Source organism: Neolamprologus brichardi, chromosome 7, assembly GCF_056152115.1.
Source record: "Neolamprologus brichardi isolate AB-2024 chromosome 7, ASM5615211v1, whole genome shotgun sequence".
Taxonomy (NCBI): Eukaryota; Metazoa; Chordata; class Actinopteri; order Cichliformes; family Cichlidae; genus Neolamprologus; species Neolamprologus brichardi.
Genome location: NC_142110.1, coordinates 12,199,092 through 12,320,987, shown reverse-complemented (window position 1 = coordinate 12,320,987; position 121,896 = coordinate 12,199,092). Strand labels below are relative to the sequence as shown.

The 121,896-nt window shown below is 40.4% G+C and overlaps 5 protein-coding genes across 9 annotated transcripts; 3 read left to right on the top strand and 2 right to left on the bottom strand.

Moving 5' to 3' along the window:
- The first annotated feature begins 1,372 nt into the window (after nucleotides 1–1,372).
- On the top strand, nucleotides 1,373–38,713 carry slco3a1a (solute carrier organic anion transporter family member 3A1a). Of its 2 annotated transcripts, none has more exons than XM_006789366.3 (11): nucleotides 1,373–1,503; nucleotides 2,522–2,705; nucleotides 7,758–8,214; nucleotides 28,185–28,283; nucleotides 28,375–28,647; nucleotides 30,189–30,353; nucleotides 30,450–30,648; nucleotides 35,783–35,945; nucleotides 36,385–36,557; nucleotides 36,652–36,716; nucleotides 37,108–38,713. In XM_006789366.3, exons 2-11 carry the CDS (start codon nucleotides 2,547–2,549, stop codon nucleotides 37,458–37,460), a joined length of 2,106 nt encoding a protein of 701 aa, XP_006789429.2. In that variant the 5' UTR covers nucleotides 1,373–1,503; nucleotides 2,522–2,546; the 3' UTR covers nucleotides 37,461–38,713. The 2 variants fall into 2 exon arrangements, with proteins under 2 accessions (XP_006789429.2, XP_006789428.2); XM_006789365.3 differs by lacking the exon at nucleotides 1,373–1,503 and adding an exon at nucleotides 1,739–1,989.
- Nucleotides 38,714–48,766: 10,053 nt separating this feature from the next.
- Nucleotides 48,767–63,867, top strand: st8sia2 (ST8 alpha-N-acetyl-neuraminide alpha-2,8-sialyltransferase 2). Its single transcript, XM_006789374.3, has 6 exons — nucleotides 48,767–49,164; nucleotides 50,603–50,659; nucleotides 53,128–53,268; nucleotides 53,363–53,620; nucleotides 55,970–56,263; nucleotides 60,095–63,867. The coding sequence occupies exons 1-6, from the start codon at nucleotides 49,067–49,069 to the stop codon at nucleotides 60,405–60,407; spliced, it is 1,161 nt and encodes a 386-aa protein (XP_006789437.1). The 5' UTR covers nucleotides 48,767–49,066; the 3' UTR covers nucleotides 60,408–63,867.
- On the bottom strand, nucleotides 63,330–67,661 carry fam174b (family with sequence similarity 174 member B). Its single transcript, XM_006789373.3, has 3 exons — nucleotides 66,956–67,661; nucleotides 66,118–66,249; nucleotides 63,330–65,337 (listed from the first exon to the last, which is right to left on the bottom strand). The coding sequence occupies exons 1-3, from the start codon at nucleotides 67,237–67,239 to the stop codon at nucleotides 65,334–65,336; spliced, it is 420 nt and encodes a 139-aa protein (XP_006789436.1). The 5' UTR covers nucleotides 67,240–67,661; the 3' UTR covers nucleotides 63,330–65,333.
- Nucleotides 67,662–72,692: 5,031 nt separating this feature from the next.
- chd2 (chromodomain helicase DNA binding protein 2) lies at nucleotides 72,693–100,009 on the top strand. Of its 4 annotated transcripts, XM_006789368.3 has the most exons (42): nucleotides 72,693–72,882; nucleotides 74,308–74,374; nucleotides 74,522–74,582; nucleotides 76,628–76,686; nucleotides 77,864–79,730; nucleotides 83,300–83,534; nucleotides 84,237–84,323; nucleotides 85,574–85,635; nucleotides 86,071–86,184; nucleotides 86,545–86,718; nucleotides 87,273–87,412; nucleotides 87,504–87,729; nucleotides 87,822–87,922; nucleotides 88,152–88,193; nucleotides 88,283–88,461; nucleotides 89,323–89,447; nucleotides 89,536–89,752; nucleotides 89,837–89,926; nucleotides 90,009–90,199; nucleotides 90,303–90,491; nucleotides 90,610–90,772; nucleotides 90,921–91,073; nucleotides 91,745–91,816; nucleotides 92,139–92,288; nucleotides 92,388–92,536; nucleotides 92,622–92,718; nucleotides 92,806–92,898; nucleotides 93,015–93,188; nucleotides 94,308–94,477; nucleotides 94,592–94,633; nucleotides 94,739–94,878; nucleotides 94,968–95,106; nucleotides 95,212–95,362; nucleotides 95,635–95,757; nucleotides 95,859–95,981; nucleotides 96,114–96,254; nucleotides 96,370–96,486; nucleotides 96,590–96,768; nucleotides 96,885–96,984; nucleotides 97,064–97,250; nucleotides 97,349–97,595; nucleotides 98,156–100,009. In XM_006789368.3, exons 5-42 carry the CDS (start codon nucleotides 79,669–79,671, stop codon nucleotides 98,439–98,441), a joined length of 5,430 nt encoding a protein of 1,809 aa, XP_006789431.2. In that variant the 5' UTR covers nucleotides 72,693–72,882; nucleotides 74,308–74,374; nucleotides 74,522–74,582; nucleotides 76,628–76,686; nucleotides 77,864–79,668; the 3' UTR covers nucleotides 98,442–100,009. The 4 variants fall into 4 exon arrangements, with proteins under 4 accessions (XP_006789431.2, XP_006789433.2, XP_006789434.1 ...); XM_006789370.3 differs by lacking the exon at nucleotides 84,237–84,323; XM_006789371.3 differs by lacking the exon at nucleotides 86,071–86,184.
- Nucleotides 100,010–103,541: 3,532 nt separating this feature from the next.
- rgma (repulsive guidance molecule BMP co-receptor a) lies at nucleotides 103,542–115,844 on the bottom strand. Its single transcript, XM_006789375.3, has 4 exons — nucleotides 115,238–115,844; nucleotides 111,493–111,608; nucleotides 109,570–110,087; nucleotides 103,542–106,524 (listed from the first exon to the last, which is right to left on the bottom strand). The coding sequence occupies exons 1-4, from the start codon at nucleotides 115,249–115,251 to the stop codon at nucleotides 105,832–105,834; spliced, it is 1,341 nt and encodes a 446-aa protein (XP_006789438.2). The 5' UTR covers nucleotides 115,252–115,844; the 3' UTR covers nucleotides 103,542–105,831.
- Between the last annotated feature and the right edge of the window lie 6,052 nt (nucleotides 115,845–121,896).

The window sequence follows — 121,896 nt, the reverse complement described above, 5'->3', positions numbered from 1 at the left end:
TGGTGCTGTTTTTGCACTTACAATCCGCCTGTGTGTGTGTGTGTGTGTGTGTGTCATCCTGCCAAAATGTGGTCCTGGAGATATCTTCTATAGTAAGAAATACCAAAATTATGATTTGAAGTAGTGTTTGAATACCTCTTTGTGTGTCAGTGGAATTTTTTTTCCTTGGTGTAACATGGAAGTTCACAGAGTCACAGTGGTGTGGTGGTTAGCACTTGGGTGAAGGTTATGAGTTTAAATCCAATCTGGGTCTTTCTGTGTGGAGTTTATATATATATATATATATATATATATATATATATATATATATATATATATATATATATATATATATATGTGTGTGTGTGTGACCTGTCCAGGATGTACCATCACCTCTCACTCCTTGACAGCTTGTTCCAGCCAACCCACAACCCTGAGTTGGTTACGCAGAAGAAGAGGGATCACAGAACTTTAGAATAAAGTCAAATTTGAAAATGTAAGCTTAGGGTTGGTAGCAGAGCATATGCTAATTGATTCCAATTCACAAGATATAAATTTGACTTTGCTATTTTAAACCATATATGCATACATTTATAGCCTGTCCATAGCACCGATGCTGTATAGGCTATACACGCATGTCCAGCAATTTTCTTAATTTATAATGTATTTGTAAATTCTCAATAAGTTGTATCTTTGTCTTTCATTTTAGAAATGGAGGTGGTCCAAGAATGCAGTAGTGTCACACTTGCTGTGATGTCATTACAGGATGATTTTTAGTTTTATTATTCATGCAACTTCTTACAACTATTTTAATGATTCGATAACTATTTAAATGGCAATTCTTGAGGCAGCTGTCACTTTGCCGTGAGTTAGATAAAAAAGCAAACAGATGAACGCTAGCTTCCCATAAGCACTACAAACATGTAGGAAGTGTGTCATAAAACTACAGTTCCTCACATGGCCACTAGAGGAAGGCTCCTAAAGTAAATTAATCCCCAAATTTAAAATGGAACAGCTATTCCCAAACTCACCAGTGCTGTGGCACACTTAAAAACCAGAAAATCTCAATCTTACATTTTCACTCTAATTAAAATACAAGAGAAATTGGTATATTTCCTTGAATTTGTTGTGTTAATTTATAAGCCCAATATGTGAGCCACCTGCAAATTAGACACAAAGGTCAATATATGTGTTGTACAGTTAGGTCAGAGTATTGATTAATAGCACAAGCTAACCCCCTTATATTGCCAGTTTTATCTTTTTTTTATATGAATAAATGTATTTATATAAATATGTAACTGTACATTATTATTACTTTGGACCACCTGCAATACCTTTGTGGCCCACTATGGAGCCCCTGCTAGCACTTTGGTAATCCCTTCCTACAGTCTGCTCACTTTAGCTAATTATTTGTTTGTGGCAACTGTAAGGATATTTGTTTTAAAATAACTGACCTATTACAAGTGTAGGTTCCATTTCTGTCTTCTCTTATACTAAAAGACAGTCTAAGAAGTTGGCTGCCAGGTTTGTCCAACATGTATATAATTTGTAGCCTGTTTTACGTGATCGAAAGTTAGAATTGTATTACTGAAGTAAATGAGCGATTCTTGCTACTCAGTTTAGCTAGCCAGCTAAGTTAGCTTACAGCTTCTACAACTGCTGGTTTAGAAAAAGGGCACAAGATGGCGGTAGCTAAAATGCTTAACTCTGAAGCCCGTTAAAGTCCTGGTCCGTTTTTTGTCTTTATATTCTATTTCTATATTTTAATAGTACTAGTATAAAGTATGGCGTGTCAACCATATTGTATTCTTCACTTCATTTGCATTTTTCTTAGGTGAATTACTTAAAACTGTAGTTGACAAACGAATCGGTTTAGCAGCTAGCCTCAAACCAGCAAAAACCACATAAGAGTTTATGGTGTGAGAAGATGGCAATTTGTTATATTTAAGTGTTTCTTAAACACGTGTGGACAGAACAAACACGAGGCCCCACAGGACTACTGTAGTAGATGTAAGTTGAGCGGAGATGACGCTTCTCTGCAGCGCCTCTAGGGCCGCACTTGTGCTCGCAGAGGAGGACAGTAGTACAGGGAGGTGGGAGCGCGGAGGCAGGGCAAGCTCTGTGTGAGTTAGGGATAATGACAGACCGGCACGGCCGGAGTTTAGCAGAAAAATAAGAACCTGGTGAGCAAAATCCAGAGCCGCCGCGAAAAACCACTAAAGTCCGCGGCGGAAACATGCGATCTGACAGGAATCTACGTGTCCGCGTCTCACTTGTGCCTTTGCTAACACCTTCAGGGAGTTCACATGTTTCTGCGCGTCGACAAGGAGGCAATGTTTAGACGCAGACGAGCGACGGAGCCCCGCGGAGTTTGGATGTGTGTTTGGTAGCTTGTCAGATGAAAGAGTACAGTTTGTTGAATCGAGAGGAACGGCGCCAGGGAGCACCCCGAATGTAGCCTCCAGGGGAAGCGAAAAGCGAAACACTGTACCTGCCAGTGTGTTCCTTTGGTCACCCTGCTGTGTGTTTCGATTTCTCGTAGTTCTGTGAGGCTAACGTAGGAGAGGATGCAGGTGAAGAAGCAAAGGGACTCGGACCGGAGCGGCGGGGACATGCTGGAAGCAGACGGTCCCCGCAAAAACTCCTCGTGCTTCTCAAATATCAAGATATTCTTAATATCGGAATGCGCCCTAATGTTGGCACAGGGCACCGTCGGAGCATACCTGGTGAGTACAACACAACCCGAGCTCACGCAGGACTCGGAGTGCCTGCAGTGTGAACTGAGACCCCACTGCAGTGGGGGCTGCTCAGATCTGTGTTTACTGGGACTAGGCTTTTGCATTTGGGGCTTTTCCTGCTCTGCATGCTTTTGACTAATGCAGCAGAACAGTGTCAGGACAGAAACCTGCCTTCTTCTCAGTAGAGTCTGCCCTTTAGGATAGCATGCCCTTTACCACTCTTTTGCTTGTGTTTTTATTGTGAGGAAAACATCTATAGCTACTTTTCACTCATGTCTAATTTATCTCTAATGTGTCACAACTCAAACTAAATCATCATTTACCATCCATTTACCAGCGGGTGACTTTAAAACTCTGGTTAGCTTTAGTAATAACAGCCTAAACATATTTAGGATGGCAGAATTTGGCTGCTTTGACCCCAAATGACATTCAAGGTCAAAAATTTCCCCTCCATTACTTAAGCTTTCACATTTACTATTACTCATACAAATAAACTGGTAGTATGAGAAATAACATAATTAACATCTGCTCTCTTCTGATGAATCTTCGAAATGTGTCTTGATGATGATGATGATGATGATGATGATGGAGTGTTACAGTAAAATTTGAACACAGGAATGCCTAATATAGATTTTGTTAAACAAAGCTCCCTGAAGTGCTTCAAATTTTTCCTCAAAGGGTCCCAGAGGATCTTTCACAACCTCGGGCGAACCACTCTGAACATTTAGTTTCAACATTAGCAGTGTTTATTCTCCAAGAATCACACCGATTTCTCAGCTTGCTTGTTCAATTATTAGAGTAAAACCCTAAATATCTTGTCCATATTTGGAGTGGAACATCTTATCTTAACTCTTACTGAACCTGCTGAGCATCAAGCATCCTGTGGCCCAGCAACAACAGAGCACAGTGGTGCCACTCGGGAGTCGCTTACGGGGAGGAGGGGGGTCTTTTTCTTCACTGTTTATTTCAGATTAAACAGGCAGTTGCAGTTTTTTTGTAGTATATTGGCACTGGACACCTGTTTAAACAGGAAAGGAAAGATAGACCTGCAGGTGAGGTTTGGAATCATTCACTTATTCAAACATGCCAAGCTTTTGGGCCTGTTTTTGTTTGTAAAACCCACCGAGCTGATTTACATGGAATATCATTTACTCAGACAGGACTGAGGTACCTGGCTTGGTGACAGTCTAATGAGCTGGTGTCAACCTGTATGAGCTAATGCGGTGTCTGATTGGATGAAGGTGCTTAGGAGTGTTTGCTGGCAGCAAAGGGGCAAAATTTAACTATCACGACCCCCTCTGATTTCTGTGAGCTGCTTACAGCACAAGACACTTACAGTAACAGCACGCTGTGCCTCCTGATTTAGCAGCTTGACTACAGGGGAACGGTTAACCTGCACAAACACATGAGAGCACACATGTACGTCTGCAGTCCGTGATTTATTAGGCCTGTTCTTTTTAGTTGTGCAAGTGAACAGAGGGAATTAACGGCTTTGAGTCTGAAGCAAATAATGAAAGATTGTTCGAGGCAGTTGAGATCAGTGGTCTAATGGACATTAGGGCTATAACTTTTTTCTTTTTTCCCCTGTCATTACTAGGTATGTTACAATACTAGACTAATAGTACAGACCCAAAGATATTTAGTTTATGATGAGATATTATAAAGACGTATAAAAGGCTAAAACCAGAATATTTCCATTCCTTCTGCTTGGTAAAATGACAGAACTGATTTATTAATTGCTAAAATAGCTCAAAAATGAATTAAATGTTTTGATTCACTGGATTAATTGACTAATCATTTCAGTTTGGTGGACACAGAGTTTGAATCACAGTATTACAGGAAACTAAAGTCCTGGCTTACAATCACGCCAAAGCTTTTTAACATAATGTATGTGCACTCAGGATATGGGCTTTCAATAGGTAAACAAACAGCAACTCATCTGAAGTATGGCCATTTAAGCTGCTCTATTTTGCCGTGGTTAAAAAGGTATTTTGTCGCTGCTTTTTGATATCAATAGATCACATGCATGATGAATATATTCAAACATCCCTTAAATAGTGATGCCTGATTAAGATTTTAAACTTAGGGTGTGGTGTTATATGTAAATCTATAAATAGAAAGCATTGGTCAGTTTTTGTATGTAGGGCCCAAGAGTTCAAAATCTATTGCTTATTTTATCACTTCTCACAAATCACCAAATCTGACACTTGAAAGCTTTGAGCTACAAAGTGCAACAACTGAACCTCAACGGTGTTTGTCTTGGCGCTGCAGGCCTGTCACACCAAGTGTGTTCAAACACGGAGGAAGCCCAAACATGGCTGTCTCAGTACTTATACCCCTATAATGTTTTAACATAAGGTTTTAGGTGGGATCTGATTTGTTTAGTAACTTACCAGACATTTATTGGTTTACTTCAGCCATTTTTGTTGATTGGAGCACGAGTATAACCATTAACACACCTGTCAGATATCAGATTCTGTGAAAGTGTAAAATGTTGTTTTGAAAACTGCAGTACATTTCTAAAGAAGTGTTCAAACTATGCTATACGAGTTATTTAAAAAGAGAAAGTACTATAAAAAAAAGTTCATCTCTGTGCCCATGGCCTAAACTATGGAGGCAGCTTCTTTTGGATGCCACTAACAGAGCTCTTTAAAAATAACCTATGCAGTCTTGTTCGAATACCTTTAGATAACCTTCAACCTGCTGTAAGCCACACCTCATAAAACAGAGTGGATTCCATTCTAATAGCAGAAGCTTAGTTATAAACAGTTGCTCTCCCATCACGAATAGCACCATTTCAGCACATTTACATCAATGCTGAACCTCAATGTGCAGAAGTGACTGTCAGCAGTGAGCAGCTTTCTTCTGCATGTTGATAAGTAAATGCCTGGTCAGTACATCCTGAGAAAAGTTGTCTCCTCATGCTCACATAAGGTTTGCTCTTCTCATATTTGATGGGTTGTCAGCACGACGAGGTTTGTTTTGTTGCTGTGAGACAGATTAAACATTTCCACAGTCTGAGTTGTGATGCAGAGAAAATGTGGCTTTGACCACTGACCATTAAGCATTCCTCTCAGTTTTTCCTGTGTATTTTATGCTTGTAAGTGAAAAAAACAGTGATGGAAAGCTGGCTGTTGAAGTCAGAAACGTGTTGAACCTGCAGACCAGAGTATGACTCATCCAGAGGGTTTCCACTGATCAAACTGTCAGTCACAGGTGCTGACTGCAGGCTCTCAATAATGGGATGAGATGATGTGGTGGCTTTATTCCCTCTGTTTCAATGTTAATGTCTGCGTAGAGCTGCAGCTGTTATGTTAACAGGTTGTTGGGGCTCACTATTGTTTGTAACAGCTGGGTAAAACAGGATTGAGCTTAGATCCCAGCTGGGCAGAGCCAGCCAGGCATACCGCAGCCCATCTAGTGTGTTTGCATTCTCGAGAAAGAGCCACCCAAGGGGCAGAAACGTCATGACTCATTCTGAAGTTTTCAATCCAACAAACTTCACTGAAGGACTCCGGCATGAGCCGCTCCCAACAATCATCTTCTCCGCACTTTGATAAGTAGTGAAAGAGTCACTGCAGTTGTGTTCAGAGAAGTGCAAAAATGACCTGCTGTCACATCTAACTTCTAAAAGTCACAGAAGACAGCTTATTTTAAACCCAAATGGCAAAACAGATAGACTGCATAGCATTGTTTTTTTGTTGGAAGTGACAGTCTACGCACCTGTTGTGTAGTAAATATTGTGCACAGGTAAATAAAGTAAAGATAATGCACCCAGTAAACCTACAGATACAGATTGCAGTTCAATTTCAGGAGAACACAGTGTGTTGAGCTGTCACTGAAAAGACAGCTGTGGAGGAAGTGAAGGTGCTAAATACAAGAAAAGCTGAAAATATATTCTATATTCTACTGTTTAAAAAAATAAAGCTGATGCTTCCCTGTGATTCCTCCTGCAAACCAAACGCTTAAAATGTACAGCATCAAGGTAAGGAAACATTCGAGTGTGTTTGCAAGACGGACGAAAAGAGCAGTTTTGTCAAATCATTTCCACATTTAAGCCTTAAGCACGGAGCCTCTTGGAGCCACAAAGATTATGTCTGCATTAAAACTGCTTATAAACCTAAATCAACTGTGTACATTAAATCACCATAATTGGGAAAGAAATGTGTAAAATGCTCCAGCAGCAGAAACCGCAAGTTGACTGGTGGGGCCCTCTTTTCAGGGGATGTTTGTGTTAGTAGGATCTTTTCTTTCTTTTTTTTTTAGTAACTCTATCAAAACTCCTTCGTAGTGGCAGTTGGGAAAAGGGAAGTAGTTGTGCCCTTTAAAGGACAGTTTGAGCCAAATATATAAATAGCATTTTATACTCTCTAAAATGTGCCACTGTGGTTCACATTGCTCAGAGAGACTGTTCCCACAGATCCGACTTTACTGAGAAATCATGGCATGCACATGTCTAACTAAATTTAAAGCGTTATTTGTCCGTCTCTGTATATCCTGACCATAAATGTGGCCTCACAGTATTTATTCCCTGACCTCTAAATCGTATCTGACAAACAGGGTTGCCAAAAAACGATCCTATACAACCTTTCTGTTGTGTTTGCTTTGTTTAGAAGTTACTGGTAAGCTCTAACTCTTGCTCTGGATGACAGCTGGTGAACAAGAGAAGCAATGGAAGTAAATGTTGCTGTGCCCAGCTAATCAGAAACAGAGGCCTGTTGCCTAGGAGGAGCCACGGCGTGGAACATCTGAACAGCTCGTTATTCAGGATGTTCCAGTAGAAAGGCGCACTTTAAAGCAATGTGACTGATGATGATGGAAACATGTGATTTATAGCAGTGCTTGAAAGAATCAAGCACAGGCCCTATTTAGATCCACTAATAGTTAATGTGTGTTTTATGTTTGAATAATCATGCTTCCTCAATGGCTCTTGTTTTAAAATCCAGATATGTATTCCACATTTTTTTTGTTCATTCCACATTATTCGCATGGCCCCACATTTTACTTATTTGTTCCTTTTTTTTGTCCTGTTGTTTTTAGGTGAGTGTGCTGACCACCCTGGAGCGGCGGTTCAACCTACAGAGTGCTGACGTCGGAGTGATAGCCAGCAGCTTTGAGATAGGCAACCTGGCACTTATCCTGTTTGTCAGCTATTTTGGGGCTAAAGCGCACCGGCCCCGTCTGATCGGCTGCGGTGGCATCGTCATGGCACTCGGCGCTCTGCTCTCAGCTTTACCCGAGTTTCTAACAAATCAGTATGAGATAGGGCAAGTGTGGAGGACTAATGAGGGTCGGGATTTTTGCTCCAATAGTAACAGTTCAGAGGCTCAGCAAGCGGAGAAAAATGTATGCGACAACAAGGCCAACACCAACATGATGTACCTGCTGCTGATCGGAGCCCAGGTCCTGCTGGGGATTGGAGCCACGCCAGTGCAGCCCCTGGGGGTCTCCTATATCGATGATCACGTAAAGAAGAAAGACTCCTCACTCTATATAGGTGAGCCATATTAAAAATTCTTAGGGTGTCATCAAAAGAAGAAACGTTTTGCTCTTTTTGAGCAACACATTGATTTCCCGAGGAAATGAAACCTCGTGTGTTTGTTCATCGCCATCAGGTCTAATGTTTACATAGCTTAAGTCAACATATTATGCATGTGCACTTCTGCTGCACACCATCTCCCTTTGTTCCCAGCGCAGGCCTGTTCATGCTAGTGCCAGGTGAGCACATCTTGGAGCTGTTTAATCTCCATTGCAGTGGTTTAAGTGGTAAAGAGACCAGAAATGGGTGAAATGTGTCGGTCTGCTGTGTTTGCGCTCCTCTCTCAAATCCAGGATGCTGCTGATGTGGCTAGGTTTAAGGTGAATTCAGAGTGCTTTCTGTGCAAAAGTGTGAATTCACAGTAGCTGTTTAGAGATTAGAGAGCAACTAAATCTGAGGCCTTACAATTTGTAAATTTGACTAGTGAGGTTCTTGCTATATATATATATATATATATATAGCAGAGATATATATATATATATATTCAAAACTTATTTTGAATTCTGTGTGATATATATATATATATATATATATATATATATATATATATATATATATATATATATATATATCACACAGAATTCAAAATAAGTTTTTCAGTGTATTCATTAAAAAAAAGGTTTCATTGACTTACAGTTATACATGATTAATCTTTCCCTTTACATGTAAACCACAGGCAAAAATCCCAATCAGTCTGTCTCTATGTTTTGACTGGGCCTGTAATTTGTTATCCAGATTGAAACATCAACCTTTGATAGAGTGCATGAGATGTGTCTGAATAGCAGGCAATGTTTGTTATCAGTGTGCAGCAGAGACAATGAGAGCCTGAATGTAGGATGAGTTCAGGCTGGTACACACCCTTCCTGATACATTTGCACAGCAGCGTGCTGTGTGTCACTCCAATACAGATGTGACCTGTGGACAAAGCCAGCAGTGTGCTTTGTAATCTCATGGCCAAAGCTGATGTTCTTGATTGCCAGTCATTGTGTTTATTTCAACATGGTTTTTTTTCTTCTTTAATTTTTTTAAAAAGCACATTGTCAGGATCTCTATGATTTCAAACAAAGCTCAGAGTATCACAAAAGGCTTTGACATTTTCGCACCACAGTGTCGATGCTTGTAATCGGTTTATAGTGGGAAGTGGACTGTGAGTGATTGAAGTTTGGTAGGCACAGGGGGGAGAGATTTGGTCCTGCCTTCCTCTGATAAGCTGCTAGGAGAGCTGGAGGAAAAACAAGCGGTGAGCAGTGAGGAACAATGTGGTATTGAGTCGTGCTCAGCTGATCGTCCTAATCCTTCTGCTGCAGGCTTGTCATGCGCCCCCAGCTCCATGAATGGTGTATATTGTCTGAATTTCCTTTCATATTTTGTTACATTTTTGGATTATTCCTTCAGTTTACTTCAGCAATAACAATGTTGAGAAACACACCAAGTTGTGTTTCATAAGTCTTTGTTGTTCTTCCACTGTGTTTGGTTATTTACTGCACATTAATTAATTTTAAACAGGTTCTGTGGCCAATGTCTTTAGCTTCAGTTTCATAGTTCACTTTAGCTCCCTACACACCAGTGAAGATCATCTGTGTAGAAAACGAATAAAAGCAGAATACACACTATACCTTAAATTGGCAATAGTAGAAACAAGAGATTCTTTAGTTTCTTTTACTGACACATATACATACATAATAATCAAAACACTTGGTTTAATAGATCAAAACTAATGACATAAGTAATTTACAACAAGCAAAAACAAAGTAGAGAAGTAAAGATGGCAAGGATCCATCACTTTGTGAAATAATTAGTGAAAAAATGGTTCAGCAATTCAGCTTCCAGCTTCTTCAAAACTGGATCATATGGATCATAGACCATCAAGTGAACATTGCAAGATTATTTAATTTAAAAAAAAATGCTTTATTTAATACTTTAACACCTTTCCAATTCTAATCTTTTTCAGGCTGTTTAACCTCTGCAGAAAGGTTTGCAGAGAGTGTTTTGTTGAAGTTTTGATGGGGAGTTTAGGCTTGGTTTTTAGGAAATGTTCATAACATAAAGAGCACGCCTTTTAACTCTGTAACAATAAAACCTTACTTTTAACACATAGTTCTCACAGCAGTGGCAGGCAGATGTGTTGGCACACACAGTAAAGCTTCCTCTGCAACCACTGCTGTCTCATTTTCAGCAGAATGATGACACATTAAGACTTGGACACGTTCACACTTGCAAGTGTTAACAAATAGTCAGGATTTAAAGCAGAAGAAATATGTTTTTATGTATTGTTTAATTCACTATCATATCATTTTAAGCTCAGCACCGGTTTGAAAAATATCTGCACAATTAATGATCCTAATCTGTAAGTGATGGTGTTTTTATCTCAGCATAGCTGTTACCCGTCACTGTTGTCAAAGCATATTTCCACCCAGTGATGAGTTATTGTTAAGATTAGAGTCTTAACTAGTCCGAACCAGGTGAAGAGCACATACCTTTGAAGAGGGCAGGTCTCGCGCCATGTTCAGTACAGTGGTTCAGGGAGAGTGTAGCATAGAGGCCTGGAGAGGAGCCATAATTACAGAGTTAGGCAGGAATGCCAACCAGCCAGCAATGAGGTGGGTCTGACTGGGCCGGGACGCTCACGCATACCACAAAGGCCTCTGAAAAACAACTCCTCGAGAGGCTCTGCCTTCCTACTTTTACTGTGTACACCGCAGCAGGCATGTGTCTCTACTCTTTTAACAACAACTGTAAAACACACTAAAGGCTGGTCTGTTGTGACTCTTCAGAGAGCTTTTTGGTCTGTTTCTGATTATAATATGTTTTCTGTCATTGTTAATAGATTTTATTTTGCTAAGCCTCCATTGGTAAGTGGTAGGCTACATGTTCTACTTAAAAGAAAGTACCTTAGTGTTCTGAAGAAGTCAGTTTGAATCACGTTGCTACTGCAGAGTCGCGCATCATCGGGTATTTTATTGGATGCTGTTGTCTTGGTTTGTTTTCCAGTCTAGATGTAGCCACTGGTTGCTGGCCAAAGGAAATAAATATGATTGGACAGATTGCGTCAACAGGATCTCTATTCCCACTGCTCCATGACCTTTCATTATTCACTTCTAATTTTGGCTCTTCCCACAGGACCCCCAACTGCATAAATACACTGTCCAGGACAGTCACACATAAGTCTCTAGAGCTGATGTTGTGTGTCTTACTGACTTCACACAGCTGTCTGTTTAGGTGTCAGACGTTTTAAACAGCCTCTGATTACGTCATCATAATGTAAAGCATCCGTTGCCTGCAGTATAGTACACACAAGGGTTGAGTGGAAGTATGAAATGGATTAAAAAAAATGATGTAGTTATTTCAGGATAATGAATCAAACTTCCACGTCAATCGTTTCTGGAGCTAGACAACTAATATAGCACATTCAGGAATAAATGTGTAGGTTAGAATTATTTATATCATTCACAGTGCTCATTGTCTTTGCAGTTCAAATGTCTTTGTCTGTCTGCATAGTGAGAGAACATTTGTATATGCCCTATTGGCAACAGTCATCACTGAAAACATAATGAAAACACTATTAGGAAAAGCAGTTTGTTAGCTAGCAATCTGTGGTCTCTGTGATTTAATCTGCTAACAAACATCATAGTCTGAGATTCATACAGTTATAAGCACAAATTTGTTCTCAGTCTAAGCTTTGGTTAGGGAAGTTCCTGGTGACTAATTTCCTAATTGGGTAAATGGGAGGGAAAAAAGTCGGAACAAATCTACAAGTCTAAAAGTTACAAATAGTCAAAATGGAGTTCAGTTGAACATATATGGTTAAATATTGCATGTGTAATCACAGACACAGTAATAGATTAGTTTGCTGAGTGTGGTTAATTGGCAGTGCTAGCACCACAGATTATATGGCTGCCACCAACATCCTTCTTTCCCTGCAGGAAAGTTTCCTTGCACCCATACAGAAAGTGTTTATGCAGTACTGTAGTGATTATAAGTTTTGGGGGTGGGGGTTTCTTACGGCCTACATACAAACTTTCCTTTACTAGATAAATTCTATCTTATTCTATGCCGCTAAACTGTGGTGGTCTGTGTGGCTGTCACCTGTCTTACTTTCCACTTGTTGCTTGTGTACAACTTCCTTTCACACAGAGAGGTGTTTCTGTCTCCTTTTGACAAAGAGCTGTGGCAAACTTTCACAGCCACATCATACCAAAAAGACTTCTACCTGGAAAGTCTTTTAAAATGTGTTTCCTGTCTTTGTACTTTGCTTCCAATCGCTTTTTTGTATTTTATCTTCAGCCCTCATTATTATCTAGGGCAAAATGTAGTGCTAATTTATTCAAACCTATATATTTTACCATTTTTGTTTACTTTAGCCCCTCAGAGATAAATTTAGCTTCAGGTTTGTTAAGAAAACTGTTGAGTGGTTGCAGTGACAACGGTCTCGGAGGGATCCTCGAGAAACTTGTCAACATTCCTCCTAAAATGCTTTGAATCCAAACCACTGCTGTGGTATGGCGTTTATATAAGCTACTTAAAGTCGGCGCATGGTAATGTCATCTTGAAGGATTAGATCCTAAATGGGTTTTTCCATCCATGGTATAAGCTGCATGCAAAGTTTGCCTAGCAACACTAGTTTGGTTTATCTCAAGATGATAAATAGGGTTGCAGTAACCTTTCATCAGTGAGCTGCTGCTTCCCTGCATCACTGTAATGAACACTATCTGTCCGCCATATGTGACAGCATGCAACCGTCTGCTGCTCTACAGGCTGATTGGCGTAGAGGAGTTTACAGTGCATTGAGTTGCAGGCCCTGATACAGTGTACACTCCCTGCTCAGTTACTTCTAGTCTGGTTCTAGAGGCTATAGAGGGCAATGAACACGAGATTATCTTGTATCCAACCGGTCAACAACATGCGGTCCTAGAGCTAATCACTAATTATCCCTGAATACTCTGAGTAGCACGTCAAGTAAGAGTCAGAGAGGAAGCAAGCAGACATAGTGCAGAGCAGAGGGAGTCTGCACCCTTAACAGTGCTCCAGTTTTGGTAAATGGGGAAATCACTATAATTGATTAGCAACTTGCCCTGAGTGAAAGGTTCATTAAATTTGTGTAAAAGGAGTTGTTTGATGCAAGTCTTCCGCCATTCCTGCCTCTAATGAGGTCATTTCTCAGTCCCGTGCAGCGATAAGACAAGACATACTGATCAGTTTATAGTTAGATTTTGCACAAGCTGCTGTTTGCAGACATTGAGAGCCAATTAAAGAGTTTGTTTATCTAGAGAAATCAAATGAGGCCAGTTTGAAAAATTATCTCATAATGTTTCATTAACCTCACACTGGTGTGAATTTAGCACAAGGGGTGATTTGTAAAATTCCAGATTTCTGCTGTGTAGTAGGAGCACTCATCATCTAAAGTGAATCACCTCCCTGTCAATTTGTTGTTTTTGTGTTTAATATTGCACTCATGCTGTGATTATTCCACTTTATATCTGGCTGGGCCGATCAGATGTTTCACTTGTTAACAACTAAATTGTAAATGTAATTAAATTACAACAAAGTTTAAAAGGAGTCAAATAAAAAAACAAAAACAAAGGATAAACACCTTACAATGTGTGAAAAATAGTGTGAGTTATTGAGAGAAGAAACAATTAGCCAGTTAATGAGCATTCAATAGACAGTTACTATATTGATTCTCCACAAGGCTCCTTTACAGTCCTGTGCACCTTCAGAGCAACTCGACCATGCAGTCCCATCCTTAACCTTTTAAGATTAAGGTTTCAAGTCAGATTGTCATACAAAACTGAACAAACGGTTGAGACGATAGGTTCATCCTTCTAGCTGCTTGTTCCTGACACTATCAGTCATGCAATACACATCTGCAGAGTTTGACCAATTTGTGACTGTTTTTTTTTTTTTTTTTTATAGTTCTGCTGATGGTGAAAGACCTTTTACAGTCTGCAATTGCACCATCAAGTAGTGGAAAAAAGTGTACATTTGCCCTTTAAAAAATAGGTCAGATGATATGGATCATCACAGGATGGCATGATATGAAAGCCTTAACCTCTGTCACTGAAACCTGCACAGTCGTACACTGAAGCTCCTGGCTGCAACCCATCTGATCTTATTATTCATTTTTTCATTATTTTCTCTATTGTACTTTTAGCACCCTGCTGTATTCACAGCCACTGTTTTGGTCTGAACATGCTTGTGACACCTTTTCCTCTTCATCACGAATCCCTGCCGACTCTGCTGCCAGGCAGTCTTCTAGAGGCAATCTGGGTCAGGCACCGTCACTGCTGATTAAAAAGGGGATTTTTTTTGTCATCCATTGAGGGAGGAGCACTGGGATAAGAGGTGGGATGAGACAGATCATAAACACAGCGGCATCAACAGACTGTTGCCACAGAAACGTCCGGTTGTTAGGCTTCTGTGTTTTTTGGGGGGGGAGGATGTGGAATTTTTCCTATCCTGATGCAGTGATGGATACAGCCACTAGTCTGATCTTAAAAACAAAAATCACACACTTATGACAGTTACAGGTATGACTTTCCATACCTGTAACTGTCCTTTTTAAGAACTTTATAGCAAGCCCTCTCCTTGGACAAGGTCTTACATGGATTCACATGGCTTTACCACAAATCCCAAACCTCATTGATTGAGTGGTGCGTAAGTGGTTGCTCTGTGGGCTCCTAGGATTACACAGAAGCATGTTCAGCACTTAATCCCCATATCAGTGATGGCAGAGACTGAAGGATAACAGTGCCTAATTAAATGGACTCTGATCAATAAGTAGGCAGTAATCATAAGTGACTGTTTGACTCAGTCAGCCTTTATTTATTTCTCCAGTCCCACTGTGTTATGCTCCTTTCAATAGGTGTTGAATCAGAAGGCTTTCTGTGACACTGCAGTTTGATTTACATTAATCTGTATTAATATCTGCATAGAAGCATAATCTGAAAGGGACAAGGTTTTGATTTAGCTTTGGTGTCTGTTTCTGATTATGTTTGAACAGGCTTTGGTTTCCTGTTGCTCTCCCTTGGAGCAAAATAGGGATTGTATAATTTTAACCTGCACAAGTTGCACTCCTTTAACCATTTGCTATTAGCAATTTAGCTTCTCCATTCAATAACAATGACCATGAACACTTCTTGGCCCAGATATCTGCTGGCTAAGGTGAAATTTTGGCCGTTGTCCTCAGAGGCTGAGTCAGCAAAATGGCTGATGGATTGATCATATCCTTCTCCAAAGTAAGAGTCCAGAGTGTATTGTATGATTGATTTCTGTGTTAAGTACTTAAAATTAATTTAAAAAGAAAGTAAAAAAAAAAAAACTTTTTTCATTATAAATTGAATGTCTTTTGGTTTTTGGACTTCTTGTTTTAAAAACAAGAAACACAAGTTTGAGGCTTTGAAAGATGTCGTTAGTGTTATGTAACACTGTTATGTAATATTTCACACACCAAATGACTAAACTGTTATTAATAATACACAACAGATTAATCAGTACTAGCAGAAAGATTAAAAGTTTGAGTAGACTTTGTTTGTTAATGCTGTTTCTTAGTTGCACATGTCTAAGATGACCTCGCCCATCTAAGGTTTCATTTTGACTTAGACTGTAATTACACGGATCTGAGACATTAGTATAAGACCTAAAATAGTAGTTTGTTCAGTCAGTCTCTTATCACTTACAGTAAATTCCTTCAGTAAGTAGTCAAATCCCACCTAAAGATGAGGTCACAGATGAGTTCCTCACAGTGTGTTGTACTAACTCTAAAATTAAGAATGAGAGAGCTGTGACAGAGTTTAGGGTCTGGATAGAAATATGATTTTAGCCATTGCCCGAATGCTTTCTGCCTTTTATTTGTTCTCAAAACACTTCACTCATCATATCTTTGGCATCAGTTCTCCTTTTCCTCAGGATGCAGCACAATTAGTACTCCATTTTATTTGGTGGCGGACATGATGTTGTACACTTGGCTGTGTTTTTATGTGCCTGCTTCTCCCATCTTCTCGGGGAAAAAAGGAGAGATGGGCTGCTGGCATCTTTATTCTAATAATTAAGCCAAACCACCTGCTGAAGAAGCTGTTACCAGCTGCTGTCAGAGAGTCCAGAACCTCTCTGTGCTCCTCGTCTTCAATAGAGCAGCTGCAGCTCTCCAGCACAGACCATATATGCGCTGGTCTTTTTGCCCCTTGCCTTGATCCAAGCAGCCCACTGCTCAACAGTGGAGACTGTGTCTTGCAACGTCTCAGCTCCAGCGTCTAAAAGCTGATTACAAACGGATCACTGTATGACCGGGCTTCACTCTGTTACATTAACTCCTACACACCATCTACCCGTCATTCTCTCCCTCTGTCTCTTTGTGTCTGTCCTCCTCTGCTGACCCTGCGTTCACAGACTTTGCAGTCTGGCTGAGTCCTCGGAGCTTCTAGCGTCACATCAGTAGTATGTTTGAAAGCATGCCCAGTCTGCTTATGTAATCGTACAGCACAGAAAGACCATCATTATTGTTGTAATAGCATTCAAAGCATCCATTACCCAAATATTTGGAAATTGCTATCCTGTAATTTCCAGAAAAGGCCTTACTGATCATTATACTGATAATGGCATGGTTAACTAATTGGGAGTGTGGATTTAAATTCATAGGACATGAAACAAAAACAAATGCACCTCGGTCAGATCCAGCTAATACTGGCGCCATTTAGGTTAATGAGGGCTTTCACTGCTTCCTGGAACAGTTTAATGACAAAAGGTTAATTGGACTCAAAGATTAAGTTACTGCATTTCAGGCTAAAGTAGCATACTGTCATTGACCTGGGAGGTGAAAGAAAAGACAGATTATAGACACACTTAGAACAAGCCTCCTGGATTATGAAGTACAACTGTATGTGGGAGGACTTCTCATCAGTGTTGGCTGTAGGTTTGGAAATTTTTTGATTCTAAATCTTAAAAATGGGGCTACATGTAAAGACATTAGTCTGTGAACTCTTAGGGCGACCGTGGTTCAGGGGTTTGGGAAGCTCATCTTGTAACCGGAAGGTTGCCGGTTCAGTCCCCAGCTCTGTCTGTCCTGGTCGTTGTGTCCTTGGGCAAGACACTTCACCCTACCGCCTACTGGTGTTGACCAAAGGGGCCGATGGTGCGATATGGCAGCCTCGCTTCTGTCAGTCTGCCCCAGGGCAGCTGTGGCTACAACTGTGGTTTGCCTCCACCAGTGTGTGAATGTGAGAGTAAATGAATTGTAAAGCGCTATATAAATGCAATCTATTATTATTATTATTATTACTACCAATGTACTCTTGCCTCAGTGGTGAAATGAAATACAACTTTTAAAAACAATCATTTTTAACTTCTTTCACCTCTGGCTAGGCCTTCTTAAAAATGTATTTTCCATAGTCCAGCATGTATCTGTAAGGAGACACACAGGGTATGAACACACTTTTTTTTTTTTCTCTCCCAAAAGGTTTAATATGATGGCCTCACTCTGTTTTATATAATGTATGAGGTCCAGATGAGGATTTTTTTTTTTTTTTTTTAGATTAAAAACGCATTTATTTCCATGACAGGACCACAATGTTCCAGCTCTGTCTTGTATCTCACTCGATAAAAGGCTTTTTCTTTTTCTTTTACCATCCTGCCGCACAGTGTTTTACTTAAATGATTTTTCTCTGTATTGGTATCCAAAGGGAAGTGGCAGCTCAGCTGTGCCAGCCTCTGAATTATAAAAGAGGATAAAGATCTGTCTGACACAGATGATATATCATATAGTATATAGTTTTTATACCTCTTAGACATGTAACGGTTTGTATGAAAATAGTAAAACAATATATAAAATAAGCAGGACAACTATATGTGGTGATAAATATATTAGTTTACAATATATCAGTGAGTGTATCTGACCAGCAACCTCAAACTCAGTGATATCCAGTTTTAGTTTATACAAGAGAAAAGAAGCACATTTGAGATGCCTGAATATTTGAGGGTTTTGGTTTACGGTACAGTTAGTTGGTTTTTTTTGTTTTGTTTTGTTTTTTTGGTGGTCCTCCTATATTATATAAAGAGTATTTTACACATATACATTGATTAGTGTGTAAATACATCTAACAAACTTATAATTCATCCATTAAAAATATGCAGGAGTGGGCGCTGGTTTGTGGAAGCTGCCAGAAGTTGCCTTGCCAACTTGAATACAGTGGCCGAGATGGACATCAGTATTTTGCCTAATTATGTTTTATAAATGTAGCTCACGGTGTGGAGGAGAACTGTCCCTGTGGCATGGAGGGAAATTTTTAATTTGTTTCTGGACCGTCAGACTCATATCAGGAGACAACAGGGTGATAACGTGAGGATGTGTAGCCTTTCGCGAAGCCCTATTTAGGCCACGACCTATCTGGGCTTAAATTGAGCCAGAGTCCAGATTAACGTGATGGGGTGTTGAGGGAAAAAGTCCTGCTGGAAAGCTGGTGTGTCAGCCGGGTGGAGGTCTGGCCGTGTTCTGCAGTAACCTCCCCACTCATCCTCAGGGTCAGAATGCTAATAGTATTAAACGTGTCCTCAAGCTGCAGTTTCTGTGTAGCAACCATATGTCAGTCAGTGAAACCATTTTCACACACAAGCAGCTGTTTTTATATCAGATCCCGGCTGAGTGTGCGCGAAGGGTTGGTTTCAAATTTGACATGATTTGACGTAAGCGGAAGTTAAAGCAGGATGATCCTGTTGTAATGGCATTTGAATGTGAGTTGAGAGCCTACTTTGAGCTGAGGCTTTTTATTTAGGTCATGGCTGTGTAGAGTTAACAGGTTATTATTGGGTACAGCTGACTAACAAACTGACTCTTTTTCTTCCCTCCAGCTTCAACGGAAAGTTGAAGTCAGTTGATCAGAAAATTGATTAAGTTCTTCGACTTTAGTGATTTTTTTTTTTTTTAATTCTCCTTCCTCTTCAATAAACCATCTAAACATCCTCTGGGATAACTAGAAAATATCTAATAGGCATTTGAAAGTTTGCAACTGTCTGGATTTTGGAAAGTTAGGGAGACTTCCTGCTTATCGCAAATGCTTTGACAAGTGATGGTGACGTTGATACTAAAAGCTGGGTGGGTAGAAGCTTTGCTTCCTGTGGGGAAGGCTGTCTTCTAATTCTCTTAGTACTTGCTTACGGATAGCTAAAGATTTGGTGACCATTAATCGCCTTTGTACCTCATCAAAATAGGTTTCACCTCAGAGGCGACTATGGCATGACTTACCTGTTAGCAGTAATCCTGTTGGCATGAGGGAGGCTGGGTTTACATAACAAAGATCAGTATAAGGTGGTGTCCCTCTCTTTGCATCTTTGTAACATGTGTCATACTTAATGTTTAAACCTTAACTTGTGTCATAACACAATTTAAGAACATTCTGCTCAAGCAGATAAGACACTGCAAGCTCCTTTGTGTTTAAAGTTTTCCTTATCTTTTAATTATTTATTTATATTTTCAGAAAATTGGTACCGGTAATGAGTCATTATGGTTAAAAAAACATCCTCCAGGTACAGCATGGCTGTCTGTGTTATTGGCAGAGATATGACGCAGTAAAAACAGAACTAGAAATGTTGTTACTTGAAAGCGCTTGAGTAACTTTTTACTCCTAAATGATTCAGGACCTGATTTCTGGATATGCTTGCTTTCAAAGTGTTACAGGAAGATTGCAACGTCTTGTGAATTGCGTAAAATGTCTGTTTTTATTACAGCTCATGTCTAGATGGTGGTTGAAAAAGTCTGTATTTAGTGATGACAAATTGAAGCCACACACCAACAAGAGACATGATTCTGCTCTGAGGTCAAAGTTGGAACAACACACTGATGCACACCCCACACATTTATCTAGAGATACACAATACATGCATTTCACAGCAGCCATGGTATGAAAGGTGAACTCAGGTGTTACTAATGGCATTAATTAGGCTCTGTTCAGCTTGGGCACAGAGCCTTCATTAATATGATTAGTAACACCTGTGTTTAGGGCAGGTGACAGTATTGAGTCCTCGTTGTTGCTATCATCATTCTTAAATTGAGCATGTTGAGGTTGTAACTCTTGGCTTTTCCAAAGTTTGGAAGATTTCAACTGACATTTAACCAATGTACCAGATAAAAGATTCTGAGATCTTTATGAGGACTCAGAAAAAGACACAAAGCAGGCTGTGTGCAGTAGCTGCCCCTAACTTACTTGCTGTCTAGCTTGTAGTCAGCTGCCTGACCAGGCAAGAAGAAGGGCCATCAATTTGTGAATGAGGTGGGACAAAAGGGCAAAGGATTATCAAGACCCCTGGTGAAGTGTGCTGAAAGTTTCTTAAATTTATCTATCACAGCCCTTTAAAGCGAACTGTATTTTATGATTTTGCCTGTTAGAACAATAACAGCTAACCTCAGCCAGCTAGCAATGATTAACTAGCATGTATCCCAGGCCAAACAATCCTCCACCACAAAATGGACTGGTACTCAGCAGTCAAGTCATTACTTACATCTTGCTCGTAGCAGGTTGGACCCCCCTTTTTCCTTTCAGAAATGCCTCAGTTCTTCATATGATAGATTCAGCTAGGTGCTAACCACAGTTTCCTGTTCTCAGCTCTTAGGCGTGGCACCCAGTGTGGTCTTCTGCTGCAAAGGTTCAAGTGTTACATTCAATTCAATTCAATTCAATTTTATTTATATAGCGCCAAATCACAACAAATGTCGCCTCAAGGCGCTTCATAGATACAGAGAAAAGCCCAACAATCATATGACCCCCTATGAGCAGCACTTTGGCGACAGTGGGAAGGAAAAACTCCCTTTTAACAGGAAGAAACCTCCGGCAGAGATGCTCTTCTGCATACCCTGGTTGTAATGAGTGGTTATTTGAGTTACTGTGGACTTACTGTCAGCTGAAGGTAGTCCGATCATTCTGGCATCTCACCTCTAGCATCATCAAGGCATTTTCTTGCTAGAAACTGCTGCAGGATTTATATTTACATTTCAATTTAAATCCAGCCATTCTACTGTAAACCCAGTAGATCAGCAGTTTCTGAAGTACTGAGACCTGTCTGTTTGGTACCAATAACTATGCAGCATTCAGAGCCATTTAACTCATCTTTCTTCCACATTCTAATGTGTGGTTTTAAGTATGGCAGGTTAGAGCAGGCCGATGTGGCCAAAAATAAATATCACGATATATATTTGAAAATTTGCGATAACGATATAATTTTTGCGAGACAAAATTCAACTCCACAACTTTACTAGCGCAAAAAAAAACCCATCAATTTATTTTCACTTAAACAAGCAGCTGTTTTTTATGTGCATTAAAGCTATATAAACATTTAACAGTGCAAATGCAAATTCCTTTCTGAAAGTTTAACCAAAAGGCATTTCCAGTAGAAATGGGCTGACATATCCTGAGCATAGCCATGTATAATATCCACTGAAGTTAAAAAGAGGAGCTTTGCAACAACGTCACTGCTGTTTAGTTTCCTGTCTTCATTTATGTTGGAAGAATTTTTTCAGAAATCTCTCAGTCAGAACATGTTTTATCATGCTTAGGTAACTAGCGAAACTAGCATGCTAACTTCCTGCTAACTTCTACAAAAAAATGTGCTTTGTTGTGTATCTAACGGACAAACACCAAACCAGTGAAGTTGCACCATTTTTAAAAAACAATTCTGGTTCATTCGTTTCACTCAACAATCCGCTTTCCCCCTTCTCATTCTCTGTTGCCGCCGTGCTTTTTCGGCCATGTGCGTATGAAAACAAAGGCACTGCGCATGCGCATTTCTATCGCGATATTTCATTTTCTTATCGTTGCCTAACATTGTACCGGTATTACCGTGAACGGTATAATATGGCCCAGCCCTATGGCAGGTCAAGTCTACATATCTAAATGCACTGAAGATCTGTCATGTAATTGGCTGATTAGATAATTGCCTTAAGTCAGTTGTACCTAATAAAGTGTCCAGTGAGTGTATATATCTACTAAAGCCACATGCAGCCATTCAAAGAGCACTTTGCTCTATGCCTTTAAGTGCTTTCTAACTATCTCACACACTCGAACTCAGACGGATGCATCGGAAGCAATTTGAGATTCACTATCTTTTCCGAGGTTGCTTGGGATCAAACCACTAACCCACTGATTAGTAGACGATTCGATCTACCTCCACTGCTTCTTGGTTAGATGATTTTAAAATGGAATTCATATATGGGGACTTTGTACCACACAACTATACAACTGTTATCTCATTAATAGTTTACTTCAGCCCTGGACTGTCACAACACTTAGCACTCTGTGTACACCAAGTCACTTTATTACGCTGTCCACTGCTCTCTGTTATACTCAACCACTTTAATTCCATCTGACATTAGCTCTGCTTGTTTTTCATGCAGCTATTTTTATTGTGTTATCTTGCTTTATTGAATCTATTAAGGCATTTTTTTCTTCGTAGAGCCTCTTTGTTCTACATATTCAATTTCTTATTTATCATTGTATTTTATTTAGAATTTTATTGACTGAACTATTTTATTTTACTTTTAGAAGGTCAGTAAGTAGAAAAAATATTTGGTGTAATTTCTATCTTATTGGGCTATTTTCTTTTTTTGCTTTTTTTTTTTTTTTAAATTCTAGTCTTTTTTTTTTTTGCTCATTTCCCCTTTTTGCTTTTTCAGTTTCAGTTTCAGTTTAGTTGTATTCTTTTAATCTTTCAAATATGAATGGTATTTTTCAGGGGCAAATGAGGACAAATTACAAAATTCAAAATGGGTATTGCAATGCTTTTAGTTGACTCTGTCACATAGATGTCCCAGTCTACACATGCATCAGTGCATACTTAGGCTAGTTGTGTTCACACTTAAACTAAAACTAGGGGTCATTTTCACTTTAGGTTAAAACAACTATAGTTGGTCAGCAAACGTTCTACTGGTGACAGCTGAAAACTAAAGTTAAATGAGATAATGCTGCACAAACTAAGCCCTTAGATGCATTTCATGAAGACTTGCTCCTAGAAGTACTTCGGTCCATTGCACAGAAGGAAATTTCTTTTCGAAACGGTTTAAAAAAATCCAGTTTTTACAAGTTTTGTGTTGTAGCTGAAGCACAGCACTTTTCTTGGGTGTAGTGTGTGACTTTTCTTAGTTAAAATGTCGTATTTGTCTGAATCTCTGTCAGAGTGACTGATGCCATCTCACTTCTGTGGAGCAAATTGTCCATGCTCCTCTGACACGTCTGGCCTATTTGAGCATTTCTCAATGTTCTTTAATCTTAAAAATGTCTTTACCCTCCTACCCAGAGGATTTGATGACCTGATAGAGCAGAAGAGGAGGAGAGGTTTTGGTGTGAAAGCTCTTTAATCCTCTAGCATGTAAATGTTGCAGTCACTTTGATGTGACCTTGGAATCTTGTGCCTTTTCTTTTCCCCGTCTCGACCAAACCTTGGGGTTGAACGCGTATTTAGGTTTCAGATGTGACAAGTTGGGATGCTGGTTTCATCTTTACTGGTCATTCAGGTTCAGTCTGGTCTCTTGTGAAAGTGTCACAAGCTGTTGTTTGGCTTTCCACACTACATTGTCCCTCTGCTGTTATTTAGCTCATGAGATTACTGAGCCTACTTGAGCAGGATTAATGGAGGAGTCGAAGGAACTCTTTGTACAGTGAGAGGAGGAAATGAACCAAGGGTGGTGCACTTGTCATGGATCTGACATTTCGATTACTGTGTGTGTGTGTGTGTGTGTGTGTGTGTGTGTGTGTGTGTGTGTGTGTGTGTGTGTGTTTAACCTCACAGTGTGCTGGTTTGTAATTTCAATACCCAGATTAAACTGAACTTTGCAGCTAAGGGCTTTTATAGGGTCTGTGAGCTATGTGAACGCATGCATTATATCTATTTCTCTGGGTTTCATCTGGCATTAACCTGAGTGATTGTTATGAAGAGCCTGTCACTACCTTCATCATTTGTGTTATGGTTTAATCTGTGCATGGTGTTTTAAATACATCATTATAAACATCTGTAAGACAGAGGCACTAATGCATTGTTGTTTGAGCAGAAACACTATCAAAGTGTTCAGTTAGTTTAGCATCAGGAGAGTGCTAAACCACAAGAGTTGCATATGAAATGGTGATTCTGATCTACAATTTGAATGATGCCTCCTGTTTTTGCGGGAGTATTTTTATATTCAGCCCCGGTTTAAGATGCATCTGTGGGTTAATTAATATGGACGTGGCTTTTCTGGCTTTTTCCATTGGTCTCTAAGTCAATTACAGGGAGACAAAAACACTAGACCCAAGCTTTGTTATTAAATTACATCAAACATGCTCCCCAGAGAGTATAATTCACAGGGTACTAAAAGGCTTGAGTGAAGTACAACATGAACAAATTAGTTTGTTTTGTACTTGTCTTGTAACGGGACAGCTAGAGGAAAATAAAAAAGAGATTATAAAGCGGTTGTGTATTGTCCTTCATGCAGGTTTAATGTGCTTAACTTGGGTTTTAGTTTTTACTCCTGTTGAATCATATTGTGAAAAAAATATAATAATTTATAGTCAGTGTAGCTACACTTGTTTGTTTGTTTGTTTGTTTTGTTTTTTGTTTTACCAAAGAGTCAGGGTCTCAATTCAGATGTAAAACTAACCAAGTTGTTCTCTCGATGCATCATTTTGTCCATTTAGCCTGCTACTTTTTGTGCACAGAAGAACTGAAGAAAACGGATGGATTTTTCTGGATTTGGGGGGGTTGAGGAGGAGGGAAGAGAGACTCTTTGATTCGGAAAAAGTCCTCTGACCATTGATCTCTGGTGACCAAAGACAAAAAGAGTGGATTAGGAATTTAGGTTCCTATTCTTTCCACACATCCAATAATTCAGTAATGTTTTTTATTATTATTATTATTATTATTATTATTATTATTATTATTATTATTATCATTATTATTATCATCACACAATAAAATCTGACTGGACTGACAAGACTACTGAAAACACACAAACCAGAGTAATGAAAGCAAAACTGGAAAAAATGTGACTTTTGAGAGATGAACGCTTGCAAAGATGCATCAAAACATCAGAGCCATGCACAAACTTATGAGATGAACCTTTTTTGGATCGTTTTGTTGCAATTCACCCAGTGCTCAATGCAGTGAATACTGTGATACTCCATAGTCTGACACAGTTTGTGAGTTGAACTTTCTAAAATGGTTGCATTGTCATTGTTTGTCGTGCAGCTCTGAAGAATCTTTAGATAAGAGCAGAAAAGCGGTACACACCACAGATATTTGCTGACTTAGTGGTGACGCTCATTTTGGCGAGAAACAGCTAGATTTTGTAGATATACAGACAACCGTGTATCTAACAGCAGCTCCAATGTGGGAACAGTTAGTCGCCATGTCAAGAAATAACCTGGCACACAAAACACTACAAATTTTGTTGGTAACTGTAATTTAGCTTTTTTTTTTTTTTTTATGCTATTATGCAGGCCAACTCATGACAATGCCTGCCTCTGTTGTTATTGACCCATAACATATAAAAAATGTAAAACCCTATCATTTCAGGTGGGGATTATCTCTGACTTTCAAATTGCACTGCCCTCGTTTCTCCTCCAGAAGCAGCAGATTGATAAGGGGCCACACTAGATTACTAACCTTTTTTTTTCCACGTGAGCCATGTGGCTTAAATGTTATCATCAAGATACAGCGTTTCTGAGAGCAACCAGGGGTAGGCAGAGACATTTATCCTCTCAGTGGTTGCTGATTCGTGGACTACTGAGCTATCATCTCCTGGAAGGTGATTTCACTAACTGAATTTCCTCTCTGGGGTTTCCTGTGGTGAAAGCAATTGTGATGTTGCTATGTGAAAGCAACACTTAGTTTCTAAGGAAACGCAAAAGAAATAGTGCATAGGCCTCATTTGCAACACCACAGGCAAATTTTGTAGTCACGTAGTGGTGGCTGCAGTCCTCTTCTTTCTTTCTTTCTTTCTTTTTTTTTTAGTGCTTTAAGCTAAACTCTTTGTTAGGTATATAGTAAACACTTCCTAATGAGATACAACAACTTCCTCTATGTGTGTGTGTGTGTGTGTGTGTGTGTGTGTGTGTGTGTGTGTGTGTGTGTGTGTGTGTGTGTGTGTGTGTGTGTTTGAGTTGACAATTTATTTAAAAAAAAAAAAACTTCTCACATTTGGAAGTCTTGCATTCAGACACAACAAAGAAAATTTGTCAGCCACCTGCCAAAATCTCAGAAAATAGCAGAAGGAATAGGTTAAAACCTGTCATGATCCAGTGCCTCATGACTACATCTGGGTCTTTGTTCATTTCCGCGCTGGTCTGACTGTCAACCACAAAGATGTTTCACTTGTATTCTTCAGAACAACAGCCAAATGTTCCCATCACAACTTGAAAGGCTCTTTCTGTTTTGTTTCACTCCTTGTCTAGCTTAAATGAGCCTGTTTATACCGCATTAAAACGGAGAAGAGGGTATAGGTAGTAAACCCCACCTAGCAAATCTGTGAGCCATTTCCTTTATGCGAAGAATAAACTGTGAAGTGAATGAGGCTCATGTGTTGACTCCCTTCCTATGTGGGTGGTCAAGGCAGGAAGCAGGCCTGATGCATTTGCTCTCAGCACAAGCAAACACATACACAGCTTAGTCACAGTTTCCATGTTTTTTTGTGTTTTTTTGTTTGTTTTGTTTTGTTTTTGTTAAGTGGCTGCTTTTGGCATGCAAACAACATCGTCCCGGTAGCAGAAATATTTTTAATGCCCCAAGAGAAGGAAGCAGAATTAGCAGGGATGTTTTCATTTCATTTCGATGGTAATTCGAAACTGCATTTCTTGTGCGCAACAGTAGTTAAACCTAAACTCGGATCTGGTTTGTCGCAGTACAGCTCTCCACACTCAGGTCTAATAATACCGCAGATCACAGGACAGACTGTCGGGGGGATATTTGTCTCCTAAATTGAGCTTTGAGTCTTCATTATCTCCCTGCAGTCTGAGTCATAGTGCCAGACTTCCACCCCGCTGACAATGCTCTAATGAGGATTTTTAGATCAAGCTTCAAGCTGCCCACCATAAGACTGGGACAGAACCACTGTTTTCCATTGTCAGGTGTGTATGTTATGCTGTGAGTTTGATAGGGCTGAGCCATGTGAGCATAACGAACACAGTCGCTGTGTGCTGCCACCAATAGCATTGTGGTTTTTAACTGACTTGATCTTTCATGACAGCTGAATTGCTTCTGTGTTTGCCATCATGCTCCACAGTGTACCTACTGGATAGGGCCACTGAAAACGAAGAGAATACTGTGGAAGATTTGCTGTCGTTCTATTTTGATACGTTTTGAAATTGAATATCTTCGAGTAGCTGCCCAGAAAAAGTAGGACAATTGAAGGTGTCACTTTTAGGCTCTTAGAACTTGAGCCTTTTGTACTATTTTCAGACCTTTTATGGGCTAAATATTAAACCAGTTTCCATCCATCTGTTTTCTTAACTGCTTCTCCAAGTAGGCTGGAGTTCATCCCAGCTGTCATATGGTGAGTGGTGGGGCCACTACTCATTTGATAAACAAACGAGTAGAGTACAGGGAATCAAGTGCCCTCGTTAGGTGTTGTTTGTACTGTATGCTGATTTTCCTAAATCTTGCTCCTCTGTGAGAACACCCTCCATCTTACAAAGACTAAAACTAACTGTGTAGCTACTTAAAAATAAGTGAAATCTAAAGATTTTTAATGAATACAAACTCAGATGAGCAAATTAAATTAATTAAAACTGCTTGATGCTTTCTCATACTATATGTCTGTTTACCATAAATGTTTAACACCACCCAGAACATATTAACAAGACTTTGAGGGGGAAAAAAAGCATTTAGGTTACTTTAGATATTTTTTCCCAGTATAAAAATATATCCTAGAGTACTGGATGTGTAGAAATCAAACATTAAACTTTATCAATGTTTCTTTGCAGGAATCCTCTTCTCTACACTGGTGTTCGGACCTGCCTGCGGCTTCATCCTTGGATCGCTGTGCACTAAATTCTATGTGGACGCCATCTTCATTGACACCAGTGAGTTGAATGTGTCCCTACTCTACGATCCTCTCGTGTGTTCTTTTTTTGGCATGTGCAGTTTATTGACCGACACCATGCCTCCCCGCAGGTAAACTGAACATCACTCCAGAAGACCCGCGGTGGATCGGGGCCTGGTGGGCAGGCTTCCTCCTGTGTGGTGCCTTACTCTTCTGCTCTGCTGTCTTGATGTTTGGCTTCCCTCAGTCGCTGCCAGCAAGGGAGCGGGAGGAGGGAGCAGATAGCGAGCAGGTTATGCTTCCTCCCTCTCTGAGCTCAGACTGTGAGACTCCTAAGCCCAGCAACGGAGTCGTAGTTAACCATGAGCCTGCCAATAGCCCCACCTGCTGTCAGCAACTCAGGGGTGAGCATGCAGCATCCAGCGTGGTACTGCAGTTTGGTGTTGTTTTTTTTAATGCAAGCATGTATGGAACAAAAACACACAACATTTTATATTTTTATTTGTTGTATTTGCCAAATGCTATAAAGTACTGACAAAACAGAAGTTACAGTCCTTTTTAAATAAAACCTGTTAGTGTAAATGGTACTAGATTAGTTATAATATCATCATTTGTAGTATTATGTGTTGTTAAAGATAGCCTATGATTTTTTTTTTCTTATTTTTTACTGTTATAGTGACGAGTGCTCATGTTAAACATGGTCAGATGGTGAGGTCAACATATACGTATATAATAAACCAAAAGCTCAGTTTCAGACTGTGCTAAATGCTCTGTTTCAGACATCTATCATTAGTGTGGTCATCTCAGCTCATGTTCAAACTTGCTGTTTTCAAGGGGCAGCCGATCAGAATAAAGCTGACTCAAAGAAAAGGAGGCTTGTATGAGACAAAGGATAAACTTAGGAGCTGCTTCAAGGCCCACTATATAACAATATAAGTGGGCCTTGAAGCCAATATAAGAATTGAACTGTAAATCTACTCTAGCTACTGGAGTCTAGACTAGGTCCCCACATCGCACCATTGCAAGTTGTACTTGTATATATATGTAAGAGTATGCAACTTTTAAAAGTAAAATGAACTACTAGAAGAACTTGAACACTAGTTTTGGATTAGTAGAGTTGGCTCAAAAGTGTCCTTTATTACACAGCTGCAGAAATTGTAAAGCTTTTGGAAGTGACTGGATCATAATTGGTGTTTCATTTCTAAACACATGTAATTAGTTAGAACAGGTGCTGAAATAACAAAAAAGACATCAAGAGAATTTTGTGTGCACAAGGGTTATATCGAACACAAAGGGCTATTCGATATAACGATGTATATCGGATGACGATCGTTTCATTTTACGCTATCGTTTGTTTTGTGGTGTCGCAAAATAAACTGTTTATGGTAATATTTTTTCAGCGTTTTGATGGTCACTGTAGTGGCTATATTAATTTCTTAAAGTTCTCTCTTATATTTAATATAACCACACTACGGACGGACAACCGCCTGTTGTTATGCAACAACGACGGTAAAACCATCGCGTGTCCGCTTGTTTATTTTCCACATACACCTTTCACAATAAAGCTCACGATCCTGTTGAGACCTTTCAAAATAAACAGAATCCCGTGAAAGAGTATGCAGAGTGTTTACGGATGAGAAGCAAAAAAAAGAGCCGTCAGGTGCTAAAAAATAAACCTTAGACTCAAACGTTAGAACAGGCTTTTCCCCGCAGCACGCTGTGTAATAAATATCGGTTAAAACACTCGACTGCAGGTACACAACGCCCAGCTGGAAACACTTCACACAAGCTGCCCGAGATTCACAGAACTTTCAGAAAATGTAAAATTTTTGTGATTTATATCGTTATCGGGACGATAGATGTCTTATATCGGGATATGAGATTTTGGTCATATCGCACAGCCCTACACTCAATGCTTATCTTTCCTCTTTCCTTTTATGTCCAGTGATCCCCACGGTGACCAAGCAACTCCTGTCGAACCCTGTGTTCACCTGCATCGTCCTGGCGGCCTGTATGGAGATCGCCGTCGTAGCCGGCTTTGCAGCCTTTCTGGGGAAATATCTTGAGCAGCAGTTCAACCTCACCACCACCTCTGCAAATCAGTTGTTAGGTTTGTATTCTGTGCAAAAAGTCACACGTATGCACACTTTTTTTTTCTTCTGCAGAGGAGTATAATAAACAGATTTGGGCCTATCTTGTGTTTAAGGTATGACAGCTATTCCATGTGCGTGTCTGGGGATCTTCATGGGTGGTCTGCTGGTGAAGAAGCTGAATCTATCAGCGCTGGGAGCAATCCGAATGGCCATGCTGGTCAACCTGCTGTCCACCGCCTGCTACGTCTCCTTTCTGTTCCTTGGTTGTGATACGGGTCCCGTCGCAGGAGTGACCATCCCGTATGGCAACATGTAAGAAAAAATATTTAATATTATCACTTGTTACATCCTCTGCTTAAAAGCATCAACAAAAAGTGGAAACTGACACCGGAGTTTAGGGCTGGGCGATATGACCCAAAATTCATATCTCGATATTTTTTAGCTGGGTGGCGATATAGGATATATATCTCGATATTTTTTTAAAGCCATAAGTTAAGAACAAAAAGAGAGTTCTTAGTCACACTGTGTCCCAGATGTTACATACAGCATAGATTTACATGAAGAAATTACTCAAAAATAAATTATCAGCATTTATTAAATAATCATGCTCCATAAGTAAAAGAAAACAATGTTGTTTTTGTGCATAACAAATAGCTCATAATTGTGCAGTCAAAATGTAAACTAACAGATGCTGAGCATAGTAACAAAGACAGATTTCACAGCTGCTCTGTTCCCAACTTCTACTGCGTGACTGACAGCCTTGAGTTTGAAATCCTCTTTGTAACCATGTCTCTTAACAGGTGCCATTTATGGCCCTTATACACACACAATACGGTAATATTACGTTGAAGCACAGTACGTATCACTCCGCGAGGCTCCAGACTACGGTAGCCGTAATCCTCCGACAATCCATCAAGCGCTGCATCTCCGTAGCTTACCAAAGTCGTACTAAAACATTTTTGACAGATTGCTGAGCGCCGTGTACCACCTAAAATCGGTTCACGGTCAGTAAGCACAACCAGAATTCATACATAAGGCGCGTTGTCAACTTTTGAGAAAATGAAGGGATTTTAGGCCGTGCAGCCCCTGTGGGCTGCATGTCGTTAGCATGGTTAGCTCGTTAGCGCGGTTAGCTCGCTAACACGTTGGTGCCGTCCAGCCCCACAACTCGCTAACGGAGATTTGCCGTGTCCATCTTGTCGCTGCCTGCAGGTGAAGCTATGGGGGAGGAGGGGGAGTTGTGTTCAGTGAAGGAGAGGCGAGGCCGAGTAATGTTGCGTAGAGACAAAAGTGGACGAAAGAGAGGCAAACTTGTGGCTCCACAAGTATAATTATAACGTAACATAGACTATATCGATATAAAGGATATTGTCACATCTTATATCTCGTATGAAAATATATCGATATTTTTTAAAAACTCGATATATAGCCCAGCCCTACCGGAGTTTGTAGAAAACACTGGTTTTAAATTACTTAATAACCACAACTAAAAGGCTAAAAGTGGCATATTCCTCACGCCAAACTCAACTGTGCCTTGATCCAAGGCGAGTAGGGGCTGCAGACTGATGTAACACAATAAATAAAGCAGTTGAAGTAGCTGTCAGCCAAGATCATGTGAAGAGGTGCAAGTTGAGATTATCTTTTATGTGTGAAAGAGGGACGAGTTAGAGCGCTGTTGCTCAGTGTGGCATTCTGATCTTCAGGCTTCTGGCCTATGTTTACTTCCTGGATAACCCCTTTTTAAAACTACCTGTGGTCACGTAAAGTTTGGGAAGCCATCCTTTTTGATTACAATCCAATTCAGTAAGCAGAGACTATTTGAAAGAATTGAACTCAATGTGTTGAAGCGCAGAGTTTGGGTAATAAACTGTCTGATGATTAGACTCAGATGAAGCTACATAGCAGAGCACTCCCACCAGTGGTGGGAAATAGGACAGGACCACCCTGGAGTCTAGACGCTGCTGGTGGTGATGGAGATAAAGCAGATGGACTCGGACGAGGGTATCTGAGCGAACAAAATGAAATCGAGATGTAGTGGAGGCGGGCCACAGTGAGCACCAAGATTTAAAGCACAGGGAACAGAGGCTGATTGACTCGCTGAATAAGGAAATAAAGTTACTGGACCAGAGATAATGATGAAAGAAGTGATCTAACAAGCAGCCTAGACTAGCAGCCCAACCATGCAGGAATGCCGGGAAACGAGTTAATACTAGGTCTTCCTCGTTGAACTTGCATAGAAGCTTCATTCACACGTCGCCAGAAACTGTGTCCTTAATGTAAGATGAGATGGACTCATCAGTGGAGGAACGGCAGATATCTAATGATATATTTCTGTTGTCCTCACTTCAGCGTGTTTTCATGTCATAGATTGAGGAGGAACGAAATGCACTGTTAACATTTCAAACCCAGTTTATCGAACGAGAATACAAGCAGTTAACAAACTCTAGCAGTGAAAAGCGGTGCTGCTGCCAAGGCTGGAGGATTTTTTTGCAGGTGAACTGTAGAGACTATAAATGTGTAAATAAAAATTCTTATCACTTCTGGACATTGGGGCAAAGATGGGACAGAGGGCTTTTTATTCAAACAACTTTGTGTCATCTTATCGAGTCTATAAAAAGATTTTCTGTTTGGAAAGTGGCCTCGAGGGCTGCATGAACTGAATATGAATGTGACAGACTTCACTGAATCAGACACCAATAAAAAGAGGTTTAAAGCAAAGCTATTATGCAGCAGGACACGTTATTCACTTTCATATTAATAAACCTTTCAAGTGAAGCTCTGTTGTTAGAAGGGACTTTGTATTTATTATGTCGTTTGTCACAAATTAGCATGAATCACTGTCTCATGCGCATACTTTTTAACTTAAATTCTTTACTTCAAAGGTAAAAAGACAGTTTGTTTTTATATAACCTAAAGAAGTACATGAGAATAAACTTGTAATTTTACTCCACAAAGCAAATTATATGATAATATAACAAATATGGTGTTTGGCTTCTTCCTTCTAATAGAAACAAACATCTCAAATCAGAACAGACACATTGCATTCCTCTGCAGAGGTTTAAAAAAATTCCTTCACCTTATGCATGTATCTTGAATCCAAGGATATCAGCCTGTGGATTAATTCGTGATATCAAGATTGCTCCCTTTTCTCATCTCATGTTTTATAACTATTTGTAACGGCATGAAGTAAAATGCCCCCATTTTTACCTGTATCTGAATAGTACTGTCAAAAAATCAGGATTAAGTGGCAGAGAGTGAGGCAGAGCTACACCCCACAGATCATCTGACGTGGACACACACAGTATGTGGAATTGTAGGTGGTTATTGCTCTGTTAACCCCCCAGCAGGGCTGGGTCTAACACCTTTTTTTCTCTCTGGTAGAAATCTAGCTTTACTGTGAGTGCTCTTTTGTTTTGTTTTTCACAAAGTCTCCTTTTTCTTTTTATATTGGATTTAAATTTAGAGGGAATAATCAATGATAGCCTCTCAGAATGATAAGGAGTCCTTTAAAAAAAATCCCTGTATTCAGATCTAGATAGACTCCATATGTAATCGCTTCGATCTTGCACCAAGCCTGACAGTTTTCATGCAGATCTACCCTTAACTTCTTAGTAATCCTGCCAGTGGCATCTTCAATTGTACTACCTGCCACAGAACGAAGACCTTATTTATCATCTTAGTAACTCTGTCACTTCTCACTGTGGTGCATCACCATAGTAAGGTTAGAGATCAACCTACTGACCAATCACTTCTCCAGAAAACAGTGTCACCACAGCTGGAAAAAGCCTCTGACTTCTGCACAGATAGAAGAAGGGTCTTACTTTTTAATGTCTAATTTCAGATGCAATACACAGATGACCATTAAGAATTATAAATTCTTAGATGCAAGTTTATTCCTTCATTTTTTCTTCCCTATTACATTAAATTTGCACATAGTCTAAACCTAAATTTGAATTCTGTTTTTAATGTGTTTCTTACTTGCTCTCAGATTCTCCTGCGTCCTAATACACAGGATACAGCTGTGATATTGATGATTCTGTTTACTGTCAGTGCAGTCAGCGTTTTGCTGGTTTTCTTTCCTGGCTTCAAATAAGCTAAATTATATTATTATAGCAGCTCTTTTCCAGTCTTATTGACCAAAGCACTTAAAGTGCCCCTGCATTCATTCAGGCCTTTTAATACTAAACTGCTGTGCAACGCTTCTCCTCACACACCGCTGCTTAGTCAGCAGCAGGAATGATGCTTTCAGTCTGTATTGTGCGTTTAACCTCTTTATATTTTTCCCCATACTTTCCTCATAATTTTATCTTCCTTGGCAAAGTCACCTGCTCGGGTGCCAGTATACTTGTGCTAACATCAAACCTTTCAGGTGAATGTGCGATTGAGAAACCCTGGGTAACCTTGGTGAGTTTGTTAGCAGCTTCTTGTGGCTGCTTGTCATGATTTTTGATGTTTGGGTAAATGAATTCAGATAATTAACAGATATCAGAAGTATGCTGAACTCGCTTCATAGTGCAAAGCCCAGGTAAAAAAAAAAAAAAATCTTCTGCCAGCTTTCACTGCTCCACTGTTTTCAATGCTTTAATGTTGTTATGGTACCACAGCTAAACCTGCAACAGCAGCAAATATTTGTTTAATCAGTCAATCATCATATTTTAGTTAAAAATTGTTACTTTTGGTTGCTGTGTCTCATTTAAGTCTTTAAGCCTGTTTAAGTCAGGTAATCAATACATTACATTTAGCCCTAGTGAAGCTAATTATTAGTTACAAATGATGATGGTGTTTATTGAACGGATGTTAATGTAAGTGTGCGATATAAACAGAGGGGGCAGGAAGTAGATTAAGAGGAGGATAATTGATCTGTCACACAGGGGCTGTTTTTAAGGAGGGGGAGATTTTACACTCGCACACACACATGTGCAGAAATCCAGCTGTGTTTTGCACACAGATGTGTCGAGGTTCCTCGAGAACAGCGTACCTGTTTGGGTCACTTTGAGACCGATAGCACTGTATTCTGCGGGGGTTTTGGCATTGAGCTCCTTCTCTATCTTTTTACCATTGTGCTAGTAAAAGATATTCATGTGTTCAGATGAATATTATACACCTCCTTTTATTTGCAGCGCACTTTGAGACCTTCATGAGTCCAAGGTTGCATCTTTTTCAGTTAAAATAAAAGCATTCAGGCTCAGTCTTCAGCCTTGATGTCGCTTTTACCTCTTTAATAAAGTGTGAACTCAGTGATTTAGTCTGTGTGCTCATCCTGTAGAAATACTGAATGTTTGGGCCGCTTTTGAAATTGGTAGCCTAAAACCAACTTGTTCCAGAGCGGGTTAGGAGAGCTGCGTCGTTTCCATGGAGATGTTAAAAGTGAAACGGTGTCCATAATATCTGATAAAGGGCTCCTTAGTTTTACAGGTGTAACTTACAGCTGTTTTTCTCTGTTTAGGACCCTGCAGGCGAGCAGGAAACCAGAAGCTCAGTGCAACAGTCAATGCAGCTGCTTCACCTCCTCCATCAGCCCTGTGTGCGGCTCCAACGGCATCACCTACCTGTCCGCCTGCCTCGCCGGCTGCAGCCGAACTGGGATCCCCACATCCAACATTTCTCAGGTTTTCATTTTGCCTTTGCCCTCTGATTATGATGAGTACCAGCAATGTTGATGAGGACTGTAGCACAGAAAAGCCACCAGAAACCTTTATAGTGTTCACAGATATGAAGTCCCAGTATTTCACAGCTCTGTCATCAGCATGCACATGCTGGGCAGTCAGGTGGTAACGTGCTTGTTTCAAGATCAGATGCTGACTGCAGATAATGTCTTCTATATTCAAATCACATCAGCTCAGCAGCACAAAGTATCACCACTTCACTGCTGCTGAATTTTTTTTTGCTTTTCTTTTTTCAGTTTTTAAGTGCTCCTAAAACAAACACACATTGCTTATTTCTACTGAGGATTTTGATCCAGCCGTGAGGAGCAGGTGTAGCATGTGTGTTCCTGCAGGATGAATGGCTTGTTGTTGTACAAACGTCTCTCTCTCTTTCTGTTGACAGAATCTGACCGGCTGCTCCTGTATATCCAACAACAGCGAAAGTGCCACGGCGGTTCCCGGGAAATGCCCAATGCCGGGATGCCAGCAGTCTTTCCTCATCTTCCTGTGCGTGATTTGTGTCTGCAGCCTGGTCGGAGCCATGGCCCAGACTCCCTCTGTCATCATCCTAATCAGGTATCATTGTGGTTTTATTTTATTTTGTGCAGAGACTCTCAATGCTTTAATTTGAAAAATAAAACTTTTTTTGTTCTGTCTGTTTCTCTTGAAGGACTGTGAGCCCTGAGCTGAAATCATACGCACTCGGTGTGCTGTTCCTTCTGCTGCGACTCCTCGGTAGGAACCGTTTCCAGATAACACATCACTTTCACATACAATCACTCCGTCTCATTTCCTCTCACTCGCAGCACAAATCCTGTTGAGGCTGCAAGCGTGTGGCGTTTTACCAATGCCTCCAGTGACGCACTCTGTTAATGACGGCAACCCGTCAATCGCTGGTGCGCGGCTGCATCGACTTTATGTGTTTTCAGATGGAAAGCAAATAAATCAGATAACAAGAGTGTAAAAACAACCTTACGTTCAGGAGGCAAGAGAAGAAATGGAACATGAGAGGGACAAAATGTGATTTTTAAATCATTTCAGTGCTTACGGAGTGATAGTTTGAAGATTTATGATTCTCCTCTTACAGCCAGCAAACCTTAGCTCAGTGCATGTTTCTCTCTTGCAGGATTCATTCCCCCTCCTCTGATTTTCGGTGCTGGGATCGACTCCACTTGCCTTTTCTGGAGTTCGGACTGCGACAAGAAGGGTGCCTGTCTGTTGTACGACAACGCGAATTACAGGCATCTCTACGTGAGCCTGGCCATCGTTCTCAAGGGTGTCGCCTTCCTCCTTTACACCACCACATGGTATTGCTTGCGGCGGAACTACAGGAAGTACATCAAAAGTCACGAGGGCCACTTGACGCCAACTGAGTTTTACCCGTCCCTCACCGACGGCCCCAAAGTCGCCGACAGGACGAAGTTTATATACAACCTCGAGGACCACGAGTTTTGTGAAAATATGGAGTCTGTTTTATAATTTGTAAAGCAAAAAAAGGACAATATGGACATTTAAATGACTATTTTAGGAATGTAGTTTTTTCTTCTTTGTTAAATTCAAGAGGTTTTGATAAAGGCGATCTATTTTACGGCCCGTTGAGGTCCTCGGTGGCTCTCGACTGCGCTACACGTCCTCGGTAAAATCAAAAGGGTCCATTGTAGTTGTTTACATCTGAGCGAGGTGTTGTCAGGTGTTGCCAGTGAGTTCCCGTGTTGACTCTGTGGTAGAAGACGAGCGCAGTACCGTCCCACTCAGTCCTAGTCTGTTATTAGTGAGTGGACATGATGCTACTACAAACTATAGTTGCCATATTGTTTTAGGTCCGTCACGATTCCAGTGACAGTTTCCTTTCAGTCAGCACTGTGTGTTTTTGTTCCGTCACTCTTCAAAATGACATTTTTATGGTTAAAAAAAAAGTTTGGTTTGTTTTCCAGTTATTCATATTTATAAAAGTTGCCAAGTGTTTACAAACTACTAGTTGATGCGTTTAAATTTCACTGCAGGAAATTTTCCTATTGAAAAATTAAAAAAAGAGAGAACAGAAACACCCTCACTGGGTTATTTTAGTGGCCTGTTGGATCTTTTAACTGCTCAGTTTCCTGTTCTCTTGCTGGATCATAGACACTGTTTTTTGATACTTCTTAGACTAGACGTTGAGGTCTTGTCTTATAGGTTGAAATGTGCAATGTTTCTTCATGATAGCATTTCCATGTCGTTTTTACTTTTCAGCCTAATATGTCTTAATAAGGGATAGTTTGAATAAGAACTTTCTATATGTTTTCTTTTGGCTTTTGCACCCAGTGTCAAAGCAAAGGAAATCAAAAGTAGTATTTTTATGTTGTTCATCCTTCAAGTGGAAGGTTTGTTTTCATTTGGCCCAGAATGTTTTTATTAGATTGTTTTCGAGTATAAATTATATGTAATCTAATTGTCTGGGATGTGTGTGTGTCTGATGTTACAAAAGATCTGGGACAATTCATATCTATGGTGTGTTACCTGTGTCTTCAAACTAGGCCTGTAATAAGATACAGAGGTTACAGATGTGCTAAAGGAGACTGTGTGTACAAGGTTAAATAAAGTTAAAGGGCACTGAATTCATATCCAGGTGTGACTCACTGCACGTGACCTGTTACTCAGCTGAGCTCTCTGCAGTTACAGTTTGTCCCTTTTCTTATACTTTTTGTATGGCAGCATATTGTTTATTTTACTCTGGAAATAAATTATTTTTCAGAAAATTCATACAAATTTGAGTTCTTTTCTTTTGAGTTCTGTTTGTGTGTAAGTGGCTCCATAGTGTAGTCGTTTACACATTCGCCTAACAAGTCAAAGCTTGTCAGTTTGGTCCCAGGAGGAGGCTCGAGTCCCTTGGGGTTTGCATCAGGAGGGACATCAGGTGTGAAAATCTGCCAAATCAAATATGCAGAGCCATCCTGTGGTGACCCCTTGTGAATAAGGGAGCAGGCTAAAGAAGTTTTATTTTGCATGTGTGTAGAGCTGAGTGTTTTTATAAACAACCACTGTTTCTGCTGGCCAGCAGGGGGCGACTCAAGGGGCAAATTGTCACAAAGTATGGAGGAGTGTCTACAGCCATCTGTAAAACATGGTGGAGGCTCTGTCATGGTTTGGGGCTGCATTTCAGCCAGTGGTGTTGCGGTCAAGGTTGATAGAATTATATTGGTCATATTTTCATCCACAATGCAATACAACCTGTAAAGTGTTGTGGTCTTAACTCAAAAGAAGTAATGTATTAAGGCGATGTGGAGTACTCCAGATTTTGGCATCGATCTGATACAGAGTAAATACAACACCGATGCCTTTAATGATACTTTTAACCTTTAAAGGCAGCTTAGGTCGGAGAGAGCAGTGTGTCATGATTCATGAGATGAATCAATTTGCTAAACCTGGATGCATTTTAATGGCCACTAAATCACTGTTTTTATGCAATAATTAGCTAACATAACGAAATGCATCTTTTAACTTTTCATGTATTTTAAAACTGGATTTTCTGGAGACCTGGAATGCCCACCCTCCAACAGGTCTCGTCAGATGTCTGCCCCTCCCTGCACCAGGTTCTGCCAGAGGTTTCTTCCTGTTAAAAGGGAGTTTTTCCTTTCCACTGTCGCCAAAGCTTGCTCATAGGGGGTCATCTGATTGTTGGGGTTTCTCTGTATTATTATAGGGGTATTTACCTTTCAATATTAAGCGCCCATATGGGTGGCTGTTGTGTAAGTAAAATTAAAATCAATTTAGATTAATTTAAACATGTCTGTCACTTTGGATCAACTTCTGTTGTTTAAATGTGCTATAAGTAAAACTGACATGAGAGTTGATACAAAAAGATTCAGACATTTTTCATAGTCTGTGTTTAATGCATTTTTTTTTTTTCATTTCTGAAAAAAAATAATTATTTAACATGATTATATTACATTAAATAATATAATAATGCATATTTACAGGATAGAGCAAAGTATCTATCTGATAACAATACCAGCATCGGTATCAATGCTATCAATATTTGGATTGATCTGGCCACCTCTGATATATTACACATAACTCATTACTGTTTTTTTCAAGTAATGCTGTATTTTACTTAATTACTAAGTGGATGAAGTAATTTGTTACACTACTCGGTACTTTGTTCAAATGGCCAACAATATAAACCTGAGGCAGTTCCACACACCAACACATAACTTCTTCTATTTAGAACACAGATGCAATATTTTAGTATTTATTTATGAACAGAAAATTAACAACTTGAAGCAAAGCTGAAAACGAGCACAAAGAGACTTCAAAGCGATTGCCACAGTCAACTTTAGAAACATGAACAAGTAGAAACGGAAGCTACAAGGCTGACGGCTCATCACTGCCTTTGTTACCTGCTCAAGTTCAGGCTCTGGCTGCTAGCACGCATTCAGCTTTAATGTCACTTTGGGGTTTTGGCTAGCTTTGTGTTAGCATGCTGTCTGTGCAGATACTTGGAAAGAGCTGAAGTTGTGTTATCAGCAGAATGCGATTGATTCTATCCTGGATGTAGTTTCAGCTTTACCATCATATTCTTGCCCTTTCATAAAATAAACATAAAGGTAATGTCCATATCTGGACTGCAGGCTGCTCCACCGCGGTCTTCCTCCCACAAGTAACGACACAATTGCAACGGTAATTTATTAATGGATTTAGTGCAGTAACTGCACCACTGAAAAATATAATGTGACCCAATGCTGTTGGCCACAACTTCATTTTTCAGCATGACAATGATCCCAAACAAAGTGCCAATGCAGTAATAGCATAGCTGGACAGAAAAACATGCAGGAGTCGCAAGAGTTCAGGCTGTGCTGGTCAAACAAAATATTGATTTTCAAACTTTTTAGAATTGTATAAACTCTGTTTTTGCCCTGTATACTGTATTTCTATTCATGTTTGCACATATTTTAATAAATTGCTGCACTTATTTACCACACCGGCTCAGATGTCACCTGGCTTAATGAGGTCTAGTAGGCTACTGGAACAAGATATGCAAGGACCGAGAACATGGAACTGGTGGAGTTTGTGTGTGTGTGTGTGTGTGTGTGTGTGTGTAATCATGGTTCTATTTTTCAGATAGGCTTTTTAAAGATTCTAATATAAGTGTTGAGGCACTGTTAAAATAAAAGCTCCAGCTCAGCTGCCAGTTTGTATTCACGGCTCAGCACATATTCCTAATATTGTACCTCGCCCAGCGAGATGCTTTATATAGACACGAGAAATTAATAGTACCACATGAGGACAGAGACTTTCCATATTTTGATTTGCACAGTGGATTGGAGGCTTAGTTTAGCCGTTAGACTTTAGCTCTCACAGTTTGAGTACCACAGAACCACTGAGAGTTTGTAAAATATGCTTCTAGATATTATGTAAATCAATACATGTTTCTGCAAAAATAATTTTAACAAGTGCTACTTAATATTTTTACTGTATAAAAACAATAAATAAATCAAAGAACAATTTTACCTTTTGAAATCAAATAAGCATGAATGTTACATGAGGATGTATATAAGGCTCTCTAACAGCAAATGCTGCTGAGGGAAGGACAAAATGTACAATGAGATTTTTATTTAGAGGCTTTCAAAAGCAGCACAATTCAAAGTTCTTCACTTCATCACATTAATAGAAGTGAGAGTTCAATCAGACCTCAAGTTTTCTAAGACTTTCATTCCTGATATATGACATATGAAAAGTGAAGTAGATTCAGTCCCTTATAAACCAACAAAAGAATATAAAAGTCACTTTATTAACACACAGGGAGCTCTCCTGAGTTTCTAAGAAACACTTGAATAATAGCTTTCCTGGATTTCTGGACGTAGCACACGAGTCCTTGTGTTCTTGACATCATGTAACTCTCAAATGTCCAACCTTGAGCTAAAATGACTGAGCAGAGCTATATATATTCACTTTACTAGGTACAGCTGTTTAACTCAAATATTAAATCGTCCAATCATCTGACAGTAATCCATGGAATTTAAGCAAGCAGACATGATCAAGTTAACTTTCGGAAGTTCAAACCGAGAGAAGAAAAATTATTTAAGTGACTTTGAATGTGGCATGGTTGTTGTGGCAAGGTTTACAGAAAATGGTCTGAAAAAGAGAAAATATTCAGTGAGGATCAGTTGTCTGGGTGAAAATGCCTGGTTGATGTCAGGGGAGAGTGGCAAGACTGCTTCGGGCTAATAGGAAGGCAACAGAAAATCAACCAAGCTATGCAGAAAAGCAGCAGATGGGCTACAGCATCAGAAGACCACACCGGCTGAAGAACAGAACAGCATCTCTGATCAATAACCTGTCAATCTCGCTAAAATCAACCTCGGTGAATCTATGTCACAAATTAAGACATTTCTCATCCTTGTCATACCGCTGTGCTGATTTCTGTAAATAACTAAGGTAGAAAATACGGTAGTGAAATCCCATATGACAAACGTTGTAGCAACTTTATATTAACCCATATATGAAAACAGCATCCTAATGATTATGCCAGTTATCCTTTCTAGGCAAAAACAAACACACTGGAATTAATTCCTATTTTCAGCCTTAACAAATATTTAAGGTGCAAGATTTAGTCCTACAGTTTGAGTAATAATAATAATAATAATACATTTTATTTGAGGGCGCCTTTCAGAAACCCAAGGTCACCTTACAAAAAACACAATTAATAAAAGGAACAGTAGTCATAAAATACATAAAATAAGTTAAAATTACAAAACAGAGCGTGACAACAGATAAAATCAGCATTAAAGCGAATAAGCCAGTCTAAACAGGTGTGTTTTGAGGTGTGTCTTAAATACGGAAAGGGTGTCAATATTTCTTAGTGCAGGAGGAAGAGAGTTCCAGAGCCGAGGAGCAGAGCGACTGAAAGCTCTGTTCCCCATAGTGATAAGGCGTGAGGACGGAACGGTAAGATGAGTAGCAGATGATGATCTGAGAGGGCGGGAAACAGTGGTGATATGGAGCCGGTCACACAAATATGAAGGAGCAGATTTATGGATACATTTGAACGTGAGAAGTAAGATTTTAAAGTTTATCCTGGCTTCTATGGGCAACCAGTGAAGCTGCTGAAGAACTGGGGTAATATGAGCACTTAACGGAGTACGGGTTATGATCCGAGCTGCAGAATTTTGAAGAAGTTGGAGTTTATGAAGGGACTTTTTAGGGAGACCAAATAGGAGGGAATTACAGTAATCAATACGGGATGTAATAAGACTATGGACAAGGATGGCAGCAGCATGAGTGTCATTAAAATGTAACCAAATGAGAAATAAGAAGAAAATTTTGAAAAAGTGTCAATAATATACCTTCCAGGTATCGACAAAAAAAAACCCTAACCCTGTCAGTCAGAAGCTGACCTGTAACAGGTGGGCATTACACTAAAAACAGTGTTGCAGAGCTGAAGCCTGTCTGCTAGTACTGTGGGATACTTATACTTTTGGTATAGTTTAGATACCAAGTATCACCAAAACCAGTACTAATACCGATACTTTTGATCTATAAAGGCTTATGTGTCATGGTTTGAGATGAACCATCATCAATTTGCAACTCTGAATACATTTCACTAATTCACAGATTTGTGTTTTTCACAATAATTAGTTGTATTAACTTAAATTTCAAAGTGTGCTTTGTTGTATTAACAAAAAACACAAAAATTTTTCACATATTTTAAAACTAATTTTTATTTTTTAGGTTCAACACAATGAAGTGGGCTACATACTGAAGTAAGAGGCAACAAAGTATCGATCCTATTGCATTAGTATGTATCCAATATCTATACCAATACCAGCATTCTTATCGATATTATCTTTGGATCGAGCCCACCTCTGCTTTCTTCGGTTCAAAAAAGCCAAACATGATCTTGATCTTATGGCATCACGGTGGCATAATTATCTCTGTTGCCTCACACCAAGAAGGTCCTGAGTTTTCTGTGTGGAGTTTGCATGTTCTCCACGTGTTTGCGTGGGTTCGGTTAATTGAGGTTAGGTTAATTGGTGATTCTAAATTACCCATAGGTGTGTATGTGACTGTGATGTCTGTGTTAGCCCTGCGTCAGTGTCCCTGGAGCCTCTCGCCCTGCGGTAGCTGGGATAGGCTCCAGTGCACCACACGACCCTGCCAAGGATAAGCAGAAGAAAATAGATGAATGGATCTTATGACACATGTAAAGCATGTATAGAGGCATCAAGGTACTATTCCCTCATCTCCTTAGACTTATCAAATTTAAGGAAATACAGTCTGCTGGAGCAGTTATGTTATGTCACAGATCTCACTGATCTTACATGCAAAATTAATGGCCTCCTCATATTTGTTGCTTCTGAAAACAACATCTCATAATTACAGTGACACCTCAGCACTTGCAAATTCGGCTATAATGCGCTTTAAAAAATGAGGGCGCAGTGTATTTCTGCCTGTCTTTGAGCGAGTGTCGTTGTCAGGTGGTTATAAAGTCTAATAATAGCTCAATGACACTCCTGAACAAGACACACACACACACAGAAAGAAAGAGAAAAAGCTTGTGCGTGACAGCAGCAGTATCAGTATCACTGCATCTGTCTCAACAGCCTCTGATATTCACCTCACTCCTGATACTCGTCACTACAAAGATGCACAAAATACAACAACTGCGATTCCCCGGGAAGGTGTCCTTGTTGAAAGGCAGAGCAAAAACAAAACAAAACAAAAAAAAAAAAAAAAAAGCCAACAACAACAACAAGAATCCACCAGCAGGAAACAGACACTGCTGCAGGCAAGAGTTTTCTCTCTTAGTCAAGAAGTGTCAATTAGCCTAATGGCTGCTTTAGTAAGACAAAGCGTTACACAACAGCTCGAGTGGAGAAAATAAAGCAGTAAATCCTCTCTGGGGTGCCTCGACTTGCATCCTTCTCAAATTGCCAATACACGTTCAGTGACTGTTAATCTGATAGAGTGACTGAATTCATCCTGCTCTCATTTGGATTTTCATCCTAGAGTGGAAATGCGACGTACATGTTCCACTAAACACACTGAGAGTGAACTGTGAATTAGCACTGGATGTAAAACCAGACATCATATGTGTAAATATCATTATGAGTCATTATGCACAATCTCAGGGCTCCAGCTGCACTTTTCAATTTATGTAAATTAGACCTTTATTCATGTCTGTGAATCGCAATCGTGTAGAAAATGTACGCCTGGAATATGAAAACAGATTTCCCTTTAGATTTGCTTTGACTGCATAATCCCTAATTTACTTTCATTACATATCAACTAACTAACTAGCTAAAGACTGACTGAGGGCGAAAATGATGCTAATGATAGGAAATGTATAATGGAGGGGTAACACATTTTAATAAATGACTTTTAATTACAAAGGAATGAAGTATGGATGGCGACTATTCAAACGTTTGTACTTATGAAGAAACTCATCTGCTAAAGGAACGGCAAGAAAATAAAAAAGCAAACATGCACAGTTAGCATTTTGGGATAAACATAAATATATTCAAAGAAAAAATCTTGGCACAGCATAACAGTAATGCAGGGATGCGTGATAAGACTCATTTCTTTTCCAACATCAGCACTCTCATTATTTTATGTCCAACATTTATGAGTCTGTGAAGCCGTGAGGGAAAAGTTCAGGGAAGGAAGGAGGGAAGGAAGGAAGGAAGGAAGGAAGAAAGAAAGAAAGAAAGAAAGAAAGAAAGAAAGAAAGAAAGAAAGAAGGCTGAATTGCTTTCATCTCAGCCATCCTCCCAGTCAATAAAAGCAAAAGGTCATCTTTTACAAAAACAGCATGAAGTGCTGATAATAGTGGCTTTAAAAATGCTTTGTTTAAGGGGCAGAGTTGTATTCAGAACCTAATTCAAAGCACAAACATGTCGATAGTTTAGCCTTAACAGAAAAATGAACTCTGTGGCTGATTATTATGTATATCATTAACACTTTACACTGCAGCACAAAAGTTTGTGGAGGGGATAGAGACGTTTTTTCTTTAGCTAAAGGTCCTTTTTTTCATTCCAGTGAATGATTTGTGTGTTCATATAACGACTGAATCTTTCGTGGTTAACTGAAATATCCCCGCTGTTCACAAACACACACACACACACACACGGTGTTGTGATCTCAGCCAGCGGCTGCACAGCCTCTCTTCTGGTGCCGTGTACAAGCAGACAGGTTGATAAAACATGGAGGAGCCAGTAGGAAAGAGAATGGGGGAGGTTTTTGATTTTTTTTTTTTCATCAGCAGAAGATTTTTCCTGAAATTGTCTGACAACCAAGAAAAATGTGAAAACTGCTGTCAGAACTGTTACAGGGGTTTTAGTTGGCAAATGAATCTTGTTCTGAGATGGACAGTATGACTTCAAAACAAAGGTTTGTGTGACATGTTTTCAACGTGAGTTGACTTCCAGGGGTGATTGAATTAAAATAAATTCCCCGGCACGATCAGGTGGCACGTTTACCTGCACGTCTGCACTTGCTTCCCCAAACAAATGACACAAAAGCGGCCTGACGTCGAATAGAGCTGTCGGTTTGTTACAATCTGACTCTTGCATTAAATTCAAGCAAACACAAAAAGATGACAAAAGACTAAATCGTGCCTGGAGGGGCGTTGACTAAGCAGGGAGAAATTTAAATGGTGAAAGATGAGGATGATTATTTGAAAGCAAAATGCATTTTACTCCAGTAAATGTCAGCAGGCATTCCCCCCAAAAAGTTGCAACTCGGTGTGTTAGATTCACACAATAAAGGAAAAGAAGTGCTTCAAACTCAGAGTTTCCTGGGGTTGGACGTCCAAAGCCCCAGCTAAACCCCAGGTCACATCTAATGATTAACAGAATGGTTCATCCTAAATCCTAAATCTTTTCTGATTTTAATGGAGTATCTACACAGTCACACAAAAGCCAAACCATCCCTTCCATACTGTAAAAATGCAGTGTTTATCTATAGCTACAAGTGAAAGGAAAAAAACCTCCTTCCAGTTGTTTTTGTGGATTTGAAAACCCATTAACGAGTTATATAGTTAGCTAGTCAAGCGTCCACGCCTATGTTTGAATATCAAATTGTAGTCCCAACATGCTCCTCAGTGTGAAAAGTAGTAGTTCACAATGCCTGATGACAACTTCAGTTTTTGACAGTTTCCCAAAATCAAAATGTTCTAATTTTTTTGAACAACACTTCTCTGATGAGTGTCAGAGGAAAGTGTCTCTGAGGGGCGTTTTGATAGCACAAACAAGACTGCATAAGTGATAACACAAAGCACACTACTCCAGTCGCTCACAATTTGCTTAAACAAGTTGCTGGAAATGCTCTTCAGTCCATATTGACAGGACAGCATCACACAGTAGCTGCAGATTTGTTGGATGTACATTGATGATGCTGGTGTCCCGTTCCACTACATCCCAAATGCTCTGTTAGATTGAGATCTGGTGTCTGTGGAGTCCATTTGAGCACAGTGAACTCACAGCTATGTTCTAGTTTGATGTGATTTGAGCGTTGGGACATCTTTTTGTGACACTTTGGCACTCAGGTAGGCTGCGGTGTTTAAACAATGCTCAGACACTAAAAATGTGCCAACACCAGCAGCAGCAGCAGACGTGTGGGCTTCTGCCACACATCTGGGCTTCTGCCACACATCTGCTTCAGAGATGCTCTTCTGCTTCTTTTTTGTAACAGCCCTGTAATGTGAACTGTTTCTAATCAATTTCACTTTTAGATATAAGATATTGTATAAGACAAAAGCAAATTATGCTTTGTTTTTACAATGCAGTGTATTTTATTTTTTACTTGTGTGTAATCTTTGCTGTTTGTGAGGCAATAGCTTTGATTTCTTACATATTTGGCCCATTTACAAAGTGCAGTGGAGAGAAATGACTGCTGAAATGATCAACACTCACTGAATCGACTAAAAACTGACAATACGCTGCTTTTTCCTGCAGACTCACAACCAGTGAAGTAAGTACAAGTTTAGTTGTTAACAACAGATTGTCTTTTATGCACTTGACAGACCTCCTTCCACCCTTGTGCCCTTCATACTATTTGTTGAAATTTGCCAAACAGGGTGCACTCAAATGCTACTGTGACGCAGATAGATGTGGGATCCGTTTTGGCTTCTTTTCTTGTTGGATGTGTGAACATTTTCAGTGACATCGCTGTCCACTGACTCACTGCTGCAAGGCTATTTACAGTTTTTTTCAAATGCTACTCCGGTCTGGTGGTAAAGAGAAAATGTGCCGCATCTCCTTTCCAAAGATGTGCATTTCACTCTTGTTACTGACGAAAATTGGGATTCATTTTCAAGTGGAGTTAAGACAGATATGGGGCTCCCTGCTGCTCTAAACAAAGTAATGACTAAAGCTGACTATGAAATGCACACAAGTAGTTTCCAACAGTGGTGAACACGGCTACAGAAAGATGTTTGACCTTTATTTTGATAACGTGGGTTTTCAGACCACACATGCCTGCTTGAATACTGCACTCAGATGATTCATGCATGCCTGATTTTTCTCTTTTTTTTCTTTTTTTAACCACTTGCCTCATACACCTGTGCAAGCTGGCTCCACACTGCTGCAGTCTCTCACCTCTCCTCACTCCGTGCGCCAGCAACACCTGGAGCAGCAACCTGGAGAGTGAGATCAAACCGGCTGAGTGGATGGTGGATGTGGAGTGGGCGGGGTGGGGGGGGGGTGGGGGGAGTGAAGATGGGTGAGTTTGGCCCCTGCGCCTTTAAGACTGCATGTGGTCCACATCTCGCTGCTCCCATGGCAGGCTCTGTAGGTGCACGCGTTCAAAGTTTGACTGGGGAATAGAGGGAAGAGCGGAGACGGCAGCAGCGGCAGCAGCAGCAGCATCGCCCCGTCGTGAAACAGAAACACACACAACTGAACATCTGAGAAGAGAGAGAGGAGAGAGGAAGGACCGCAGCTCGCCGGGGAGTGTCCGACTCTGGCGAAAAGAACAAAGGCACAGATGACTGAGCGGATTTTCGCTTTCTAAATGGAAAACACAAGGAGGTTCATTTAAGTCAGTGTTCGCTGAACGGAGGGACTCCCCCCGGCCCCCCCGGCGGCTGCAGCCTGCCCCCCCTCTCAGCCATGCCGCTTGTATTCCGCACACTGTTGTTCGGCTTTGTAACGCTGCTGGTTGTGCTTTTGATAATTGATGATATTGCAGAAGTGGAAGAAGAAACTGCGTAAGTATCCCGCCGTGATTTATCCACGCAGTGTGTGTGAGAGAGAGAGAGGGGGGGGGAGAGAGAGATGATGCCCATTGTTTTCTTACCCAGCAGGTTATTTCCTTCAGGCTTTCTCAGAAGATTTGAGGTGCGATGTGTGATGTGAGGGGAGGGATAAGGGGGCTGACTGAGTGGAATAAACGAGTTTATTTGAATTGAAATGAAGTTCGGAGTTTGGGGTGCCGGAGTGTGCGCGGTTTGTTTTCTACATTTGTAACACTTGGGTGCTGCAGGAGCAGCTGTTCCTACAGCAGCCCGCCTGCCTGGGTCTCCAAGGATTAGGCTATTTGTCTTGCAGCAGGCTGCATGCGGGATAGGATACATTTACACTATAAGAGAGAGGGGGGAGAGAAAGAGAGAAGGGGGAAGCGTGTGTGTGTGTGTGTGTAAGAGAGACAAAAGGGGTGAAGGGGCAAAAGAATGACAAAAAAGAGGGTCTCCTCTATATATTTTTCTTCTTTTCATTTTCAGAGTTTGAAATGTTGCCGCAGGATTCCTCCAAGTCACACACTCGCGTTTGACCTGCAAGAAGATCCATTCTTAATTTAGCATGAATAACATGCAGGCTCCAAAAAAGAAAAGAAAAAAAAATCCAACCAGACTTCAGCAGGGCTACATCCTCCTCTGCTTCTCTTCATAATCATCACATAGATGTAAAGATGTCCTGTTACCTAAATGGCAAAAAAAAAAACCCAACAACCAAAAAACAAAAACTCACCTTTAAAGAAATAAAATCTACGTCTCTGCAGCTTTTGACTTCTTGCATTTCTCCCCTTTGAGCAAGAACATTTTGTTTTGAAAGCAATTACCCGGCTGTGGCTCACATTGTAATGAGGTCACATTGGTTTGTGATTTGCCGTGGGAGAAGCACCAGAACCAATTCCACTCCTGCATAAAATTCAGGCTAATATGATTATAACAATATATTTAAAGGCCACCGGGATTGTAAAACGAATGAAAGGAGCCCCGGTAGCACTCGGGTGTTTCACTTCTTCACTCCTATATTTAAAGTCGGCTATTAGATGTGACCAAGGTCACGATTGCAAAATTGCTCGAAGCTTAACAATCCGAATGCATATACAGTATATTTACTGTAAATGCATTTTGCCTGATGCATTCAACACCCTTGTAAAGCGATCACTCTTTTCCCCCATGAAAAGAAAATCTTCCTTTCAGTATAATGGGGCCCCATTAAGGCCACATTTCCCCTCATTACATCAGCAAATGGGTCCACAATGGAGTTCTCTAAAAATGCCTTGATGTGTGCTTTTCACCTTTATTCTGTCTTGTAAGAGTGATGTACAGTACGCCTGCTGCTGGATACAGCTCAGTGTAAGAATCTACACCGCAGTAAGTGATTCATAATTCAATCTAAACCTTTTTTTTCCCCACTCAGAAATATTGGACATTCAAAGAAGATGAACTTGCACCAGCTCATCCCCAAACCACACAGGTCTGAAATCTTATCTACTCAGACACACACAAACACACACACGCACACACAGCTGTAGAACACCAGTGGGTAGCTAAATGGCCTCTCTGGGTAATTTTCGCTTGCTATTGGTCACTGAATCCTTTACAGCTATGATGCCACAGTGAGTCAGTCACAGTGAGTGTCTCATTAGCTTTTTTTTAAGGCGAGACACAGCCGCTATAAATACCCATCAAAGTATGTGTGTGTATGTGCGTTTGTGTGGTATCCATGCGACAATGCAAACATCTGCCATGTGAGCAAAGCTGGATTTAACTTTAAGGAAACTGCAGTATTTTGCAGAACATCACTTTACTGCATTTAAGTTATTGTTCATGTCAAGGAGGTCCTTTTTCGGAGCAGTGGCTGAATGAATCAGATACTTAAGTAGAAGTAATATTATCTGTACCTACATATAGCCTATCGCAAGTCCTTAAGAATCAGAAGCAGTATTTGTGCTCACCAGACACTTCGTTAGGTACACCTTTTTACCATTGGGTTGGACCATTCTCTTGCTTCAAGTGACTTAATTCTTTGTAGCACAGATTCAGCAACATGCTGGAAACATTCCTCGGAGATTTTGGTCCATATTGACTTGATAACGTCACATATTAGCTGGAGACTTGTCAGCTGCACATCAATGTTGCGAATTTCCTGTCTCTGCAAAGGTGCTGTATTGGATTGGGATCGAGTGACTGTGGGGGCTGTGTGTATACAGTGAACTCACTGACATGTTAAAAAAAACAGTTTGAGATGATTTGAGCTTTGTGATGTGTTGCGTTATCTTGCTGGAAGCAGTCATCAACAGATGGGTCCAGTGTGGTTGTAAAGGGATTCACATGCTCACCATCAGTACTCAGCCATTAGTATTGCTGGTACATATTAGTCCAGAGTATGCCAAGATATAATCCCCCACACCATTTCGCCACCACTAGCTGCCTGAACCATTGATACAAGGCAGGATCGATCCATGTTTTCATCACACCAGACAACGTTTTCCCAGTTTTCTGTTGAGTCCATGTGAACTGTAGCTTCAGTTTTCTGTTATTGGCTGAGAGGAGTCCCACAGGTGTGGTCTTCTGCTGCCATAGCACATCAATTTTAAGGTTCAACATGTTTATATTCAGAGATGCTCTTGTTTGTACCTTGCTTTTAAAGGTGGTTATTTGATTTACTTTAGTCAGCTGGGAGCAGACAGGAAGGCAACAGACCATTGTCCTTTGAGATCAACAATGCTTTTTCACTTTTTCGGGGTGGCTGTAGCTCAGGTGGCAGAGCAGGCCAGCCACTAATCAGAAGGTTGGTGGTTCGATCCCAGGCTGCCTCCTGGCTGCATGCCAAATATCCTTGGGGAAGATACTAGCCCCATGTTTGCTCACTGGTGGTGGTCAGAGGGCCTGGGGGCGCGAGTGTCCGGCAGCCTCGCCTCTGCCAGTGTGTGAATAATTGAATGTAGTGTAAAGCACTTTGGGGTCCTTAGGGACTAAGTAAAGCGCTATACAAATGTGGGCCATTTACCATTTGGACCATTCTCTATAAACCGTAAGGGTGGTTGCATGGGAAAATCCCAGTATATCAGCAGAATCTGAAATACTCAGATCCCATCTGGCACCAATAACTATGCTTTTTTCAAAATAACTTAAATTACATTTTTTCTCATTCTGATGTTCAGTTTGAACTTCAGCAGGGTGTCTTGTCTGGATGCCTAAATGGATTCCATGTGATTGGCTTTTTAGATTTTTGCATTAATGAGAAGTTGAACGGGTGTCCCTATCAAAATGGCCAGTGATAGAGCAGCCCCATCAGATGTCATGTTCCAGTTCAAATGTTCATCTTAAGTTGGATCTTACTTTTCCTCATTTTCTGGGCTTACTGATGGTAGATGCTCCTATTAAAAATGGCGAAATTTTCAAATAATGGAGCCAGCATGGGAATAACTAAAAATGCCATATGTGAAAAATTCAGGCTTCAGTGTACTAAAAAGGTTCACTTTCATATGTTATTTTCTCCTACTGGCTCTCTATTAGATCACAAAGAGGGAATAGCCCTAATCGGCAATCTGCTGTTTAAACCTTCTGTTTGCAAGTGGCAACCAATCAGAAATAAGTTGGGTTAAAGGAAGAGGAAGTGAAACTAAATTTCACACATAGAAGATGAACCAAGGGACCGGAAAAGAGCAAAGCCGGTAATAAACAAAGCATGGAGTCATTTGTTGAATCTAGTTTTCTTGTACCGTAACTCTACCTTGGAACACTCAGATTCACATATTTTTCTTGGTTACATTCTGTACAACATCTCTGTTTTTAGTCTGTTAGGAGAAGGAAAAGCTTGATATAACAGCCTTTAGATTTAGAAATGAATGGGGCAAATTCTAACAATACATGGAGGAGATAACAGGCATAATTTTTTTGGACTGTGTGTTGGTAACACAACTTTTTCTTATCATTTAGAAAGGCTGCAGTACACGTAAACCCCACTGCTTTGACAACAGCAAGCACGGACACATATCGTCACCGTCCAATCTACAATAGCACTGCCAAACACTCGTCAAACAGCTGGACTTTCAATAAGACCCTCTCCCACCTCATCAGGTATTTTTATCACCCTCCACAATTATCTCCACAAGGTTTTACACTTCGCTGTAGACGGGCGGTCATAATTGGCGCATATTTTCTCTTTTCACAGGAAAAACATTCTGAGATTCCTCGACCCGGAGAGAGACATCTCGATTCTGAAGGGCACGCTGAAACCGGGAGATATCATCCACTATGTTTTTGATCGCCACAGTACCACAAACATCTCAGAAAATCTCTACCGTCTCTTGCCAACCGTATCCCCCATGAAAAACCAGCATTACAGGCGCTGTGCCATCGTGGGCAACTCCGGGATCCTTCTAAACAGCAGCTGTGGGCCTGAGATCGACTCTCATGACTTTGTAATCAGGTAGCATGGGTGATTTAAGTCTTAGAAGCCTTTTGCTTGAAATAAATCATAAAACACAGCAGTTAAAATGGACTATAATTGAGTTTTAGGCTTGTCTTATCTCCTGCACTGAGTGTATAATTCATATTAGTATGATAATCGATAGCTGGTGGCCACACGGCTGGAAATATTTTAATTGCGCATTTGAAAAAGCTGTCAAAGCTTCTCTGATGGCTTAAATTTGGGAGCCAACTGTCAAGCTGAGAGCTGTTTGATGAACGATTATACATGAAATTGACATTTTGAACAGCCTTTGCATTCAGCTGTAAGACGTTGTGCTTTTCAGAGAAACACCAGTGTTCTCCTGGGCCCTGCTCTCATTTAGCAGAGCGCGCTGTTTGCGAAGCCATCGGCCAGGTCTGTTTGTGTTTGGGTGCAAGCTCGCGTCCCTGAGTGGGTTATGTATCACCATTCATACCTGCCACCAGAGGTAAAGAAAAAAAAAAAGCCTGTCGAGGCTGTATTATATTTGGCAGATGGGGAAAAAAGAAAAGTGTTCTGGTTTAAATTATCTCTGGAGTTAGGCATAATCGAACAGAACCGCCCAACCTGCACCCTCTCAGAAATCAGTGTTGTTAGAATTAAAGCAGCACCTCACTGCGCTGGTTGATCGATAGCTCAAAGTCTGTTATATGCCTATCTGTCTTGTATCTTGATGAGAAGAGGTCATGATTTCTAGACTCCCTCAGCATCATAATAACCATGCCTGGTCGGCTGAAGTCACAGAACAGGAAATGTGTCATTTTGAGAAGCGGAGGAATTTGCTTCTGTGCTCACATATCCGATCGGCAGATAATGTTGCAGCTAAAAATAGTTCCCTGCCCTTCGCTCGGTTCCCACAAAGTAGGTTGACAGCGTTCGGGGTACATAAATTGCTTCAGCTCATCATGCACCAGCTGTTCTTTGCAGTGGGTACATTAGCTGCTGTGGACAGCGACAGCAACCATTAAGATGTAAAACACAACACCCCAGAGCGGAGAACACCCACACAGATAAAAGATCCAGGGTTCATTTGCTCAAATTAATTAATTAATTAATTTTAAAAAAATATATCAAATCTGTGGCAATTAAAGTTTTAACTCCAAAACCTGCTGAAGTTTTAGCAAATTTGGCAAATGTGATTCACTTTATAATTACGGTTTAAAAAATAGATTATGAAAGAGATAGCATGGCGTTGGCGGCCCCTGACCAGTCACAAAAAGGGAGCAATTAAATAAACACGAGGCTTACAGAACAAAATCATTTTTGTTTAATTAAAAATTGCCTTATGAGGCTTTGATGTATTTATTTATTGAGATTCTGAATTTCTACAAGACTGTGATTTCAAGAAGTTCTGTGTTTTTATAATACCTGTAGTGATTTTACTAAATCATGCCTCTGACATATTCCCTCCATACAACAATAATTAGTAAAGACTAAATCTAAGACTGAAACTAAATGGAAACAAGCAAAGTCACAGTGGATACTAAGTGAAACAACTGAATTAAAATTTAAAAAGATAAGCAAAAGCTGGGACAGGCAGCTCTAGATAACCTATGGCTTTTATATAAAACTTGTCATTAATCTTTAGTTAAGAATCACTGCACTGAATTTTGATTCTTTTTACACTGATGTCTCAGATGATGAAAGTTTGACTGAAAGTAAAGAAGTCCTGCTAATTTATCATTGAAAATATGAACGAACCCCGCAGATCTGAAGTGCTCAGACTAAACAAACACTGTAATCAGTGTGTAGATAAGAGAATAAAAACGTATTAACAACAAGGCCTCCTGATGTCTCCTCCCCGCCCCCCTGTACAGAATGGAGATGTTTCGCTGTGAGGATAATTACCAGCTTTGTGTTTTTCTGACATTTACTTTCAGGCGGAGACGAACATCAATGAAGAAAATGCCACCCTGCTTTCCTGCTTAATTTCACCTTTACTTCTGCTCTGTTTCACTCTTCAGACTTTGGGTGGTGGTGGGGGAAACAGATGGTTGCTAAATTACGTGGAAAAAATAAACGAATAAACAAAAGTTTCTCGTCAAGGTTTCACGACTGCTGGCTTAATGTAACCCGTCAGTTATCCACCTGTGTTTCATTAATCAGAACCACATAGGGAGGTGAAAGTTACTTCAAAGTTGCCTTCATAGAGGATATCAGAGCTTTAACTGTAACATAAAGGTGGAAAGTTCTGACTTTCTTTACTTTTGTATACTTGTAAAAGCCTTACACATCATTAGCGAACCATGTATTTGATTCATTTGCATAAATTCTAGGTGTTTAATAGACTATTTCCCCATGTTAAAACCGAACGCTCTTTGCTTTAAGGTGTAACCTGGCACCGGTGGAGGAATACTTTCAGGACGTGGGATGGCGCACCAACTTGGTGACCATGAACCCATCAGTAGTGCAGCGAGCCTTCCAGGACCTGGTCACCAATGAGTGGAAGGAGCGCTTCTTACGGCGTCTTCGAAGCCTCAGCGGCAGCGTGTTGTGGATCCCAGCCTTCATGGCCAAGGGGGGAGAGGAGCGCGTGGAGTGGGCACTGCGTCTCATCCTGCTGCACACCGTAGACATACGCACCGCCTTTCCATCGCTGCGCCTTCTCCATGCCGTCAGAGGGTAAGACTTATAAGAACACCTGTGAGCAGCACACTCAAAGGGGCTGACGAAGCCTAATCTGCAGCCCGGGTGGCTATTTTTAAGCACAGCTGATCACCGGGGGCAGTCGGTGAGATAAAGCTACTCTGCCTTTCTCCACTCAAGGGCCCACCTATCAAATTTACCTACAAGGGAAACTGATATGCTCATTTTTCAGCCCTATAGTTTTATTCTGGGTCTCTGACTGAGTAGCTTTGCATGACTCACAGTTCCAAGAATGGCTTATTTTGGTTAAACGTCCCTCCCCACTGTGCAGCCTTTAGTTGATCTTCTATTTGTAACAAGCCATTTTAGCTCACTTCTGCCTCCATTTAAGCCAACTTACTGCTGAAACTGTCCGTGCTTTTGTCTTTGGGAACGCCAAATTGAGTATTATTTTGGACAATAACTTCTTTCTAATAATTTGAGGACTCTCGATCTGTCCGTCCATCTGTTCTCCAACTGTTCTTTCAATCCACTTCAAATTTTGCAGGGGTATTAGTGGGGCCCCTGGCTGAGTGCAGTGCCCAGTTTGACGTCATTTGAATGAATGGCTCACAAGATTTTGACTAAAAGAGTGACAGCTGTGCTGTGCCGTTATCGTTCTGTGCTTCACTTTTGACTCTCACCCCTAAGTTAAGGATCACAGCTAACTGCCAAACACTAACCTGAACCTAATTCTAATTTTAACCCTAAGCTTAGTCTTAACCCTCAAAAAGGGCCTTGAAATTTGAAAGCATGACAGAAAAGTGCCAACTTTTAAAAAATGTAATTAAAAGAAAATCTCACGAAGACAGCTGAACAAGTATGAACGACATTTCTTTGTTTACACTTTTATCTCATTGTATGTGTTTGCTTTCCTGAGACGGTCTGTCTGTTCTGCACAGGGCTGTTTTAAACAGGCACCATCGCACTCATTTGTTCGGTTGCGGTCTCCTTTTATAGCTGTCCTCTTTTCAAGTCTGCAGCTTTAGGATAGCCTGCTTGCGACACATTTATGGGACAGTTGTAAATTGTGGAAACTCGGAAAAAAAGAGAGGAAAAGAAATGGGTTTCTTTTTCCCAAAATGAGCACTGTGACAAAAAAATAAGGAAAATATAAAATAGGCCCACTTTATATATAAAATACCAATTTAACCCTGGATATATGTGATGGGGTCAATTTGGGAAATGTGCTTCTTTCACATAGGCAGATGTTGATTCAGCTCTAGTCTTGTCTGATGTCATGTCAGGTAAGAAGCATTTAGCTTAGTGTGAATATCTTGAGGAAAGGAAAAGTACTAGCCTGGTCTCTTTGGCTCAAGTTGAATGTTTGGATATGCTGCTTAGTTCTGTCCAACAGTGCTGCACAATGCTGAATGCTTGCTTTGAGGGGAGGGTGCATGAGAGGATTCAGTACAAGTCCACAAGGACACGCACGGTGTTTAAGTCCATCTCCTTGTCCACACTTTCCACTAAAGCTGCCTGAGCACAGAGGGAAGTTAAAAATTCTCCAGAAATTGAGTGCTGTGTCTGCCCACCATGCTTGGGAAAGGCTTTTCCATAGTGCTTAGCACGCATGGTAATCAACATGGTGCAGCAGACCAGTCTTTAAGCAGCTGCTGTACTTCACAGCAAAGATACCGTGGCTAAAAAGTGTGAGAGTCACCCAGCGTTTCGTAATCACCCACAGGAGCTCTGTGTGGTTTGATTAGATGGTCCTGCCCAGTTACAGCTGGGAGAGGTTAACCTGCATCATCACTCCAAAATGAAACCAAAATATCATCCTCATGGTGAAATCAAAAGAAAAGTCACGGGGTCAGAGGTGGTGCTGGACCAAAATATAATATGACATTTCCATTGAGTCACGGCGCTCCCACCATTTGACTCTATCTTGGTTAAAAAAAAAAAAAAAAGCAGGGAGCAGCGAGTCCTGCACCCGACACCGTGACATTGCCAGGCAACGAGCAGAGATGCTGCATTAAAAAGCTGTGTGGACTGACCTCATGGTGTTCATAAAGTCAATCGTTTGACTTGATTCTCTGCAAGAAAGCAAATACACGCATTTCACAATTCAGCGTCACGCTGAGGCTTCGCTGAAGAGACGAAGTCAAAATCTCGGTGATCACATGTTCCCGTCGGCTCTTTAGCCTGATTTATACGAGCTTGTGAAAAGATCAGTTTGCCTTATTATTTGCAAATGTTGTTGATTTGTTCCCTCTGCTGCTTTTTCCAGAGCTCCTGAATAGCTCAGATAATAGGAAAAGCTGCTACGCTGTGGTTTAATGTGTTGTGTTTAGTGCATTTGGTTAATCATGTTATAAATTCCATTTATTATCATTACTGTTATCTTTTTTTATTTAATAGCTTGTCAGTGATTTTTTTTTAAGAAGTCCTCTTTACACTGATGCCAAATGTCCTAAAGTGCATTTGGACAGTTATAAAAATCCCTCTCTGCTATTGTTTGTGTGTCCTCGCCTCTGTTATCATTAGCACACTCTGCCCTGGTTCTTTCCTGCCTCGTTAAAAGCCTAACAACCACCGCTGGTCGGTGACCAAATTATGCGATTTTCTATGCTCCAACTCACTCTCGGTATTGCAAAGAGGTACAACCAGCCCTGATTTTTCTTGTTTACAGACCGTAAGAAACAGTCTTTGCCCAAAATCGATAGCCGTGCCTGATAAATGCTCCCCTGACCTTTCCTCGGAAAAGCTGAACTTTAAATCGTGGTAGTTTGCAGTAGAGAATAAATCTTATGTGCTCATATTCACCGCAACCAAATCTCAAATCTCACCTCGGATGATGCCACTGATAATTAAACCCTGTTCTCCTGCCCACTGTTTGTCCTGCACGGCTCATGAGCTGATTAGAGTGGGAGGTTACTGCTGCTGCATCTCAACACGAGCTTCCACATTAACTGTAGAGGGTGTTAGAGGAGAGGCTGTTGTGGCCTCAAGGCTGGACAAATGGGCCAGTGACTGGAAAGGAAAATGAAACTGATGCAAGCGAACGTGTGACCATCTGTCCCCGAAGCTGCTCCCGAGGGGAGCGTGTGGCGCGTCACTGTCACAGGAGCTGCTAGTCACCTCAGGTAGAGAAAATAGTCGTGCAGAGCAGCTGTAGCGTCTGCAGCTTTTGTTAAAAAGGCTCACGCGATGAAAAGAACATACAGTCTGTGCTGCTCAGCAACTCTCTGCAAAAAAAATAAAACATAAAAAAATCGTCCACCTAAATATTTTTGATTTCATGTCAAATTCAGCAGCCAGGAGTTACTGCAGATCTGCAACTGCAGTGAAAAAAATCCAACTCTCGACAGATAGAAGTTATTTTCTTTCCCCTGTAGATGCTACCAGCCTTGTGCTTAACAATAGAACTGCAATAATTGTAAACCACTGTTTTTAAAAGGGTCACAAAATTAAAAATCCCATTTCCTACAGCTTCAACCAATCACCAGTGGAAAACTCAAAGGTAAAAGAGAGAGAGGGAAGAAAGCAGCCAGTCATCACGTTTGAAAGACTGAAATTATTAAACCAACTGACCTACAGAAGACTTTAGGAATATGCGAGACAGTTGCGAGGCCAGTGTGTTGTTGTTTACATCAGAAAGGTGTCGGTCAAACTCTCTATTTTTGCTTGTGTCACGCAGGATTCAACTCCTCCTCTTACTGAAGGAGAAAAGTGGTTCTTCCCAGTGAATGCAGAGCTCACTGTGTACCCAGAAAAGAGTTATGGACACCTTAATTGCTCATCCTTTTGTTCTGGTTCTGTCCGAGTGTCTCCTGTTTTGTCCCTGAATGTCTTATCTTACAGCTCTGTCTCTGTCTGCATCTGCAGGTACTGGCTGACGAACAACGTCCACATCAAACGTCCGACCACCGGCCTCCTCATGTACACAATGGCCACTCGCTTCTGCGAGGAGATCCACCTTTACGGCTTTTGGCCCTTTCCGCTCGACCCGCAAGGCAAACCGGTTAAATACCACTACTACGACACCCTCAAATATGAGTACACCTCCAGCTCGAGTCCTCACACCATGCCTTTGGAGTTCAGGACCCTGAGCACGTTGCACAGACAGGGGGCGCTACGGCTCCACACTGGGGTTTGTGGCATCCAGCAGAGACCACAGAAAGATCTCCAGAGCAAATAGCAGAAGGTTCTGCAGCAAGCAGACTTGAATACGAGCAGTTTTTCTCGTTGCTAGCACTTTTATGAGACTTGAATTAACTTATTTTCAACAGCTGGAATGAACAATTTTTCTATTTCAAGCTCAAAGAGTGACCAACTCCACCCTCAGGCCTGAGGTCTCTCCATAAGCACATCTTTTTTTTCTTTTTTTTTTGCGCGTCTGTATGTGTGTTGATTAAATAAATTAATGAATATAATTTCATTTTTATATTCTAAATTAAAAGTAGCTGACATCCCACAAGTGTTAAAAGTTAATAAGGCTGGCTCTGAAATTCATATTCCAACTTTGTGATGATAAGACTGAATTTAGGGGTGTTTTGTGAGCTGTTAAATTACTGGTTCGCCTGTTGAGCCACAAGATGGAAGCACTTAATAATCAGGAAGAATGATGATAGAGGAAAAAAAGGGGACCAACATTTCTTTTTAAAACACTTTGAAGTGGAATCTCTTAAACGCTTTCTATGACATAACCTTACTTTAATGTTAGAAGGTTAATAACAAGCAAAAACTCAAACTTCCAATAAACCAGAGCCACCGTCTAATAAAGTCAGGTTACCTTGAGAACCAAATCAAGAAAGGAAAGCGTGAGCATAATGGAGGAGTGTACCAGCTGTTCACATACGAATGTTTACTTAGACTTTGCCAACGGTAAACCCACTATGTAAACTTTCCTCAAAGAGCACCAGCCCTGTTTCCTCACCGGATGGCGAGACAGTAGCTGGATGTTTGTAGTAAGAAGAGGTTTACTTTTTGAGATGAATGTATTCGTTGGCTTCCTTACAAACCTGGGAACAAGCAAGCTCCATAATGTGCTTTTAAATTAACATGAAGTCGCAATCAGCAGCTATTTCAGTGAAATATCACTGAGAGGACCCCGAGCTAGACATCTGTATGCCTTTATTCATGTGGAGCAAGGGTTCTCAAGGTTTTTATGACCAATGTAGGGAGAGGAGGTCTGCACACATCACAAACACTGGAAATGTGTGTGACGTGTCTGTTATTTGTGTTTTTAATTGACTTTTTGCGACATTTAATATGTTCTGTGTTGCATTTCTTGACACCAGCTATATATGTCAGTGGTAGAAAGGTTTAGTCTGCTATAATGGCTGTAACACAGATATGTGCTGCTACACTCACTGGCCACTTTGTTAGGCACAGCTGTTCAACTGGTTGTTAACGCAAATATCTCATCGGCCAATCACGAGGCAGCAGTGCATTTGGGAATGTTGGCAAATGTGGTCAAGATGACCTGCTTAGGTTTGAACTGAGCATCAAAATAGGGAAGAACGGTGATTTAAGTGACTCTGAATGTGTCAGACAGGCTGGTCTGAGTATTTCAGAATCTGCTGATCTGCTTGGATTTTCCCACACAACCATCTGTAGGGTTTACAGAGAATGGCCTGATAAAGAGAGGAGCTCACTGGATCGTGAGCAGCAGTTCTTTGGGTGGAAATGCCTTGTTGATGTCAGAGGTCAGAGGAGCATGGCTAGACTGCTTTAAGCTGACTCAAATTATTGTTACAACCCAGGTATGCAGAAGAGCTTCTCTGAACACACAACACGTTGCACCTTGAAGCAGACGGGGCACAGCGACAGGAGACCACGACGGGTGGTCGGGGAATGTTTCCAGCACATATCCCATAAAGCATTAAGGCAGCTTACTAGTAAGGTAACCTAATGAAGTGGCCAGTGAGTGTAAAGGATAGTTTGATGTGTGGATTAGTTAAATATAAACTAGTGCATTTCTTTCTTTGTTGCCCTGAAAGACCTCGTAGCATGTTACCAAGAGCTGCTACGGGCTCACAGGTCACACTTTAAGAAATACGGAGGTAGAGTGATGTGTTCATTTTTCTTGTAGAGCATGTTTGGAATTAGTATTAAACCAATATAATAGTTTGATACATAGTATTGTGCCTATAATAAATAAATTCCACCAGTCCCTAAGTGGACCATCCCCATGCCCAGACACTATAAAAGGTTTTATTTGGCTGTGAGTTCTTTAACCTAGTTATCAATTTAAAATAAAAACAGAGTATGCAAAAAACGTCTCGTCGTAGGCCTCTGGTCAGGATAGAAACTCCTTTTTATGTACATTTTAAGGCCAGTAGTCGACTGGCTTTTCAAACGGGAACATCTTAACACAAGATTAAATTATATTTTTGTACTTCGAGGATCCACCTCATCAAAAGGGGTTTTGTTTTGGGCTTTTTTTTTTTTTTTTTTGAGTTATCTCGATGTTGACATTTTGGCCAAGAAGCTCTGGGTATTTTTCTGTAACAATACGCCTCTGTTATAGAAAATTAAAGGAAGCATTTGAAATATTCCAAGAGCTCCATAGCTAAACAAACAGCCTCTCATGCGCTCTCAGCCATGTGATTTGTCCACAGAAAGTGTTGTTTTGACAGGATGCGCCTGTTGACTTGCATGTCGGCCTTATTACGCCGCCAATTAGGTTAAGAATAGACATGAAAGTTGTACTAGAGACGTCAGCAGTCTGAAGCAATGAAAGGTTTATTTGTGTGAGCTTGTCTGACTTTGGCAAAAATAGAAACGGTTTGTGACCAACACTATTAAGTTAATTAACCCAGAATGTGGAGTTTGCCACAGATGAGAAAAACTTTCTCACACGTTCCCTGCTCTGACGATTGTACAGTTTTTATCTTGCTTTTCCTCCCCACATACCCTGTTAACATCTGTTTAATGTGCAAATTACAGCAAACTAATACTCGCTTTTGCATGTTTGTCTTGTGTTGATGGATACAGTTTGAGCATATTCCAGTCTTTTTGTTCATTTTTATGATCCTCAGTGTGACTCACTGATGCTTAACGTGTGCATTTATGACAACGTGAATGTACTTTTCTGTGGCAAAAAAAATACACAAAATTTTTCCTTGACACTTCAAAGGAAGCGGGTTTATTTCAGTGGTTTTTCAAATAAATGGAAACTGAGGAAACAGACAGGGCTACACGCACATCTGTGTCAGAAACCAAGCAGGGGCTTGTTTACTATAAACTTTTAAAACAGTTCCACTTGTAATTTTTTTTTTCTTTTTTGTTTTTGGGTAAAATGCGGAATCATGGAAATTAGTTTCACCACTACAGCTTTAATTCCTCTTTACGAGCGACCGTCTGCAGCAGATGATTCGGTGAAGTTTTTCCATGATTTCACACAACTCCAGACAAGAAAAAGAAAAACTTTGATAAAGGTTGGCATCTTTGTCTGAGCAGGCACAAACACATTGATCTGCAGCTTTCTGCACAAACAGTTAAAGACACGGGACAGAAGAGAAAAAGTGGAAAACAGTAAATAACAGCAGCCAGCTTGAGGAATATTACAGAACATCATATTTCAAAAAAAATACAGTATGTTTACAAGTTTGATTCACATATGATTCAATGAATGATTCTGTCAAGACAATAAACACACCCAGTTTTACCCAAAATGCCAAAACCACTTTATTTCAGACGGGCGTGGGGAGAGAAAGAAAACGATAAATTGATTGTGCAAGTTTGGTCACGGCAGTCTTTTTATTTTCTTATTAAACCGAAGATGGAGGTCATTTGGAAACAGCTGCACCTGCAGGCCACAGTGCACTATCAGATAACAGTTTGGATTAAAAGAGAAGGTCACAGACGGCAACCGCGCGACCGTGTGCTGCAGAAAAGCTCATCTGTGTCTGTTCTGCCTCGCTCCTCAAACAATGTAATTATCGTTATTGGGCAGACGGAGACGTGAGTGTCTTGTGATCTCCTCTGCTTTTCCTTTCATTCACTTTGAATAAAACTTAAGATAGATAATTGTAATTTAATTTTTTTAGTATGAGTTTTTAATATAGTGGTATAGTATTTATAAAAAGTAACAATCACTTTACCCCAAATGTCAAAAGTGGCCTTTAATACAATCATAGCCCAGGAAAATTTCTTCTTTTATGAGAAGAAGTCAGTTAGCCATTAGTGGATATTACAGTGAGGGACTTTAATTTGTTAGCTCGTATAAAGAATATCAAATTTGGGGATATTTTTAAAGCGAGTAACTGGACTTTGACCCTGAAAAGTCAAACTTTAACTTGGCCTTGAAAATAAGATACAGGGCGCATGTTAATCACTGTGGCGGCATGACCGCAGTCTCCACAGGCAGCGCCGATCCTGCTCAGCGGTTCCTTTTTTAAGGATTAAGCGTGTTTCAGCGCACTCGATAACAGCAGATTCACATTCATAGCAAACTGGTATATACTCCATAAATATGACAAAAAAAGTCTTTGCACTTCGAGTCAAATCTGATAACCTTAAAAGGTCAACGTCAGCTGTGATAGCAGCGAAACAGGAATGTCTGAAAGAACACAAGGTAAAAAAAATATATATATATATATGCAGCGTATGCTAACTCCTGACCGGAAAGCCTTTAACAGTATATACGCACAACAAAGTGGTTAGTACATATGGGTAATATTTGGTTTTGGTTAAAAAAATATCAATTAAATTTTACAGTTGAAGAAAGTACTCTTGGTAAATGAATACTTTACGCATTAGGCGATGATCTGTAGTGACCACCATGTATTTATTTGGAAACGACTCAACTCCAGACCAAGGATTCCTGAAAGACTTTTGGAGCCTCCTTATCTCTAACATTAGAAATAACCTGGGAGATTATTTGGCTCACGTGATAGAAGCTTTAGCAAAGCAGCGAACAGTGATGTCAAAACACTATTTAACCACAGATACAAGCCATGCACAGACAGCATTAAGTTGCTGATATGGTAAGACTTGGAAACGCGCGCACACACATACACACACCCAAAAAAAAAAAAAAAGTACAGGAAATCACTTGTACTTGTCCCGGGCCAAGTGGGAGTCATCAGCTCAAACACGCTGACGTCCACGCCGGTATTCACCTGCAAAGCAGAAACTTAGAGTTACTTAACGAGCACACAGTGAGGAGGAAGTGTGTTTGCCCCTCAAGAGTCCTGCCTGAATTGGAAGTCAGGAATGTCAACTAAACAAGGCGTCCCTTTGAGGAAGTGACTGTGTGAACAATGGAAAGCACGGAAGGGTGAGACCTAAAGTCAACAGTGCATTAGAATTAAAGTAGTCTTTCCTCAAAGTAGTGTGTTTCTTTAGCATGACCAAAGCTGGTCAAACACACAGTTTTTAAATCAAGCTTTGTACTTAAAAAAAATAAAAATAAAAAAAATTCCAGGACGGCTGGTAAATTTGCCGTTGTGCAAAATTTCACAGTCAAAACCAAAATACAATCTGCTTTGCATAAGCAAATCAGGGTTTCAGCATTTTATGGCTGTAATAGTAAAGATTAAGGCACCTGAGGAAAACGTAACAGTGTTTTAAAATCTACATTAACCTTACATTTGCTGTGTAAGAACCTGTACAAAGAAACGTACGATCTGTCTTCAAGGCCATCATTTTTAGTACTCATGGCACTTTGCTTCTCATGGTCAGCATCTCATCCACGTCTACATGCCAGCCCATCTTCTCTGATACACATAGAACATTCTCAGTGTCATGAGGCTCTCATGTTTTCTTTCTTATCTGCTTATGTGACCAGTAGAAATTAAAGAAAAGGAGTTTTTCCTCTGGTTCTGCTTGGAATATGATGAATGTAACATAATGAACTTGTCATTGCTTAAGTGATCCAAAAGAAATAAAAACAAACCAACCTGTATTTGACATCGAAAAGGGTTGAGTCATCCTCTTCATCATTTTCTTCATTGAGAGGTGCCATCTCGACGCGCTCTGCAGGTGTAGTGATAATATCATACTTCCGAGTCTTCCTGATTCTTCTGCCAGATCTGCGAGAAAAGACAACCGACACACATGAGGTGAGCGAGAGGATTAAAACTTTGCCTTTTGGATCACAAAGCCTGCCACCCGAAGTTGTAATCTTCCTTTACTTCTGCCATATGGAGTGTGTTAAAGTGCTCAGACTGGCCCAAAAAGTTGGGCAACTATTATGTCAAAATGGTGATAATCAGTTGCTTAAGTAAGCGCCAACCTCCCAAATAAGAAGTTCCAGTTTATTCAATCTTACACTGTTTTTATTTACATCAACTTCTTAAATGCTAGGGACAAAAAACCCCTCACTGATTAATTAGAAATATGATCAACAGTCTGACTGCAAAGGAAAACAGAAACTAGCAGAATTAAATCTGACCTGGATGAGCCCGAAAATAAACTGTGCAATCAGAGAAATGTAAACAGAGTAACAATGTAGCCTACTTCACTAGATTCAACGCTTACAGGCACATAAAACGACTACATAAGGCAGTATGACGTTAAACTTATCAGTGCCTAGAAATCCCCGTAAGAGGAAAATCAACAGGCCCAGACCCTTCTCCATCACATCAAACGGGGACAAAACAACCACACGCAAATGTATAAACAACACTAATCGGCGATATGCCGATCCTGCTCTCATAATGTCTGCATGACTTTTACTTTTACAGTTTAACAACCGTTGCAATGATTGATTTGTTTTTTCTGCGCCAACCTGCCTACCTGACCACTTTGATGACCAGGCACGTGATGAGAGCAGCTGTTAACACGCAGATGAAAATAACAATGTTTTTCAGGGTCGGAAGATACGTCATTAGAGATGAAATCCGGGATCCCACGGCAGCATCCGTGGCATTGTTAGTCAGTGAATCTTGACTGATGACGGATGATGATGATGATGATGTTGAATTTAAGTGCGTCGCAGATGAAGGAGTGAGCAGTAGTTCGCCGCTGACCCCCCAAAGAGCCGCGGCAATAAAGGTTAAGGCCAGGTTATGTGCCACCATTGTCCTGAAATAATAAAAACGCAAGCGGGATACTGCCCGTAGTTTCTCCCGAAATAGATGAGAGGCGACAGCAGCTGTCACATTATAGAGAATCCGCTTATCGGTGTCAGATTTGGTTGTTTACACAATAAAGCCAGAGGGAGAGGTGCGCAGACATTTCTCTACACGTCCAAGCTGTCCTCAAAGCTGCGCTTCCCCCGTCGTAACTTGCATTTGATCCCAAAACGTGTTCCTCTCGAGGGGAGCTACAGCGATCCCTTCCTGACTGTAAGAGGACTTCGCGCAGAGAAGGGGATTATCCGCCTCCGGAAGAGCTCTGCAGGCTGACCCGCTGTTCCCGGTGCTGAAGAAGAGCGTTATGTGGGCTTGTGCTGCGTTCAAGCTAATCGTGTAATTTCAACAACTTCGTGCGATTGGGGGAAAAATTATGCAGGCAACTTTAGTTTGACCTGTTAGTTGCTTACCTTAATAAAAAATAAATAAAAAAGCTCATAAAATACAAGAGACATATCACAGAAATGTGCAGGTCCAATTTCATGGATTTCCTTTCAACACGGCTCATATTTTGAATTATTAGAAGTTATTAGAAGCAGAGATGATTACATTAATCTGATTACATTTTCTCCACGTTTAAAACGTGGAAGTACTGACCTTACTTTGACTTTGATTGCATAAAAAGTGACAAAAACATTAGTGTCTGCTGTGCGTGGGAAGAAAACTTCTTTTTACAGCGAAAAAAACCCTAAACAAGCTCCGAGTGCGCAACGACGTAATGGGAAATTCACAGAGAAACTCGCGGATTCTTCAGCTGACCGCTGCGACACACCTGCACCAGGGTAAACTTCCGCCTACGCCACTCCTGCTTTACAGGTGAAAATAGAGCAACAGGACTACTGAGTCTTTGACTTTATTTATTTTCTGCTGTGTTTTACTTGCATCTATTTGAAAGAGTGAGTGTAAACACAAAAAAATATTTTATTTTATGTGCTGGAATGTGCAGAAAATAGGTTTAAATGTTAAACTAATTTCTTCAAGTCAGAGAATGTTGCATATAATTACAATTTTGCTTGATGCATAAAGTTAAAAGATTAAAACTGATAAAAACAAGTTTAAAAAAAGAGACTTTTCCATTTGATCACATTTTGTATGATGGATTATGCAGAAAAAGTAGAATTGGGCTGAAAGATCTATCGCTTTATCACCTATTCAGGTTGTAAATCGTGTTTAAAAAGTAACTAAGTAATTAATTACTTTTGAAAATAAGTAATCAGTAAAGTAACGGGATTCTTTTTGCGGGGAAGTAATCAGTAATTAGTTACTGATTACTTTTTTCAAGTAACTTGACCAACACTGATTAGAAGTGTGGATGAGACTTTCCTTAGCTGACAGAAACAATGCCTGGTGTGGTTTTATGTTGCTGTGACCCATCTACTTCACAGTTCAAGATACTGGCTACTGATGTGGTTTCAGTGTTAATAGATAACAGCTTTTAAATGTATTCAATTTTTAGAAAATGGTCATTTTTAGTCATCAGCCTTTAAAGAGCTATTGAAGGAAATTAAAAAACAGTTTGTTCTGTCCCATCCAAAGCTACTTTTCTTGGTATTTTACAGTGTTTTCATTTATTTATATGTGATTTTAGAACAACATGTGAATTTCTGTTCATGTGTACACGTTTATGGCTCCATGAAATGTGGTTTTCATTGTTACCAGACCACCTGCACACAAACAGTTAAATAGGGTGGGGTAAACATTTATGTCCAAGTTTAAGCAAAAACACATACCATAATTTCTTCACAGTGAAATTGTCCTGATAGCTGTAATCAAAATTCAACATTATGTAAGTAGTATAAAAATTAATCTAAGAATAAATGCAAACTCAACTTGTCTGCAGGTATGTAGTCAACGTAAAGTCCTGGACAATTTTACTTTATCATTGCTCTCTGACACGGTTCATGGGTTGAAGAGTATCCTGACTTCTTCAAGCACATTTAAAGGTCGATTGGTAGTTCCCAAATTTCCGACTGTATTGAAGGCAGCCCTTTTCCCTTCTAACGGTGGCCCGTAGCATACGCAATTTTACAAGGCAGCAGACACCGGGTTCACGACCGCAAATTCCTGGGAATCTTGAGCAGAAAATACGTAGAAGTCAGTGGGTCAGTGATAACCACTGACAACCACATCAGTAAGGATTAAAAAAACTAAATCAGTGTCTTTAGGTCTGTCTTAAAATTGATGCAAATAATGACCCCCCCCCCCCCCCCCCCCCCAAAAAAAAAAAAAAAACACAAACAAAAAAAACAAAAAAAAAAAACACGTCTTTAACCAGAATTATTGTAAGAAAAATAAAAAATACAAAGAAGCGATATTTACAAGTTATTTTTACAAGGGTTGTCTGTAACTGAGAGTAAGGAAGGAACTTAAAACTACAGTAGATGTAGACATCAGACAAACCTGTGGGGACTCCCTGTGTATGAAAACAAAGACAAAAGCTGATTGTGTGTGTGGTGTGTTTAATTATTTCTGTATTTTTGTACATTTCCCTTACTAGAACTCTTTAATCTGAACAGGGTCCACCAGATGGCAGCACCAAATAATAATAGAGCAAGCATTTTTCTCCTCAGATGAGGTTTCAACATGCAGCACACACTCTGTTTAGCGAAAACCTCGAGAATCAGAGGCATTTTGAAGCAAACAATCCATTTAGTGGTTGACTCTTTTTTCATATTTGAAGAGGAATTTTATGACGTAAGACCTAACACGGATTTGTACGCAAATTACAATAATGTCAGAGGAGCTTAAGTGAAGCACAAATACCAGACAGACACACAAAACAACCATTATAAACTGTCCAAAGGCTGGATGTATATTACGTATAATCATTTTTGCTTAGATGTATTTGCTTATTTTCCCCATGTGGGGCAAGAGTTTGTTTCAAAAGGGAGGATACAAATTTTTAGCTGACAAGGATATTGTCATATCCTGATAACAGGGCTTGAACTTTGCACAGAAAAACAGCTCAGGTTATGACTGAGGCGATCATGTCATGCATTTCCTTAAACTAGATTGAAACACATCAATACTCTATAGGATCTATAATACCTGTGCTATGAAATATGCTCATTATAATCCATGGTATTTATTTTGAATCTTATTTTTCTTTACCTTCAAAGATGGTTTAAGTATTAATTTCCTTGTTTGACTGTCACATTTTGTGTGTATTCACATCTTGCAAAGTGAAAAATCAAACATAAGAACCTGTTCTTATGTCAACTTAAATCTTATTTGCGCTATAGATTGCAACCTCTGTGTAAATACACACCATTGTTGGGTCAGTCTTTGCTAGAACCGACAACATCCACACCTTTCTACAACTGCATTTACAGGTTTCAATTCTGAGAACATGTGTTTCAAGATAAATGTTAACACTTTACACTTTACCTTTTTCATCTCTAAAGCTACCATTATAAGCCTAGTTTCCCCAAAACTCCAATTTCTTTAAAGAATTGTTAAGAAAGGATGAAGAAAAGAAGTTGCAAGTCATACACATAAAAAACACCACAAATAACAGTTTAAAAAAGGTAGGTCGGACACTCTATATATCATTTATCCATACATTTACTAACATATATAAACGGTAGTCCGTCATATGCTAACACATGTGTTTAAAGTATTCTAATAACACTATTTTCCATAGAAATGAAAAAGTGATTAATTTATGATTTCCTACCATTTTCCTACCAAACTACGCACAAATACACCCTCCATTATCTTTGATTTACAGGTCATTTTGTCAATAAAATGTACTACATGTATCATACTTTTCCATATTTAAATTAAGGAGAGTGAGTTTTCCACTTGTTTACTGGCTCTATAGTTTAGTGTTGTTCATACATTTGCCCAGTAAGTGAAACAGCCTCAGTATGGTCCCAGGAGGAGACACAAATCTCTTGTGAAGTTGTATGTACAGGTTTTAAAAACCTCTTCTACGTGCTATTTTCTTACCAAAATACATTTATTCATTTCATTAAAACTGGAATCTATACATAAATATAAAATCTTACATGACTGTAACTACACCACATTAAGGACATTACAAAAAGCAACATTATAATAAACACATTTAAGAACCAAATAGGAGTGGCACTTGTACAATTGGGTCACAGTTTCCCCCTGTCAGTCTCTCAGAGCACAATATTTAGATTTCAGCATTCAGGAAGGACCATCCATCCAACCAGTCATTTAAAATAAGGCCATGGTCACTTCACTTGAGGCGTCTGAATTTGTAATACCTCAGCAGGGCACTCCTGTTGCTAGGCTGATGATCTTTTTATAGAAATTTTCCACTGGAAAGAGCATGCGCTGCTGTGTGGAGCATCTCATTGGCCCACGATGGGGGTGGAGTGCATGCATACCAGAGTCTTCAACAAATAGTGTCCAACAAAGGCTGCATGCACTGAACAAGCCAAGCTTGCCATGTTTGGCTGTTCTCATTAGATTTCTCAATGCATCCATTACATTATTAGTTTGAGTTTTCCTTTCTATTTCTTTTTGTTTATTTGCAGTTAAGGTTAATGATGGGCTGAAATCAGTTGATTTTTGCCAGGTTGTCAGAAGCAGTGTGGACTTCTGTTATCTATTTCACATCTGTGCTTATATCATGTGTTTCACACTACATTCTCATGTATGTCTTAACTCTGAAGTAGATTTGATCTTTCCAGTCCATTCAATTAATCTTTTTTTTTTTTTTTTTGGGGGGGGGGGGGGGGGGATTATGCAGTTAAATATTAGAATTTTCTGTTCAAAACTAACAAAAAGTTAATTTCATAGCACATCTAGCATGGCATCATCTTACGCTAAGAAAGACTGTGTGCAGGGCCTCAATGAAGCTGAGTTCACATGGTAGCAAAAAACATGTATTATAACTTAATAAAGTGTTATTAAGGCTCCCGGCAAGCCTTTAAGGCCATAAAAAGGAAGGGGGTCAAAGAAGGCCAGCATTATGGTAAAGAAACCCCCCCAACAACAACACACTATTTCACATTTGATTTGTGAGAAAATAAAAGAAAAAAGGGTAGCCTGAAAGCACACACTAGATTCAAGTGTTGGTATGCCCTCAATAAGCTAACTGTAGCTTCGTGGCCAATGTTAATAACAATATTCGTACAAAAATTTCTCATATACCAGCAGTTCACTTGGACTTCTAGCTAGCGTCCTAATGTAGCTCTATCTGACAAATATACAGCTACATTTGGCCAACAAAATGTTTTGTTAACTTCTTTCATTTACGAAAATGTTTTAAATATGCTGTTTTTAACGTGGCATGAGCTCAGCCGAAGAAAGAAAAAAAAGGAGGACATTTCTTTTATGTTCAGTATGATGCTAGCGCTAGCTAGATGGGGCTGTAGAGGAAGTGGAGCTTGGCTTACGTTGAGAGCAAAAGTGGGCAGAGCCGCTGAAGGATATCAGCTCAGGCAGAGGCAGAGAGGAGGACACACGCAGCAGAGGAGCAAAGCGTCGACGACGGAGTGGAGGAAGGGCTCAGCGATGCGGCTCAAAGATCCACCAAAACGGCGAAAATCGCGCAAAAATGCAGCACTGACCGAGGCAGATGACGGGGGATAGACACGGCCCGTAAAATTGGTAAGAACTTAAGAGTAATCATACATTAATAGCTGAAAAATACGAGCCAGGCGTGTAAAGCAATATGGTGGAAAGAACGACAGATAGGCGCAGTGTTGGTAAAAATGGCTATGGTGTGCTGTTAGCGAAGAAAAAAAGATAACGGTCTGCAGAGTTTAAATTGCATGTATTTGTTTTTTAGTTTGTGGATTTTGTATGTTTGCAAGGGCAGTTTTGAGTTAGCTTAGTTTAGATTTTTGAAAGTGTATTTGTTCGCGACCTGTTTGGAGTTATTTCAACCTACGCATTTAAAATTTGCTTTGTCCTTGACAGGGCAAATGCCCTTGTCTGAATTTGTTCGACAAAACCAGCAAAAATAAGCAAAAGTTTCGTTTTAAAAATGTTGTATCGGGAGCTGATTGATATTAAGGCAACAACCACAAGTACATTTTTGCTTATTTTCACAGTATTCGGTTTTTGAGGTTTTTCATCGAGTTTTAGATGAAAAAAATATTTAAAAATCGAGGATTTCTTTCATTTTATTAACACAGACCGCTCAGATATAGTTTGTAGCAAGATGTAATAAAGTATTATATACTCATTGCTTATTAATTAAAAATACTTTACATAAATTGTGATAAGTTGCTAAAATGTCCAAAATATGACTATTAACTAAAATCCTTTTATTTTAGACACCATACATAAACAGTACATAACTTGATTGTGAAAATATAGGTTCTGTACCTTATAAAAGCCAAGATATACTTAGAAATACAAAATAGGGTGTTGGCTTTTAACCCTTTGAGGTACTGAAGGGAGAAGTCATTTAAATATTCACATAAATTTTCTTCTTCAAGTCACTTTACATCTGTAAATCATGTAAAGAAAAAGTTATGCTAGAAAGCTTCACCAAAAGTATGTGAATTTAAGGAAATTCTAAATTCTGTAATAAAATTAAATAAAGACATAAAATCATGTTAATATCTCAGTCTCATGGATGAGGTTGTTGATTTCTAAACATATAAAGGGAAATGCAACACATAATAAAAGCAGATGATATTTAGTTTTTTATGGCATAATACATCTAACTTTGACTATATCGTTAAATCCAACGGATTAGTACCACCCTACACATAACAAAATGTCCTCTTTAAGGTATTCTCTAATGGATGTTACTGTTTAAGACAAATTTAGTCGTGTTTCGAGTCAACAAAGCACGCAAAGATAAAACATTTTTACTAAGTAACAACTAAATATGTAAATACTTATTTAGGGTTTTTGTAATATGGTAATATGTTAATGAGGTCTTGGATAATCCTAAAATATTGCTTTAAAAAGGTATTAAAACAGATGGCTTGCTTATGACTGGCTTGTATGCCTATGTAAGTTCTGATTTTTTTAATTGCGACTACTAGAATAATCAAAATAATGTTTTGTTTTTTGCAGGGATTCGGTGTGATGTTTCCCAAATGACGTCAAAGAAGAGCGGAGATCGCTTTGCCTTATCTAAATGGTATGTTTTATATTTGTACCAACCAGGGTATTTTGCGTAGTCTTACCATTCGTTAGTCTTTACTGTTGCATACCTGCAGCCAGTAGGGCGTGCTGTTGTCACAGTTCCTTTCTGAAAAAGGTTTTTTTGTTTTTTGTTATTTCAAAGGGTTGACATTTAGCCAACGTGAATGGAAGAATTTGAGTGATCCGTACTGCAAGTAGACACTGTAAGTATCATTTTAAGGCAGTTTGAGTGTCTTTAGAAGAATTCTTATAAGCAGTTTGAGCTTTGAACTCTTAAAAAAAGTGCTGAATTATTAAAAAAAAAAAATCACAATAACAATTAAAAAAAAACCTTACTAATTTGATTTTTAAAAAAGCAACGCTGTAAAGTCCACATTTATGTTTTTTGCTTGTACATCAGAATCATCATTAGGAAGTACCGCTACGTCCACGCTTCTGAACAAACACAGTTCTGCCCCCTAGTGTATGATGTAACACATAAATTCCAAATGTATAGAAGTGAGCTCACTTACTATGGATGGCAACGTTACGCGGTTAGTTTGAAATAATTTTCCCTCCACTTAGAATAAAGTGTACTGCAGACACGTAAGATCACTTCGCACATTTTTATGGCTTACAGCACATTAATATTTAAATTGCTTAATATTAAACTGCTATTGTATTATTTTAAGAGAACATCTCTATTTGTAACACGTTGATGATAATTTTACAATTGACTAGCTACCCTGTGAATAATCTTAAGAATTGTTCTTTTCATAACTCTTGTGTCAGATTTTAAACGATGACACTAATTGTAGTACATGGGCAAGAAATGCGTTTCGTGTGTGATCGTAAATTATACTTGGGACAATGTTTTTGTAACCGATGTGTAAACGACAGGCGTTGAAAACTTTAGCACATCATCATTAACGTTTCTGCTTTTAATGCTATACCACTTAAGAACTTTTGTTGCATCTCATTTGCAGGTGTACTAAAACTTAAAGTGTTAAAAACCGCAATTCAACTCCTCTGGGGCAGAATTGTTAATCATTTATACCTAAAGTGTCACTGAACCTTTTCTTTTCCTCTGAACTTTTGTGTCTGAAAGCAGTTGACAAATTTTGCAAATGCTCCACATTCAATTACACCTTACATTTTGAAATGTTTGATAAATTGGGAAGCAAAATTCAACTAGAAAGTCACTAAGTATAACATAAAAATGGTTATAGTCCCTGGATTGTGGGAATGAACGAATATAGGTTTTCTTTTAAAAGTCAAATGTAACCTACATGCTTCTTGTGGGTCTTGTAGAAGTACTTGGAGCCAAGAATGTGACCATTTTGCATTTTGGAAAATTTCTTCCACAGATGGGTAACAAGTATAAGTAACTAAGAATTTTCTCAAAATGGAAAAAACAGATTATTTCCCATAAATGTTGCCAAACCAATTAAAGTGGCAACCACAATTTGTTCTCCGCACAGAAATTCAAGTCTTTCGGTGTCCTTTTCAGGTGTGATTTTTAAAAAAAGTATTCATTTATTAATCTTGTCTTCTAATCGTAAGAAGTAACTGTAAAAATCCTAAAATAAATCCACAGGTTAGATATCCCCACACACAGAACATAAAGGAAACACTCTCCAGTGAGCAATACAAAGTGTTTCATTTGATAGAATAAATTTGAAAAGAAAGAACTGCAATAGTTTTAACTTGCGAAGTTACTTGCGTTACACACCACATAAATGTATCATACACCAAAACCTGAGTGTCTCGACAGTGACTTATAAATTGCCAATATTTTTTATCTGCATTAGATAAATTATAAGTCTGCAAAACGACTAAGAAGATTCTGCCAGCTCTAATTGTCATTCAGTCCAGTACATCTACCATATAATATGTACTTGTGTATATATATAATAAGATCTTTTAAAGCACAAAATACTGATTTTACATTAACAACAAAGGTTGAAGTCAGTATGAGTTTATATATGACCATTTCTCCTTAACCTTTATGTTAAATAACATTATCTTTCAAGTCATTATTGCTGTAAAGGTTGGTTTTGTTTTCTCAGAAATGCGTTCCTCACATTCAAATCATTCTCAACTGGAAACAAGGAAAATGAGTGTTTGGAAGCCATCTTTGACAGTTAGAATTAGCATTTATAGATTAAAAGGTCCAAGCACTTAAAGCTCATTAAAGCCTGTAAAGCTGGAAATCTTTCTGTGAATATTTTAAATGGGTGTCATTCATTGTTCCTCATTTTTTCTATAGTGGAGACAGAAGACACTGTGGAGAAGATTTCAATTTGTGAAGAAAAAGAAGACAGCTCTGTAAGTTCCTTTTTTTTTTTTTTGACCTGATTGCGTTTGTCATGTGCTTTTTGATTGGCAAATTTAAGTTTCAACAGAATATTTACATTTAGATCCAGTTCAACTAGGTTTTCTTTAAGTAAAGTTTGTCCATGTTTTATGACTGACATTCACTTTTAGTTCTAAGAGGCTAGCAAAAAACAGCTGTGAAAATGAATTAACAAAGGGGAAGTTTGGGACGATAAATTTCATTGTAGGATACACACAACAATTTCATGTGGCTACAAGCAATTTTTGGGGATGTTGCCTGTATTGCCTCCTATAGGCATTTAATGAAAAAAGCCATATTTACCTATATACTTAATTCTGCCAAATCTTACAGATTTTCATTGTGCTGAAAACCTGATAAAACAAGACCAATACCAAACCACAGTTACTTGTTGCTGAATAGTGGACAACTGAAAATGACCATAGTTTGAACTGTTGCTTTAACAGTTATTGGATGCTAATGTGTTGTTCATCTGTTGCTCATGTAATTGGTTAGTCTGGTAATTGATGAAGTGGATCATATTTTTCATATAGTAATATTTGCTTACAGACCTGTGTTGTGCTGTTTTACTCCTAATTTGTGTGAACATCAAAGCTGTTGCGTGAATAGATTGCATACGTAACTGATTGATGTGACTTTAGGTGCAACTCTAGACTCATTTTACTCCTGGTGGTCAGTTGAGGAAATGCTTTTCGCAAATTGCTGGAAGACCTATTCAGCCCATATTTCATTGTGCTAATTACTTTAAAACCCACACAATTTTTTTTAAAGCGCTACAAAAAAGTACCACAGCCATTAAAGCTTGGGACCAACACAACATTGTCTTGGGTTTCATTGTAAACGTATCAAGAGTTACAAAGTTCAGTTGCGAACCCTATCGAATTTAAATTCGCATTCAGTACATCGCTATGCCATTTTATTACAGTTCACTTACTATTTGTATCCTTTTTAATCAATTCCGCGTTCATAGGAACACTTAACTCTCAAAAAACAAAATACACCTGCACAGTGATCGCTAGCGCAGCTGAAAGCTAGCTACGTATGTTGCTTGACTGGCATAATTGTAATCTAGTTTAGGATACCTGGTTTTAACTGCTGGACATTGCACTGTGGGCTTACAATTCTTCCTTCTTTTTTTATCCTATCAAGACCCCATTCAACTGGATATTGCTGAAGTGGAGACTACGTTGTTTAACGTGAAGATGGCAAGTTATTTGGCGGTTAGCCAAATTTTGACAAGATGAAACCTTTTTCTGATTGGACTTTGACATTTGGATTTTTATTTATTTTTATTTTTTACCTACAACATGGACTCTGGAACACCTTTGCTGGCTATGTAGTGGACTCGTTGAAAAGTTAACATTTGATTTTGGAAAGTCAGCCTTTTGTACATTTGATATTCAAATGTTGTTTTAAATAAAGTATGTGACCTCGTATATTTTTTCCTGGCTTTGTTTCATTAGCAGAGAAATATCAAGGGCACATTTGCCGAAAAAATTTGACAACGTTGAAGTACCTAAAGTCGGAAGTTCGTTTTTGTATTTGTTAATACATACAAAATATCACATGACTTTTCATTGGCTTTGTGTCAATAATTATCAAGGTATGGCCATAGAAATTGAGCTTCAGACTCGTGTTGGAATTTATCAAGTTGAATTATAAGATAAAAGAGAAAGGAGTGATTAAAATTCCCCTTTTTCCATTTAATTAGCCCCACTGGTGAAGCTTAACTAACCCTAAAACACCTGAAAATACACTTCACTTGAAAGCTTTCTGGTCAGAGCCCAAATGGTTTCCAAAGGCTCTCTAAAATGGCTACTGGTCGTCCTTCTTCCTGCCTGCGCAGGAAGTGATGTAATTGGTGCAAAATATATACTTTTACAGCCTCTCAGTATTCTTACCTTTTATCAAAGGGCAAGAAAGGTTTCACTTTGAGGCTTGTGTCCTGGGGCAGAAAATGTATGTAAGTTCATATAAACGAATTTTAAAAACATAATAAAAGGGGAGGGACTTAAACATCACCTGAGTGTGGGGTAAATGGAAATAACGTCAATCAAAGGCAAAGCTTTCAGAGCAGGGAAGGAGCTCTAGATGGCGGCTGAGCCTTGGGAAGGGTGCCATGGGCTTTCGTTAGACCGTTTCTTTTGCCTGTTTTTCGTCCGAGACTGCTCGATTTTTGATGAAATTTTGAGGGCTACGACCGTGCGCTCGTGTTTTTAACGAAAATCTACGCAATTTGTGCCGTTTTAGTGCTGTTTTTTCGAGCCGTAGGAGCCGTCTGCTCCGGCGAAGTGCTCGTCGTTGTTTTCCATACTGGTCTCTGGCAGCCATGGCGCGCCTCCATTTTTAGTGTGCTGCTGCCTCTCCTCTGTCGCTCTCTCAGTAGATGAAGAATGCAAGGGGCCTACGAGCTTTATAGAAACAAGGCTGTTTTTGTAATTTATTAAGTAATTATCTTTACATCTTTATTTTTATTCGAGTCGGAGGCATATTTAAAGTGTTATAGGGCGAACGAGATTCTAATAGTTCATTTATGGACTAGCACCTTTCTCCACGTTGAATTGACATGTTTACACTGTGTCAAGCTTAATTTACTGTTTTTCTTCATGTTTAAATATTATTTTTCTACCGCTTCGTCTGATGACGCAGTTAGAATTAACGGCATGCGGCTCGATCTGTGAACTATATTGAAAGACATTCAAGGCATTTAACTTATTGTGAGAGCACCTGTCGTTTTTGTGAGGTCTATTTAACCCAGCGATGTAAATAATGATCCTTAATTTCTTCGATTTGTTGCTTTTTCCCCTGCTCGTGTCGCACCGCCGAGGCTTTAGCTGCCACCTGAGCAAAAGCAATCTTGTGGGACTTGTATGATAGTTCATGCTTCCTCTTAACTTTTTGGCAGTAAATACCAGGACAAAAGCAACATCCATTCAGATTTTCAGGATACAACAATGATGAAGAGTAAAAGTAAAAAACAAGAGGATGAAGGATCGACTCAAAGCAATGCATCAAGGTATGAGCCTTATACTTTTTACCCTTTTGTTTCGTTTCTGCTTTGATTGTTTACGTTGTCAAGCATGGTTGATCACCTGTGTTAGATATGCGACGTGGTTTTGAAGACGTGCACTAGTGTCTTGAATGACCTTGCTATTGTTTAATAGCCACACCCTGATTTTTTTCCCCCCTTACCATTTCTTACACTCAATACTGAGGTTTCAGGCCTGTGTTATGGATCTTTGCCCACAAGATGCATGTGTTAGACCACTGGGAAAGCCTTTCCTCCTGTATTATTCTGCAAAAAAACTTGTCACAGATGTCTTAATGTCCGTTCGCTATAATGTTATATGACCTTGTCTTGGAGTTAGTACTGCATTGCACCATTTTTTTTAACTAACGTTGTTGATTTTGGGGTATGATTTATTTCTGAAACAGTGCACTGATTTGTCATTGGACACTAATATATACAGTGTTACAACTGTTTTATATGTAACATACTTTACCAGATAGTTTCTGGACGTTGCAAGTGCCCACAGCTCTCACTTTATGTCAGTCTCTGCTTATTTTTATTTTTTTATTTTATTCTGTATTTAAATTTTTGGCCAAATATTTTAAAGTTTTACCACATCTACCTTTTAATACTGGATTATTTCTGTTTATTAAAAAGCCATTAAAGCTCAGTGGTTGTAAACAGTTTTTGTGTTGTTGTTTTGTTTTTGTTTACAGCTGCTAAAAGTAAAAAAGAGGTTATGTCAGTGTTCACATCCTTACATTATGTAACAGAATTTTAACATGTTTTTAAGGTGTTATTTTTACTTTCCTGTAAGAGCATTTTCAATTCGAACCTTTTTTCTCTTATCCTCATGTCCACTACATTTAAATGATTATGGTGCTCATTTTATTTTGGGTATATGGATGTAAATGGTTTTTTTGAACATGTATATTTTGAATGTTTGAAGCTAAACAGTGGTAATTTTTACTTAAATCTAGCTTTATTTGTATTTCCTGCTAGGTTGATTGTAAAGGCCTCTGGCCTGGAGTCTGAATACTTTAACACAGTGGCATTTTCTTGCCCTATTGTCCACTTTTATTATTGTGTTTTGTTGATGTCTGCAAGGCCCTGTGGTCCTCAGGTACACCAAATCTTCGTATCAAAATCAGTGGAAACATCTGTTGATCAATAAAGATGTCATCAAATAATCTATTGCATGGTTTGAGGATAATGCTGGGGTGACTAGCTGCTCTTTTTCTTTCTCGAAAAGAGGAGGATCTGTTTGTTCTCAGTGCATAAATGCTGTTTTCTAACAGCATAAGAATAACTGCCATGTTGTCAAAGCAAATACTGCGACCTGACCTCAATAGACTGTTTTTTAAAAAAGACACATCAGTTTGCAAGCACCCTCACAGCATTACACTGGCTGTACACTGCAGTTAGGTTACATCACACTTGTAGTCTCTATGTGTGTGATCCTGTGGCAGCCATTTTAGTATTTTCCTCTAGTGTGACTGAAACGTGTCCTCTGCAGTGTTGACAGCCTGACTTTGTTACACAGAGAGCTGAGCACTATGAGCATTCAAACAAAGCAACCAAAATAACAACATGAGGGAAATCTATCCGGTTTGTGTAATTAAATGACATGAAAGTAGTATTTACATACTCTCCTGAGTCACAAAATGGCCCTTGCTTTGTGTACCCAGCTTGCTCACTTACCAGTATTAAAACTCAGCTCAGAACTACACAGAGGAGGAACAGGAAGACCTCAGAAGCTAGGGAGACTGCATGGAGGGCTGCGATAGGCTAGGCGGCCACCTAGCAACACGCCAGCCAATAATAATTCGAGAATGTCTCTATGACCCGCCCACTCCTGACCTCACTTAAAGCGGAAGAAGCCATCTACTTCCGAGTTTGGTCTTTGAAGGAGCGCAGCATAGAGGTTGTGCAAAATAAAAACAGTTTATTTTATGTGTATGCTGTAATAGCGTACTTTCAACCATTTTAATTTATCTTTGCCTTTAGCATAATTCCCATCGTCTTAAAAAGGGCACGAGATGGTTATTATAAGCACTTTCTCCATTTTCAAAATAAAAGTAATGATGCTCATTAGACGAAATGACACCAAATGTTTTTAATGAAAACATTTATGGGACACGATGCCTTTTTCATGGTTTAAAATGTGATCCATTGTAAAAGCAGTGATCGCTTGAGATTTATGCCCAGCCATGCTGGGCTCTGGTGACACCTTGTGTCCAAAAAGATAACTACACACAGAAATCTATCCACTGATAACCCCTGTTTACTGAAACATCCAGCCAAAACCTATATGTTTACGCACAAGGCCAGTTCATTTGAATCAAAGTTGAAAGCGTCAGAAAAAATATTAATCTGATGAGATGTTTAAAATTCTTATTGCTTTATGCATTATAGTTTTATCTCCTTTTGGCTTATGAAATGTCTCTTTTTTTATTTCATTGAATCCTTATACGTTTTCAGGCCTCTATAAAACTTTCATATAAAGTACAGCATAGAAGAACGTAGCTTTATTAAACTGCTCACAGCCCAAGCTGCCCTTAAAACATTTTAAACTGAAGAAATGTGCACTTGTGGCCAGAGCTTATAGTTTAGGATTTTTTGTAAACGATTTAAATTTCTTTCCACAGTAATTTTGCTTGTTTCAGTTTAGCTTTGATTTGTTTCAGTGTTAGTTTCTCTTTTATTGTATGAAGGACCCATGCCACAGGAAAACACAAGTAAGTGCATTACAATAAAAACTGACAACTTTCTGGAAGCAGTTGACTTTAAGTCTTGTAGACTTCCAAAGTATCAAAGCCTCATCAGCAATATCATGATAACATATTCTTACCAGATTAACTAGTACTACTACTAGTAGTAGTATTTTTGTTAGTTTCCCAACTATATTGTTTCCTTGTGACCATTCATGTGGTTTTAAGGGATTGAGTTAAACGATTAGGAGTGAGCGATCAATAAACACTGAACAGTGACCATTCTTGCAGATGGGTGCGGTGCTTCTGTAAATTCTTTGGTTGTTTTTAATCTTTTCTACGGATGAAATTCACCTATGTATTGCATTTTCTAATTATATATTTCTTGTGGTAATTCATAGCTTTGCATTATGCCACAAGCATTTAGAGGATGGCAGGGTGGAAAAGACTGATCCTGCTAAATGTGTTTGACCCAGTTTTAATGTATTTTAGTTGTGAAACCAGGTCTGTTCACTGCAGGCCTGTTTAAAATGCCTGTAAGAGGATTTATGAGCCTTGGAGGGAATGATTATTATAAGATGGTTAGCTGAGTAAGGAACATGGAGCATGATGTAATGAGGCTTCTGCTTCCTCTCGGCCAAGTCACGAATTACTGATGCCATCCAGCTTTTGCAATTTCGCTGTGCCCTTCATGTGGGGGTGTGCTCTGAAATTTAAGACTTTCTTATTTATTTATATAAATATTTATTCTTTTTATTGCTGCCACCGACAACTCCTGTTACTGCCATGATGCTGCACATAGCTCTTTGAGCAATAGCCCATCATTGACTGCAAAGTCAAATGAACATATTCTTTTTCCTGTAGCATTTCGGCTTCAGAGGAATCCAACCGCTCTGCGTCGGAGTCGGGAAGTCAGTCAGAGAGCGAACATGGCAGTGAAAGGAGGAGATCGCACAACTCCGAGTCAAACAGCTCCTCAGAGTCAGAGAGTCACTCAGAGTCAGAGAGCGAATCTGCAGAGTCCAAGTCACAGCAAACCGCAGCAGAGGTCAAAGACAAGCCAGTTAGAAAGAAGGAGCGCCTGGCTGATGTGAAGAAGGTAAAGGCCATCGGAGACTTTCTGTGTTCAACCAGATTGTACTTCCTGCCCTCTCGCAGTGGTGATGGAAATGACTTAATTCATGAGCGTGGTAATCTGATCATGAAGGTGTGACATGCAGGAAACTTGGGCTTTAGCTCTCTGCAGTAAAAGCTTTTCTTTATCCAGACTGTCCTTCTATCTGTGTCAGGCTCTTGTCATCGTGATTATGCAATGTGCTCACATTACTCTCCCACAGACGTGATACAGACACTCAGCCGCAAAGATTATTTGAATTTTAGGTGGAGCTGGATAAAGGCTATTCTTTAATGATATAAATCCTTGATAAAGGCCATAAAAGGTTACAGTAACAATTAAGAGTCAACAGAACAATTGATGTTCTGAAAAATCCCAGTTAATGTTTAACTCGTGAGTGAAGATTTGCTGCTTTTCTTTTCTCAGCTAATCGTAAACTGAATATATGTGTACTATCGTCGTTCGTCTGACAGAGCTATGCATTTTGACGTGTCACAGTGGCTCGCGGATGGTTTGCAGTAATGACGAAATGAGCTGAGGCAAAAATCGACACACTCGTCGTTACTTTCAGCCCTGTAGTGCAAGCTTACAACAGCAGAGTAGAAAAGACGACATGTTACATTTACAAAAAGAAATACAGAAACCCCCGTGGCTTCTTTTATAGCATCTGATTGTTTTCTTTCAAAGATGTGGGAAGAACATCCAGATGTGTACGGTGTCCGGCGGTCCAATCGGAGCAGGCAGGAGCCAGCTCGATTAAACATTGGAGCTGGGGTAAGCAGATGTGAATGAGCAGTACTGGTTTGCAGTTATCTGCATTAACATCAGCTGCTATAAACAAGCCATGCACGCCATCTAGTGGATGTTTTGTAGTTTTGTAGTTAAGGCACTTATTCTCTCTGCCAAGGTGGTTATTTTTGGTAGCATTTGCGTGCGTGTTTGCCTGTAGCTTTAAAGATTGCAGTGAATTCTGATAAAATTTTGTAGAGGTACAAAAGTGCCGTCATCTTAGCGGTACCTACAGATTTGCCTTACAGCCACCAAGATCTTTAAGGTCAACTTAACCCTTTATCACCCAAGTTGCATGCAGGCCTAATGAACTTATATTGTCATTTTGGCTCATCTTTCCGGCAGCATTTGAATTACCTCTCTAGCCCAGAATGATTGAAAACTTACAGTAATCTGAAGAATGCTTGATAAAATCCATGGTTGAGCTGGGTTTTTGTGGGTATTGTTGTTGCCCAGCTGGGCAGGCGGACACCCAAGTTTGTGAATGCGACAACTCGAGAACAAGACGATGTTTTAAAATTCAAAATACAACAGGACGACCTGCTAAAAATCTTGGACGAGTTTGAATTTTAGTGACCTTGAACTTGAGGACAGAAATAAAGATTTCTGAAAATCTTGTGAATTTCATAACTCAAGAACGAAGATATATTCATACCACACACCTTTTAGCTAGTAGGCTGGTGGGTAGCACTAGCACAGCAGTTTGTGAATGCCTTGTGTTAGCGTGACTCACCGAATATCCCTGTAAAACTCGTCTTTCTGTCTTTCTGAAACCGTCCGTTCCCAATTTTCTCTCATTCCAATCAAAATGATGATGTCATATAGGCATATAGGATATGTTTTATGGGGATTGTAAATGTCATGTTGCTGTGGACCTTTGACCTCTTCTTCAAGGTCAAATAAGGTGAAACTTGCATAAAATGTCTTATCTTTAAAACTACGCTTAAAATTCTGCTGCCTTTGTTTGTATTGGCAACATTTATGAAGTGATTCTGATAAATGAGGATTCTAAATATCACATTTCAAATTTCCATCCAAATATCATGTAACATTTGACCTGTGATTTCACTTTTACATTTCACATCTGCTTTTCTTTCAAGTTGACGCCAGAATGCTTTATTTCTTTAAAGAAAGTATTGTTAAGGGAGGGAGAGAATAAGCTGCCTTGGTGGAGGGTTTGCGCTGTCGGGGTGCTTCTTGTTCTTGAAATGTTTTTCTGCTGGCTGTTCTTGCAGGGCAGCAGTGAGTCTGAGAGCGAAAGCCCCAAAAGGAAAACCTCCCGGGCTAAGAAAAAGGAGTAAGTATAGAGACTGTCAATACCTTATTGAGGACTATAATCTCACCATTATTTCATTTATTTATAATTTGTCAGTACAGCACAATATTGTTTTCAATATTTTTGAATTTTCATGACACGTGCACTGAACTCAACCCATGTTTTTAGAGTTCATGTCAGTTTGTGTCATTCTGCTGCCAGCCTGTGTTCATATTGTGAACCTTATCATTTAAAGCTTATTTTAAAATGGGTATCTGTTTGTCTCAGAATGGGCTCAGTTAGCTTTAGCCAGCCAGGCGCTGTTCGACATTAAAATCCAATTAGCGGCTTAACCCTGGTTTTTAAAAAATTGGGCTGTGATGAACACCCTACGGCCATTCTTTTTTCAATTAAAATCGGTAAAATGGCAAAGTCATGGGCGTGGAGGGTGAACTTGTGGCATTTCTTTGTTGTAAGAAATATCTGGAAAGATGATGACTCAAATGATGAAGAGGAGGAGGAGGCTTCCGACAGTACAGACAGTGAGCAGGAAGAGAAAAAAGTTAGATCCAGACGACTTCCTGCTAGAAGGTAAGAGTGAAGTGAAGCCTGGCCATCAGACAGCTACCCACTGGGCATCTCTAAATCATTTCATATTGTGTGAGCGAGCTGATTGGTTTGACTTTTCTTTGGTTTGAGTAAAAACGTTTTAACACTCCAGCCTGATGAAACTGTGACATGTCCGAACATCTCATTTGTTTTTGCTCAAATTGGCTACAGCTGTGCTCTGTGTGAAATGCTATTGGCTGCTTCAGGCTTTTAGAATCAGCTATGAAACGATCAGAAACCAAAAAAAAGTGTGAAACAAATGAGCCAGAAATTTTGGTTTAGCGTGTCTAAGTGGCTTTTGTCTTTCTTTCTTTTGTTTTTGTGTTTAACTCTGTTTTACAGGCCTCAGGGCAAATCGTCAGCAGCCAAAAAGCAGCTCTCTCAGAAGGCGAAGAAGTCCCGGAAACAGGAGTCGTCGGCAGAAGAGGACGACGACGATGACGACGACGACGATGACGACGAGGAAGACACTCCAAAGAGGCAGACGCGACGAAGGGGTGCCACAAAAGTCAAAAGGTGAATTGCTGAACCTAAAGTTAAGGATGTTTTCTTAAAAGTAATTTAGAGTTTTCACTATGACCAGTGTTATTAACCCTTTATGAGTGTCCGCACTCATTTCAATGGCAGTAAAATTTTAGCCAAATGAGATTGAGAAATGTATTTTGATTTTGCATATAAAGCCAGATGAGTTGCACTTACATATCAGGAATTCAACATATCCCAGAATGCCTTTGCCTTTCATTAGGTGCTTTATCAGCTGTTCACTTGTTGCACTTCCAAGAATGGAATATGTGTCGTCAGACTTGCTGTATGACTTCATAGCTGTATGCTATGAAGGAAGTGATATTATTTTTCTGGGATTTTTTCCCCTCTTTCCTGTAAGTCCTACCGCAGCTATATATGCATTTTATTTTTATTGATGTATAGCAAGTTTAAATGCTCCAAAACTGGCACTACAGTGTGCAAAAATGTAAAGATAAGTGCTGGTGTTAAAACGGATTGAATTCCAGTAACATTTTTACCTCGCATGCACCACCTAATCTTCATCACATCTTTCTGTTGTGCTCTAGTTATAAAGAGGACCAACATGACTTTGAAACGGACTCTGATGACCTGATCGAAATGACAGGTGACGCGTGTGAGGAGCAGCAGGACGACGACAGCGAAACCATCGAGAAAGTTATGGACGCCAGGACTGGCAAAAAAGGAGGTGATACTTTTTCACTCGTCTCATTATTTTTAAACCTATATTCACTCAAATGCTTTCTGTGGAGTCTAAAGGTCAGCGTTGTCTCTTGTAGTCACTGGGGCTTGCACTACTGTGTATGCCGTGGAGGAAAATGGGGACCCGTGCGAAGGCTTTGACCCCGAGAAGGATGAAGGGGAGACTCATTACCTGATTAAGTGGAAGGGCTGGTCCTACATCCACAACACGTGGGAGAGCATGGACTCTCTGACACAGCAGAAAGTCAAGGGGATGAAGAAACTGGAGAACTTTAAGAAGAAAAATGATGAACTGAACTCATGGTGAAAATCCCGACCCCTCGCATTTACACAGAATTTCTTTTCAAGTGTGCACCACCCCTAAAATTCACCATCAATTTTGTCCGTGTTTGTAGGTTGAGGAAGGCGTCCCCTGAGGACATTGAATTTCATAACTGCCAACAAGAGCTCACCTCTGACTTGAACAAGCAGTTTCAGTTTGTGGAGCGTATCATTGGTAAGAAATCATTATGTTCTCGCTTTTGCAGAAAATACAGTTTCGATGTAAGTTGTGGGCAAACTATATTTTTGCGGCGACTGTGGCTCAGGAGGTAGTTAGGGGTTTAATCCCTGGCTGCTCCAGTCTTGGTGGTACTTGTATGAAAGTGTTTGTGCATGGGTGGATGCATGAATATAAGAATAAGAACCAATTCATTTACCATTAAAATAATTTTTGTTATTAACAGCAACAAAAACAGGAAAGACACCAGGATCCTCTGACTTCCCCTGTAAGTTGCTAAACTTTTTCCCCACCACCTCTGTTAAAACCGTTCTTGTTGCAATCATCTTTCTAACTTTTTTCTCATTCAATGAACAGCTCATAGTCATAAGATTCCGTCCTCCAATGAACCAGAGTTCCTGTGCAAGTGGATGGGTCTGCCCTATTCCGAGTGCAGCTGGGAAGATGGAGCTTTGGTTAGAAAGAAGTTTCAGCACTGCATAGACAGCTTCATGAACCGAAACTCCAGCAAAACAGTTCCCTCTAAAGACTGCAAGGTAAGACTGCAAGGAGTCCTATCAAAGCACAGTTTAATCCGACCCCACGCATTAGGGCGAAACAGTTCAAGGAAAGCGTAGGATACTCGCACTCATGTGACAAGCCACATTTGTGACTCCAAAACAGCTGTTCCTGTAACCACAATTAAAACCTTTTGGGAAGCAGCTAGCAGGAATCCTTCCTCAAGCACCTGATCAACAAACTCTGATGTGAAGGAAAGCGAACCTTGTTGTTGTTCAATCCACTCCTGTTTGTTTTACACAACAAAAGTCTGCACTAGGCCTCTAGAAGTTTTATTAAAACATGCAGATGATCTGTATTGTATTAATTAAACTGCGTTAATATCTGAAAATATAAAAATAAAAGCTTTTTTGTGAGCCAATAAAAATATACTTGGGCTACTTTTTTATACACATCTGATTTTATTGACTTTGGCCTTTTGATTGTACTTTAGATTATTTATATATTTTTGCATAAAAAATGTAGAAAAGAATGTTTTCTTTAAAAAACGAAATTCAATATTGCATCTCAATACAATTGAAAAAGGGTTAAGTTGTTTTATTTATTTATTTTTTTGACAGATGTTTGCATTAAAACATTGCAGTTTCTGAAATGGAAACCAATGAGAAAAGTATTTCCCATCCAATTAATCAATGGAATAATCGATAGATTACTCGATTACTAAAATAATCAATAGCTGCATACCAAGTGTGCACAGATCCTACTGAGTGCTATGAGTAATTGTTTGTAAAAGCCCAGTATTTACAGGTCTGTCTCTTTGTTTGTTTTGTCTTTTTTTTAGTTTTGCGTGAGCATGTTTTGCTCCTCATAAATGAAGGAGTGTGTTTCTATCATTTCAGGTATTAAAGCAAAGACCAAGATTTGTTGCTCTGAAGAAGCAGCCGTCATATATTGGGGACTCCAACCTTGAACTGAGAGATTATCAGCTGGATGGGTTAAACTGGCTCGCTCACTCCTGGTGCAGGTAAATAAATATAACCAAGGCCGCCCCCTTCCCCTCCAAATATGATTTTACAAAGCCTGCATAACTATCTTTTTGTCCCCCTCCGTAGGTGCAATAGCGTTATCCTCGCTGATGAGATGGGGCTGGGAAAAACCATCCAGACAATCTCCTTCCTGTCTTACCTGTTTCACCAGCATCAGCTCTACGGGCCCTTTTTACTGGTGGTGCCTCTGTCCACGCTCACTTCCTGGCAGCGGGAGTTCGACACCTGGGCCCCTGACATGAATGTGGTGGTCTACCTTGGCGACGTCATGAGCAGGAAAATAGTAGGTCGAATTCGAATACTTCTGTCCTCCTGCTGGCTCTACAAATAGTTGCATACTTTGAACTGGTGATTCTGTGTTGTGCAGATTCGTGATTATGAGTGGGTGAACCATCAAACCAAAAGAATCCGTTTCAATGCACTGCTAACCACTTATGAGATTCTACTTAAAGACAAGGTAGGCTTCTTCTTTTTTTCTTTTTTTTTAATGAATGTTTATACTTTGAGATAACTGACGGCATCTTAAAATTTGACTCTAGGGGGTGCTCGGAAACATCAACTGGGCGTTCCTGGGCGTTGATGAAGCTCACAGGCTGAAGAATGATGACTCCCTGCTCTACAAAACATTAATGGAGTTCAGGTCTAATCACAGGCTCCTCATTACCGGCACGCCGCTACAGAACTCGCTCAAAGAGCTCTGGTCACTCTTACACTTCCTCATGCCTGACAAGTACGTCCCGATTCACACTTTTAGCATTCTACTGAACAAAAGCGGGGTTAATGGCATCCTGTGTGACACGAGTGGCATTTCCTGTATCTGCTGTGCATCGTAGGTTTGACTCCTGGGAGGATTTTGAGGATGAGCATGGGAAGGGAAGGGAAAACGGCTATCAGAGTCTTCACAAAGTCCTTGAGCCTTTCCTGCTCCGGCGTGTCAAAAAAGATGTGGAAAAATCTCTCCCAGCCAAGGTGGAGCAAATCCTCCGTGTAGAAATGTCGGCACAGCAGAAACAATTTTACAAGTATGATTCTATTTCTTCCTTCTGTAACATTTATTGCTTCTGTCTTTCTTATAAAGGCCATTTGTAGCGGCTGCATTTCTCTTCTTCGTTAACTTGATTTGTTCCTGAATATTTCCAGGTGGATTTTAACAAGGAATTACAAAGCTCTTGCCAAAGGCACCAGAGGCAGCTCCAGCGGCTTCCTGAACATCGTAATGGAGCTTAAAAAGTGCTGCAACCATAGTTTCCTCATTAAACAGCCCGAAGATGGAGACGCTGAAACGCAACAGGAACACCTGCAGGTATATCTCAGTGTGAACCCGATTTAGCTCCGAGCGTCACCCCGGGATTGCTCTGCTCTGCAAAAGAGACTAGCTGCAGTTTAACACAGGAAGAAAACACGGCTCTTCCTGCTCACTGATATTTTGCGTTGACTTTTGTGCCTTCTAGGCTCTGGTGAGGGGCAGTGGGAAGCTGGTACTGTTGGACAAGCTGCTGACCAGGCTCAGAGAAAGAGGCAACAGGGTCCTAATCTTCTCCCAGATGGTCAGGATGTTGGACATTCTGGCTGAATACCTGTCTAAGAAACGATATCCGTTTCAGGTAAGATTTGAAAAAAAAAATAGGAGGCTAATGTTAGATTTCACTAAGGATTGATTGGTGTGGTTATTCAGGCTGTGGTGTTCAGTTTTGTGATTTCTCCAGGGTTCGGAGGGCAGTGATGCACCTCCTGTGAGATGCAATTTCTTGCTTGATAAGTTGTTAGAGATCAGGAGGACCTGATGGAATATAAAAATGAAGTATTTTCTGAAGAATTGTTGGTCATAACCTTCCCCATACATTTGGTGCTGTCGCCTTGCCTCCTGTTCATGATAACTACGCCACAATCAGTGGGAACATCAGTGAATAGAGGCAGGCCTCAGGCTTTGACTGTTGCTTTTATTGGTGTTTACAGCGAAAGCGCCTTTGGGGATGGCTGCACTGGGTAGATTAGACTCGGCATCAGATGTCAGTGTTGTTGCACGCATGCTTCTCCCGGCCTTAGAGTTCATGTGTTTATTTATATCAACAAGTTATTTTCTACCGAAGACCAGACGGACTCCTGCAAGTCACTCGACTCGGGTTGTTTTTGCTTACAGTCTTAGTCTTAGGCTGTTGTGATCAGTTTAAACATATAGAGTCAGTGCAGTGCGTGGCATGTAAGGACGAGTAATGCAGAGGTTGAAGGGAAAATCTTCAAAGGGTAAATCTGTCTTTGCTTGTCTCCTCTTCAGCGGCTCGACGGCTCCATAAAGGGAGAAATCCGAAAACAAGCACTTGACCACTTTAACGCAGAAGGCTCAGAGGTATGTAAATAAAAGAGTTTCAGTTTTTATTCTAATATTTTAACAACATAGCTCAACTGCTGATCGATGACCAAATGTTTGGGGCATAAGGCACGTGGGCTCTAATGCCCTTAATAGCAGAGTCCTCAAGTGCACCCTGGCCAGCTGGACCATTTCCTGCATGTCCTCATGTTTCCTGGGCTGCTCTTTATTGCACACACAGAATATGGCAAATTTGGTGAAGGGTATAGTTTATAAATTATACAGTAAGGCCCAAATAGCGCCATTAGTTAGTTTCCAGTTGCTCACATAATCGTTTCTGTTGCTTTTCTTTGTTTTGTAGGACTTCTGCTTCCTTTTATCCACCAGAGCTGGAGGTTTAGGTATTAACTTGGCCTCGGCAGACACCGTCGTCATCTTTGACTCTGACTGGAACCCTCAGAACGACCTGCAGGCGCAGGCGAGGGCTCACAGGATTGGTCAAAAGAAACAGGTAATCTTAACGCTCAGGTTCGCGTCTGTAATCGTAGGTGTGCTTTTTGTAACTAGTGAGATTGTTGTATAAAAATGTATCTGCGCTCTTCCCTTGTAGGTGAATATATACCGACTTGTCACGAAGGGAACAGTGGAGGAGGACATTATCGAGAGGGCGAAGAAGAAGATGGTTTTGGACCATCTTGTCATTCAGAGAATGGACACGACTGGTCGAACTGTTCTGGACAGCAACTCAGGAAACACAAAGTAAGACTGTGAGAGTTTAGCAGTGAGGGTTTTAGGGGATGTGGACGTTCTTTGTGTGATTAACACTTTTAATTTGTTTTAACAGTTCAAACCCATTCAATAAAGAAGAACTGACCGCTATTCTCAAGTTTGGTGCAGAAGATCTTTTCAAAGAGGCTGAAGGCGAGGAGTCTGAACCACAGGTATCAAAATGGGTGAATAAGCTCGTGTGTGCTTAAAATTGCTTTCACATATTTGGGAGTTAAAACAGACGATCTTTGTTTCTATAGGAAATGGACATTGATGAGATTTTGAGGTTGGCCGAAACCAGAGAAAGTGATCAAGGCTCAAGTGCTACAGATGAACTTCTGTCGCAGTTTAAGGTATCTGCAAGCTGTTACGGCATCCTCAAAGAACAACCAAATTTATTTTAATTTTTTATGAAATACTGATCAAAATTGTCTCTTTTTTTTTCTCTCTCATCGATGTGTCGATGCAGGTGGCCAATTTCTCCAGTATGGAAGAGAGCACTCCAGAGTTCGAGGAGAAGCCCATTCCAGAATGGGATGACATAATTCCCGAGGAGCAACGTCGCAAAATTGAAGAGGAGGAGAAGCAGCGGGAGATGGAGGACATCTTCATGCTGCCTCGAAGCAGAAGCTCTAATAAGCGGGTAGGAAAGGTTATTTGTGAAAGCAGCACTGGTCTCTGTTTCATGTTGCACACATATACAAGAAAGAGATGAATGACAGCATCTACCTAACAAGCTTAAGCCTTGAAAGCTTGCAAGACTATGAAATTGTTAACTTCCACAAGACAATTGAATCTCCCACACTGCATGGCCAAATGGAAGAGCCCTCTCATTACTCATCCAGCCTCCATGAGGGCCTATGAATAGTGAACATACAAAGTTCATCAGTTTGGTCTTATTAAAAGTTCAGCTGAAGTTTATTGAAGCAAGATGCCCCTCTTCTGGGTGTTGATGTGAGGTGGAGGTTAAGCTTTCAGGCTTTGCATAGTGCTTTTCCCACTGAGTACCTCCCAGCTGATCCAGTGTAGCATCGATCAAAAAGAAAAGCTGGTTCATTTGAGTGACTATAAGGGAGACAGGTGTGAAAATGCAAGGGGCATGGGGTATTGAAGGTGGATGAGTTTAAATACCTGGGGTCAGCCATCCAAAGCAGCAGACAGTGCACGGGTGAATTGAAGAAAATTGTTCAAGTTGAAGATTCCAGGCAGGGCGGAGATGAGTGATAGAAGGAAACCAGCAAGGCTATAAAGTGTGGTTTAGAGATGGTGGCACTGACAAAAAGACTGGAGGCTTAGCTGGAGAGGCAAAGATTTCATTGTCCAGGACAGGATTAGGAACGAGTACATGAGAGGAAGCTGGAGCTGCCAAGCAGGAGTAACACAGGAAGACCTCAGAAAAGATTCAAGGATGTAGTGAAGGAGAACATGAAGGGGGTTGCTGTGACAGAAGAAGATGTTAGGGATAGGGTGAGATGGAGGCAGGTGATCTCCTGTGGTGATCCTTAAAGGGAGCAGCTGAAAGAGTAATAATGATGACAGTTTTCAATTGTCTGGTTTTAGACTTTGCGTTGGTTTTATGTCGACATTTTCTTTGCATTATGTTTTGCATTTCCATTATTTTTCCTGCATCACCCTTAATTGTATGAACTCATAGCCTCGTGACTGAGTATATATTATGGATTATGTCACTATTACACATAAGAGTTACAGAAAACTGGAAAGAAAAGGCAGCTGCTCAATATGTGGCTCTTTTGGCTTTCAGGCTCAGGCCAATGACAGTGACAGTGATGTGGGCTCCAAACTGAAGCACCGTTCATCAGGCTCTGAAAGTGAGACCGATGACAGCGATGATGACAAGAAGCCAAAGAAGCGAGGAAGGCCAAGAGCTCGCAAAAACAACGTGGAGGGTTTCACTGACGCGGAGATTCGCAGGTAAAACTTCTCCCGTGTGTTGTTTTTCTTATTGTTCTTAAAGTGACATTCGGTTTTCTTTGAAAGCATCTTTTCGTCAGCACAATAAAAACGTATTCATAATCTCATCGTCAGGTTCATCAAGGCATACAAGAAGTTTGGATGTCCACTTGAAAGGTAAGCCTATTGTCACAGATGTTAAGGTAGCAGTAAGCAGATTTTTTTTATTTATTTATTTATGTTAAATTCTGCATATTTATTTATTTATTTTTGTGTGTCCAGGTTGGAAGCCATTGCCCGAGACTCTGAACTGGTGGACAAATCCATCGCAGACCTGAAGAGGCTCGGTGAACTGATTCATTCTAGCTGCGTGACTGCAGTGCAGGAGCACGAGGAGCACCTTAAAGAGAACCCAGTCGAAGGTATGTCGCTTTTAGTCATTTAGCTAATAAAGAAACGTTTTTTGAGTGGCAAAAATGAGGCAGCATCTTTATTGTTATTATTATTCCAGCTAAAGGTCCTGGGAAGCGACGAGGAATTAATATCAAGATCTCAGGAGTGCAAGTCAATGCAAAGTCCATCATCCAGCACGAGGAAGAGTTCGAGCCGCTGCACAAAGTTGTGCCCTCCAACCCAGCTGAGAGAAATAAGTAAGACATCACTGTAGAAATGAGAAGGAACACAGCGTCTTGTGTCATGTTGAAGATTTGATTTTCTGTTGTGGATTAAAACTACCAACACTTTGCTTCTGCCAGGTTTAAGCTGACGTGCAGGGTGAAAGTGGCTCACTTTGATGTAGACTGGGATCTGCAGGATGACATTCAGCTCTTGCTCGGCATCTACGAGCACGGCTTTGGCAACTGGGATCTGATCAAGACTGATTCTGACCTTAAACTCGCCGATAAGGCAAGCGTCACATGCTTACTTTTAGTGCTAAGCTGCAAAGTAGAGCTTCGGTGTAGAAGACAGCAAAAATGACACAAGCACACGATGTAAAATAGTTTTATTATAAGCATTTAAAGAAAAATGGCTTCATGGAGCTATTGTAAAAGCTTTCGAAAAAGCTGTTTTAAGATCTTTCCAGTTTTATTTCTGTCTTCATAGTCACTGCACTCCTTATGGATATACAAAATTTACAGATTAATTAAAGAGTCTAACAATAAAATCTGTCTGTACAGATTCTTCCAGATGATCCAAGCAAGAAGCCTCAGGCCAAGCAGCTGCAGGCGAGGGCAGAGTATCTTCTCAAGCTGCTTAAAAAAGAACAAGACAGCACAGATCAGGCTAAAACCGGGGAGGAGGTGTGCTACTATTAATCACTGAGTATCTCATTAACTTGGATTTGCATGTACACAAAGGGACTTTCGGTACCTCAGCCTCACTCGTTGTCTTTTCCTTCAAGGTCAAAGTGAAGAAGAGGAAGCCCCGGGTGAAGAAGGAGAACAAGATTCTTAAAGACGAGCAGGGAAACGACATCTCTTCCCCTCGCTTGTCAGACAACCCGTCAGAAGAGGGCGAGGTCAAGGTCGGTCAGACTGAATTATACTTCTTTATTAGTGGCTGCGTGTGGACGCAGGCCTGCCTGCAGTACATGTAATGGTAGTAAAAGTAAATAAATAATGACTAATGACCTGCTGTTATATATGTTTTTAATCAGGAGGATGGAACAGAAAAGTCCACTGTGAAGAAGAGACAGAAGAAAAAGGACAACAAAGAGAACAAAGAAAAACAGGGAACTCCCAAAAAGGAAAAAGATGGGGACAAAGAAAAGAAGGGTGCCAAGCCCAGAAAAGAAAAGGTATTTCAGAGAAGACGCTGATAACCTTGAATTCCTCACATTTACACAGGCTAAATCGGACAGGATTTGTGCTTTAACGTGCAGCTGAAGAATGCTTTGATGTCTGCTCTTTCAGGCTAAAGGAGCCAAAGGGAAGAAGACTCAAGGTCCAGTACATATTACAGCTGGATCTGAACCAATTCCCATTGAAGAAAAGGAGGACGATGAACTTGACCAGGAGACTTTCAGTATTGTGAGTTTCTTCTTAGCTCTTGTGAACAAATCACATTTCTGCATTTATTTTTTGAATGCCCGAGAACAAAGCATTGCATTAATCATCGTCTGTGTGTTTGTAGTGTAAGGAACGCATGAGGCCTGTGAAAAAGGCCCTAAAGCAACTGGACAAACCAGATGAGGGTCTAAGCGACCAGGAGCAGCTCCAGCACACACGCACATGCCTACTGAAGATTGGAGACCGCATCACAGAGTGCCTTAAAGCTTACAGCGATCCCGAACACGTCAAAATATGGCGAAGGTGAGAAATTAAAATGGGAATTTTCTGTGTGTAACTGAACATGACGATTGTCTCTTGAATTCTGCCGATCGTTTATTTATTTATTTATGTTATTTTTTCGGGGGGGGGTTGGACAGAAACCTCTGGATTTTCGTGTCCAAGTTTACAGAGTTTGGTGCAAGGAAGCTACACAAGCTTTACAAAATGGCACAGAAGAAGCGATCGCATGAGGAAGAGGTGAGCAACTGTTTGGGGTTAAACCTGACCCGTTATACTGTGGCTAAGCAGCGCTGAAATTATCCTGTGACATTTGCAGAAGGAGCAGAAGAAGAAGGAGGACGTTTCAGGGAGAGTAAAGTCATTCAGGCCAGAGCCGTCTGGTTCCAGTCGAGACTCCACGGGGACTCAGCTGACCTCCAGATCTGCATCGCACTCCACTCTGCCAGGACCCCACGGACACCACAGAGAACCGTACGCTAACAAGCGGCACTTTAGCAACGATGGTACGTGCGTTTGATGTTTACTCAAAGGGAGAAAAATCAGACATCGGTCAGTTAATGTCAGCTTGCTTGTGTTTTTTTTTTCTTTCTTTTTTTTACAGATCGAGGAGACTGGCAGAGGGACCGTAAATACAGCTACCCAGGTAACAGCAACTCCTCGTGGCAGGGAGATCGGCATCATCCCTATGACCCTCATCGCTATAAGGACCACTACGGTGATCGACGGCCGCACGGAGACCCCTACCGCAGCTCGGGCGGTTACCGCAACAACTCCTCTCCTCGAAAAAGACCATACGAGCAGTACAGCAACGACCGGGACCACAGGGGTCACCGACCCTACTATGACAGGTGAGTTTACGTGAATATGGTGACCTTCAGAGGCGAGTAGATTAGCCAGAAACTATACTTAAGTAAAAATGTTTTCACTTTGTTGAGAGAATTCAAACTATGTAGCTCCTTCAGGTTTTGAATACAAAAATGAGGTGGCACCAAAAATTCCTTTATTCAGGAAAAACCAGAATAATTAACAGACAACAGGAGGAAATGGGAAAAGCGTCAGGCTCGATGGTAACACCAACATCTGTGAAGGGATGTTTAGTATCAGGTGACTTATTTAGGCTCATTAGGAGATAATGGGGCAACATTTTAGAGAGAGCGCTCTGTTTAATGCAGGTGTGTTCACTGTGCATAATAAGCTCTTTTCTCACCCAAGTTACAGAGATGTTAGCTCCATTATTATTACTGGAACAAATTTATTTTTAGTGATAAATAAATTAGATTAATACTATACTAAATCACAACACAGTTGCCTCAAGGTGCTTAATATTTTAAGGTAAAGACCCTAAAATACTACACTGTAAGGAGAACCATTGTTTCTTTAGTTTAACAACCTTTCAACTATATTTCAGGCATCCAGACCCCAAAAGAAGACGTCCTGATGATTTCCGCCCTAACTACCACCAGGGAAGAGACGGTCCTCTTCAGGATTTCAGGAGGATGCCGGACCACAGGCCTGCAGGTCCTTCAGGGCCAGATCATTACAACAGGTCGTTCCACCCTGAAAAACCTCCTCCACTTCTAGACCCTCGTTCCCCGCAGGCTCAGAAGTCGCCACAGGACTCCCGCTCTCCACTGGAGAGGCCCGGAGAGCTGAATGCCATGGCAGATCCGAACTGGAACAACAGGAAAACTTAAGTCTGCCCAGAGCAGGCTGAAAAAACTCATTTAAGTGTTTAGTCCAGGGTCAAAGCCACATGCTGCTGCTGATGGACAAGTCTGGACTGGCCAAAACATAAGCTCACAGTTGAAAAGGGAATCAACACGTACCCTCTTTACCAGCAAAACCAAACTATTTTTTGCTCTTCCCCACCCCCCGACAGTGACTGTGGCTCTGAATTTGTGCCGTGAAGGAAGAACTTTGTTTTCTGTCGTAAAGATGGAAAAACAAAGAACCTAAAACATGCAACTTTATTTAAACAAATTCATCAGTTAATCACGGAAAGACTGAGTGGCGCGCTCATGGATGCTTAGTCCCATGGACTATTATTATGTAAAGAAAATTTAGGATACAAGAGCTAAATCTCCATGATCTCCATCCTAAAAGTGCCTGAAGGTGTTTTGGCCTTTTTGAATGGTAAATGTATGGGATAATTCCCAAAGGAACCATGACATGAACTTTTATTTTTGCGTTTAGCTTTAAGTGCAAATGATGTCATAAGAAGGTTTCCGTACGATAGAATGTGTACCGTGTTCTCACCTGCACCTTCAAAATGTTTTGTGTCGAACATGTAGCCGAACGGAACCATGGGAGTTTCACCATGCGGGTTAAAACGAGATCTGTTGACACTTAAATGACGAAACAAGCCAAGTTGTTTCTTCTACAAGCGCAGCGATGGTTTTTAACAGTCACACTTCTCACGTGTTTAAAAAGGAAAAAAAAAAATCATTGTGTAGTAGTATAAATCATTGAAATCCTCCTGCTCTGTTGACTTTAACCACTTTACTGTTAGTAGGCCCGATGAATTGAAAGCTTTGGAAGCAGTATTTATTGCAACAACTTGTACGAAAGTTTATAACACTACGACTTCAATCGATCCCTGATTATCAGTATTACGATGGTTAAATACTCAGTTATTTCTGGGGTGGGGGGGAATTAAGCGACATAAGCTTCTTCTTCTTTTTTCTCCTCTCTGTACTTAATCGTTTGGCAATATTTTTGTTATTATAATTAGGAAGTTGCTGTTGAAATTTCTTTGTGTTTATTGTCTTTAGTCACTTTTCCTGTGCCAAATCTGACCCTGCTCCACCCCCATTTTTCTTTTTTTTCCCCCTACCTTTTACTTTGCTTCTCCGTTTGTGCCTTATTTACGTCTGTATTATCAAACTGTATATCAGCTCATGAACAATACGGAGGGCTCACGCAGGCACATTTTTAAGTACAAAATTGTAATTCTTTGCAAACTGGTGAAGGGACCCACTCTGGTAATTTGTGTGCGTTTTCCAAAAGAGTTAATGATTTGAGAAATATTTAAACAAGAATACAAAGGAAAATCAAGCGTCTTCTGTCCTGGGGTACTTAACCGATTTGTTACAGTGAGCAGCCAGCCCATGTTTTCTTCCACATCAAGTAAGCTACAGTTCCTGTATCATATGTTCTTTAAGAAAGTCTAAATAATTTATATTTGTGACAAAAAAACCACTCTTAGTGAGAAATGTGTTGTACATATGTTTGGACATATGTAATAAACTTTGTTACACAATGACTTTCATCTCTGCTGTCTTCATAAAACTATGCCTGATGAAACTGATCTATTAGAACTGCTTCATCTTTTGCTCCAGAAATATGAGAAGTGCTCAAAATGCTCTGAAGTTTCTCTGCAAAGTGTAAAAGCACTGCAGGAGAGGCAGGAGCTAAAATGCTAATCATGCTTTCAGAGGTGTGAGAGGAATACAAAGTTTGTCCTAATACCTGACATCGTCTCCAACATGACACGGTGGCTTCAGCATCAGTTCAACTACATGTTCACAAGAACCACATCTACAGTGCAGCCGGACGCTTGTTCCACATTTTGCCACGTTACAGCCTTATTTCAAAATAGATGTCTATAAGCATTCACAGCCTTTGCTCAATACTTTGCCAAAGTACTTTTGGCAGCAATTACAGCCTCAAGTCTTTCTGAGTATGATACTATAAGTTTGGCATTTTTGAGCAGTTTCTCCCATTTGTATTTGCAGAACCGAGAATCGAGCTCCATCAGGTTGGATGGGGAGCATCGATGTACAGCCATTTTCAGATAACCAGAGATCTGGGCTCTGGCTGGACCGCTCAAGAACACTCAAAGTGGTCCTGAAGCCACTCCTTTGTATTCTTGGTTGTGTGATTGGGGTCATCATCCTGTTGGAAGATGGACCTTTGCCCCAGTCTAAGGATCGAGAGCGCTCTGGGGCAGGTTAACTTTAAGTACATTGCAGCATTTATCTTTCCTGCTGCTGAAAAACATCCCTGCAGCATGATGCTGCCGCCACCGTGCCTTACTGTAGGAATGATTTTGGCCAGGTGATTATTGGTGCCTGGTTTCCTGCATGAAATGTTTGGCATTCAGGCCAAAGAGTTCAATCTTTGTTTCACCACTCCTTTTGCATTTTGTTTCTCATGGTCTGAGAGTCCTTCAGGTGCCTTTCAGCAAACTCCAGGCAGGCCGTCATGTGCGTTTTATTGAGGAGCGGTCACTGCATCTGGTCACTACCAAACCATGTAATTAGGCATACCTCACCCTTTTCCAGCAGATAGTTTTTAGGCCTGACACACTTCTTCTTTCGACCTCCATTTATCCAGTTTCCTCAAACTTTTAAGGACACACTGCACACCATGGGGCGATCGTGGCTCAAGAGTTGGGAGTTCGCCTTGTAATCGGAAGGTTGCCTTGGTCATTGTGTCCTTGGGCAAGACACTTCACCCGTTGCCTACTGGTGTTGGCCAGAAGGGCCCATGGCGCGATATGGCAGCCTCGCTTCTGTCAGTCTGCCCCAGGGCAGCTGTGGCTACAACTGCAGCTTGCCTCCACCAGTGTGTGAATGGGTGGATGACTGGGTGTGTAAAGCGCTTTGGGGTCCCTAGGGGGGACTAGTAAAAGCGCTATACAAATACAGGCCATTTACCATGCCAAGATGTGCCAAATTTATGGGTAATCGCTCTTACAGAATCACCTTGTTGATGCAATAATGCTTTTTTATGCCTGTCAAACTGTGTTATTGTTGACATTTGTCATAGATTCAGCTAAAGAAATGGGAATAAATGTTTTTGCAACAGGCTGCTCATAACAAGCAGCTACATCCATTAACCTTGCTTCATAACCACCAACAGGGGGTCCCTGTCCTATCTCATACGTTCATTTGGAGCGGTGCTCTGTGAAGTTGCTTTTCACTAGTGGATTCAAAGTGCTGTAAGGAAATATAACAGCCATCTCACGAGTGGTTAAAAGCAAAAAGGCGCATTACCAATACAAACCATTGTCTTCTGATAACATATATAACAACACAACAAATGCTGGGTCTGTGTATTTGCCATGTGTGGTCCTCAATCACATGCTAGGTGCTCATAATAGCATGCAGTCATCAAACCTTTGAGAAGCACTGTGTAAGGCTCTGTGTTCTCTATTAAACATGAAAAACACGATAAAAACAAACTGCCTGCATTTCAAGAGCATTTTATGGAGCAGGTCTAGGAGAAACTTTAACCATTGAATTGTCTTCACTTTTGGGACCCTTTGGTATCCCTCAGGTCAGATTGACCCAGGACATATTTGTGGTTTTAAAATCAAGTTTGAAATAAAAGTGTACTTCATAAATCATTAACCTATACTGTTTTTATCTCAATTTCAAACAGTGGAGAAAAAATATGTTCAAAGTAAGAGAGAGGGGCCAAATATTGAGCAGCAACATTGAAAAGCAACACACACAGTAGTGAACTATGGTAAACGCCACGAATCTGGCAAACAAGTTCTGCTTCAGCGATCAGGTGTTGTAGTTCACCACAGAGCAAGTTCGTTTGCACATGTAAGAGTTGTGCACCGACTTAAAGAGCAGTAAAGACTTGGACAGTCTCATGGAGCCTGCACAGCTGCTCCAGACCCCAGATCCTATAGTGAACATGTGTACTGCATCTGTAGTACTTTCTTGTAGTACGTTCTTCTTCTTTATTAATAACAAACATGTCTGCATTCATGGCCAACCCCACATTAATACGCCAATGATGGCCATTAGTGGAAAAATGTGCCACTGGCATGCCACGCAGCACGGACTAACAGAGTCTCTCCTCAGTTTCATGTTTTCTGTTGAAGTCATTAAAGGAGAATAAACTTCAACATAAATAAACCACCATTCTCACATTACACACACACTAATAAATCTTTGCTCTGTGTAGATTTCTTCCTGCGTGGCCTTCAAAGACACTCCACATAATATTCTAACATGGAAACCTTCCTCCTGCACGATTGAATTATCCGATGTTTAAATGAGGGCATCACGGCTACAACCGATTGCGGTTATCCTTCCAGTGAGGTGAAGCAGTTTCATGCTCTGCGTTTCGTTTCCTGCAGATAAATGTGAACGGACTAATAAGACAGGAAGGCTGGATCAGGGTTCTTTAGTGCAACAGCAAACAGTAAACCTGAGTGTTATTTTAGATTCATTTGGCTCTTCCAAACAGGATAATAAAATTTCTGCTTCAGACTTTGATGTCCATACCTACTCAAATTCTGCCTGGAGCTTTCTGGTGACCACCGCAAGGACAAGATGATCTTTTGCAGAAAGAGGAGTTTGCTGTTCCTCCCTCCTCTGGGTCAGAAAGACATGTTTTATGGACATTTTGACCTCACATTTTATTTAATTTGCAGCAGACTGATTCTGACCTTGAGACTTCTGTATGAAGTTTGGACGTTCCTCCTACTCTGTCTGCATAGGATGTTCAGTAAATTGTCAATTCTAGATTATTTATTATGCTTTTCTCTATAAATTGTCGATACACCTGAAACTTCACTTTTACATTATATAGTTAAAATGTAAACGCAGTTTAAAGCTCAGAAATCCCATTTTTAACTCCAAAGTCAAAACTTAAAACTTCTTTAAAAAAAAAAAAAAAACAAACAAAAAAAAAATAAAAAATCCATTCCAACATTTGCTCACATATCTACAGCAGGGGGCAGTCAAGCACTGCAAAGTGTAGGCAGAAAACCCACACGGGGTGGTTTTCAAAAAATGCTTTCAAACTCACACCACACAGGACAAAAGGAGAGCTGATAAACGAGACATCTTCCTTTTATTTAATAAATAATTTACATTACAAACAGCTGGCATGTGGGATCACATTTACAACACAGTTTGATCTTTCTGGCATTTCCCCCCATTCAGCTTTTTTTTGTATTTTTTAAACCCTTACAAGTCAAACAAAAGAGCTAAATGTCAACGAAAACATAAAGTGCTTTAAACTCAAAAACATGAACCCCCCAAAAAAAACACTTTGCAACAATCTCTTCTGTGGGTAAGGTGGGCAGTCTTGTTTGATACTAAACAACTAATGTTTATCACTGCTACACAGACCGATGTGTACGCTGTACTTAGTAAAGACTAATCTGTTCTGTGGCGTTCATGTTTTTGCAAAAAGACAAAAGAAAAATCCCTTTTCAAATGAAAGAAAAACAAAAGTTCACATTCACTGAAACATCTTGTGTACAAAAAACTGGAGTGATAAATTCAAAACACAACAGGTAATATACAAATTTAAACTCAACAATACACAAAAACCATGTACAGTCTCACATTACACATGTAGAACCATTTACTGTGAAACACACAAACACAAATTACATCTATCAACACAAGATTCAACATTACAATCATCAGTTTGTTGTATGTGTTTTTTTTTTCCTTTTTTGTTGCCGTCAAACTGCACTGATACATATTCCAAATAGCAGTAGTAAGGCCTGCCAAATACTTCAGTGTAAAAAAGGATAAATGACCATTAAAATGCCCCAGCGGTAACGGGACCTACGGGGGAGGACTTGCACACTAACACATACTGCAGCTGAGAGCCAAAGTTCAGCTGGAAACCTCGAAGCTTTATTGTGAAACAAGAAAAAGCAAAAAGTGAGACTGCAGTAACAGAAACCAATGCTGCCTTTACAGTACGCGTTACTGTAATTCACCCACAAACACGAGTTATATACACAGTTAGGAGTCACAAACTGTTTTTAAAGGACTGAAAGATGAAAATTCAGCTGTTTGGAAAAATGTTGGCACAAGGGCTTGTTCTTTGGCAATGACTTAAGCCATGAAATCACGTCTACAGACATATGCTTATCGTTTACTCACTAAGCCACAGTCAGCTCAGCACGCTGGTAGTCTATAAAAATGCTCAACTGACTAGAGGTGATGTCTTTACAGCGAGTACTAACGGCATCTACACCACCGACGCTTGAAACGGAGATTTAAATTCACAAAATGCTCTCGAGGAGGTGTCGGGCTTTGATTGGCTGCTCGACCTTCTGTAAACGCTTTAAGTGCCCTTAAACAAGTTTGCACTTCTAAACCTTCTTCGCTACATTCACATAACCGACCTAAAAGTACAAACGCTGTCTGATCCGCACGTCAGCGTGTCGTGTGACGGCTCAAAAGGAGGGGAAAAGGTTGCATGACAGTGAAAAATGACGTGCAGATGACTATTTTTGAGTTCCCTTTTTGGAATTTGCTACTTGGCTGATAAAGAGTCCACTAGATGAACTCGAGTGCTTCATCTTTTTCTATTTCTGAAATTTTAGGTGCAACACAAAGACATGGGAATGGAGTTCTCCCGCTGGAGGTTTGTTGTCTGGAAACTGCTGCACGCACAAACACAAAATTAACCACAGATGCTGAAGTCGGCACACATATTGTACTCACACACACACACAACCTAACAATATGACCCATTAATCTCCACAGCAGACAACTGGAGACGCTGCTCTGACAACCTTTTGGCTGAGTGTTTCTTCCAAAAGGCTCCGGCTTTTCCAAAGCTGGAAACTAATCAAACATAGAGCTGCTTCTGGCCTAAGGTTAACAAAAGCCCCTGTCAGGTCCTCTCGTTTTGCCACATGAGCCATAGAGCTTCACTGGCTTGGCACCAATGAGGGTGGAGGGGGGGGTCAGAGGAGGGAGGAACAGCAAACTCCTCTTTCTGCAAAAGATCATCTTGTCCAGCTTCCCATAGGTATGCAGGCCCCATTGAGAATGTGGGATTTAATCCCAGGTGGATATCCTGAGCTAGCTAGTAGCTGGGCTCTCTCACCGCTGCCCTCTTCAAAGACCAATCAAATGAAGCAGCTAAATACGTGTGATGATAGGTGGGAGAACGCTGAGCTCGTCCTGTCATTAAGCTGACGTCAAGACACGACAATAGCACTAAAATGAGACTTGGGTCGGGGATGACCTACTTGCAAGCTACCTGTCAAGTCACAGAACCAGAGCAGAGAGGAGCCGATGTAGGACGCAGCGATGGTACTCTAATGCTCCTTGACAGACACACCATGAGGACACTGTTGTAAAGACACTATAGACAGACTGTCCACAATAACACAGCGAGGAGGTTGACGAGGAAGACTGAAAGTACATTTCTGCCCTTCTGTTCTGCACTATTCATTTCGGCATCCTTTTCAAAGATGTGGTATCTTTTGCTATTTGAATGGAGCATTTTAACATCCTCAAAAGCGTAGTAGGCTGCCATGGTGAAGTTTATGTCTCCAGACGAGAGGAGGTCGAACACGCAAGAATGGAAATAGAGATCCTCCACTGGAAGCCGCTCTTTGCACTTGGTCTTTGCAGATTGGTAGGTAAAGCTGTTGGCACCGGTGCTGCTCCTGGTCCTGCTGACGCTTTGGGCCTCCGCTGCTCGAGCTCTGAAGTTCCTAAAGTCGATGCGCTGGTTGGCAGGACAACCGTGAAGACACAGGTACAAGTCCTGGTTGTCACCTTCCTCCACTGAGTTCACAACTTCTTCCGGCATCCGCACGGCAAAGGTTAGGTAGCGGCCTACCTGCCGGACTACGATGGTTGTTCCGATGTATCTCGCCTGAATCTCCACATGCTGCCCGGCAACCTTCTCCACCACACGCAGGGTGTTCGCTCCGTAGCGGTCGCCTCCGTTCTTCGAGCCGTCTGCAAACGCAGCCGGCAGCTCGTCTGTCTCTGCGTGGTACATCTTCTGGTCCACACATTCCTGGAAGTTCTTAAAGATGATTGTCAGCTGCAGAATGGAGAAAGAAATCGCATCAATATTCAACATTCATTATACGGTCAACTTTTACGATTCTCAGGAAGTTATCAGTGACCATTTCCCTACCTACTCACATATTAAATCCTAGTAAACTGCAGTAAATGTAAACATCGGAATGAAAACGGGAAGTGCTTATACTTATGCATTAAGAACAAGTTTGTGCAATATGTGCCATCTACCACAACGCCCCACTTAAGTGTCACATTTCAGGGCTGGCTCAACATGAGGGAGGCCAAGGCAAACGCCTTCAAAAAACACAAGTCTCGGCCATGTAAAAATCAGGCCTCAGTTTGCAGACACAAAGACGATCCATTCATAGTACTGAAAAACCTGCCTGTGAACCCCCAGAACTATGCTCCAGGGAATGGCGTCGGGCCAGGACACAGCGATATACTCTGCAGCTAATTAAGTGAGACTGGCCAGGACTCTGTAAGCTTGGTTTCATCAGGACACCAATGAGCCTTTGTGTGAACATGGACGGCCTAGGAACTGGGATGTCTGCTCATTTGAGACAGGGGACACAGGGTGGGGGTCCACAGCATACTCTTTAAGCTTGACAATTCATCTGCTGCACCAGCTCTTTCTCTCCCTCTTTCAATTTCCTTTATCCAAGCCACAATAACTTCTGCTTTTTCCCAGTTTCCTTCTTAAATGTTTAATAAAAGCAAACAAAAGAAAAAGGCCTGCCTTATCTACTGGTATGAAGATGGAAATAACCAGACAGTTTTATTTGCTGTAGCGAGAGCTATGTACCAACACGGAGCTCTGCTAATGCAGCTCTTTTACCAGAAGGGCCTTGTTTGCACAGGTGGCATTGGCTGCTGCTTTGTTTTCCCTTTGTCCAGAATCATGATCTTTAAAAAGCTGTCTCATTTGCTTCCAAGAATAGCAGAACAAAAATGCAATTACTTTAAAAGCTAAACCCCCCCCCCCCCACAAATGCTTAATAGAGTATGATTAGAAACCTTGATTACAGAAAATTATAGTTTCTAAAAATGTGATTAGGGACAAAGTCCTGTTATACCTCAGTCTGAGTACTTCAGCTATGATCCTCAGCAAACGACTCGGGTCCTCAACCAAATGGTGCTGGAGCATTGCCAAGTCTAGGCCAACTCCTATGTTATGGCCTCCAGTTTGACCATTTTAGGGGCTGCCATCCAAACTAACCAATTCACTATTCAACAAAACATCAATAATGACTTGTGCACTGCTGATAAATCTGAAAGAAAATATCTCATAATGTGGACAAAATAATCTGCAGTTCTGTGCTCACTGTGTGCTACAATAAGAAGCCCAAACATCAGACTGAGCTCAACAGAGAATGAAGCTTCACATGCGACAAAGCACAGCTGTTTTAATACCAACATATGATTCATAAAGCTTATCAAGATCTATGAGATGAAGAAGCCCAGCCCAACAAATCTCAGAGATCTTGATAAGCTTTATCAAAGATCTTGATTTTAAGTATCAAAAGATTTTGATAAAGCTCATGGAGCCCTTTGAGATTTGCTGGATCGAGCTTCCTCATATCCTAATTTAGAACTCATCTAAATAAGCAGGATCCACAGGGTGACAGGAACACAGGCCCACAGCACCTTTCAGACCACATGGAATTTGCTATTACACCTGTTTATGGCAATCTTATGTCCAATAATGTGTCGGGGGGGAAAAAAATAAAGATAAATAAATAAATAACCCATCTCTTCAAAAAGGACCTGCAGGTCTTCCTGTAATGCTGATCTAATGCACGTGTATGTAACATGTTCCCCAAGCAGATAAGAAAGCAGGGCAGTAAGAACATCTACACACCTGCGGTCTCTGCAGCTGCCCATGTATATGTCAACAAAAGGAAATCATCCCAGCTCTTCACACAGACACATATGTGCAGCTGGTTAATTTGTACTAACATTTATGAAACCCTACCAGCAATATTGCAAGGATCAACAAATTATTATCTTAAAACACCTTTTCAAGTCACCTACAGAGAATGCTACAAAACCCAGTTTTGCTTGACAGTCCAAATCCTTACATAAAATATATTTATACAGAACCAGGCAATGCTTCCCATTTTAAAAGCTGTACTCAGCACATTTTTGCTACTTAACTGAGTCAATGATAATAGAAATTGTTGATCCCCCACCCCCCGTTAATTACGGAGGTAACACAACAAAGACAAGAGTCATTTTCTTAACTGTGCATCAACCAGAAATTGTTCAGCAAATTTTGAACAACTTCTTAGGAATGTGTAAATGGCCCTTTAATTGTTAACAGTGGTCCTAGCTGACTGACTGTTGGCTCATCCCAGCGATGCAACACACATCGCATCCTTTGAACTTCTTCAAAACACACTTTCAGCAGCACAGCATTTAGTCTGCACAGGGTCTTTTATTTTGAAAAGTGACTGGATGATTGTATACCATTCCTGTGTCAGACATCTTGCCCTCCTTTTCTGCTCTGTGTAGCTTTTAGTGTATTTTTAGTAACAGAGAACAGAATCCCTTCTAGAATACTTAGTACAGCACATTTTGTGGAAAAATAAACATTAGCTTGATTAAGGATGATCAGTTCGGGCATTAAGCCCCGATAACAATCCACTGCAGTTAGCTGTAGTGCATCCAGTCTCTGTGGGGTACTCTGCACTGTCACAAAAATCTGGCACATGGACCCTCTTAGATAATGGAATTTACATCACTCAGATGCAAGCGGACTGACTGGATTCAGAAAGAAAAAACTAGCGCTACTGATGAATAATGCAATCATTGTTTGTCAGTGGTGCTAGTTTCAGTCATTATGCAAATGTACTGTTTATAAGGTTGGGGAAACCTGCAGTCAGCTGAGACTGAAGAAGTCACTTGGATGAGTGACAAAATGTTTCTGCCACTGAAAACGCTACATCCAGAACAAATTCAACGTTTCGGGATTTTCTTACCTGGATGAGCATGCATCAAGACATATTAAAAGCCTTAGCCAATCAGCTAGTGCTGCAGTCATACACTTAACAACAGAGGGTCTCACCTTGCTTGTGGCGGTGGCGAAAGAGCCTGGTACTACGGGAGTGTTGGTCACCTGGACGGACAAGTATTTGTTATGGATGAGCGGCCAGGCTCCTTCCACCTTACATGTCTGGAAGTCGTCGCCAAAGGTTCGGAGGTGTGGGTCTCCAAAAAAGCCACAGTGGGTATAGTTAGGTGGCGCCGTGTTGCGTGGAAGACTGCGCTCATAGTGGCACACTTCCGGGCCATCGGAGCGTTCTTGGCTGTCAGTCATAACCGGCGGGGGTGCTGGAGGAAGCGGGGTCCGGGTACGTGGATGGGAAGTCGGTCCTTCCTTGGAGCAGTTGTGCTGGCTCATTAGGTCCTCTATGCCATGCTGTGCAGAGTGATATGTCAAGTCACCCCTGCAGGTACGTGCGGTCCGACGTACACAGCTGTTGTACGCCCGCAGAGCCGTGCAAAACTCCTCCTCCGGTCCAGAGTTTGAGGTGGAGGCCCAAAATTCAGAGTTGCACTTGAGGATCTTGCACTGCAGGCTCACTGTCAGGGAGGAACAACATCCAGTTGGAGCAAAAGTAATAAAGTCATCTAGAAACACGATACTTTAAACCACACTCTCTATCCAAAAGGCTACTGTTGTTCCTCCTTAAGTTAACCATTTTCTTTGTGCATGCTATACTGTAAATGATAGAAACAATCATTTATAGAATTAATAACAATCACAATAACATTAGATGTAATTTTCATCCAATATATATACATTTCATATGTAGCCTGGAAAGAAGGTAGCTTCGCTTCACTTCCCTTTCACATCCAGTGGTTTCCATTTCTCTCTCTTTATATGCACAGGTAAAAACTCGATTAGGGATACTAATCTACACGATAACCGATTAATAACACTACTCCTCTGTGGTCTCCAGCTTTGTTGCAATATCCGGCGAACTTTTGCACCAATGCTACTTTAACATTTCCCAGGATGAATCATTGCAACACCATGTTTGAATACCATCACCTTCGATTAATAAAGCATTTATTTATTTGAACTGGCTGTGAGAGGTTTCCGGGGGGTGGACTACCAGCACTTTGAAGTCAAACTTTAAACAACTCAAAGCGTCCACACCACCCTTCCACTTATCAAGATGGCAATAAACTAATCTTGATCTCAGCTATCAGCGTATTATCACTTTGTTGTGTAACGGCATGTGATCAAAGAAGAAAACCGATAAGGCTTTGCGCTAAGTGAGCTGAAAAAGTGACTGATTGCAGTCACACAAATATATAGTTACTTAAGATACATTATTGTGCTTCTACGGTGCAGTTCTCGGTTTGAAAAAACACTTTGAAGGAGCCAAAACCCCGAGACACGTCCCATCCCCCAACAAAACACTTTTGGAGAGCCGCATGCAGCTCCGAGAAGACCTTTCAGTGGTTTTTGTCTCAAAACTAATACCTGGCAAAATGTTATTTTTAAATGTCAAGATTTCTAACATTAAATAAATATGAAAAATTAATATTTTCAAATTAAAAAACAATTATAAATGCACAAAGTAAACGCTTCGCTGCAATTCTCTAGATTTTAGTCACTTTTTGTATAGAGTTTGGTGGGTTTTTAACTAAACGATAAGGACTATTATAAGCTTTCATACTAGTTTTCGGATTCCCGCTTAAAAAAAACGTCACATTTTTTGGAAAAATAAAAACCAGTAGTTCAATAATAACAATGATACAAACTACAATATTTCGGCAAATAAAAAGTAAATAAATCAGGCAACTTTGGACGCCAAGGTGGAGAAAAATCAATGCTAATAACTTCTGGAGTTTGCTAGCACTGTGATTAACAAAGTTAAGTGAAGTCATATAAACCGTGTGTGTTGGCGTAAAACACGCCTGTTGGGTCTAAAAGGAAAAAGGAAGAAAACGAAAACAGACAAAAAAAAATTCTTACCAGAGGGGAAGAGTGAGAAAAGCACGGCGAGGACTCTGCACACTTCAAGCGCCGAGGGTCTCCCTCTTTCCCCCATAACCATCCATCCAGCTCGGGCTCGCACTGTACTCCTCTCCCTGGTCGCATTAAGGACAAAAACAGTGGAGGACAGTTAGCTCAACTCGCCAAGCCTTCGCTAAGAAAACACTAGAAAGTCCATGAAAACGGTCTGAAGCTGGGGGTCCCGTCTTCTCATCACCGCCTGGTAAGAGGCTGTTTTGTTCCTCTCGTCGGTAAAAGTTAGGCAGCTAGCTCAAACAACTCCAAGCAGGCAGGCAGGCAGCCGAGCTATCCTTCCTTTTAGGGAGTGCCGAGGAGGCGAAGCCTCTGCGGGCCATCGGACAAGCTGAACCAATCACGGCTGCCCGTTTCGCCCTTAAACCCCCACCTTTCTGCGAGACTCAAATTACACCTCAGTGTGCAGACTTGTTAGACGACGACCGACTTTTCATGACCCACAAAGTGGTAGTCCACACCGCCATATAAAAGAAAGATCTGATTTGTTATAAGATCGCAACAACCGCACCGTTTAAAGGCTTGAAATGAAAACAGTGTCATGCCTCCACAGAGCGTGTGTGGGCAGATTAACAAGAGGAAAACCACCAACAATACGAACAATCATCAGTTTTTTTCTTCATATCACTTCTCGAAAAACTATACATCACTTGCATCACCTTAAAATGGTTGCTACAAGCCATGTTAACCCTTCCACCCAACATAGCCCACTGTGGGCAATGTGCAAAGGTATTATTGAACAAGATGGTCTCATTACCACAAATACCCAGGATTGAGTGAAAATTTGGGTCAAAATGATAAAGCATACATGTAATTGTGGGTTCATCTCACTGATTTGCTTCCTAATTTCTCCATTGTGGTTTATATCTAGGGAAAAATCCCCATCACAGATTCCCAGACCCTGAGCTGATCCAAAGATAATTGGGTTCCTCGTACACATAACAAGGAAAACCATTAAACTGATCGTGTTTAACATAGTGGAACAAGTGAATGTTTGGAGATTATCTTAGCTTGAGGATCAATATCTGTATACTGACAAAAGGTTGAATCATTTAATAGCGTACTTTACTAAAATGTTACCTAACTCCATGTATTCAGCCATAAGTCATAATTTTAAAAACAATTACTAGGAGGGTGAAAAACAAATTGCACAGTATTTGTTATTGCAAATGTTATCTTCTTATAACCATGTTTCAAGGCATTAACTTCAAAATAAGCATTTAACCAGCCGCTATGTGTAATGTGCCTGTAATTATATGATGTAAACTCATCCTCAGGTTGTTAAATGACTTAAAAAAAAGAGAGAGAGCAAAACAGTGTGGAAACACCGCAGTTCTTTGATATCAGCGGCCATAGTTTACCCAGCACAAGTCGTTTAAAGCACCCGGGCATGAGGTACTCAAACTTACAGTGAGCCCCACCTGATCGTAAGAATTTTGATGGCATTTTACTACTTAATTACTTCACTGAAATGAGAACAAGCAGCCCCTTGTTGCAGTGAGCATTTCCTCCATGTTGGTTCGGTGGATTTAAAAGCATTTCTCCAAATGACAAGAAGTGCAGGTGCTGATCTGCTCCTCTTTTTGATTAGCTTTGAATTGTGCTGATGACACATTAGTGGAGCATTTCATTTACACCAAGATATGTACCGCCTTGCTCAGGTTGTGGCTGGCTGTACAGTATTTTTCCACAGAGCGCTGATTGTCTTTGTGGTTGCTGTCCCTCTTGCGGGTGATGGATATGTTCATGTACAAAGAGGTCCGAGCCTACACATGTTTTCAACAAGGGTGGCCCCCGTGCACACTTACTTCCAAACCTAATATACCGAGCATTCACATCTGAAAGGAAGGAATGAGCGCAGCTGAAAGGTATAAGCTGCTCTGTGAAATGTTTTGATGAATTGTGGAATATTTTTGGATTGTAGCGTGGCTGCAGCAGAGGAATGAAGCTGTTCGGCAGCACTCTGAAGGGTTTGATGCAGCTTGTCTTAATCAGATGTCGGTCAGCTGCTGGGCAGAAGAAGCCCAGTGATCAATCTGCAAAATGCACCAGATCTGAAAAACAGATGCTGCACATACATCACCTGTTGCAGACTAACCTACAACATCCATATCAACCATCTACTCTCATTATGTGAAGATGTTTTTGCACTATTTGAACAACAAAACAAATAGAGGAAATTATTGTTGTTGTCAATGCTTTAGCCAACTAGTCATTTTTATGATCCGTTTATGGAGAACAAGCATAAATGATAGTTATCTGTAGTTACCCAGCTTCATTAAAGGATTAAAGTTATTACTATTAAAAGTGAATGAGAAACCAGTTATGTCACAGAGGGTTTGTAAATATCAATAAAAAGTCACAGCTCTATTTCTTTGTCCAAAACGACCCCATGTATTCCTTATTCTGAATCACTAATTGTTTCAGCTAGAATACAAGATTAATAAATTACAGTATTAGTATCAGCTAATTTGATTGCTTCCAGTTTGATTAGTTAAATTATTTATCAAAGAGGCTCTTAAATCTCTCACTGAAATTGAACCTCTTTGGGGTCTGGTGTATTTCCTGGGTGGGGAAATAGGAAGACATTTTATTGATTAATCGATAAATCACTAATAAAATAATCAATCAAAATGAGGTTAGGACATGTCTTTTCTAATCACCACCTCTCCGAGTCAACACACTGATCACTGAATTGCTTAGCTTAGTTATGTTTTTATCTACAGCTCAAATTTTTTTGCTTTTTAACCACCACCATGTTCCGTCATATAAATGAGGACATATTTATCCGGGAGACCCTGTCGTCCACATGCTGTAACAGGTAGCGGTGACACAATATAACAATAAAACATCTCCATAAATCCAGCATAATGGCTTTATGATGTGCTGCTTAAATCTCTGATATCACCTGTCAAACCAGGTTGCTGAGGGAATTACAGCAGACAGTTTTTTTTTTAATCCTCCCTGTGTAATCTAAATAAGCTGCCCCATCTCTTTTGTGCGCAGCGTTAAACTGGTTGCGCAGGCCAACATATCTCTGTCCATTTATCTTTATCTCCACAGCCACAGGGACTGATCCTCTATTCCAACAGATGGCGCTTGTTATGAGCTCTGATATGAAACCTCAAATCATGACACAAACGCACATGGCGTTACGAGGACAACCAAACCTGTCATTAAATTTGAGCTTTGTGGACAGCTCGGTTATTGGTCTAATTACAGGTAGCTGTCACGCAGTTGGGATTCAAAAGGTGAAAAATCTGCATCCGACAGGCGCATTTGTCCTGTAGCACCGTTAAGATCATCATTTACTGCATGTTGGATTAAAGTGGCCTCAAGGGTATTTTTAGTTGAGAGTAACTGCTAAATCCAGACAAAATAACATATAAAATTGTGATTAATAGTTTTACTCCCAGTTGTCCAATAATTTAGAAGTAATGAGGCGTGTAAATGCTTTTTTTTTTTTTTTTTTTTTGGTGGGGGGTCTGGTGCATTTCAAAATTCAGTTTTCTCCTAGTTTTTTTCTTGTGTGACACTGGAAAAAGGATCAGGTTATTAAATCTGCAGAAATCCAAACACTCCGGACAGGATGATAGGAAGACAAGACACATTACAGGGCTGAGCAGCACAAAACTGATCGCATTCCTGCCTAATATGAGAAATAAGGAGTAAAATTTAGTCTCGAACCAACCTTGGCGACTGCATGGGATCTCCGCGACTCTGGAGTCCTGGAGGACAGCAGCGAACAGGAGCGAGAGGGAAGCAGACTCCTTAAAAAAAATCTCCCCCTGAAAACTACACAGCCAGTGTGTCACAGTAATCCGAAATCAAACGCACCCAGCGGCTTTCTGCGCGTAAAATCCGCCACTCTGCACATCATGTCCGCCGAACAGCTTCTCCAAGTCCGCGTTGCAAGCAAATCAAAGTGTTTCCCCCCTCTCTCTTCTCTCTTTTAGTTGTTTTCGTTTAAATTTAAACAACCACTTCTGGCACCCGGTGGCGGACTCGGAGCTCTTCGGCCATCGCTTAACTCATTTGACTATCAGCCGATCGGAACGGGGACGTAATGATAGATTAAGTCCAGTAATTGGCCTCATCCGCGTGCCGAATTCAAATTGTTAGTTATGGGTCGACGTCGTGCAGGAGAAAAAACGAAAGAAAGAAAAAAAGCCCTGAAGGTAAAACTGCTGCTGCGTACGGCTCGATCCGCTGTGTGGATGTTGTGAAATGGCTAGTTAGAAAGTGTGAGAGAGACAATGATCGGCTCTGCATGACGCCGCATGGGAGCCCCAAATATCAGACCCCCCTCCCAGCCACCCCCTCCCCTCTCTCTCTCTTTTTTTAACTAGTCTTCATCTCTGATGCTTTGCAGCGAAAAGAGGTCTGCACTGAAAACCAGGCAGAAACGCACTTTTGAACACTTTTTATCTTATAAAAAAACCGAACCGAACCCATGCGTAGTGACAACTCTGCTTTCACTTAAACCAAATGGCTTTAAAAAAAACAAACAAACAGGCAGTGAGGATATCTGCATTGCTTTCACCTCTGTTTTTACATACTCTTATTTCTGCAGTATTTGGATCAAGTTTAATTAGTCTCATTGATTGGCAGCAAACAGCCCTCGCCAGATAACCTTTATCAGTCCCTTATCTTTGCAAATCACCAATTTGAAAAAGACAAATCCATAATAATCAGGATTTAATGGAGGATCAAGTGGACAAACACTTTGCAGCTGGGAGGAGGGGTTGGGTTGGGGTGGGGTATGCTCAAAGGGCTGCAAGGAACCTGCACCTGTGTTTTAGGATCAGGCTGCATGCAGGAAAATACCACCACAACCCCCCACCCGCTCCTCTCTCCTCAAGCGTTTCAAACCTCCAGCATAACTGTTTCTCTCTGCTCCAGTTTCCCTCAGACTAGCAGCGTCTGAGCGAAGCAGCAGAGTGGCTGGGAGAAAGCCAGCAGAAATGCAGAGCTGACACAAGCCTTTCCTAATGAGCTTCTGATTGCACCTTCTATTGACACTGATGCTGCTTGCACTGAGCCGCTGGCCAGAACTGTCACATTACATCATCCCTCGGTGCATCCAGCAAGAAACTGACCCCTGTAAATCCTCTCATTTTACTGTCACAGCCCAGACCTGCCCACTCCAGATGGCCACTGAGAGGCAGCACATTTTACATTGATGTAGCAGAAGAACATGAAAGAGTGACACCCCGGTGTGAAAAGAATGGCTTTAGAGGTGCCGGATGCCGGCCTCATCTTAAACGCAGCTGGTGTACACGCTGCCTTGCTGAGGTATTACGGCCAGTTAACACAACGGCTTTACATGTCACTGGATTATTATAATGCTTCAATTTTGTGTGTGTGTGTGTGCGCACGCCTCCGTGTGCATGTGTGTGACAATCAGCTACGTTTCTATTATAGGAACAAAAGCATTGGGTGATGCCTATATGCTCGGGGCGCTGTGTGATTTCCTCTAATCGTCTGTGATTTAGTCTGTTATGAAATGTGTTAAGCAGAAACCATATGGTAGAAACCAAGGAGAGATGAAGATGCCCATGAGACTAATGTAAAAAAAAAAGATTACAAGCTCCTTGGTTTTGGCAGAAACATTTATTCTACATACTATGTAATGAAGAGATTACATAGTTGTATACTAGAAGAAGACTGACTGATTCATTTTTGCTCAATCTTTCCCGGAGACCGCAGTTTCAAGAAAAAGGTTTCTGCAGCACGATTAATCATAAACCACACAGACGATGTGGACAAATGCAGATGAGTAATTCTTGCTTCACTATCAGGTGATTTCCTCAGATCATCACATGCTAGGCTTCCTCAACGCCGGATCAAAAGTTCAACTGTGAGATTCTTAGGACAGAACAGTTGCACGGTCTGTGATTTTGGGTCATAAATTCCTCAGAGAAAAAATGGTTTCTGTACATCTTTAGGTGATGTTTCAGTCTTTCGACACAAACTACATTCATCCACACCCGGCTGGTTGCGCGTTGGGCGTAGATGAACTGTGTAAGAAACCCCATCTATTGCAGTATTTCTGAGTCAGACAGGGATTAGTAAACATCATATGCTCGAAGTGACCTTCCGGACGCCTTCTGCACTCCTGCAGCATAACAATTAGGCCATCATAGCGTTGCTGGGCTTTTCTTTTCAGAGGCGTCAGACGTAGAATCAAGACTGGGCATCACTTTCTCGTGTCGATTTAATCAACAAATCGACACGAGAAAGTGATTTCTTATCCACAAACGCAAAGAATTAGCTTGCTGCTATTCTTTGTCTTGTGATGCTAAACTGAATAGCTTTGATTCTAATGGCATCACAACAAACTTTGTGCTCTGCATTTTTGCCATTTGCTGACAATATTAATTCAAATAGTTAATCTATTCTTTGGGCTTTGCTAGACTACTCTGCAATAATAATAATAGCAGCAGCTGAGTATTAAAAAAAGAACGACGAAACCTGAAAAACATTAAAAATACATTTCGGACTTTGATGAAGCGTCTCTGTATATATTTGTGCAATTTTTGTGCTGGACTGATCAGGGAAATATTTCTGCTTTGTTTACCTGAAACAACATTTCTAATGGATATTATTGTCTGTACAATATATTAGAGACACCTTTGTTCCACAGACTCAGTTGTAGGTATAATATCTATATAAGGAAGCTATAGTAAATTGAATATTCCACTATGGGCTGACCTCATGTGAACGTGGAGTATTTTTAGTGTTTAGTGTTCAACTTGTATTGCAGCCAGAGGTTTCATACGCAATTACAGCAGAAGAGTGTTAACCTGTGAGAGTCCCTTTTGGCTAAGATCTATGTTTCATGTGCACGATTGGCATTTAAAAAGAGGGGGTGGTGCGCACAGCAGGACTGTCTTTGGTAATAAGGTGTGGGCATGAATTCAGAAAACTCTATTAAGGGCTGATATGGGAGGCTCAGATAATTTGTGGAATTACTGCCACAGTCTGAAACAACGCGGATGCAGGAGGCTTGCAAATTGGCCTGTTCATTCACGCAGACGGAGGGACTTGAATGTGCAAACCCTCGTTGCAGATTCTCTCTCTCGTACTGAGCAGAGATGGACTGCAATCCAACAAGAATTATGCACACTGTTTAATTCCAGACATGGACCGAACTAGACAGAGTGTGTACAGGCCGCTAGACAAATAATTAGCTCTGCTGCTCAACAGAGCCGATCGGGCCAAATTTCAGGGAGAAACATTTGTGAATGGATAACTGTTTTTGACTGTGGATGATGAATCACTGTTCAGCACCTGACAGGGTTTAAAAAACAAACAAACAAACAATAAAAAAAAACCCCAAACACTCATACATACACACTGGTGAGCAGCTATGACTCCATTTGCATGCACGATGCCATAAACGTATGCAAGGAAAGCTTATCTCAATAAAACAGCTGCCTTTTTAATTTCCTGCTTTAAAAATTCTGCACAAAAAATGAACGACAAGCTGTATATTCGGTTTATGAATATAAAATTAGATAGGGCTCAACGGCGCTCTGTGGAAATGATGAAAATGTGTGCATTATTCTTATATTTGTCTCTACAGCCATTAGAAAAACTGATGCTTTTTTCTGTTTGTTTTTGGTATTTTACACAGACCGGCGGTGGAAAGTTTTTACCCTTGGAATAAAAATGATAAATTGCTGCCACAGCTGTAATTCACAAGTCATTTTACATCATGGGCCACATACAGCCCACTTTAATCTTATGTGGCCCCGACCAGCGACACTGAAGTCATCCAGTGGGCCGGATTGGAGTCTTTGCTGGGCAGGTTCTGGTCCCCGTGGCTTATGTTTGACGTTCCTGGTTCATACACTTGATATTTTTCTCCCATAAACTCCAGTTGTTCATCCTTGACCTGCGTAAATGCTGAATGACGATAAGACTGAGAGAGGAATGCAGACTTTATCATAACAACCTGACCCACACCGTTAATCCTAAGTAAAAGCTGCAAACACTGTCTGGGGATTCGGTTTTTAGAAAACAAGCAGTTCCTCGCTGCTCTTTTATGTCTTGGCTTCTTCTGCCTGGTTGTTGAACTTTGCTACATGTCCTGCGGCGTTGTCATGTATGCACAGCTGCGGGGGTTTCATGCCGCTCTCGCTTTTGTCCCATCTTGTCACAATAGCTGCAGCAAAAAAAAACGATGCATGCAGAAGTAAATAAGTGTCAGCCTCAAATTACTCAGCAGCCTTCATATTTTGATGATAATGAGACTTGCATGAGGAATTGTTTTGTGTTTTGACAGCTTTTCATTGCTGCCACAAGCAAGCACCTTAGAGTCAATCAAAACTGAACCTCCAGTAAGTTGGTAAAATATATATCTAACCAGTCAAGCTGTACATTTTCAGCATTTTTGCACAGTCGGCTTGAAGGTTTTTCTACATCACCTCCAGCCCCAGCTGCTTCTTAGTGCTCTCTGACTTCATTACTCTGACCACACACGTTGACTTTAAAGTTCCTCCAGCCAAGATAGCTGCACCTACAAATCCCACCATGTGCACAACATTTCAATACTCCACTTCTCTCTTTTTTTTCTTTTTACTATTTCAATCAAATACGGCCAACGTTATATGTAGAAATTCTTCTGAGATGTAAAGTAAATTTGACTTTTCTGCATAAACTGGCTCTCCTGTCTACGTTTCAAACCATTACGGCGGGTCAGCTTTTCCATAAACCTTTGGTTTAGTCATTCCTAGTGCATCATTTTATCCTGAACCAGTGTAAAAATTAGCAATTCTATGCCCAGAAAAAAAGAACATTACAGTGCTGAAATATTTATAGTCTCTTTAAAATTGTTGAAGAGAGGAATTCTGAAAGAACAAATTAATTTGAACCTCATTAAGATGTATGCTATCTCCTCAGCGGGCACTAGTCTCCGTTAGAAAGATTTTAAAAAGCCTCTTCTTCACTTAGCACCCAAGTTCATGGCCCCGTGCAGCCTTGTCCACTCTATCTTTGTAAAGTGAAGTGTAAAGGGCTGTGGTTCATTAATGAGATGTCGAAAAGTCAGCGCTTTGGGTTTATGTTAATTGAAGAGCCCATGGACATCTAATTACAGGGGAAAAAAGGGACTAAGAGATAAATATCAGGCTTCTTAGATGTTGCCCCCCCTGCCTCCCTCAGCCTGGAGCTAAATAATGCTGTTATTGATTGCATATATGTAAAATGATACCCTAATTATCTATCTTGGCTGCTGCAGTTGAATTGGATTAGACCTTAAAAAGGAAGGGGGGGAAAAAGAGGTGGTGCTGAGCAAGCTATAAAAGTTTGATTTGTTATGTAGATACCTGCGCTTGAGGATCGTGGTGCAATGAGGTTAATTAAGAGTAAATTTAAGGGGGTGCAGAGAGAAAGAGCGGACCCCCTCCGAGTCCTGAGATGAAGAGGAAGAAATATATCTGGTGTTGGGTCAGGTGCTTAGAATGATGATGTGCTCTTGATGTTTTACTCACAGCTCCATGTGGAAGCACCTTACACACCATAGTTCTACCGAAAAGCTGCGAAACAAGAGGAGACTCAGACCCCCTCCTTGGAAAAGAAAGAAAGAAAGAAGATCCTAAAACCAGTGCCAAAAGAACATCCGTGAGTCATAGCTCCCTCAGGCCACGTTGACGTTTACCTTCAATGCCTCAACATGCAGACTGGTCCTCTTACCAGTAACTTTAATTAAAGCTCAGGTAGGAGTCACCACATATTTAACCTCATCCTAATATATCTCTTTGATTTAAAAAGAGACAATAACACTGTCGCACACCTCCCTTTGTGCCAGTTTACTTAAACCGTGTAAAAAAAGAAAAAGAAAAAAGAAAGCCAAGATTTCTCTGTGACAGAGTCGATATTGATGTAATTCATCCTGTCTGTAAAACAACAGAAACTATTTGTATATGATTTACAGCCTCTCCATTTCACGTTGCACTTACAGCGTGTTTGAGTTTTGTGTGGGGAGAGGAGCGAAAGTGAACGGTAAGTTCTCATGACTAATCTCTGAGTCTGTTTCAGTCCATATGCCTCCACTTGCCCCCGTATTGTCTACATTTCCTCTCATTTGTGCCAATCAAAGCAAACCCAGGGAAGAATCCTACCTTGGGCTGTTGATATTTCAATCGCAAGACAAATGATATTAGGAAAAATAGGTTACCTTTTATGTGCAGCTATCATGTGACCCAACAGACACGTACGGTAACTGTCAGGGCACGTAAATCACCTACACTTTTGGCTGCAATCGAAGAACATGTGAGAATTTCCATTAAAACTACTTCACTTTAAATCAATTGTTCAGTAAGCTGCTATACTGTATGTGATGTA

Coding starts and splice junctions, on each gene's coding strand:
- slco3a1a (XM_006789366.3), top strand. CDS start 2,547: ATGCAGGTGAAGAAGCAAAGGGACTCGGACCGGAGCGGCGGGGACATG. Junction 2,706..7,757: donor GCACCGTCGGAGCATACCTG/GTGAGTACAACA, acceptor TGTTGTTTTTAG/GTGAGTGTGCTGACCACCCT. Junction 35,946..36,384: donor CCACATCCAACATTTCTCAG/GTTTTCATTTTG, acceptor TTCTGTTGACAG/AATCTGACCGGCTGCTCCTG.
- fam174b (XM_006789373.3), bottom strand. CDS start 67,239: ATGGTGGCACATAACCTGGCCTTAACCTTTATTGCCGCGGCTCTTTGG. Junction 66,250..66,955: donor CTGGTCATCAAAGTGGTCAG/GTAGGCAGGTTG, acceptor CTTTTCTCGCAG/ATCTGGCAGAAGAATCAGGA.
- chd2 (XM_006789368.3), top strand. CDS start 79,669: ATGATGAAGAGTAAAAGTAAAAAACAAGAGGATGAAGGATCGACTCAA. Junction 97,251..97,348: donor GCGGCACTTTAGCAACGATG/GTACGTGCGTTT, acceptor TTTTTTTTACAG/ATCGAGGAGACTGGCAGAGG. Junction 97,596..98,155: donor CACCGACCCTACTATGACAG/GTGAGTTTACGT, acceptor ACTATATTTCAG/GCATCCAGACCCCAAAAGAA.
- rgma (XM_006789375.3), bottom strand. Junction 110,088..111,492: donor TTTCTCACTCTTCCCCTCTG/GTAAGAATTTTT, acceptor CCTCCCTGACAG/TGAGCCTGCAGTGCAAGATC. Junction 106,525..109,569: donor TCGCCACCGCCACAAGCAAG/GTGAGACCCTCT, acceptor TCCATTCTGCAG/CTGACAATCATCTTTAAGAA.
- st8sia2 (XM_006789374.3), top strand. CDS start 49,067: ATGCCGCTTGTATTCCGCACACTGTTGTTCGGCTTTGTAACGCTGCTG. Junction 50,660..53,127: donor CTCATCCCCAAACCACACAG/GTCTGAAATCTT, acceptor CTTATCATTTAG/AAAGGCTGCAGTACACGTAA. Junction 53,621..55,969: donor TCTCATGACTTTGTAATCAG/GTAGCATGGGTG, acceptor CTTTGCTTTAAG/GTGTAACCTGGCACCGGTGG.